Source organism: Pan troglodytes, chromosome 8 (assembly GCF_028858775.2).
Source record: "Pan troglodytes isolate AG18354 chromosome 8, NHGRI_mPanTro3-v2.0_pri, whole genome shotgun sequence".
Taxonomy (NCBI): Eukaryota; Metazoa; Chordata; class Mammalia; order Primates; family Hominidae; genus Pan; species Pan troglodytes.
In genome coordinates, this window is record NC_072406.2 from 83,010,229 (window position 1) to 83,152,727 (window position 142,499).

General features: G+C 45.9%; 2 protein-coding genes across 15 annotated transcripts; one reads left to right on the plus strand and one right to left on the minus strand.

Annotated features, from left to right (window-relative positions):
- The first annotated feature begins 20,292 nt into the window (after nt 1-20,292).
- Nucleotides 20,293-84,488, plus strand: SGPL1 (sphingosine-1-phosphate lyase 1). Of its 12 annotated transcripts, none has more exons than XM_063781874.1 (16): nt 20,321-20,525; nt 21,204-21,273; nt 24,568-24,684; nt 48,902-49,067; nt 55,544-55,611; nt 59,115-59,262; nt 62,019-62,095; nt 63,779-63,907; nt 72,750-72,838; nt 74,196-74,301; nt 75,451-75,549; nt 76,241-76,390; nt 77,758-77,996; nt 79,798-79,944; nt 80,937-81,057; nt 81,591-84,488. In XM_063781874.1, the coding sequence occupies exons 5-16, from the start codon at nt 55,591-55,593 to the stop codon at nt 81,729-81,731; spliced, it is 1,467 nt and encodes a 488-aa protein (XP_063637944.1). In that variant the 5' UTR covers nt 20,321-20,525; nt 21,204-21,273; nt 24,568-24,684; nt 48,902-49,067; nt 55,544-55,590; the 3' UTR covers nt 81,732-84,488. The 12 variants fall into 12 exon arrangements, 11 of the variants coding, with proteins under 11 accessions (XP_001171432.3, XP_063637947.1, XP_063637944.1 ...); XM_063781873.1 differs by lacking the exon at nt 24,568-24,684 and adding an exon at nt 39,715-39,879; XR_010146916.1 differs by lacking the exon at nt 24,568-24,684 and adding an exon at nt 39,715-39,879 and having other exon boundaries at nt 20,335-20,525; nt 77,758-77,932.
- Nucleotides 84,489-86,663: 2,175 nt separating this feature from the next.
- Nucleotides 86,664-93,007, minus strand: PCBD1 (pterin-4 alpha-carbinolamine dehydratase 1). Of its 3 annotated transcripts, none has more exons than XM_024346417.3 (4): nt 92,902-92,984; nt 90,170-90,301; nt 89,528-89,608; nt 86,664-86,869 (listed from the first exon to the last, which is right to left on the minus strand). In XM_024346417.3, the coding sequence occupies exons 1-4, from the start codon at nt 92,902-92,904 to the stop codon at nt 86,771-86,773; spliced, it is 315 nt and encodes a 104-aa protein (XP_024202185.1). In that variant the 5' UTR covers nt 92,905-92,984; the 3' UTR covers nt 86,664-86,770. The 3 variants fall into 3 exon arrangements, with proteins under 3 accessions (XP_024202185.1, XP_001171466.1, XP_054515665.1); XM_001171466.6 differs by lacking the exon at nt 86,664-86,869 and adding an exon at nt 87,892-88,430 and having other exon boundaries at nt 92,902-93,007; XM_054659690.2 differs by lacking the exons at nt 86,664-86,869; nt 92,902-92,984 and adding exons at nt 87,892-88,430; nt 92,326-92,593.
- Between the last annotated feature and the right edge of the window lie 49,492 nt (nt 93,008-142,499).

Consider the following 142,499-nt stretch of genomic DNA (forward strand, 5'->3'; position numbering starts at 1 on the left):
GGCTGTATTTAATAAAGTACAAAAGGAGTTTTTGGGCCTTCCTCTAATTTTTGGATTTTTTGTCTGATGTCTGGGGAAGCCTGACTTATAAAGTGTACGGCTAGAATGAATTGGCCCTCAGGGCTTTTGGGGCCTAAATGTGTATATGTATGCATGGCTTCCACCAGCCTAGCTTGGAAAAGGGTGGAGTTCTCACATGGCTCCTGAGTGATTTCTTATAATTTAGAGAAATTAACAGGTTTTATTACAGCCTTTTTCATTCCTTCCAACAAACAATTTATCATATAATCTTGTCTGCCCCTGCCTCTGTTTGGGTCAGCATTGGCAGCCTGGTATTGCCAAATTGAGTTCTGTGTCAGGGACAAATTCTGCCCTGTCTCTATTATCATTAGGGTTACAAGCATGAGCTTCCTCTGCCCAAGCTCGAGCTAAAGACCATACACATGATTTTTCTTCATGGGAACAGCAAGTAGTTAATACAATGAATATGTTTTTCCAGGTTAAGTCAAAGGTAATAGTTAAAGCCCAAAATTCTTGAATGAACTTAGAGGGATGCTGGCTAAATGAAACCAATCTGGATTGAATTTGTGAGAATCAGAAATTGGAAATGAGACATGAACTCGTTTGGTAGGCTATTTGTTACTACCTAAATTCCAGAACTTATTATTGGTCTATTTAGGGATTCTATTTCTTCCTGGTTCAGTCTTGAGAGGGTGTATGTGCCCAGAAATGTATCCATTTCTGCCAGATTTTCTAGTTTATGTGCATAGAGGTGTTTATAATATTCTCTGACAGTTGTTTGTATTTCTGTGGGGTCACTGGTGATAGCCCCCTTATCATTTCTGATTGTGTTTATTTGAATCTTCTCTCTTTTCTTATTAGTTTAGCTAGTGGTCTATCTATTTTATTAATTTTTCAAAAAACCAGCTCCTAGATTTGTTGATTTTTTGAAGGATTTTTCATGTCTCTATCTCCTTCAATTCAGCTCTGATCTTATTTTTTGTCTTCTACTAGCTTTGTGGTTTGCTCTTTGTTCTCTAGTTCTATTAGTTGTGATGTTAGGTTGTTAACTTGAGATCTTTCTAGTTTTTTGATGTGAGCGTTTAGTGCTATAACTTTCCCCCTTAACACTACTTTAGCTGCATCCCAGAGATTCTAGTACATTGTATCTTTGTTCTCATTAGTTTCAAAGAACTTATTGATTTCTGCCTTAATTTCATTATTTACCCCAAAAGTCACTCAGGAGCAGGTTGTTCAATTCCATATAGTTGTATGGTTTTGAGTGAATTTCTTAATCTTGAGTTCTAATTTGTTTGCAGTGTGGTCTGAGAGACTGTTTGTTATGATTTCAGTTCTTTTGCATTTGTTGAGGAGTATTTTACTTCCAATTGCGTGATTAATTTTAGAGCAAGTGCCATGTGGCAATAAGAATGTATATTCTGTTGCTTTGGGCTGGAGAGTTCTGTAGATATCCATCAGGTCCACTTGATCCAGAGCTGAGTTCAGGTCCTGCATATCTTTGTTAATTTATTGTCTTGATGATCTGTCTAAATTGTCTGTGGGGTGTGAAAGTCTCCCACTATTATTGTGTGGGAGTCTAAGTATCTTGGAAGGTCTCTAAGAATTTGCTTTATAAATCTGAGTGCTCCTGTATTGTGTGCATATATATGTAGGATAGTTAGCTCTTCCTGTTGAATTGAACCCTTTACCATTATGTAATGCCCTTCTTTGTCTTTTTTTGATGTTAGTTGGTTTAAAGTCTGTTTTGTCAAAAACTAGGATTGTGACCCCTGATTTTTTCTGTTTTCCATTTGCTTGGTAAAGTTTCCTCCATCCCTTGATTTTGAGACCAGCCTGGCCAACATGGTGAAACCCTGTCTCTACTAAAAATACAAAAATTAGCCAGGCATGGTGGCCCATGCCTGTAATCCCAGCTACTCAGGAGGCTGAGGCAAGAGAATCACTTGAATCCGGGAGGCAGAGATTGCAGTGAGCCGAGATTGCGCCACTGCACCCCAGCCTGGTGGCAAAGTGAGACTCTATCTCAAAAAAAAAAAAAAAAAAAAGAATCAATCTGGTTGCTTTTTGATAGAGCAGCTATGCCGTGTGGGGGATCGGTCTGGGCTCTCCAAGGCCCACAGGCTGGACTGGTTGAGACACTGGAACAGCCAAGGTTGCAGCCTGCCCTGCCCCCTGAGCTCTCCATCCCAGGGAGAAATTAGAACTCTGTCAGCCACAGAACACATGCAGGGGTGACCGGAGGCCCCTGTTGGGAGGTCCTGCCCAGTGAGGAGGGATGGATTGTAGTCTTGCTTAAAGAAGCCGTCTGGCCACACCCTGCCAAAACAGCCTTGTCATGCTGGAGAACCGCCTCTGCCCCTGTCGGTTTGGACTCTCCAAAGCCCATGGGCTGACTTGTCCAAACAACCAAGGTGGAAGCCCACCCCTCCCCCTGGGCACTCTGTCCCATGGAGAAATCCGAGCTCTGTCTGTAGAATACGTGTGGGTGGGGGTGGCTGGAAGCCTTGGCTGGGAGGTTCCACCCAGTGATGAGGAATGGATCAGGGTCCCACTTAAAGAAGCAGTCTGGCTATGTTCTGACAAAGCTGCTGTGCTGCACTAGGGAAACCCTTCCTCATCTGGACTATTTGGACTCTCCAAAGCCCACAGGCTGGAACGGCTGAATCAACCAAACAGCAGAGATGGTGGTGCACCCCTCCCGCAGGGAGCTCCAGCCCAACTCGGGCAGGCTCGACTCTGTTACCAGTGGCTGGCTAAAATACCTTGTGAGGTGCCGTGGAAGTGGGTCCTACAGACTAGTGCTGCTTGACTCCCTGAATTCAACGCCCTTCCTAGGGGCATGTATGGACCTCCTAATGATACAGGAGTTAAAAAGAAATTACTTAGGCAGATAGTGAGGGCACGGAAGTCGTCGGTAACATTTTCCTTTTAATGAAAGGCAGCCCCAAATCATTTTTCTTCTTAACAAAAAGCAGCCTCTAAAATCAAGCTGCAGACATAGATGCCCGTGGTTGTGCCAATCATGTTCAAAATGGTGGCTCCATCTTCCCTTCTCTTTGCCAGCCATGTATACAGTAAGGAGCAGACAAGATGGCGCTGGCCAAGGGGAGAGTCCATTTGCATAAGATTAGGGTGGAGTGGACAGTCTTCCCCATGTGCTATGGAAACATCACACCCGATCAAACCAATCCGTGGGCCCCACGTAAATCAGCCACTGCCTCTCAAGCCTGCCTATAAAATCCCACACACTCCATCACCAGCTGGTCTTTCCTTTCGGAAGCTCCTCTCTCTTTAGTGAGAGAGGAAGCCTTGGCTGGGAGGTCCCACCCAGTGATGAGGAATGTTCTCCTTTCTCTTTCTTTTGCCTATTAAACCTCTGCTCCTAAACTCCTTGTGTGTGTCAATGTCCTAAATTTTCTTGCCACGAGACTCTGGGTTTTACCCCAGACAATGAAGCCACTTCACTGCCTTGCCTGAGCTGCAGATACCTTTGTTGGGGATCCCGGGGCTGGAGTATGTAAAACTCCTGGGTCTCTGTGTGTGCCTGAGCGGCTGCTCTGCCAAGACTACACAGATCTGTGTGTTGGACCTAAGGCCCTGGTGGCATGGACTCATGAGGGGAGAATCACGGTTTCCCAGGGTTGCACAATCACTCACCACTTCCCTTGGCTGGGGAAGTGGGGGTTCCCTTGGCTCCATGTTGCTCTTGAGTGGGTCATCGCCCCACCCTGCTTTTCTTCATTCTCTGTGGGTAGAATTGTTTCCCTGATCAGTCCCAATGTAGGACCTGGATATTTCAGTTGAAGGTGCTCTATTCACTTGCTCCTTTCGTTCCTCTCCCTGAGTGCCTCAGATGGCAACTGCTTCAAATCGGCCATCTTGGCGAAGGTTCCACATGAGCTCAAATTGTCCGCAAATCTCCATTTGCCACCTCACAGAGAGGCAAAATATTTTGGGGATTTTCTGAGGACTCTGTACTAGTGGCATATGTGACTCCTGTGCGAGTATGTGAGGGGGATAATGTATCTGGATATGGAGGGATTGACTAGGGGATGGAGCAGATGGAGAGGGTGTAGATGAAGTAGTAACAGGCTGAGAAGAGAGTAACAGACAAAAGGGAGGATCATCTAAGACATTAGAATTGGGGAGAGAGGAAGTTCCTTGGAAGCATACGTGACAATTTTTAATGTAATTCTGGGTTTGAGGATAAAGCAAAAAAGACCTAAGGGACCTCTGAATCCTTTCTGGGGTTATGGCAAAATGAGTCTAGTTGTAAAATAATATTCCAATCCAGGGTCCCATTAATAGGACAATTTAAATTATTGGGGCACTTATATTGAACCATTACAAAAGAAAATCATACACTTCTTTCTGAGAGTTTGTGGGTCAAAATGGGACCACTTTTTAAGAATGCAAGCCAAGGGCGAATCAGATGGAATGGAAGAATGAATCGAATCCATGTTGGGTGTTGATAAGGGACTACAAGATCTCTGAGGCATCCCTAAGGGATCTGGACCTCCCTTTTCCCTTTGGCTCACTCTATTCAGGGGTGTCTCACCACAAATAGAGAGCCTGCCCTTGCCTGGATGACCAGTCCAAGCATGCTCTTGTTTGAGTGGTCAGCTTGAACCTAATGTGAAGCAGAACTTACCTATAATTTGGGATGCGGTGCCTGTGATGAAGTTGAATCCAAAATGGGGTCCACAACCAGGAGACTGTGTCTGTGCAGAGTTGAGATTGCTGCTGCTTGTTTCAAGGCATGGTTTAGACTATTAAAGTGAAAGTGGACTTGCTACCCTGGCGGGCAATAGTGAACTCACTCTTTTGTCTTTGCCTTCAGGTAACACCCAGGAGTGCCCTCAGCCAGAAACCCTCAATTGCCAAAGAGTACTCAAGCTGTTTCACTGGCAGTCTGAAAATAGAAAAGAACCCTGGGCCAGGTGTGGTGGCTCCGCCTGTAATCCCAGCACTTTGGGAGGCCGAGGCGGTTGGATCACCTGAGGTCAGGAGTTCGAGACCAGCCTGGCTAACATGGCAAAATCCTGTCTCTACTAAAAATACAAAAAATTAGCTGGGCGTGGTGGCGCATGCCTGTCATCCCAGCTACTCAGGAGGCTGAGGCAGGAGAATCGCTTGAACCCGGGAGGCAGAGGTTGCAGTGAACTGAGATCGCACCATTGCACTCCAGCTTGGGCAACAAGAGTGAAACTCCTTCTCAAAATGAAAAAAGAAAAAAAGAAAAGAAAAGAAAAGAGGCCAGTTTCTCACCCCTAAGAGCAGTGACAGACAGATATCCCTTCTCTAGGGCTTCAGAATCCCACTGAAGATTGGCCTCAGCCAGGGACCTTCAGTTCCTAAGAGTAAAGAACCAGACCATCAGGCCAGGTACAGTGGCTCATGCCCGTAATCCCAACACTTTGGGAAGCCAAGTTGGACGTTTCACATGAGGCCAGGAGGTCGAGAGCAGCCTGGCCAACATGGCAAAACCCTCTCTCTATAAAAAACAAGATAATAAAAATCGAGGGAAGCAGGGAGAAAAAAGAAGGGAGAAATCCCAGTAAAGTCCCCATATGGGTCACCAAGATGCTGGGCGAGGTGTCAGAGCCCTAGCATTGGAAAGTAGTCAACTCATGGGTTGGTAAGAAGAATTTACCAACAACAGTATAGGTTTGAAAAAGGAAATTTTTATTAGAAAGAACGCTGCAGAAGAGTGTAGCAGGGCTCCTCTGCCAGAGAGGACTGAGCACACCCCGGTGGATTTTCCTGAGGGGTATTTATGGACCTTAAGGAAGGAGCTTAAGGGTAATTTGGATCATATTAGCCATGTGGGTCATGGTAAATGATTACATTTGTCAACATTTTGGTGCCTTAATGTCATCAAGGGCTGCACAGTGAGTTTCAGCATGGCATTCGGAGATGTATAGAAATTACAGTTACTTGTGAATTCTTTTTTTTTTTTGAAAGAGGCCTGAAAACAGAGGCCAACTGTAGATACTAGGGACGTTTATTTATAAATTCCCCAGAAAAGGAGTTTTGCCTACTGATGGCCTGTTAGATGCTCACCAGGTGATCTTTGATCTCCTCATATAGGATTCTGGGTTGACACATTTTTACTTTCATCATCTGAAAAATATTCCTACTAACCCCTGTGATTTCTGATGAGAAAACTGCTGTCATTCTACTTGTTTTTTCTCCTATACATAAGGAGTTATTCTCTGGCTGCTTGCAAGATTTTTTTTCTTTGTCTTTAGTTTTTAGAAGTTTAATAATTATGTGTCTTGTGACATGTATTTCTTTAGGCTTATTCTGTTTTGTTTGCTCATCTTCTTGAATCTGTAGATTTATGTCTCTTCTGAAATTTGGGAGCTTTTCAGCCATTATGTCAAGTACTTTTGCAGTCCTATCCTCTTCCTCTTATTATTCTAGGACTTCGATGACACAAATATTAGATCTTTTGTTATAGTTCCACCGGTCCCTGAGGTTCTGTTTTTGTATTGTTCTAATTTGTTTTGTTTTTGGTCTAGTGTTTCTTTTTTTTTTTCAGATTGGTTAATTTCTATCTCCCAGTTGACTGATTCTTTCCTCCACCTCCTCCATTCTGCTGTTAAGCCCATCCGTTGACTTTTTATTTCAGTGATTGTATTTTGCAGTTCTAAAATCTCCATTTTGTTCTTTATAGCTTCCATGTCTTTGCTGAGGCTTCCTATTTTTTTCATTTGTTTTGTGTTCCTAAGTTCTCATTGAAGCAATTTTTAAAAAATCATGGCTGCTCTAAAATCTTTGTCAGATAATTATAATATCTCTGTCATTTCAGTGTTGGCATGTATTGTGTTTTTCTAGGAATTTTTCCATATCATCTACATTTTCAAATTTATTGCATAAAGACCATATCTTTGTTTCTAGGAACTATAGTGATATCTTCTTTTTCATTTTTGATATTGGACTGAATTTGTTGTCTCTCTCTTTCTCTCTCTCTCTTTCTCTCATCCCTTTCTCTCTTTTTTCTTTATCAATCCTGCCAGGGGGTATTATTTTTAGTAGTTATTTTTAACAAACCAATTTTTCATTTTGTTGATCCTCTTCATTATTACCTTCTACTTTCTTTAGGCTTAGTTTGCTATTGTTTTTATAATTTCTTGAGATAGATATTTACATCATTGACTTTCCTTCTTTTCAAATACGTTACATGTTTAAGGGCATCCCACAAGCTTGTCAAGTTTGTAGGAGACCAATGCTTCCTTAGTATAGCTTTTTTTTTTTTTTCAAACAGAGTCTCCCTCTGTTGCCCAGGCTGGAGTGTAGTGGTACGATCTCGACTCACTGCAACCTCTGCCTCCCGGGTTCAAGTGATTCTTCCACCTCAGCCTCCCGAGTAGCTGGGACTACAGGCGTATGCCACCATGCCCAGCTGATTTTTTGTATTTTTTGGTAGAGATGGGGTTTCACTGTGTTAGCCAGGATGGTCTCGATCTCCTGACCTCATGATCCACCCGCCTTGGCCTCCCAAAGTTCTGGGATTATGGGCCTGAGCCACCATGCCTGGCCAGTGTAGCTTTAATTTGCATTTCTTTACTGAGTGAGGTTGACTTTTCATGTGTTTAAATGCTATTTGTATGCATTTTTGTGACCTTTGCTCATTTTTCTATTGGTTTGTTAGTTCGTATACAGATAGATGGATTCATGTATTAGAGAGATTATCGCTTTGTAATACGAGTAATTAAAATACTTTTTTTTAGTTTGTTGTTTTCCTATTGACTTTGCCTATGCAGTGAACTGTCTTGCTAAACTGCTACTGTGCTGAGGACTTGCTCACCTGCCTTTGGAGGTCAGAGAGGGTAGCTCATTTCAACTCACTCTGCTTTGGCGGGCTCTCATTTAACCTCATGAAAGAGTCCACAGAATGGAGGCCAGAAGCCTGGGCTCCAGAGTTACTCAGGCCTGCCATTCTCTATGTGACCTTAAACCAAATTTTGACAACTCCTGACCTCAGTTTCCTTATCTGTAAAATAGAAATAATAATTCTTCTAACTGTATGTAGCTGTTTGATGATTAAATAAGATAATGCATATAAGGTCATTTAGCACAGAGTGTGATCCACAGTAAAGGTTTGATGCATGGTATTTGCTTTTTAATTATTAGTGTTTACCAAGATCAAGCTAATGTTTCGTGAATGGCTGCTATTTTATCCTGATGCCACTCCCCATCAGGGTACAGGAGAAAATCCTGTGACCACATGCTGTTGGCTCACCTGCTATGTCTTTTTTGCTTTGTGCATGGAGTTCTGGATTGCGGCCAGTACCATTGAGTGTTTTGATGAAGGTTGGCTGCTCCGAGAGTTTGAATTTTTGCCAGGCTCTTTGGGTACATCTATCATAGCATTCTTTGTGCCTTTACTGTCCTGAGCTCTGCATGACTAGCCTTCTGATGGTCTTTCAGAAAAGAGAAAAGCAAAGAATGGAGGCATGGTTAAAGACCCCACATGGCTCACTCACCTGTTTCCCCTGGGATGATCAAAGTTACCTAGTTACCTGTCATCTGACCAGGACTCACAGCTCTGGAGCTGACAGGTATAGACTGGTCTAAGCCAGCATTCAGGAAGGCCACTCAACTGGAAGAGCAGGCATCAGAGTAGAGAGAATAAGCCTGAGCTCTCCAGAACATCCAAGGTCATAGAACAAAGTGGCCTTAGGGGAACAAAACTGGGTCCCCATACCTAGTTCTCCTCCTGTACTCTCTCTTAGTACCCAATAATTCTTACAACTTTATATATCTCTTCTGCAAGCCTGTAAGTTCCAAGAGGTCGGAGACCACATTTGCCTTGTTCACTACCAAGAATAGGGCCTTGATCTATGTGGTGGTTACATGGGTGTGTTTGTTTTGTGTTAATTTATCAGGCTCTTGGTACAGTGCCTGATGCCTAGTATTCATTGAATGGATGAATAAGTGAGTCATAGAGTCTCAGGTATTTATTCAGATCATTCATCTACTACATGCTTGAATCCTTGCCTCATTCCTACCAAGGGTTTGTTAGCATTTATCATTTAAACACTTCTAATGACAGCAAGCTCTCTACTGCTCAAGGCTGCCCATTCATTTTCTGTTTAGGTCTCTTGCCTAGAAAGTTCTTCTTAATATTGAGCTGAAATACGCCTCCTTGAGGCTTCTGGTTAGTATTCTTGTTCTATCCTTTATGGCCACACGAATCAAGTCTGGGCCTTCTTCACCATGACAACTCTTCAGACATTTGTGGTTAGTTCTCACACCCACTTCTTTTCCAGGTAACCACAAAATCATTGATTAGACACACATTTGTTGAATGTCTGTAACACGGAATAGATTAGAGAACATACAGGTGAAAAGACAATATCATCCTCGAGTGGTTACTGGTCTTGAGGGAGCCAGAGAAATTAAGACTTAATGTGCTAAGTGTCAGGGAAATGGAGACACAGGAAAAGAGAATTCGAGCCTACCTAGGGGTCTTGGGGAAGGTTGCAAAGTAGACCAAGGAGAGAAGGATGTTCTAAGAAAAGGGAATAGCACATGCAAAAGTCTGGAGCTATAAAAGCCCAGGGCATGTTATGGAAACTCTAAGTTGTTCTAGATGGCTAGGGAGACTAGAAGACTCAGATTGTTAGAACAGACCAATTTATGCTTGTTGTCCCAGAAAACTTAATAATATGTCCTTAGTTTCAAAAGTATCCCAGATAGTCACTGTGAGTATAGTTGGGACATAAAGTCTGAGAGTGAGGTGGAAATGGGGGAGATGAAGGTGGAGAGAAGCAGCGGCTGATCATAGAGGTCACTGTGGCCAAGTTCAAGAAAGGCATTCAGTTAACTGGGCTTCTTATGGCATCTTTCCCTTCAAGGTTATCTTCTCCAGATATGATCTAATTCACAGATAGATCAATACAGCCATTGACAGATGATTATTGCTATGGGTTACCATTTACGGAGCGCTTACCAGCTAAGTGCTTTCCATGTAGGCTGGGGTGAGGCCCAGGTAACCTCTGCTGACTTAGTTATGCTTGTCCTTTAACTGATTCTCTGCCAGTAGGCCTTGGGTTTTGACTTGTTTTTACTGTTGTGAGGTCATGTCCTGAGACAACATTGGGCAAGTCCCAAAGGGCCTTCTGTTCCCAACTAGAAACTTTGTAAGCTTTCCCTGGAGGGGGACAGCTGAGGTCAGGAGATGGCTACTAGCTATAAACAGTTTGTTTTAAAGGACTTGTATGATGTCTGTATTGAAGGGATTCATATGAATATTCAAATGAAATGAGTTGAGTTTGTTCTAAGATGATGCAATAGCTAGGAATGTTGAGTTAGATGTTTGGATGGGCAGCCAGGGCACATGGTTTAAACATTTGACACACTTGAATTCAATGGATAGTGGATAGTAAGAGTGGGCATTTGAAATATGTCTGAGTGAGTGGTTTCCTCTGCAGCACCTCCTGCAATAGCTGTCCCTAAGTGGCAGGTGTGGGTTTATACCCTAAAACTGAATGTAGCAGTGCCCTCAAGCAGACCCACAAGGACTAGCTTGAGGCTGCTTTGTCTCCCAGAAAGCCAGTTGGCAGCAGCTATTGGAGGGCTCTGCAGGCTTCCAAGTCCCCACCACTGCCCCAACACTTGGGTGGTCAGTGGGCACATGAGGCCACTGAGAATGGTCATGTCACTCTGCCCTTCCCATTCCTCCATTGCCAACCTACTGAGGTTTGGGGCTAGCGTGAGAATCTATTTGTGTTAGCTTGCTAATCAGGCTGCTGTAAACAAAGTGCCACAAACTGGGTGGCTTGCACAACAGAAATGGATTGTCTCCCATTTCTGCAAGATAGAAGTCTGAGATCAAGGTGTTGGCAGGGCTGGTTCCTTCTGAGAGCTATGAGGAAAAACACGTTTCATGGCCCTCTCCTAGCTACTGGTGGTTTGTTGGCAACCTTTGATGGTCTTTGGCTTATAAAGTCATCACTCTGATTGCTACCTTCATTTTCACATGGTGCTCCCCCTCTGTGCATGTCTGTCCAAATTGCCCCATTTTATAAGGACACCAGTCATATTAGGCTAGGAGTGGACCCTATTCCAGTAATACTTCATCTTAACTCATTACATCTGCCATGACCCTATTTTCCAGTAAGGCCATATTCACCACATGGATTGTTGAGGGACACAGTTCAACCCATAGCACTTAGGATAAATTGAAATAGCATCAGCATGAACACAATTACTCTACTGGTTACTTCTGCCAAACAACCTTCAAGTCAGAAAGAATCCTGTGGTTAAGGGAGAGGTACCGCAATCCAGCTGCAACAAGTTAAAGGTGTAGCCCACTAGCTATGGGTTAGTTTGCCCTGAGCTCTGAATGTGACTTCTTCCCTGGGAATCTTGGCTTGAGGGCACATGTGGGAGCCTGCTTGCCAGGCACAGGGTAGCCTGTGGCTTTGGGAGTCTTGTTTTAATCTGTTCTGTCACTTTCCAAAGGTCTATCTTCTAAGCTTATGCCATTGTTGTACCCTAGAACCAACTATTTTCATTCTTTGCTGAGTACCTTTTCTGCCCATATGAATTCTCTCCTAGCCATTCTCCATACCACGCAGATGGATTGTTCTAAAACACAAATGTGATATTGTCAGTCCCTTGACTGAAAAGACCTCAACGGCTGTTGCTCTTTGGATGAAGATCAAAACACTGTTTCCTACAGGACTGGGAGGTCTCAGACAGGAGGATTGCCATCTGCATTTGCATTTATTTAAAAAACAATTGAACTGGTGACATTCTGTTTCTTGATCTGGGTGGTGCTGAACAATGGTGTTCACTATGTCAATATTCATCTAGCTCTACACTTTTATTTGTGGACTTGTCTGTACATACAATGTATCCCAATTTTAAAAAATCTTCAAAACAACTGAATGAGTTGCCCAAAGTTCTGGGAGTTCCTTGGTCGTATTACACTTTATGATCTTTTAGATCTCTTGACCAATACCATACAACTAGAGATTTTTTCCCCCTTTCTATCTTGGGAGGAAAAAGACGGAATTAACAAACAGAGGTGATTCAGTGAGTTACATTGTGGTCACAAGATAAATTATGCACATTGCGACAAGAAAACCACATAGTCCTATAAAATTATGGGCTGTTTTTATCCAGAATTATGCTGGCTTTCTATTTCCTGTTGTTGATTAGGAATAAAGAGGGACCTGCCTGTTGCCCCTGCCTGCAGCGCCTAGAGGAGAGAGAGAAGTCATGATCAGCCTCATTTCTGCCCCAGGGACTGCATTATTCCCCTTTGAAGCAACAGTGCTTCCCCTAGAGCTTGGTCAAGGAGAGGGGCTGCAGGCAACCCCTGTGTCTGCCGGCAACCCCTGTGTCTGCCCCAAGAAAATGGGAGTTCTGAGCAACTTGGGTGTATGGAAAAAGGAAGCACTCTCCACAGATGGCTGAAAAGCATTGTTGGTAACATATGAAGCTTGAGTCTAGGGGTAAATGACAAGCCCTTTAAGTGGGCTCTGTTTCTTGGAGTGCTGAACTGTTCCCACTGTTTAACATAAAGAACCAAAGTAGCCCTTGCAAAGAGAGTGAGAATAATCTCTGACTCTGGCAGGCTCTTAAGACATCATAATTTTAAAATTGAGAGAATTTTAAAAAATCTAGATTTCTGTCTTTCCTTGGAAAATTGAGATGTTGAACTACCCTACTATTCTATGAAAATTGCCAGGTATGGTGGCTCATGACTGGGAGGCTGAGGCGGGTGGATCACCCAAGGTCAGGAATTCAAGACCAGCCTGGCCAATGTGGTAAAACCCTGTCTCTATTAAAAATACAAAAATAGCCAGGTGTGGTGATGTGCATCTCTAATCCCAGTTACTTGGGATTAGGGCAGGAGAATTGCTTGTATCTGGGAGGTGGAAGTTGCATGAGCCAAGATGGTGCCACTGCACTTTAGACTGGATGACAGAGCGAGACTCCATCTCAAAAAATAAATAAATAAATAAATAAATAAAATTGCAGTATCCATGACATCTTGTCCTAAACCCCATACTTTGTGCTTCCCTTACATTGCTTTGCTTCCTCCCTTTCCATAGCCCCAAGCATCTCCTAACTTACCATATAGTTTACTTATTTATTCTGTTTATTAGTCTGTCTCCTTCTGCTGGAATGTAAGTTGCATGAGGGCAGGGCCCTTTGTTTTGCTCAATGATCCATCCCAGGCCCTGAATATTGCAACCTGGCATTGAATAGTTGTATGCATGTTGAATGAATGTAGCCTGAAGCCTACATTCCCAATTTCTAGCAGTCACATTGCCTGCCTGGGCCCCTGAAGGCATGTGTATTTGCCATGCCTGCCCCTACTGACCTGCATGCCAGCTTCTGCCTTCCGTCCCCCTCAGGCTTGTTTCTCTGGCCACACTGGCCTGGCCTCTCCTGCCCCACCACTGGCCCTCCGCACTTGCTCAGCCAGAACGCTCTTCCCGCCCCTCTCTGCCTGGCTAGCTCCTGCTCCTGCTGTGTTCTCAGCTCAAGCTGTCCTTGATTCCTCTGCCTAGGTCACTCCCCCAAGCACAGAGAATATTCTGTCCTTAGTCACTGACTAGAGGAAATTCCTTTCATTCAGTTTTCAGACATAAAAAGCTCTTCATCCCTTGTGAATTAGGGTGCCCCCACCCCCCGCCCCCGGCTACCCTGACCTCTGAGCTTAGGATACAGGTGGTGCCCAGCCCCTCTGAGTCAACTCTGGAAACCAGTTCTACAGGGCCAGGCAAGGAGTAACCCTGGGCCAAGGGCTGAAATTACCCCACTGGTCCTCTGTCTACCCACGACTTATATAAGTCTGGGCCTCTTCATCATGTCCTATCTGTGTCAACACTCAGGAGGGTGGTGAGAGGGCCTGGCCCCCCAGGGCATTCTGGCAACATGTTCATCCTTCACAGCAGGGCCAGGACAAACACTCCCTGACCAAGTAACCACAAGACAGAGGGCCCTTCCTGGGCACCTGGAGACAGACAGATGGAGTTACCAAACAGAAGATTCTGGGAAGGGGAACCCCAGTGGGCCAAAGAGAACTCTAGACTGACAGAGGTGAGGAACAGCTTCCCCTCTCTACCCAATTTTGAGATGAGGAAATTGAAGCCCAGAGAGAGTTAATGGTGCATCCAAAGCCCCACAGCACAGCGTCCCAACAGCCCCACAAGAACCCACAAGCTTCACTGTGTTTTCTGGGTCTGGGCTTCTGGGGCTGGAATGTCAGGAATTCTAGGTTCTGCCCCCATTAGCTGCAAGACCAAGACTTAGAAAGAGATGAGAATGGTTAGAATGTTGCAGCTGTTATCCGGGAATGTACAAAATACAGATGACTGGGCCTCACACCTCATTCCCTCCATCTGCAGGAGGGCCCTGACATGTGGATTTTGAAAGGCTCCTTGGAGATGCTGACTATCCATGCTAGATGGGCACCTGGATGATGTTTAAGTCCCTTCTAGCTTGACAAATCCTCAGCTGTAGATATTAAAATGCTGCTTGTGCTGGAGTGTATCCCTGTCATCAGTCCACAAGAGAAGCTCTCACTGGGGCAGCTGGGCTCCCTAGAGAGCACCCTGGAAATTTAAAAAAAAAACAACTTTTGGTTGTCATAATGATGAGGCTGGTGCTTCTGGCATTCAGTGAGGGGAATACTGCAGTCCCTGGGGCAGAAATGAGGCCCATCATGACTTTTCTCTCTCCTCCAGGCGCTGCAGGCAGGGGCAACAGGCAGGTCCTTCTTTGTTCTTAGTGAGGGATGCATCCCATCACATTGAAGAATTGTCCTGAGTCCTGTACATCTTTTAAATGTACTGTCAGAATATTCATAGAGGTGAAAAGCTAGTTCATAGGCACATGAGCCATAATCAACTTCACTTTACATGTACGTTTAAAAAAAAAAAAACACCCTGGTGCAGTGGCTCATGTCTGTAATCCTGAAGCGGGTGGATCACCTAAGGTCAGGAGTTCGAGACCAGCCTGGCCAACATGGTGAAACCTTGTCTCTACTAAAAATACAAAAATTAGCCTGGTGTGGTGGCAGGCACCTGTAATCCCAGCTACTCGGGGGACTGGGGCAAGAGAATCGCTTGAACCGGGGAGACAGAGGTTGCAGTGAGCCGAGATTGTGCCACTGCACTCCAGCCTGGGCGACAGAGTGAGACTCTGTCTCAAACAACAACAGCAACAACAACAACAACAACAACAAAAAAGAACACATGATTTTATTGCACAACCTACCTGGAGTACAACTACCATGTTGAGAGCTCTGTGTAAATTGTCCTGCATTTTGTCTGAAATGTTATCGACCTTAAGCCACAGTTTGGTAAAATCACATCATCCATGGCAATGCTGCTCACATAGTAATTGAGTCACTAAGACACTACCTCTATACTGGTCTGCATCTGCAGCTTTCCTATCCATGATGATTGTATCTAATTCTATGAATAGCCTAATTTAGTCCTTATGTCAAAATGTCAAATATAAAGAAAGCAGTGACAGCACTATTCAATTAAATATTGCCTTCCTGTAATGCAAACATATCCATTGTAAGTCCATGCCTCTGCCAACTTCATGTATGATTTTATCATGACATTCCCTTTTAAAATTATAGTGCTATATTGATTTCAAGATAGTAAAAGAGAGTTACAAAACAATATTTGTTATAAACAGGGGTGTTGGATCTGGTTGGTTTAGGACTTACTGATCTACAAGCAATAAAATCTGCAGGAAAACAGTAGATCTGTAGCTCTCAGACAAGCCTTGCAAAGGCCTAGCATGCCCTAGAGAGGGCAAGGGGCATGTTGGAAGGACTAATCAACTTGTTAGGATCAGGTCCTGATGGGGATCAAAACCAGCCTACAGCAACAATGTGAGACGGCTAGGCTGGGCTTAGTCAATCTCACGGCTCAGATTGGAATCTTATTTGAGCACACCCTGGATGTATGCGGAGGGTGTTAGACCAATAATTCTTGGCCAGGCGCGGTGGCTCACACCTGTAATCCCAGCACTTTGGGAGGCTAAGGTGGGAGAATCACTTGAGCCCAGGAGCAGCCTAGGCAACATAGTGAGGCATTGTCTTTATAAATTAATAATAATAATAATAATAGTAATAATTATTGAGTGCTTATGGTGGATCAGGCCTCATCTGTGATGGGCACACACATACATCTCTTACAATTGCCACAGCGGTCTTAGGGTAGTTGTTAATTCTTGCTTTATAAAGGAGGAAGCCCAGGCTTGGACAGTTAAAACAACTTGCTGGAGGCCACACAATGATTCCTGGGTAGAAAGCTGTCTCCCTGCCTTCAAAGCTATTTTGAGGCCACACAATGATTCCTGGGTAGAGACCTGTCTCCCTGCCTTCAAAGCTATTTTGTCAAAGGAAGTTTATATTTATTCAGTGTTTGAGAAACAGCTGCTCTCAGTTTTTAATGTTTTGCTAGGAGTGACTGTGCAGCCTGGATAGCAACAATGGTGGGTGTATTAGTCCGTTTCACACTGCTATTAAGAACTTCCCTGAGACTGGGGCATTTATAAAGGAAAGAGGTTTAACTGACTCACAGTTCCACATGGCTTGGGGAGGGCTCAGAAGACTTACAATCATGGCGGATGGTGAAGGGGAAGTAAGCCCCTTCTTCACAAGGCAGCAGCAGAGAGAAGAACGAAGGAAGAACTTCCAGACACTCATAAAACCATCAAATCTCATGAGAATCACTCAGTGCCATGAGAACAGCATGGGGGAAACCACCCCCATGATCCAATCACCCTCCCTCCCTCGACACGTGGGAATTATGATTTGAGATGAGATTTGGGTGGGGACACAGAGTCAAACCCTATCAGTGGGCTTCTTTACGAAAGATGAGGTTTCCTTGGGAAATAACTCTTGGCTCTCTGAGGGCTTGGCCACTCTGACTTTGATCAAACTGGCAACTGGGGTATGTACCTGGGTGAGGTCAGGGGGCCCATGATAACTCGGTGACTTGCTGCCCCTTGCTCACTCCAGTTGGCAATGTCGGGGCATTTGGTCCCTGCTGTGGGGGCTCCCATGTCTGTCTGGCCCTTGGCCTCTCCTCCCCTGGTGGCCAGCTCTGCTGTGATCAGCTGAGCCTGCTGCTGGAGCTATGTGCTGGTTTCCTGCCTCTTCTTGGGCATTCTGGGCTCTAGGAACTGTTTGTTGGTTTCCTGTGGGCCATTCCTTTCCAGGATGGGCCTAGAGGCTGCAACCCTCCTAAGATCTGCCCACACCCCTGTCCTGAGGTGAGCTTCTCAAGAAGGTCCCCGGCTGAGCAAGGGGTGTCAGGAACAAGAATGGAGGCAGGAGAGTGTGTGCGCCTGCTTCTTAGAGTGGGAGTGTGCACTCATGCATGAGTGGGAGGCTGTCATTAACTTGGCCATGGATGGCTGCCATTTTAAGCAGAACCAGATTTGCTGGCATGAATTGTTTAAACGATGGCAGGCACAAGCACTGCAGGGAGATCCTCCCAGCCTAAATTAAAGAAGCCACAGAGGGAAAAAATCCCAGACCATCTTGCTCCACACCTCCCTCCCCCGTCCCAAGCCTTCCGTCATCTGCGGGAATTTCAGTGCCTCACTGACACCTGAATGACAATCTTTTGTCATCCTGGAAGGCACCATGATGGTACCAAAGGACAACTGGGGAGCATTGGTTCCCTCCCCAGCCCCAAACAAACACATTCTTCATCAGCCTCCTTAAGCCATCCTAAACAACCCACACGCTTAATACAACTATCGTGCCTTCTATCTGGGCAAAGTGCCATGTGTCTGTAGACACAGCTACTCAGGAGGCTGAGACAGGAGGATCGCTCGAGCCCAGGAGTTTGAGGCTGTAGTGAGCTATGATAACGGCTGTAAATAGCCACTACACTCCAGCCTGGGCAACATTATTGAGACCATGTTTCTAAATAAGCAAACAAAAATTGTGCTTTCTCTGCAAACAGAGTGTCTAGGGAAGTGCTTTTTACTTTCTTGTGCATTAAGATCATCTGGGGACCTTGTTAAGCTGTAGATTCTGATTCAGGAGGTCTGGAGTGGGGCCCCAAGAACCTGTATTTATAACAAGCTCTCAGGTAAAGCCAATGCTGCTCTCAGGGAAACCACACTTTCAGAATGGAAGTTCCAGATAGCCCTCCTCTGCCTCTGACCAGCCAGCTAAGTGCCTGCTAACATCATTCTGCTGTCAGAGGGAGTGTGGGGTAGGAGAGCAGGGTGGTCTGAAGTCTTTCTCTCTCTCTTTCTCTCTCTCTCTCTCTCTCTCTCACACACACACACACACACACACACACACACACACACACACACACACGGCTTCATCGGCTCAGAGAGTTGCAAACCCAGACCCATGTTCTAGGCTGGGCTCTGCCAGGAACTGCTAGGAGTCGCATCTCTCTCTGGACCTCAGTTTCTTCACGTGTATTTGTGTATTCTCTGGGGTGGAGCTGGCGAATAGCTGGAGACCCCTCTAGCTCTACCATTTTTTGATTCTAATTAACCAAAAAGCATATTCGAGGTCCCCCCTACAAATTCTGAACCCTTGGCTTCCCCTCCAAACTCCCACACAAACTCCACCCCATCCTGCCTGTTTGTCTTTGGGAGGATCATTTCCTTCTTTGGTCTTGGTGTCCTTGTTTACAGGTTGAGGGATGATAAGAGTCACCTGATCTGGGCAAGTCAGGCCATAAATAAGGCTTGTATGTAAAGGTGCCTAGCATAGTTTTTGGCAAAGCAAGGATCAGTCGATATGATTGAATTGGTTTGTGCATCTGGGAAGAATGAGCAGACTGCATACTGTGTGTTAGGCTGTAGGGAGGAATCAGACGTGACCCTGCCCTCTAGTCATCTGGGTGCACAGATTCTAGATTAAAGGATGTGGGGGTGGTAACTAACAAGGAGATGGAGAGGAGGTGTGCAGTTCCTGGGGGATCTGATGAAGAATTAAAGCAGAAGGGTAGGAGATGGAGAATTGGAAGGCATACCTGAAACCCTAAAGCAACTCTTGATGAGTAGGCATTGGCAGGAGGCCCCAGAACATTTTCTGACCCTTAAACACTGAGAATGCATGTCTGCTGGGGAACAGTAGTGAGGGGGCTAAGGGTATGGGGGTGTTCATGCCTGAGTCGGGGGCTCTGGATGGTAGAAATGTCTGGGAGTTCTGACGGAATGGGGGTGAGGAGGCCTAAAGATAACCTGTTCATAGTCTTTCAGGGCCTTAACCATTATGGCTGGGGAAGTGGGAAGTGCCGATGGGGTATGCAGAGGAGGGCAGCTGTGATAGTACATTTCATCCTGAAAGCACAACATGTGGATAATGACGGTAGTGATGATGCCCTAATTTTAGTGTCATGGCAACATTTTCCAAGGGGATGGAATTGGGTACCCTCATTAGTGTCATTTTTGTTTGAGAGATTTCAAGAGTCTATCTAGGTGTCATTTTAAAATCTATTGAAAAAAAATCTTGAATGCAGGTCACTGACCAGTTGGTTCCATGTAACTGCACTGCCTTCTGCTACCACTAAAGCAATGTTATGACAACATGGACAAGTCATGGGAAACCTATGTGAGACTTAGTTTTTTCTTTTTCTTTTTGGAGCTGGGGGTCTCACTATGTTGCTCAGGCTGATCTAGAGCTCCTGGGCTCAGACAACCCTCCCGCCTCAGCATCCCCAAGTGCCGGGATTACCGACGTAAGCCACTGCACCCAGTTGAGACTTAGTTTTTTCATCTGGAAATGAAGGCGACCTTTGTGATCCCAGTGGGCCCTTGCACTTGTGTATAAGGTGATTCCCAGCACTGCTCATGAAAGTAGTGATGGCAGAGTAGCCTCTGCTCTCCATTTTATTTTTGGGGTGGGGGGGGCAGTGGTGGAGGGGAGGATGAGGATGATATTTCCATTAAATAAGTTTCCTTGTTGCTTTTCTTCAGGCACCACTGACCTCGATGGAAAAATGAAGTCCCTGGCCCAGGAAAGAGACCCAACTCTGTGGCTGTTTTGGATTAGTTTGTACAATGCCCTGCAGACCTACTCTCTCAGGAGGCTCCAAGTGACCAAATGTGACCAGAAAGTTTTTTGTCCAAGGCAGTTTGGAAGAGAAGTTGGTGACCGTCGGGATACCACAGCCGCCCCAGGACGGCCTGGTTGAGACACTCACTGGAGGGTCTGGGTGCAGCCCGCTGCCTGGCCGGTAGGCGGCGCGCACAGGCCGTGGGGCCGGGGTCTGGGCGTGCGCGCGGCTGGTAGCAGCGGGGCCGCGCACGCCAGGGTCCGGGAGCCGGGCCGGTGCCCCCGGAGCCATTTCCGGGAGGGGCGAGGCCGGCGGCTGCCGGGCCTCCAATCTCGGCGGCGGCGGCGGCGGCGGCAACAGGGGAGCCTGGGTCTCGCGGCCTGCGAGTCCGTCGCGTGCTGAGGGAGACGCGGGAGGTGGAGCCGGCCGGGTGCTCGAGGGAAGGAGACTGGAAGCTGGTTCCGGCGTGAGGAGGTGGAGGGGCCGCCGCGGGCTCCGGGGGGCGGTGAGGGTCGGGACGGAGGCGCCGCGGGGTGAGGAGAGGACAGGGGCCGGGTGGGCCGAGGGCGGGCAGAGGCGGCGGGGCGGCTGCGGCCGGGGCGGGGGCGGGCTGAAGGCGTGGGCACCAGCCGCTGAGGTCCAAGCGAGTGGACGGCGGGCGGGCGCGGGGCCGCGGTGGGGCGGGTCTGGAGCCCACGCCTGCCGCGGGGTAGGCGTGGGCGGCCAGGATTTGCTGGTCCTCCGACGGGAGGGGTGACAACGAGAGCGAGGCCGTGCTGATTCTGAAGGGAGTGCGGAGGAGGCAGGACCCTGGTAGCCTCGGCACCTTCAGCCCGGGTTAGGTGGCCTGGGCTGGGCTCCCCACCCCGATCGCGCGCAGACGGGGCGTTTCCCCTAGTTTCCACCTGGGTGGAATGCTTTGTGGGAGTCTGGGTCTGGATTAGTTTCATCAGCTGTGGGAGGGAAACCTAGTTGCAGCAGGATTTTGATTCGCTGGTCTGGGGTGCTAGGGGTGGAGTGTGATATCTGGGAGTGAAATCTGAGCCTTCAAAGGAGGGAGAGAACCATAACTTGGCTGCTCTGGCGAATCTAGGCGGGCTGGCGAGACAGTTTAAAGCTCTAGAAGTAAACAAACCTGGTTCCCTTTTACAGAGTCTGAGAAAGGGGAGCGCGGAGAGGAGGCTGGAAGAGGAAGATGCCTAGCACAGACCTTCTGATGTTGGTGAGCCTTTTGCAGACATCCTCCTGGTTCCAAGGCACTTGTCTCCGTTTTTTTAGTCCAAAGGATCCCGGTGTGTAGATTTCACCTCTGATGCTTGCTTTTGGTAGCTGAGCGTTTTGCCACCTTTTATTTTGTTTTGTTTTGTTTTTTTGGAGACGGAGTCTCACTCTGTTGCCCAGACTGGGGTGCAGTGGCATGATCTCGGCTCACCGCCACCTCTGCCTCCTGGGTTCAAGCGATTCTCCTGCTTCAGCCTCCCGAGTAGCTGGGATTACAGGCGCACGCCACCACGCCCGGCTAATTTTTGTATTTTTAGTAGAGACGGGGTTCTCCATGTTGGCCAGGCTGGTCTTGAACTCCTGACCTGTGGTGATCCACCCGCTTTGGCCTCCCGAAGTGCTGGGATTCCAGGTGTGAGCCACCGCGCCTGGCCAACCACCTTTTATTTTGGATGAATGATCAGGATGAATAAATGGCTGAATTAAATATATCAATACAGTATATGTAGAACTTAAATTATTGAAGAATCTTTTTCAAAATTATTATTATTATTTTTAAATGAGACAAGGTCTTGCTATGTTCCTCAGACCGGAGTGCAGTGGCTATTTACAGGCATAATTGTAGCTCACTGTAGCCTGGAACTCCCACTTCAAGTGATCCTCTTGCTTCAGCCTCTGGAGTAGCTAGGACTAGGAGCACAAGTCACCTCTCCTGGCTTTCTTTTTCATAATTCTTGCAGTTTTAATCCCTCCCTTCCCGTACTACCAGAGCAGTTTTGAAACCTCTATTATTACGTTTTATCAGGGTCTGCCATATACTAGTTTATCTGAGTGTTTGTCTTCCAGATTAGAGTTATGGTTCCTCGGCAGGCAGATAATCATCTTCTTTGTTTAGAGATGAATAAACACCTAGCATGGTGCTCTGAATATAGTATGTGCTTAACAAATGCTTGTTGGATTGAACCAGTATGAATTTAAGTTCTTTTGTTGGACAGAGAGGTATGCCTGCTTTAGAGCTGTTTCCTCTCCTCCTGAGATCTTTCTGTGCTGTTTTACTGAGCAGGGAAGAATAGCGTTGCTAAATGCATGTTTACCAAAATGACATTTTATTTTTGGGACTTTTATGATTCCTTATGGACTTCTTAGTGTGAGAATTATGGAGAGTTTATAGCTTTGAAATGGTGGTATAGAAAAAGTGTCCGGGTTTAGTTTTTTTTGTTTCGTTTTGTTTTGTTTTGTTTGTTTGTTTTTGAGATGGAGTTTAGCTCTTGTCTCCCAGGCTGGAGTGCAATGGCACAATCTCCGCTCATTGCAACCTTTGCCTCCCGGGTTCAAGAGATTCTCCTGCCTCAGCCTCCCGGGTAGCTGGGATTATAGGTGCACACCACCATGCCTGGGTAATTTTTGTTTTTTAATAGAGATGGGGTTTCGCTGTGTTAGCCAGGCTGGTCTCAAACTCCTAACCTCAGGTGATCCACCTGCCTTGGTCTCCCAAAGTGCTGGGATTACTTACAGGCGTGAGCCGCCGTGTCCAGCAAAGTTTGTTTGTTTGTTTGTTTTTGTCACTTCTCTGAGTGCAAAATCAGTGCTTTAAAAACAATTCATTTCTCTCGCTTTATCTCACTATCCCAGAGGGTGGGTTGGCGTCACTGGGAAACTGGCAAAAACTGGTAGTGAGATTTCCTTATGCTGGGTGCTGACATCGTAGTGGCATAACCTGTAAGGTCTGCAGGGGGGATAAAGAAGAGAGAAACTAAGTTTTGATCCATTGTGATTTGAGGCAGGGAACTAGGATAATTTTAGGTTGTATGTGAGAGACATAGATGAATACTTAGGTTATCCACAGATCCCAATGAAAAGTTCATCTAAAATAGTATCTTGCCCCAAATTTCATGGATTTTTCAGTTTTAATTAATACCCTTATATAACTTAAAATTCTTATTCAAAGACCATTATGTTAGAAATACTGGAAACTATAAGTAAGCAAAAGGAAAGGGGATTTGTTAATCTCCCCTATCTCCTACATCCCCTTCATTCCCCGCTACCCCGTGCAGTAATTTATCACCCAGAAATAACCGCTGTGAGCATCTTGGATGGTTAATGCAGAGTGACTTGTAGCAATTGACAGTTTCTGTTTATCCTCTTACAGAAGGATATGTTTATGTAAATTATAGGTTCTTATATGTAAGATATTTCCCCATGCACAGAGATATGGTTATTACTTCTAGGGCCTATGCATTTACTTTAACAGAACAATGACTGCTTTTACTCGGAATATTAACTTTGGAATCAGTTTTCTTTTGAGGTATTTCTCTAGCTGTTGCCACCACCTTTCACCTCCTCACCTGTTAATTTAGAATGTTTAGGAGGGTTGCTTTGCTTGTTGCTGTAAGGAATTAATCCACATAGATGCGAGTGGCCCTAAGCAGTCATCACTTTCTGAAGACAACATACATGTTGCATGAAGTGCTTTCACTTGAAAAGTTGTCATTCATTCCTTGACTGTAATGTATAATACTATTTGGAACTAACTGGTAAAGAACCAATAACCATGGCTGGGTTTTCAGTAGCACACTAACCCATCATTCTATGAGGTGTTTCTCTAGCTACTTTATATGATATGTAAGACATGTTCTTGGCCCTCCACCTGGGAAGAAAGGACCTAAGTGAATAAAAAAATAACCTCAGTGCAGTGCAGCATCTCAGAATTAGAAATAGTCTTAGAAGTCATGGGATGCAGCTTTTTTTTTTTTTTTTTTTGAGACAAGGTCTCACTCTGATGCCCAGGCTGGAGTGCAGTGGCATGATCTCAGCTTACTGCATCCTCAATCTCTGAGGCTCAGATGATCCTTCCACCTCAGCCTCCTGAGTAGCTGGGACGACAGGCACATGCCACCACGCCCGGCTGATTTTTGTATTTTTTTTTTGTAGAGATGGTAGTTTGCCATGTTACCCAGGCTGGTATCTAACTCCTGGGCTCAAGGGATCCAACCGCCTGCCTTGGCCTCCCAAAGTGCTGGATTACAGGCATGAGCCACTGTACCTGGCCTGTGATGCAGCTTATATTATACATGAATCTGTTGAAGAGTATCTCTGATAAATGGATATCCAGTCTCCCATCTTTTCTGCTAATGGAATAAGTGAGCAAAAGCTAGGAAACAATACAAGGTGGATTCAGGAATAGTAATGTTAACTCTGATAGCTAACATTTATTGAGCATTTATTACATGTTAAGTGTAGGAATACTGTACTTATTTAATTTTCACAAAAACCTTTTGGTATCCTTCTTTTACAGATGAAAAACGAGGCTTATAGAGAGTAACCACAGCAGTTGAGTGGTGGAGCCAAGTTTGACCTCAGTTGGTCTGACTTCAGATCCCTCCCTCTTGCCTACTTTGTGTCCTTACCCCTGGTAAGGGTAGAGGTTGCTGACCATTGTGACTGATGGGAGAGGGTCTGTGTGGAGCAGATGGGATAGGATAGCTCCACCCTCTAGGGGGCACTTTGGGAATGGGGGACTGGGGGAGGAGGGAGTCTTTTTTCTTCTAGTGTAGTCTGAAAATACATGTTTTATTATTAAATTATTATTAAATCTTGTTTATTGGGTCAGGCGTGGTGGCTCATGCCTGTAATTCCAGCACTTTGGGAGGCTCAGGCGGGCAGAGTACTTGAGGCCAGGTGTTCTAGACCAGCGTGGTCAACATGGCGAAACTCTGTCTCTACTAAAAATACAAAAATTAGCTGGGCATGGTGGCGTACACTTGTATTCCCGGCTATTTAGGAGGCTGAGGCAAGAGAATTGCTTGAACCCGGGAGGTGGAGGTTGCAGTGAGCTGAAGCTGCACCATTACACTCCAGCCTGGGCGACAGAGCGAGACTGTCTCAAAAAAAAAAAATTTGTGTTTTATTTTCTTTTACGTCGCATTTAATGAATTATATTGAAATTTTAAAACTTGTGTCTGCAGGCATAGTGTTATAATCTTTAAATGCCATGTCAGAATAGCAAAAGAGATTACAGAATATTTGTTATAAAAAGAGGGCATTGGGTCATAGAGTTGAAGACTACTTTTGTGGACAGTATGCTGTGAGAGAAAACCTGGAGATGACCTGGAGTCCACATATAACAAGCCTTGAATCCAGACTGACAGGCTCGGGCTATCAGCCCTCAGTGTGTTCCTGCCCTCAATTTTGTTATCATTTGATTAGGATAGTTTGCTTGCCTTTTTCCATTTGCTCGTATGTGATGTGTCATAGACTGCAGTACTTTCCACCAGTGTCTCATAGAGAATAAAATGAGTATGTTCATCTGCTGAGAGTTGTGATGATGTCAGAGGGAATTCAAGTCAGACAGCTTTGTAGCAGCCTTTCTCCCCCTTGGCAACCATTCTTTTTATTCATACTCTCCTCCTTGGTGCTAGAGGGTGGTATCACTTTGCAAGTTGCCAAATATTTGTAGTTTTTAAGAAAAAGGTATTTTATAAAGCCAGTCTACCCCTTAGGTGGCTTTTTTCTTTTCTCATCAGAAAATGATGACTAAATTAGCTGATATTCATAGATGAATCAAGGTTAGCGTGTGCACCCTGGTAGTGCTAGGTGGGGTTTGAGTGATAATTGCTTATCTAGGGCAGTGGTTCTTGACCAGGGGCAATTTTGCCGTCTGGGTGACATTTGACAATGTCTAGAGACATTTTGGGTTGTTACACCTGAAGGGTTCTGCTGGCATCTAGTGGGTAGAGGCTAGGGATGCAACCAAACACCTTACAATGCACAGTTTCCTGCAAACAAGAATTATCTGGCCTAGAATGTCAATAGTGGTGAGGTTGAGAAACTGGTATGAAGTTTCTTACCATAGATACCTGGATATCTGTGTAGTCTATGCTTTCATATGGGTGGGGGAGTGATTCTCTTCTTGGAGGTTAACGTGTCTGTTATTGTCTCACTTGGGGTTATTTTGCCCATGGGTCAAGCCTTGCTGCTCAGGAATATATATTGGAGATGGTGCAGCATGATCTTTTATAGCAATGCAGAATTCTTAAGAAATGCTGTCCTTTGCAACATTTCTGCACCACTCTTTTCTTGATTTGCAAACAGCAAGCTTCCCTCAGTTTTGTTTTTTGGGTTCAAAAATTGAATCTTTCCAGGTCCTTGAGCGTCTTTATCTGTGACCCTTGAATCTTTTTCAGGGATGCTTTCTTTCTGAATCTCAAGTGGGATTTAAGCAATAAACTGAAAGATTGACCTTAGGAGCTCTGTTCTATTATTTGAGCCTTGTGTCTTGTTTGTAGGATTTGCTAGAAGAAGGGGAAAATTCATTGGGATTGTTGATAGGACATTAAAAAATTTGTTGACATTTGAGTGGCCATTGCAGGATGAACACTGTATTTGGCAATCTCCCAGTGTTATAGATGAAACAGAGCTGTAATAATTTCCACAGCCTTTGGTTTAAAGGAAAAGAGGGTTATAAACAGATAGAATCCAAATCCCAGTATTTGACTTAGCTTTTCAGTCTATGTGTCAGGAATTTTTAGTAATATTTATCTTCTTAATTAGGTTTTACCCAATCTAATATTATATACAGTTTGTGCACATTGGTGGCAGAATTGAGAATCAGCCTGGGTTTAAGAATTTCCATAGGGAATTGATGTGAATCAGTCTGTATGTGTAAATGTACAGAACCCAATTACTGAGATAAAAACCATGCTGTGGGGGAAGGGGAGATAGGGGCCCTCTGAGAAGATGGAATGGTGAAGGCTGCGAGTAGTTTGTGGATATATCAGTCATATCTTGGCATAATCCAACAGCATACTAAGGGATCAAGGGACTATTTTCAAGGCTGAGCAGGTTTAAGGAAAACATCTAGGTGAAACATCTAGGGGCTAGCTAGCAATAGGAGAGCCATTATCACTCTTTTTTTTTTTTGTCATGGCAATTTCACTGAAGCTTTTATTGCCTCTATTGGTAATATGACAGGGACTGTAAGAAACACAATTGAACTTACAGAGATATGCAGATGATATTCACTAAAGATAATCTTCATCTCAAGTATTTTTTATATGTGGGCACTTCTAATTTTATACATTTTTCTATTTAAAAAGCATTACATTTTAAAATTTGTACCTGTTTTGACATTTGGCAAAAAGGAAACTGTACCTATGGTTCAGTTTAAAACAAAGAATCAGCATGGGGAGTTTACCGGAATGAGGACTGAAACACTTAGGAGTTAAAGCAATTCAAGGGGCGTGTGTGTGTCTCTCCCTTTCTCCGTCAATCTCTCTCACTCTCTCTGGCTGTCTCACAGACACAGACTCAAACACACACAGCCATATGTGTAATCATTTTTTAGTACAAAATATTCCCTGTAGCCAGACATTTATCTTCAGAATAATCACACCACATTAAATCAGTCTTCTCTTTTCAGCCCTAGTAAAAGTTTTGTTTAATTCTAAGATGCCATCATAGTGAACAACCTTAACTTTTATCCTACATAATTATATTCAAAGCTTTATGTATTTTTGTTTATAATTACACAGTAATTATAAATGTTTAGTACCAACCTGATGACAAACACTATTTTGTTGAAAAGGTTTTGCATTTAAAAAGAAAAATATGTAAAATCCAAGGCACTAGGCCACGAACCAATATCAGACTTTTAAAGAAAACACTTTATATTGAAAAAAAAAAAAAAAAAAAAGCTAATGGGATCTCATTTCAAAACACAGCATGTGTGAATTAATCAATCTGAAACCAATAACCATAACTCAAAATCTTCAAGACAGGAAACAAAACAGTACATATATATAGATATATAGATATATATATCTTTTAAAAATTTTTCATAATTGAAGTTCCTCTTTATATTTACAAAAAAATCAGGAAATACTGAAAGCAGCAAGATTCTTCTTTTTCCTTTTTCTTTTAATAACCAATTCCAGTAGCCTGAATAGAAATTTTCAGATTTTTCTTTTGGTAAAACCGCATTCTTGAATTAAAGTTATGATTGGAATATTAATATGTCTATAGGGAAAGCTTTCTAGTCTGTTTCAAAATCATGTAAATAAAAAGCAGTTTTGATATGTCATTGTTTCTTAAAATAATTTCCATGTTTGCATAAAATGTACTGCTATTCTAAGTACATTCCTTTGTTAATATCAACCCTAGACCTTAGAGAGTGCCTGGATATATATCCCAAGCAGAATCTGTTCCTATCAAAAGACCATAATCATCGAACATTTGAAGTATTACATTTCTAGCCTGCCTTACGGAAATGTTTAAGAAAGCAAGAAACCCTTCTTCACATGTCAGTAAGTGAACAGGGAAATGACCATTTTCAGCATAAAAGCAGCTCATGGGTCTTGTAATGAAAAAAATACATACAAGATAGCATTCTGCTTTGATGAGAAAACTGAGCTAATCTGAGTGAAACAAAAACAGTAAAGAGACTAGAAGCCAGATTGGTATTTTGCATCATGTATGCTTGTTTGAAAATCTTTGCTCCTGAAGTAAATATTTGGCAACCACAGTGATTAGCAACCACAATTTCAACAAAATAATAAGTCATTGAAAATGGACTATTTGTCTGAAAGAGCAATACCTATATTATAAAGATTGAACTTCATGGCTCATTACAGCCATTTTCAAAATTTAACTGCAACTATCTTCTTATAAATTAAGAGAGTTTAATTTGTGTTCCATAGTGCGATGACAAAAAAAAAGTAAAAACAAAACAAAAAAACCCTCATGCCTAAATTTAGAATATTGTATTATGTAGCAATCCAAAACATTCAAAACAAATTAAATAGTTTAACTTATGTGACAGGCAGATAAGCATTTCAAAAGCATAATGAAGTCCAATTATGTAGTGCATAATGTAGACAGGAGAAGAATCTAACATTATGCAGACATTTTCTAAATAAAAGCTCCCTGTAGGACAGCTATATATAAACATGGGTAAGGTAAGCGCAGACTAGTTCTGTGGAACCTTTTGAAATCAAGAGTCTAAAACACAATACATTTTTCAGGTAGGCACCAAGTTATCCTAAAAAATTTTCATGTTGGTTATTCTGACATTGTTTTTTCTCTTTTTTTTTTTTTTTTTTGAGACAAGTCTTGCTCTGTCGCCCAGGCTAGAGTGCAGTGGCTCGATCTCGGCTCACTGCAACCTCCGCCTCCTGGGTTCAAGTGATTCTCCTGCCTCAGCCTCCCAAGTAGCTGGGATTACACTCTTAAGCCTGTGAGAGGGCAAGGAAGGGAGTAGTTTCTGGAACTTTGAGAGAGTTGAGATGAAGGAGAAGGTAACCTGTAGGAATGCCAGCCAGTGACCCAGTAGGAAAGGAATCAAGGGGAATAAATACTTCAAACTCTTTTCCTACCCTCTGATCTCCTGCTGTAGCCTCCCATTGGTCTAATACAACTGGAAACCAGAGGTTAAGGAGTCTGGTTGATTTAATTCAGAGGGTGGAATCCGGAGGCACATAGCCGAGCTGGAAAATGCTGGATGGAGGATCTGGAGGAGGAGATCATCTGGAGGGGAGAACACCCAGCATGCTGGAGTTGAGAGGTCTAGTTTGTCTTAAAAGGCACAAATGAGGAGATAATTCTTGAACAGAATCTTGAAGGTGGATAGGATATGGATTATAGAAAGGGAATGTTCCCACTGATTTTAACAGGATAGATTCAGAGGCACACAGTTGCCACAGCTTTGGCAAGCCCAAAGCTGCTTTGTTCCAGTAGTAGCCTTAGAATCTTAATTGCCTGGAGGGCCTTTAGAAGTACTGCAGTCCAGCTTTCTTGCTGCCTAGGAATCCCTCTACAATGCCCTGTCAGGAGTGAGTGCTACATACTTTCTCAGGGGGTTCTTTCCACTGTTGGACAGCTTTAATTTTTAGAAAATTTTTCATGTGTCCAGATCACTGAATGCATCAGCTAGAATTAGGTTTGAGTGTATATAACAGAAAAACCTAAAGTAATAGAGATTTTTTAAAAAGATATAAATATATTTCTTTAAGAGAAAACTGGCCTGGCGCGGTGGCTCACGCCTGTAATCCCAACACTTTGGGAGGCCGAAGTGGGCAGATCACTTGAAGCCAGAAGTCAAGATCAGCCTGGGCAATGTGGTGAAACCCCGTCTTTACTAAAAATACAAAAATTAGCCGGGTGTGGTGGTGGGTGCCTGTAATCCCAGCTACTCAGGAGGCTGAGGCATGAGAATCGCTTGAACCTGGGAGGTGGAGGTTGCAGTGAGCCGAGGTCACGCTACCGCACTCCAGCCTGGACGACAGAGTGAGACTCTCTCAAATTACAACACAATACAATACAATACAACACAACACAACAATACAATACAGTACTACAGTACAATACAATACAATGCAATGCCAATACAATTCCATTCCATTCCATTCATTCCCATTCCATTCCATGCCGATAAGGCCATTCCTGAGTCTTTGAGGTGCCAGGCTGCTTCTGTCTGTCATTCCGCTATCAGTAGTGCATCCCCTCCTGGGCCAGGGTAGCTGCCTGGGGTTCCACCTGTCAGGTTCATGTTTCATTCATGAAGAGGAAGAGGAAAGGGAAAAAGAAGGGCTTGCCCTCCATTTTAATTAAAAATTATTTTGGAATTTATTATACGTGCAGAAGAGTATAGAAAGCACATATCTACATTTTAATGAACAATAATAAAACAGCGATACCAGATTAGGATATAAACCATTTATCTCTAACTCTACGCTTCACCCTGTTACAGATATTTCTTCCCCTCTAGGGATAACCCCATCCTGACTTTTATAATTATTCCCTTGCCTTTTTAAAAATAGTTTTAACCACCTGTGTATGCATCCTAAGTTTAGTTTGTTTTTTTTAAACTTGATGTAAATGGATGCATATGTATTTTTATTTTTGTGATTTTCCTGTGTTGCTCAGTATTCATGCGATCCATGTTATTGCATGTAGTTTAAGTTCATTCATTTTTATTGCTGTATATATAGTATTTTATCGTGTGACTAAACTGCAGTTATTTATCCATTTGACTTATAATTCACATTTGGGTTGTTTCCAATTTGAGGCTTTTTCAAACATTGCTGTTATGAGCGTTCTTATATAACAAGTGATCACAAGTGCAAGAGTTTTTCTGGGATTTGTGCCTAGGAGTGGAATTGCTGATTGTAAAGGCGTACATGCCTAACTTCACTAGATATTGCTAAACTTTTCTAAAGAGGCCAATACAATTTATACCACTATCAACAATATATGAGAGTTATTTCCACCCAACTTGGCAAACCTGATATTTATAAAGCTTATTTTTTGACAATCTGGTAAGCAGATAAATGTAATTGTAATTTCCGTATGCATTTCCTGATAACTGATGTGGTTAAGTACCCTTTTCAATGTTTACCAACCACTTGGATTTTCTGTTTTGTGGCTGCCTCTTCAAGTCATATGCCTTATCAGTTATTTCTCCTTTTTAGTTCTATTATTAATAGATTTTGCTGTATATTTGCTGAGATTTTGTTACTAGGTGCATTCAGATTTAAAATTGTTACATCTTGTAAGTTGAGCTTTTCATATAATTTGCTTTTTGACATAATATAGCTACATCAGCTTTTTGTCATGAAATAGGAAACTTCAAATGTATGATAAATGAATGAGTTGCCTGTTAGTATAGGCAGAAACTGCAGAACAATCCTAGCCCATTATTCAGGCTTTATGTATCAGCGATTTGTTCCGTTATCCCATAAAGTGAATGAGTCATTTTTGAGTTTAGAAAAATCATAGGGCTTTTTTTTTGAGGTCCAATTTGCATACAGTAAAAGGCACAAATCTTAATTATCCAGGTCAGTAAATATTTATGTATGAATATACTTCCAGATCAAGATATTAAACATTTCCAGCACTCCAGCCAGCTTCTTAATGTCCCTCCCAGTTGATACCTACCAAAGGTTTTGCTTAGTTTTGCTGATTTTGAACTTTACATAAAGTGGAAACATACAGTATATTCTCTTTTGTGAGTGGCCTTTTTGCTCAACATTGTGTTTGTGAGATTCAGTCATGTTCTTAGGTAGCATTAGTTTTTCTTTCTTATTGCTGTGTAGTGTTACAATGTATAACTATATTATAACTTAATTTGTTCTGTAGTTGTAGAACATTTATGTTTCTAGTTTTTTGGCTATTGTGAATGACACTGCTGCCTTCTTGAACATGTCTTGGTAAACATAAAATGTAGAGTTGCTGTGTGGTAACGTGTACTGCCAAACAGATTTCCAAAGTGGTTGTACTAATTTACGCTACCAGAGTTTTAATATATAACTTCTTGATTTAGCTTTGGGCAGCAAATGTTAAATTTCTGTCATCTGCATACCACACATGGAGAAGAGCACTGAGAACTCTTTCCTGAAGTTGTATAGGCACTTTTATTTTATTTTTTATTTTTATTTTTTTCTGAGACAGGGTTTCACCCTGTTGCCCAGGCAGGAGTGCGGTGGTGCGATCATGGCTTCCTGCAGCCTTGAACTCTGGGTCTCTAACCATCCTCATTGAGAAGCCTCGGCTTCCTAAAGTGCTGCGATTATGGGTGTGAGCCACTGTACCCAGCCTGTACAAGCAATTCTAAAATGTGAAATGCCCTTCCTTTTCTGTAATTTCCCCAGAGAGTAAAGCCTACTGCATTCTTGTTTATCTAGTCTGTAAATGTTAATACACAGTTGATGGGAACAAAGCAACCTTAGTTCTTTTTGAGTATGAAAAGGACCCTGTTAAGGGCAGAATTTAAAATATTTGTAGTAGTTAATTCTCAGGTTAAAATCATAATCTTCTAGAATGCTTTAGATTCTAAGTGGCTATTGTAATAACACTTTATACTCAATATTGGGGGACCATGTTTTTTGGAGGCTTTCACTGAAGCATTTAATTCCATTCTTTTGAATTCGTTTTGACAGATGGGTCTAAAAAGGAATAGATCAATTCTGTATTGAATTCCAGTCTTAATGGCACCGAGTCTTTGAGACAATTGAGGCAAATTGGAAATTCTGTTTTCACATTCTTCTGAAAGGGGATGCCTTTCAGAAGTGTCCTGAAGGGCGCTGGGGAGGGCAAATATGAGGATGCCAGGGTAAGTCTGCTCCCTGTCTGGCTGTGTTGGGCCAGAGTGGAAGAAAGCCTAAGACTCTGTTACCCAGCCCTTTCTGAAAACATTTTCAAATGCTTTCCCAACAATCATGACCACAAGAGTCAACAGTCTGTTTGGATGACTGAAAACACACAGGTTTACGATCTGTAAAGATAGTAGGTAAGTGATTTAATCATGTTGTATAGGTAGGCCAGAGGGCACTCGCAGCCTTCTGATTGATTTAATAGATTGTTGAAGATTAAGAGTTGACTTAACATCTCTCTTAGAAAACTGAGAAATAGCTCATTACTAAGGTGTGTTTTATTACCACCGTCTGTAAGAAAATACAACATAGGCATGGGAATCAAACTACTTAAAGCCTCTTCCAGCTCCTTTGTGACTGGGAAGGTTACTTTTCCTTGTTGCTTATTGAAGAGAAAAGGAAAATGTTTATCATTGGATAATTCAGGTTCACTGAATATTTAATGAGTGTTTATTATCTGCAGTCATTTTCTTATTACCTTATCTCATTTAATATTCACAACAACCCTGTGAGTGGACGATGGTATCTTTTTTTTTTTCCCCCTGAACTTTTTGTTGAATTATCCCAATGGCTTCTATTTTTGCAGATGAGCAAAGTCCAGTTGCGTAGAGGTTTAGTGTTGTGCCACACATCACACAGCTTCTAAGTGAGAGTTAAAATTAGAGCTGAAGGTTTTGATTACCAGTCCAGACTTTCTAGGACACCACAGCTGCCTTTCTGTAGAACAGATTAACATGACTCTCAGAGTCCACAAGAGTAGTGGTGAGGTGTCAGTTCAGGGGAATACTCAAAGGTCACTGTCCTTTTCAGGTATCTGGGTAGTTGCTACAGTATGTGCTTAGGAATTGCTGGATAAAAAAATATTCTTTAAAATCTCATCATTTTAGTAGTTAATAATCCTGGTTATAAACTCGTAAAAATACACCTTTAGGCAAGTTATTCTTAGGTAGTTATGGTTGCTTTCATTTGGAGTCCAGAGCTTTACTCTCTATTTCTGGAGTTGCAATTTCTGCTGTCCTTGGCCCATTTAAAAACTTTTTCAGAAGGCCTTTTAAATTTTATTTTTTTATTAAAAGAAAGCCTGTGAATCCAAAGAATCTTAGGTGGTTTCTTGGCTGAAGGGACATTTGGTGAACACAAATGGAACTGTTAGGTCATGATGCTTTTTTAAGTGTACAACTCTGGTGTTTTGTATATTCACAGTTGTGCAGCCATCCCCACGATCAATTTTAGGACATTTTCCAAAGAAACCCAGTACTCAGCAGTCACTTCCTTATTTCCTTCTCACCAGTCCTCAGCAACTACCAGTCTACTTTCTGTAGATTTGCTTAGTCAGGACACTTCATATAAATACAATCATACAGTAAATATGTGGTCTTTCCTGATTGACTTCCTGATTAACCATTCGTTTAATGGTTTCAAGGTTCATCCATGTTGTAGCATGGATCAGAACTGCACTCCTTTTTATTGCAGTTACAGCGCTTTTCCTACAGAATTTTAAGTAATGGATATATCTAACAATGTCTCTTGTTCTCACCTACAGGAGACACAGGATCTTGGGCTTACTTTACTTATATAGGACCTTTTGTAATACCGAGGCTATTTCTATGCTTTATTGTAGAACAGAAGTTATTAACTGGGGAATATGGACCTTTATGACTGGCCTTTAGGATGTCCTGAATTCTTTGTAATTATATAAGATTTTATGTTCACAAGCATTTTCTGGGCGTCGGAGGAGTCTGTGGAACAGCAAAGATCTCTAGCTTTTGTTAAAAGATAATTTTCGAAAGTAATATCCTGACTCTTATACAGATATAAAATGAACATATGTTGAAGATTTTATTTTACTCCAAAAGAGGAAACCAGGCAGATGTTATAACTAGTTCAAAGGAGAGGTCCAAAAAGCTGCTCATTTATGGATCAGGAATATCAAATGAATGTGCAAATAGAGGCAAAACAACTCTCTGTCGTAGGGGTAGGAAAGTCAGGTGAAACTTCACCTGGCAGGGCAGAATTTGCATATTTAGGGATCTAGATTACTTTGCACTGCTATCAGTTATCTACAACTTTCAGAGCTGTAAACAGCCTCCTCATAATCAGAATCTGGTAACCCGGAGGGGCGTCCCAGATAATGCATAATTTTTCACTGGAAACCGTAAGGAAAAACTCTCTCCTCTACTCTCACACCACAACAATCAACACAGAAGACTTCCGTGACCAAACGTGTGGGATTTTTTTCCCCACACTCCAAGCAGCAGACATCACTGGGTGTCGCCTAATTCAGTTCTGACACCGTCTACCTGGAGATAGCATCAGATCTATGGGTTGAGGGCTCAGTCCCAACCCATACCTGTCTCCCCCAACCCCAACCTGTCACAAGTCTGGTCCTTCAAAATGTCTGACTGACTGTCTTCAAGGTGAGGTTCCCATGACCTCCTCTTGGATTGGATTAATTTGCTGGAACAGCTCACAGAACTCAGGGAAACATTTACTTAGGTTTACAGGTTTATTTTAAGGGATACTGCAAAGGTTACAAATGAAGAGATGCATGGGGCAAGGTATAGGGGAAGGGGTGTGGAGCTTCCATGCCTCCCTGGGTGTGCCACCCTCCAGGAACCTCCATGTGTTCAGCTATCCAGAGGCTCTCTGAACCCTGTCCTTTTGGGTTTTTATGGAGGCTTCGTTACATAGGCATGATTGACAACCATGTAGAAATGTGACTGGACACAGGAGGCATGATCTCATACTAATAGACTGACCAGAAACCCAGCAAGGCCTGTCTGTTCAGGTTGTCGCTGGCCTTTCTGTGCAGCCTGCCTTCCTCCAGAATATGGGGCACAACCCTCCCAGGAATGAGGGTTTTTTGGCCCACAGTTGGACTAGAGTCTTGCTTTGAGGCAGGTAAAAGAGGACAGGAGAAGGTTGAGAGAGATTCTGTTTCCTGAGGCCCAAAGTGCCCCAGCATTATAATAGAAGACTATAACAAGGGCTATGGGGGTTATGAACCAGGAACCATGGATGCAAACCAATATATACGTATAACATCACAGAAGCACACTTTCCTGCTCACTTTCAATAGATATCACAAAGTTTGAAACTCTTCCAAATATTAATTTTAAATTAAATTTACTCAGCTGCTTGCTTCAGCTTTTAAAAGTAGGTTCTTAGTAATTTCGAAGATGCACTTTCCAAAGGGTGTTTATATAGTTGAAGGTCAGTCAGAGACCTAGGGATAGGTCCCTGCTTATTCTTTTGAGCAGGCTTACGTGTTGGAAATCTCTAGAGAAATAGCTTTAGTTAGGTTACACTTCTCAGCAAATATTCAGTATTCCTCATCTCTAATAGCAGCATGACTGTTGTAGGGAAGGAATTTCCACAAATGGTTATGAAAAGTCTAAGTGTCTTAACTCCGAGACAAAGATAGAGAATTCTGTTAGTAAGATAAGTATGGGACTGGAGAAGTCAGCTAACCTCTGCCCTTCCCCAATCGTGATATGCTCAGAGAAGTTAAGACTTCTTTCTGTGTGAGAAATACGGGATCTTTTCCACTAGATCTTGCTTATTATCCAAGAAATAATCATTTCTAGTTTTAGAGAATGATGAAACTCATTTGTGCTTTGAAATATAACCTGTATACATGTGCACAGTAAGTCATTTAGCTATTTATTGTCAGACTCTGGGAGTTCATAGCAAACTTAGCAACATTCCATGTGCAAATTTGTATATTTTTCCCCCCATATCTTACCTACTTGCCTTAGGCTGGGAGTCTATTTTCCTACAAAACTGGTAATTGCTCTTATCTCTGTGTCCTTCAGTGTGTTCCTCTGCTTATTGAATTCAGTTTTATGCATTTAGTCTTCTCTCCTAGTATAAGCTGCTCCTGATACTTTTAAAAATGTATTTCAGAAGAGAGGTGCTCAGAATTGTTACTTAACAGAATCAGCATCTCCCTTTACTTGATGCTTGTCCTGACCACAAGTACATTAATAAAGTGACCATTTAGCAGTGTTTCGGGTTCAGCTTTTAGGAACTTAGAAGCTGTGGTTTTCCATGAGTGCACTTCTGATGACTTGGGAACATTTCATATGTGTGTTCTTTCTGTGACCAAGATGGTTTTGTTATTTCAGGGATGGAAAGATGCTTTGCCTGAATACTCCCATGCTAAGTGTATAGCAGTTGGTGCTTGGGGAATGGTACCAACTGTACATGTCTGGCAAGGCCAGGCTAGAAGGGAAAATGTAGACTCTTAAGCTTTTTGAGACGAACTTCTCAGATACTGGATCTCTTGACTCACATAGTGGAATTTTGGGGGAAGTATGTGGTTTGCTTTTTGTCTCCTAAGAAATGATGATTCAGTTTCCTCAAACATTTCTCACAGTCACTACTGGTTGCTTGGAATGGCTGTCTGGTTTTGTTGCTCAGTTCTTACTTCTTTAATGACCCAAGAGGATTTTCCCTTTGGGGTTGTGATGTGTTTTTGATGATAAACTTTAATGCCTTTGGAGGCTATAAAGACAATAGTATTTTCTTACCTGTTTACTTTGCACTTTGAAGTTCTGTAGACTGTAATATGAAAGAAAATCAGATTAAATTAGCTTTGCTTTCTGGTTTTTCTTTTTCTGGTGGGGGGGCAGAAGTTGATAAGAATAAATATACTAACTGAGTCTCTTCTGTATTTTAACTTCACTCCCTAGGCTGAGGCTTAGTCCTTAGAGTAACATTTGAACTGGGTAGAACAGATTTTTCTTTTCCTCAACAGCCCATTCCTGCTGTAAAGCTCAGATTTATGGTCCTTCTGGAAAAAGTATTGAGCGTTGAATAGTTCAGGAAAACAAATAACAAATTCTGTCTTCTTTGCAGGATTGTGGGGTAGAAGATTTTGATTTTTATTAGTATCTGGCCAAAGAATAAATATTAGGCAGGAACAATGAATTGATATCTAGTAGAGTGACGTGACTGGGCCCTGACTTTTAACACTTCCCAGGAAAGCTTCGTGGATGTCTTTTCCCTGCTACGTGAATACCGGGTAGCCATTAAGTTGGGTGATTGGGTGTCAGTAATATGTTAAGTCAGCTACTGGGTCATCTTTTAATAAAAGAAAAGGATGGGGAAGAGAATGGATTCTTAAGCAGTGTTGCCTGTCAGAATCACCTGAGGGAGGTTTACAAAATACACATTCTGTACTCTGACCCTGTGGGTGGGGTATTCTGACCCAAGAAGATGATTCGTTCCAGGAATCATGCTTCTTGGATGATATTGATGTACCCCCACTGGCTTTATGGAAAGAATATTGAAGAAGAAGATAGATTTTCTTGGGGGCTGTGCCTCTAGTTTGAAACCAGGGAAGGCACATTTTGGTATTAGTCTGTGGCCTCAGTTTCTTCATCACTGAAATGAGATTGGACTATAGGTGGTCTCTAAGGTTCCTTCAGACAGTAGCATTTTATGATTTTGAAGACAACTTTTCTGAAGTACTTTTCAAACTAATTTCTTTCCGTCTTTCTTTTGTAAGCAAATAAGTAGTATGAGTGTAAGTCTCTAGCTCAGAGAAGAATGAAGTTTGCAGTTCGAGAAGGCCATGCAATAGCAGTTCACTTCCCCAAAATGCTCAGCCCTTGTAGGATGCCGTTAGGTCATCTGGAAGTTCTGTATGCCTTCACTGGGAGCGTAGTGAAGATGAGAGCCTTTCCTTTGGCTCTTGGAGTAAACTAGCTGACAGGACTTTGAGAACTGTTGGTCTCCTGATTTGTGCCACTGATAGTTTGGCTCTGGAAAACTAGGCAGTGGAAAAAACAATGCATTTTAAACCAGAAGATTTGAGTCCTGGCTCCGCTATTTCCGAGCTTTGTGACCTGTAGGCCTCAATGTCTTCATCTGTGAAGGACAGGTTCAGCTCTGATGGCCTATGATGTGATGAACCTTGTGAACTTGTAGGCAGAGTGCCACTGTGTGCAGAGTCCAGTTACAGATAACCAGCCATTCTCCTCTGCAGATTCAACCCACTGCCACTGTGTCTTGTTAAGCTTAAATAGGAGAGATGTGGGAGAGAGGAGGCAGAAACATCCTAGGATCTTGCAAAACAAAACTGTCAAAAGTATAGGCAATATCATAATTACTTTATTTGAATAAACATTGAGTTCCTGCTGTGTTGAAGATGCTGTTTTAGGCAGTGTAGGAGATAGAAGACTTATGTCCTCCTCCTTATTTGTATTCTTATCAGCACCTGGTACCATAGAGAGTTCATATATTAAAATTATTTGGTTGTTCTCCCTAACCAGAGTTGAATTCTTTCCTTCTAGGACAAATTAACTCATAATGCAATAGGCTAATGCAGTTTGGCCCTGAGTGACTCTTGAGAAATACCCTGAGTTGAGGCACACTGGAAACGTGGCACATTAGAAATGCCAAGAAGAGGCCGGGTGCGGTGGCTCATGCCTGTAATCCCAGCGCTTTGGGAGGCCAAGGTGGGTGGATCACGAGGTCAGGAGATCGAGACCATCCTGGCTAACACGGTGAAACCCTGTCTCTACTAAAAATACAAAAAATTAGCTGGGAGTGGTGGCGGGCGCCTGTAGTCCCAGCTACTTGGGAGGCTGAGGCAGGAGAATGGCTTGAACCCGGGAGGTGGAGTTTGCAGTGAACCGAGATTGCGCCACTGCACTCCAGCCTGGGTGACAGAGCAAGACTCCATCTCAAAAAAAAAAAAAAAAAAAAAAAGAAATGCCAAGAAGACATTGTACAGGAGAATGAAGGGAAACTTTCTGTAGGGAAGTAGCTTTCCCAGAAACTTGACTCTATAATGAAGCTATAGAGATCAGTAAAATCATTAGTGCATTACTGTTTTGAACATTTCCTTGAGTGAATAACAGACTTACACTCAGGGCCCTAGGTCTCTGTTGTGGCCCAGCAAGCTGCATTCAGACAAGGAGGCAGTTTGAGAGGTACGAGTTGTTATGGAAGCCTGAGAAAACTGGTTTGTGTGCACTTCAGTTTTGACCATACAACCTTCACTCACTTAGCACTGTGCAGTAATCCACTGAGCAAAATTGCCACATTTTCCTTGGCAGGGAATCTGTGTGCCTGTGGCAGTTCAGAAATTATTTGTAGAGTGGGTCAGCCTGTCAGCAGGAATGTTTTTCTTTGATCTTCAGCCTGTTTTTCTTTAATGTGAGCAGAACAGTAAAGAGAGAATACATTGGAATATCTTGTTGGTTCCCCTGTTTGGCTTTACCTACAGCTCTTTGGTTTTCTTCTTTTAGGTCATACTTTTCCAATTAGTATGTAGGTATTTATGATGTTTTGAAGCCCTGAGCGATGGTTCCAATATCTTGTGGAATTCAGCTCTGAGTGTGAAGTCCTGACTTTGCCTCTTTCTATCAGTTTGACTGAGCAAGTCACTTAACCTTTCTTGACTTCAGTTTTCCCCATCTATAGAGTGATACTGCACACTGGTTTCTTTTCTTTTCTTTTTCCCCTTCCTTTCCTTTTCCTTTTTCTTTTCCTTCCCTCTCCCTCTCCTTCTCCCTTTGCCTTTCCCTTTCCCTTTCCCTTTCCTGAGATAGAGTCTCACTCTGCCGCCCAAGTTGTATTGGAGTGCAGTAGCATGCTCATAGCTGAATGCAGCATCAAATGCCTGGGCTCAAGTGATCCTCTTGCCTTAGCCTGCCAAGTAGCTGGGACTACAGGAGTGTGCCACCATGCCTGCTGCTTTTTTGTTTGTTTGTTTTTTAAATTTTTTTGTAGGGATGGGATCTTGTTATGTTGCTCAGGCTGGTCTTGAACTCCTGGCCTCAGGGGATCCTCCTGCCTTAGCCTCCCGAAGTGCTGGGATTACAAGTACTTTATAGTGTGTAAATGGCCTGTACATTCTTAATCTAATAGCCTCATGAGGTTATAAAATACAAATAAAATAACATGAAAGCCATTTAGAGTTTTAAGGTATATAATACCATGTATTCTCATTAATTAAATTTTAATAAATTTAAAAGATAAAATTATTTTTATAAAATAAATTTATTTTTAAAATTTTAATTACGTTAAAAAGTTAATGTTTTTTTTTTTTTTTTTTTTTTTTTTTGAGACAGAGTCTTGCTCTGTCACCCAGGCTGGAGTACAGTGGTGCGATCTTGGCTCACTGCAACCCCCGCCTCCCAGGTTCAAGCGATTCTCATGCTTCAGCCTCCTGGGTAGCTGGGACTACAGGTGTACGCCACCATGCCTGGCTAATTTTTCTATTTTTAGTAGAGACAGGGTTTCCCCATGTTAGCCAGGCTGGTCTCAAACTCCTGACCTCAGGTGATCTACCCACCTCGGCCTCCCAGAGTGCTGGGATTACAGGTGTGAGCCACTGTGCCTGGCCAAATTAAAAAGTTAATACTTTTTAAGTGCTTCACTCTTTCCTGTGCATGTTGTCTTGGCCTCTTTTTCTAAATTAGTTTTATTCCCTCTGTAATCAGAGGGTCACCAAATCTTTGAGTTTTAGAGGGAAGAGAAAGTTTTTAGTGAAACAAGTGGGTGAACTCTGATCCCTGTAAAATAGTGCCTTCATACAGTAGGCACTCCAAAAATAATTGTTGAATGACTGAAACTCTTAAACAGCAGTAGGCATATGTATAGCAGAGACAACATTACAGAGTAGAGCTCTTTCTAGGTTGGCATGGTAGATAGCTCTGAGGGACTACCTGAATGGAGATGCCATTGCTTTTGAATAAAACAAATATACATGGTGTCTTAGTCCATTTTCTGCTGTGATAGTGGAATACCACAGATTGGGTAATGATAAACAGTAGAAGTTTATTTGGCTCATGGTTCTAGAGGCTGGGAAGTCCAAGAGCATGGCACTGATATCTGGTGAGGGCCTTCTTCTTGCTGAATAATAACATGTCAGAAGGGCAAGTGAGCACGCGAGCTAGAGGGGATGGGCCAAGATGTCATCCTTTATCAGGAGCCCACTCCCAAGATAATGGCATTAATATACTCATGAGGGCAGAACCCTCCTGATCTAAATCACCTCTTGAAGATCCCACCTCTCAACACTGTTACAATGGCAATTAAATTTCAACGTGAGTTTTAGGGGGGACATTCAAATCATAACAGGTAGTTAGCCCTGTTGAGTAATGGAGAAAGGATTGTATTAGTTCCAAGGAAAGATGCATCATCCAGTGTGGGTCTGGAAATATTTGCCAGATGGCTTTTCTCTTTTAGTAATATTCATTTGTGGAATGTTTCTTTAGGTATAAATTGGTGCTGAAGTAATTTAATAAGGAAAAAATATCACTGCCTAATTGGTATTTGGTCACGAGCAGTACCAGTTCTTAAGATTTTTTTGGAGGTAGCAAGGGGTGGATAGTGTTACTATTGGAAGTTTGCTTATGGAATCTTTTGCTCTCTTGAAGTGATTTGGAGATTAAAAGAGTTTAGTATCATTGGGGATAGCTGTGGTCTACTGTCAGTTAGGAAGTAACTCATGACTAGATATCCTGGGCTTATTACTTCAGCTCATATTCCTGACCTAACAAAAATGTTAAGAGAATAAATCGTAAGTATAAAAAGCACTGAGATTGTGTAGAGTGGAAAATAACTTTAGTGTTAGCTCCCTCACTGTATTACACAACCACATTCTAAATTTAAGGAAGCCAGAAGTAAAATCACTCTGAAGCACTGCTTTTGAAACTGCAGATTATGATCCATTTAGAGGGACACAAAATCAGTTTAGTATATCAAGCATTAAAGAAGGAAGAAATAGAAATGTGAGTACATTACAAGTAATAAGGTGCTAAGTATTATTTTGGGAACTTTTGGTTTTATATGTTTCTGTTTCTACATGTATTAGATTGTGTTGTAAAATACATTTCTTTGGGACTGTATTTTACAACACAGTCTCATACACGTAGACTCTAATACACATATTGAAACAGTTTGAAACTCAGTGGTCTAACAAGTAGCATACCCCAAATTTACAATATTTGTAGCCTTCTGCTGTTGGGTACATTCATGAAAAGGTCTTGCACCCTTAAAGTGAAGGCTGAAAGAGTTTTATGTCATTGGGGCGAGTGGGCTACCAAGCTCCCATAAATTCTAGGAGCTGCCTTTTGTCTAACGATTAGGATTATTGAGTACTATTTTGATGCCTTTTGGGTATCATCTGAAATGTAATCATTGAATTGGAAATGGAATAAACAAGAGAAAGGCTAGTTTACTCATTATTTGACAATAGCTCTTTAAAGTAGTTAATATTATGAATATTCCTACTACTAAGGTTTATAAGAGTTTGTTTTTTTCTTTAATGTTATACTTTAAAAAGTATTATTCATTCACTGGGCAAATAATTTTTTTTTTCTAGAGGAATACCTTTCCAATTTTATAACAGTGAAGGAAGGAATGTTTTACTTATAGAAACTGTACTGAAACTACTGTTCTATTAAGCAAGGGTTGGAGATAAGCACCCCTGTCCCCCATCCCTGCCCAGGCACACACATATACAGATACAGCTTATTTTATGACTGTATTGTTCTTGTGTTTCTTCTTCTAGATAAAGACATAAAGATGAAATAATTTACCTGGAGTTGCACAGTAAGCTAGTGGCCTTCGTGGATGACCATTGATAGTTCATATATTTCCAGAGACACAATACATTGATAAAATTGAAATAAACAGAAGCCTAAGAATTATAAGTATATATTCAGAGATATATAGACAAAAAAGTACTGTTATAAGTAAAAAGACATAGTGGGAATAGTAATTATAATCACATTAACTTCTGTGCCATCTCTATCTAGATCAGGGGTGTCCAGTCTTTTGGCTGTCCTGGGCCACATTGGAAGAAGAATAATTGTCTTGGGCCACACATAAAATATACTAATGATAGCTGATGAGCTTAAAAAAAAATAAAAATTGCAAAAAAAAAAGTCTCATGATGTTTTAAGAAAGTTTACAAATTTGTTTTGGGCTACATTCAGAGCTGTCCTGGACTGCATGTTGGACAAGGTTGATCTAGATGTTTATCTGTAGTCATGACCTAACTATATAATTTTAGTATGTTATACATGGTACCATGTATCCAGGGTAGATCCTGCCAAGAACATAAATTGTGAAAAGAAAACTCTTGGGATGCTGCCGGATTGTAATGTGTTAGTTACTCCTCTGCCCATGAATACTGAAAATCAAGATTTGAAAGGGTACTGAATACTGAGTCAAAAGGCATGCGTTCCTAGACTTCACTTAATCACAAGCATGTCTGTATGAGCGTAGTCATGTCATTTCACTTTGGGGTCTCTGCTTGTAAAATGAAAATGTTAGACTTGATCTTCCAGGTTCCCTTCAGCTCTTACATTCTGTGCTTCCCAAGGGCTAGAGTATTGCATCAGGACCCAGCCTGGGGTTTGTGCTGTTTTCAAGGCCCTAAGGAACTGCATCATCCTTTAGTCCAAGGAGATAGGATACCTTACGCCACAGAGCCCAATAATTCAGTGAGCTGTGAGTGTTGTGAGTTGCATCTACATTGGGGACTGAGCCTAGGTTGTTTGTAGTAACACTAGGAGGACCTTAGAATGATGCCAGGAGATGTAATTTCTGTGATCAACTAGTTGACTACTCAAAAAGCTTGTCAGGACCCATCCAACTACAGTGTCATTCTGTCTTTGGTGTTAAAGAATTTAGATTTATCTCCTTTTAAAGGACCTCCTTTGAATTTAAGAATTGCCATTATCTTCATAAGAATCAAAACAAATACAAAGAAAATATATTCTTGCTGAATGTAATTTTTAAATGTTAGTGAGGAATGTCTTTATATCTTAATTTTAAGGCTTTTAAAAATTAGTTTGCATTTGCTGGTTCTTTGCTGTCACCCTAATACTGGTTATATTACTTTTTTGCTCAGTGCTGTGAATTGTTCATAATATCTATAGTCATCTTTTGACATTGGTAACTTCTGTTTTCTGGGTGAATTAGGAATTAGTATCACCAGAAGAAAAGCTAATCTGAATAATTGTTCTTTCATCATCTCGTTCATGCACAGTATTTAACCATCTGGTTTGACCACAACTTTCACACTAGACGAGTCTTTATAATGATAGAAATCATGACATACTTTTGATAATAGACTCCTCTGGTCTTTCCCAGGTTTTGGCTGGTATTGCCATTGCTTTGGATTGAGGTTGTTGATGCAACAGTGGGCTCTGGGGAATGGCCACCAAGAACTGTTGGGGAATTGCAGATAAACTGTCTCCATGGGTAGCCCTCCAGGGAACTTAATAGTTGTCTAATGTTAATTACCTTATACCACAGTCTAATTACTAAGAGTATTGTCTGAGTCCATTCAGGCTGCTATAACAAAATGCCATAAACGTGGTGGCATATAAACAAAAGTCCATTTCTCTCAGTTCTGGAGGCCAGGAAGCCCAAGAGCAAGGCAACAGCAGATATGGTGCCTGATGAGGCCCACTTCCTGGAAGGTGGCCTTCGTAAAAGTGGTTCATAGAAAATGTCTTCTCACTGTATCTTCACATGGTAGAAGGGGCAAATTTGCTCTCTGGGGGTCTCTTTTATAAAGTCACTAATCTTATTCATGAGGCCTCTGCCTTCATGATCTAATGACCCCCCAAAGGCTCCCTCTTCCTCCTACCATCAGCTTGAGGGTTAGATTTCAACATATGAATTTTTGGGGGATGTAAACATTCAGTCCATTGCAGGTATAAATGTTTTCAACAAGCATTTGTTGAGTATCTGTCCTTTTTCTAAGCTTTCATGTTCCTACTAGAACACTGGATGTGGATATCCAATAGGAATATATTTAAGTCAGTATCATTATCTTTTTCTCAAAACATCTTCTACCTTTTTTACTTTCCCTTCCTCTTCTAGTCTTACCATAGTTAATAGTGATATTAACTGTTAACATCATATTTAACCAGTCTGTCGAACTTGAACTTGAAAATTTTGAATGATCTATACCCACACCCGACAAAATTACTCACATACTTAAAAATCCATGCCTTTTATTTTGTTTTATTGCTGTTGTTTGTAATTTACTTATTTTTACCTGATACTGTGTTCTGGAAATTTTTCTACGTAGTTCATGTAGATCTGTCTTCTTCTTAATGTTTCATGGTATGGGTACATAAAATGCACGTATTCTAGTTTATTTAACCATTCTTCTGTGGGTGGACATTTACATTATTTTTTCCCTTTTGTTATTACAGAGAATACTGAAATGAATATCCTTGAACATGTTTATTTGTATACATGTGCAAAGTATGTGGATGCCAAAAAGTGAGATTGCTAGGTCAAAATGAATATGCGTTTAAAATGTTGATAGATACCAACAAATTGCTTTACAAAAGTTCCTATCAGTTTGTATATCAGTTTTTCTAAGTCCTTTTTAAACATGGACTGGATTAGCCCGTTCTTGCATTGTTGTTAAGAAATACCTGAGTCTGGGTAATTTATAAAGAAAAGAGGGTTAATTGGCTCATGGTTCTGCATATTTGTACAAACATGGCTTCAACATCTGCTTCCGGTGAGACCTCAGGAAGCTTACAATCATGGCGGAAGGCAAAACTTGAGCAGGCACGTCAAATGGCAAGAGTGAGAGCAAGAAAGAGAGGGGGGAGGTCCTAGGCTTATAAACAACCGGATCTCACCTGAACTAACTGAGCAAGAACTCATTTATCACCAAGGGGATGGTACTAAACCATTCATGAAAGATGCACCCCCGTGATCCAGTCACCTCCCACCAGACCTCATCTCCAATATCAGGAATCACATTTCAACATGAGATTTGGAGGATAGGCATCCAAACCATATCATGGACCTAGCATACTTCTCCCAGCCTCACGTCTCTGATTTAAGTGTTCACTCATTTACTTGGGCACTGTTACTTGGGCACTGTCAGCCCCTGTCCATGTTTGTATTCAGTATAAATTGTGTGCCGGGCACTCTGCCACATGTTGGGGATTTAGCACTGGATGAGACAGAAATGGTCCCTGCCATCATGTAGCTTACACTTTGCCACATAGAACTTTTGCCATATGCAGACTCTTTTTATGCATTTGCAGCTACTATCCTCTCTTTCTGGTATGACTTTTTTCCTTTTAACTTTTCTACCTAGAGAATTTTCTTTCATCCTTTTAACCAGCTTAAATTTTGCCCTCCGTCATTATCTTTATCCCTTCAGAGTTAGATAGTCCTTCCTCAGTGCTCCATCTTGGCACTCATATGCTTTTTGTGGCTATTCCCCTGAGAAGTTTTCGTGATTTGTTTGTATATGTATGTGCCTCTGTGTGTGTGTGTGTGTGGACACACATCTACCTCTTGCATATTAGATTGTAAACTCAGTATAGACTTGGAACTATGATATGTACCTGAACACTTCCCCAGCTTACTGCCTTCAACCCTGGAGATGCTTAATCAATGTTGATTAAGTGAATGAATAGTAAACTATAAAACGACCTTAGTTTGTACAGGGCATTGTAGGGGATTGTAGATATGAATAGAACTGGTCTGTCTTCAGGGACTTAACCATATAGTCAGGGAGATAAGAAACAGATGAGTAGACTGCAAGGCAGGTTGTGATAAGCTCTGTATAGGACTTATCAAAAATGAGTACTGGAGGAGAATTTAAAGGGAGAGAGGAATTCTCGTGAATGAGATACTCTGGTAAGTTTACAGAGGACAGGTTTTTTCTTGCTCGTACCAGGTGTTGTGAGGAATACACATGATGGTAAGATATGGTTGCTGACTGAGAGATTATAGTCAAGTAAGGCCTTAGAGCAGGCATTGGTAAATTGTGGCCTGCGAGCCAAATCTGGCTCTTGCCTGCTTTTATATGGTCCTTGTGCTAAGAATGATTTTTACATTTTAAAAATTGTTAAAGAATATTTTATGAACATGAAAATTATATGAAATTCAAATTTTGGTGTCCGTAATTACATTGTGTTGGAACACAGCCATGTTCCTTTGTTTACACACTAACTGACTATATTTGTACTCCAGCAGCAGAGATGAGTAGTTGTAAAGGAGAATGTTTGCTTTGCAACACTTAAAATATAAAATAATTTAGTATCAAGCTCATTACAGAACCAGTTTGCTGACTACTGGGGTAGAGAATAGGAAAGATTCAAATAGAGAAGAGAAATGACATTCATATTGGGGGTATTAGTGTGAGTTAAGAGAGTGGGACAGTGATTCTAGCAGTCATATAGAAATTTTAGGGCTGAAGTGACAATCTAGCTTAACCCTCTTACTGTATAAAATAGGCACAAGATTGAAAATAGTCTCAAAGTCCACTAGCTGTTAAGTGGCAGTGGAGTGCTGCTGGAGTGACTGGTACAGAAGCCTTGAGGGCTGTAGATGATAATAAGATTATTGCTGAAGAAGGGCAAGATCCGGAATGACCTTGCCCTTGAAAAATGAGAGTTGAAGTACAAACTAAGAACAGACTTTTTTTCTCTCTCTAAATGTAATGTTTTTATTTTTCACTTGTATTTCTAGAAGGCCTTTGAGCCCTACTTAGAGATTTTGGAAGTATACTCCACAAAAGCCAAGAATTATGTAAATGGGCATTGCACCAAGTATGAGCCCTGGCAGCTAATTGCATGGAGTGTCGTGTGGACCCTGCTGATAGTCTGGGGATATGAGTTTGTCTTCCAGCCAGAGAGTAAGTATGCTGTCTCCTCTGTAAAGGTATAGTGGTGTATCACTAGCCTCAAACTAATTGCTGAGAGATAGGACTAATTTATTGCCTTTTGGTTGTTTTTTTGTTTGTTTGTTTTTGAGACGGAGTCTCCATCTGTTGCTAGGCTGGAGTGCACTGGCCTGATCTTGGCTCACTGCAACCTCTGCCTCCCAGGTTCAAGTGATTCTCCTACCTCGGCCTCCCGAGTAGCTGGGACTACAGGCACACGCCACCACGCCCAGCTAATTTTTGTATTTTTAGTGGAGATGGGGTTTCACCATGTTGGCCAGGATGGTCTTGATCTCTTGACCTCGTGATCCGCCCACCTCGGCCTCCCAAAGTGCTGGGATTACAGGCATGAGCCACCGTGCCCGGCCCTGGTTTGGTTCTTATTTTTAAAATCTGTTTAAATGTAAAGCAGTACTTTGTCTTCTGATTGGTCAAGTTATAACAGGACTCTTGTATAACTAATACTCCTTACATTGATTTTTTTTGGATTTGTAGTTCACGTAAAAACGCCTCAGAATTAGTCATTGTAAGGATCCACAGAAATCTCAGTATGGCTTAAACCTTTGGTACCAGTTTCTTCCCTAGGACATAATTATGTCACCTGGAGTTCCCAGAGCAGGAATTTATTGCTTTCATTTTGTGCTATCCTTTTCAGTAAAGATTAGGTGAAATTGGAACAGCACTTATATGGTGACCATTTGAGTGCTTGTTATGTGCCAGGCACTGCCATCAGGCTGTGGGGATATCTGCACAAGTAGTACAGGATCTCTCTCCTCTTGGAGTTGAACTGGTATCAGGGGATCGTATACTTTGAGCTTCCTAGAAGTAACTCAGTGCCAGATCAACATGGGGAAGAAGAGGCCACTTCTCAGGGTGCAGAAGATGAGCAGTCTCAGTGATCTGCTTCTGAATCTTCCACCTTTGCTTAGGATTAAGCCCCTCTCCTGCCCACCCACCTTTTTCCCGCCTAGAAACCTGGTTGCGTGTTACCTTCTTATGAGTTATTTTCCTCTGCAGTCTGTGCTTGGTGAGTGTTGTTAGTACCTAAACACAAGTAGTGGATTTGGTGCTGGATGTTCTATAACACTCCCCTGCACCCTTTCCCCACTCTTAGTAGGGTATGGGGGTTAACTTCCTTGGGATAAGAAAACAGTAACATTGAAGATAATCATTAGCTGTTTCTCATTTGCTTGAAATTTCCCCACCACTTTGCTTCCCTGATAACACCTGTTAAAAAGGGCTCTTTAATGTGTTTTTTCTGCTTTTCTTCTGTTGTTCAAGGAAAGTCAATTTAGAAGCCAGATTCCATTTTTATCTCTTTACCCTGCAAATAGCTTCTTAGCCATTTATGGCGCAGTAAACATTGCAAAACCTGACAACCAAGAAGCAAGTTCCAACTGCTTAGAGTTTTTAAATTAAAGTGGAAATGAGACCTGACTCTCCTGTGTAAATCTGTAGCTCACTCCAGCTTTAAAAACCTTGTCCTCAGTTGCTGCTCCTAGTCCTTGCAAGATTTTCTGATAAACTCTAAGAAATTAGACTGGCCAGCCCTTCCGCTGCATCTGCTCAATGGTTTGGATATGGATGTAGCTCATGTCCTTCTGCTCTTGCTTATTCCTTTCCTAGGAAGTATTCAATTCAGTGAGTAAGGGGCCCATTTCAGAGGATTCTGAGGGGTAGCAAGAAATGTACTTTCTTTTTATTTTTTAACTTTTCATTAAAAAAAAATCAGTCTCTGCTTATCCTTCTATTATAATAAAATATATACAACATAAAATTTACCACTTTAACCATTTTTAAGTGTACAGTTAGTCCTGTGGCAGTAAGTACATTCACATTATTGTACAGGCATTACTATTACCAGAACTTTTTCATCACCCCACTGGAACTCCATTTTAATAAACATCAAATAATAACTGCCCATTACTCTCTCCCCCATCCCCTGGAAACCACCATTTATTGTATCGCCTTGTTTTACAAATGTACTACAATTCAAAGGTGGTATTTATGAAATAAGGCTAAGCTTAGAGATCTGAGATTTATATTTTACTTGCTATGATTAATATTAACTTTAGGTATTCTTTTTAAAACAAATTTTAAAATTAATTGGCAAATAAACATTGTTTATATTTATCATGTACAACATATGTTTTGAAATATCATTGTGAAATGGGTAAATTGAGCTAATTAACATGCATTACCTCCCATATTTTTCTTTTTTTGTGGTTAGGTATTTACTTGTGTTTTCAGTTCTGCAGCTCACTATGCCATACATTTTGCTTAGCTAATAGTAGAGACACAGCCATCTTAGGTTCTGATACTTATCTGCTTTTAGTGGTCAAAAAGGAATATGCTGGCCTCTGAGAGGCCAATTTTCCGTGAGAAAATTGTTAGTCGTAGTATACTGATGAGATATGCCATCTAAATCCTTGTGGGCTGAACTCCAAGCCATTTGAGGTTTTTTTTTTTGTTTTTTGTTTTTTGTTTTTGAGACGGAGTCTCACTCTGTCACCCAGGCTGGAGTTCAGTGGCATGATCTTGGCTCACTGCAACCTCTGCCTCCCGGGTTCAAGCAATTCTCCCTGCCTCAGCCTCATGAGTAGCTGGGATTATAGGTGCCCACTACCACGCCTGCCTAATTTTTGTATTTTTAGTAGAGATGGGGTTTCGCCATGTTGGCCAGGCTGGTTTTGAACTCCTGACCTCAGGTGATCCGCCCGCCTCAACCTCCCAAAGTGCTGAGATTACAGGCCTGAGCTACCATGCCCAGCTGAGTTATTTTGTTTCTAAAGATATAAAACAAAAGCGGTACATATTCACTATGGAAAAGTTGGACAATATGGATATATAATAAGAACAAAATTAAAATCTTACTACTGAAGGATACCACTATTGTATTTCTCTGTTTCTATATCTGAATCCAGTTTGAACCATACAAAATGTAATTTTGTAAAAAAAAAATCGTCAAATGTTGACAATTTTATACAATTTAGCACATACACACACAGCACACTTTCATTTGGTAATTTCCAACTTGAATTTTAGACACAGATAAGAATGTCTTCCCTCCAGAGATCAGGGATAATTTTGATAGAATATTCATTTTTTTTTTAGCACTTGCTCACTTGCCATGTGTTGCTGAACAATCAAGTTATTTTTAGTTACACTGCACTAAAGGAGTCTGAAGTCTGAACTAGTGATGAATTTTGCTGATCTTCCAACACTGAATCCCTCTTGAGGGAAGAGAGTATTTCTGGAACAAAGGATGGAGCCTGGGGTAGAGGAGAAGTGGGCAGCGGCATGAACTGTGCAGGGGTTAGCAGCCTCTTCCTTAATTCTGCCTCTGTGATTATCAGCTCACAGTTTATTACTTTTACTTTAATGCTGATTTTAACTGTGGGTTGTCCATAATTCACCAACAGAAATCAGCTTTATGTCATGGAGGAAATGATAAACTCTCAGTTTCTTGTTGTGTCACCTTGGGTGACACCCTTAAGCTCTCTTAGCCCATTTCCTTGCAATAAAATGGACATCATAATAGCTGCTTTACCTAGTCATGGGTAATATGAGGACTGAATGGCATCTTTTGTATGAGTGGAATTTGTAAACTGTTAAGAACCATGCATTGTTCTTACACTGGCATTTTCTATTTTGTTAAACTTTTAAAATTCTTTTTTTAAAGTAACAAATAAAAATTGTATGTTTATGATGTACAACGTGAAGTTTTCAAATGTGTAAGTTGTGGAATGGCTCAATCAAACTAACGTGATTACCTCACGTACTTTTTTTTTTTTTTTTTTTTTTTTTTGAGATGGAGTTTTGCTCTGTCACCCAGGCTGGAGTGCAGTGGCACGATCTCGGCTCACTGCAACCTCCGCCTCCTGGGTTCAAGCGATTCACTTGCTTCAGCCTCCCGAGTAGCTGGGATTACAGGCGCGTGCCATCACGCCCAGCTAATTTTTGTATTTTTAGTAGAGACAGGGTTTCACCATGTTGGTCAGGCTGGTCTTGAACACTGATCTCCTGATCCGCCTGCCTTGGCCTCCCAAAGTGCTGGGATAACAGGCGTGAACCACCACACCTGGCCTCATGTACCTTTTTTAATGGTGAGAACACTTAAAATCTACTTTCTTAGCAATCTTGACGTATGCAACACATTTTTATTTACTATGTCACCATGATCTCTTGAACTTATTGCTTCCGTCTAACTGGAATTTTCTATCCTTTTGACCATCTCCCAGTCTTCCTTCTTCCCCTTACTCTCAATCCCACTAAAAAATTCTAATTACTTTTCATTCTGTACCTTCTGGGGACTTTTGAGATAATCTTTTTAGGTCAGGGCCATGGGATCTTTTTATTTTTAGTTTCTTCATCTCTGATGCTGTATTCCGTTCTTTTTACCCTGTACCATTTTTTCTCACAACTTCCACAAAATTAGTTTATTCTTTTATCCTCCACCTAGTCACATTACTATACTTCTGGACAGCTGGTCCAGTTTGCTGATTTTTAGACTTCTTTTTACCTCATTAATTACTTCATCAAATAAGGAAGCATTTCTGAATCTGTACAGCTTTAACAGTTAGAAATAGTTGAATAACAAGAAGCTAAAATATCCAATATTAGATTATAGTCATTTGATGAACTATTATAACATTAAAAATATGTTTAGAAAGAATTGTTAATAATGTAGAAAGTGCTATCAGTGAGGAGGATACAGTTATTTTACATTATACAGAATCTCAGGTATGTATTACAGTGTGTAGAACATAGGGCTAGAAGGAAATACTCCAAAATTTAAACAAAAAGTAACCACAAACAAGTGGTTTCAGTCTCTTTGTCTTCTTATTCAGTCTGTGTCTTAGTTACCTGGTTTTGTCCCAGGTGTTTACAGAATGTGGACTCTAGGGAGAGTTAGAAAGAGAGGGATGCAGCTGAAGCAAAAACAGCTAGCAGAGATGCAAGGCATGATGTGATAGATACAAAAAGGGGGTGCAGACACATCCCGTGGTTGTTGAGTGAAGAGGGAGCTCCTTCTGGCCAGGAAAGTGGGAATTCCCAGATCTCCTAGGAATGCAGTAGAAGTTCATATTCAGTTCACACCTTGCATAAAAGCCAGGCTTAGATTCTTATAGACTCAGACAGAAAATTCCTGTGGTGCATTTGAAGCAGTATAGAATCCTGGGAATCCTGGACTGAAAATACAAAGACTTCAGTTTATTTTATCTGTGGCCTTGAGCAAGTTTTGATGCTTTGATCTTGCATTGCCTTTTATGTCACTTGTAGATGGTATATAATGCCTTCTGTGCCAGCCTCAGAATGCTGTTGTCAGAGTCAGTCGAGATACGTTGATTGTGAATGCATCAGAAGGTCTATTAGTTTATTTAGATGCCATGTATTTATGATTATTATGATCGACAGGATTTGTATTCCTTATTTGTTCTATGTACTGCCTGACAGAGTGGACTCTGGCATCTGCGATTTTTCAAACTTTTTTTTCTTTTTGTTGAGACAGGGTCTCACTGTGTTGCCCAGGCTGGTCTCACCCTCCTGTGCTCAAGCAGTCCTCCCACCTCGGCCTCCCACAGTGCTGGGATTAGAGGTGTGAGCCACTGTGCCTGGCTAGCATCCACAATTTTGAGGGCATTTGTAGGTCCAGAAAATGTTAGAATCTGTGTTGGATGAGAGGCTGGACATAGATCCAAGAAAAACAAAACTAAAAACAGGCTGGCCATTAGTCTTGGGGGAAGGAAGAGAAATGTTGAACATCTAGAAACCTTAGGAAGGTCAAGAATTCTGGAACACGTATATCATTTGACCTAGTAGTTCTGCTTCTGGGAGTTTATCCTGTAGGTATACTTGTAGTTTATCCTGTAGGTGTGCAGTATGGTGTGTGTTACAAGGTTATTTCAGCACGATTTGTAATAGCAAATATTAGAAGCAACCTATATATCCATCATTAAGGGGCAGGTTAAATAAATTTTGGCACATCCATAAAATGGAATACTCTGCAGCTATAAAAATGAATGAGGATGCACTGATCTTTAAGATAATACTCCTAAGTGGAAAAACAAGGTCTACTACAGTGCTAGAGTGTGCTACTTTTTGTGCAAAAGAAGGGAGACAAATAAGAATATAGCTTTACTGTTGCACATGTATGCATAAGGAAACTCTGGGGGGTAGCATGAGGGTTGGGGGGATACGTTTGAGAGAGGGAAGCTTCACTGCTTTACTGTGTGTGTTATGTGTTTGTATTTTTAAAATTTTGAACCATGTAAATATAGTACTTATTCACAAACTTAAATTTAAAAGTTTTTTTAAAATTTTTTAAAGGAAAGAAACTCTTTGCAATTGGAAGGCAAGTGAGGTGGAAGACACATTGAATGGTTGCTATATGCCAGGTCATATCCATGGAAATTTATTTGAATAAGAGAACCATTTGTTTCTTTTAGGTTTATGGTCAAGGTTTAAAAAGAAATGTTTTAAGCTCACCAGGAAGATGCCCATTATTGGTCGTAAGGTAAGTAGAATCTGTGTATGTCATTTTTTCCCCTCTTGATAATCATACCTCTTTCTTTCTATTTACTAAACCTAATATTCTCAAAGTGGAGGGGTGATTTTGTCTCTTACCTCCAGGGGACACTTGGCAGCATTTGGAGACATTTTTGGTGGTCACAGCTTGGATGGAGGGGTGCTCTTGGCATGTAATGGATCGTGTCCAGAAATGCTGCTAAACACTAAACATCCTACAGTGTACAGGGCAGCCCCCCCCCCACCCACCAAACACAGAATTATCTGGCTGGAAATGTCAAAATGGCCAAGGTTGAGAACCCTGACTTAACCCTTTCTCCAACGTAACTGGCCAAAGGAGAGATGAGGAGCCTGTTAAGGAAGTAAGAATTTGAAATGAGAAAACCTGACTGTATTGTTAGGTGCTTTGGAACAACATGCAGCTGGCTGACTTTAGGTATTTATCTAGGAGTTGGGTGCTTACATGGTTTAGGTCAGGGGTCGGCAAATGTTTTCTGTAAAGGGCTAGATATGAAACATTTTGGGCTCTGTAGGCCATATCATGTCTGTTGCAACTCCTCACCTCTGCCCTTGCAGAGGGACAGCAGCAAGAGGTTCAGGAATGAGCCTGGCTATATTCCAGTGAAACTTTCTTTACGAATTCAGGTAGGCCTTAGTTGGTTCCTGGCTGTAGTTTGCTGATCCCAAGTTGCACAGCGCTGTCTCTTGCTGTTTGCAATTTTCTGTATTGTAGTATGCCCCCTTTGTTATGTCCTCTTGGCCCTCATCCATGTTGAGGATAAGGTAGTCACCTCTGTGCGTCTCCCACAGGTTATCCCAGATGAAGATAAACAGGGCAGGCCACTTGGCAAGCTCTAAGGAAGGCATATGAGTCCTTGGAATCTTCATCTCCTCCAGTGCCCTCCCCTGACCCCCCTTTGGTCTTTCCCAACTTTACCTGCCTTTAAGTTTTCTTCTACTTTTGGCTTTCAGTTCCCTTTCCTGGCTATACCAGGGTTCATTTGCCAACCCCTGACCTAAAGTTGGCCAGTTATCTTTAACCTTTGGCTGAAATCCATTCAGACCGCTGTGCTAACTCTCCCAGAGATAGGTATCTTCAGGTTCATTTCCTGTAGGAGAGTGGGAGCAATAACAGGTGGTGAAGGGAAATGTGAGCACATAGGCTTCTGTTTGCTCTCCAAATTATATTAATCCCTAAAAGTAAATCTAGTCCTTACAGAGTATAAGGGGTGGGGACAGGGAAGGTATTGTAGAAGATGGACTGTAGCACAAAGGAGATTAGGATTTCCCCTTATCTCCTGAATTTTTTTTTCTTCTTTTTGTTCAGTTTTCAGACTTTGAGACAAATAAATGCTAGGGTTCCAGAACCCACTCTTAAACTTAGAAAGTAACAGAATTGGAAGATCCTTAGCTTGCCAAGGACTATCCAATCACTCTCCATTTTTCAGAAACAGATTCTGAGGCTTAGATACAAAAAGTTACATGTGTGTATGTGTGTGTGTGTGTGTGTGTGCGCGCACGCACATGTGTGTATACCTCTGTCATTTATTCACTTAACACATGCTTATTGAGCCACCTGCTCAGTGTCAAGTACTTTTCTGGGTGCTGGGGATATGGTGGTGAACAAGACCAAATCCTTCCTCTCATGGAACTTACATTTTAATAGGAAAGACAGAAAATAAAGACGTAAACAAATATGTGGAATTTTATTTTGAAATAAATGCTTTGAAGAAATTAAAATTGGGTAACGTAATACAGGCTTTGAGGCAAGAATTGGGGGTAAGGAAGTACTTGTGCTTTCTAATATACCTCTCTGTCACTTTTTGTCTGTTTTATGGCAATAGCATACTCTATGTATGGAAGCTCAGCTTTCATAGCCTGTTCTGTTGCATGAGTCACCATTTATGTGAATTAATTTTTTAATTTACAACTTAAAAAATGTCTTCACATCCATAGCATGCCCAGGCATTGCCCAGGAGTGTAGCCTCTGCTCCCTGCCAGTGTGGGCCTCTTAGACTATTGCAGACATGCTCGAAAGGAGTGGCTTTCCCTGTGGTTTCACTGAGGGCCATATCTAAGAAGATCTTCTTGTATTCTAATTATCCTTGGCTAGAGATGAGAAAATCTTAGTGTGGAGTGAGTTCTGGCGTTCTTTAACAAATATATTGCTGAAACAATAGCACTGTGACAAATCGTGACATGTAGCTTCTCTCCCCAAACCTACTACCCAAGAGCCTTTTGCTATAAGCAGCAGCCCCTGCCCTTCTGCCTCCTTACTCTGCTATTTTTTTTCCCTCAGCACTTTTTGTTACCTGTCTTACTATTTTCTGTCTCTCCTGCTGAAAATAAACTTCATGAGGACAGGAGGTTTTTTTTCCTGTGTGCTCCATTGCCTAAGTTTGTTTTGTTCACTATGTGTCCCTGGCCTGCATATTTGTGAATATGCAGTGAATATGAATGTGAATATGTAAGTGAATAAAAGAAAACAGCTCAGAAGCTGTGGCTTTGAGGATGGAAAAGAAGGGAACCATAGTTGATAAACTGCCTAGCAGAAAGGACCTTAGTTCCTTTTAATATTTTGGGGTCAGACAGTGCAAGCTGTCGACAGCAGCTTAAGGAGATACATTAGAGTCTTCCTGGCAGTTCTTAGAATGCCTTGTGCTAGTGTTGAATGGGGCCTCCAAATTCCTAGTGTGCTGCGTGCATGTCTGTTGAAGGAGCTCATCACTTGCACAAGGACCAGAATCACTTTTACTGCAGCATGGCCAGTTTTCTGGCCACTGTTCCTAGTTATACCTTTGATTCTTTTACACACACACTGTAGCTGCTGCCAAGGCAGGATCAAAGTCCAAATACTGCCCTCAAGGATGTGCTGACTTTAGCAATGCCAACCAAGTGAAGCAGCAGTGATGTCAATGTGGCAGAGAAAAGGGTTATGGGGAAATTGGGTGCAACTTTTTTTTTTTTTTTTTTGAGACAGAGTCTTGCTCTGTTGCCCAGGCTGAAAGGAGTACAGTGGTGTGATCTTGGCTCACTGCAACCTCCACCTCCTGGGTTCAAGTGATTCTCATGCCTCAGCCTCCCAAGTAGCTGGGATTACAAATGCCTGCTACCATGCCTGGCTAATTTTTGTATTTTTAGTAGAGATGGGGTTTCACCATGTTGGCCAGGCTGGTCTCGAACTCCTGACCTCTAATGATCCGCCCACCTCGGCTTCCTGAAGAGCTGTGATAATAGGTGTAAGCCACCGCGACCGGCTGAGTGCATCTTGACCTTTAGAGAGAAGCTTCGCTTTTCAAATTTTTAAGAGGCTATTGTACATGCCAGAAAGTAGCTGATCAGTCAGAATATCACCATATATCTTTAGGAAAAATGTTAGTTTAGTTACTTGTGCGGTGCCTAGCATTGAGCAGTTGCTTGACTGTCATAATAATTCTGCTGTCTCTACCGTACTCTTGCATCTGGATAACTTTGTCTTTCTTACCTTTGGAGATTCAAGACAAGTTGAACAAGACCAAGGATGATATTAGCAAGAACATGTCATTCCTGAAAGTGGACAAAGAGTATGTGAAAGCTTTACCCTCCCAGGGTCTGAGCTCATCTGCTGTTTTGGAGAAACTTAAGGAGTACAGCTCTATGGGTATGATGCTTGGCATATACATGCTCTCTACTTCCTTAAAGAGACAGGTTTTGTCATTGTTTAATGTTCACATAGGTTAAGAATAACTCATCATTGGTTAATACATGTTTAGGAGGGCCTACTTTCTGTTTCACAGGTTGAATTTCCTATTTTTAAAATTATGTTTAGATTCATCCTTCATCCATAAAGCAAGCAAATCTCAGAGACAGTGGAACTTGGCTTTTATTTCCTTTTGTAAGCATGAATAAAACAAATATATTTGTGTTTAAGAAGAGAGAATATAAGATGTGTAATACAAATGAAATACAGATCCATGTAAAAATGTGAAATCTGCATAAAGGCACAAAAGAAAATAAGTCACTATAATTCCACCATCAAAGATAAACAGATGGTGTCTATCTTTATGCATGTAGCTATAGGTAGAGCTGTCTATATAGTTTACATCTATCTATATATGTATATCTGTTTCTGAGAATGCTAATAGTGTTTGTCTGTGTGTATACACATGTATGCATGAGCACATATGGGATGGATAAATAGACCAAATAGCTTGGTTGCTTAAGAGCGTAACCCTGGAACCAGCCTGGATTCATATCTTGGTTTGCCACTTAAAGTATGCCTTTGGCGAGTTACTTCTGTATGTCACAGTTCCTGTATCTCTACAATGGGGATAGTAATAGTAGTACAGTACTTACCTGAAAAGATGATTATGGGGCTTAAATGAGATCATACATGTATAAATGTTTTATAGTGCCTGGCATATAGTAAGGATTCAGTAAATGTTAAACATTATTGCTATTATTAGCTCAAACAGATTTATGTTTGTTACTGATTAAGATCATATTACAAGTACTTTTTAAAAAGAAGCTTTTTAGTTTGATATATTTACAGAAAAGTAGCAAAGATGATAGAGATTTCCCTATACCCAGCTTCTCCTGATGTTAACATCCTCTGTAACCATGGTACGTTTATCAAAACTAAAAAATTAACATTGGTACAGTGCTATTAACTACACTACAAATTCTATTTCTAGTTCATCAGGGTTTTTTTTTATTTTGCTATGTTTTGTTTTAAACTAATGTTCTTTTTTCTATTCTAGGAGCCAATCCAGGAGCCATGTTGCATTTTGACAAATACCCTTATTTTTTATTTTTTGAGACAGAGTCTCACTGTGTTGCCCAGGCTGGAATGCAGTGGTGTGATCTCAGCTCACTGCAACTTCCACCTTCCAGGCTTAAGCAATTCTCGTGCCTCAGCCTCCCAAGTAGCTGGGATTACAGGCGTGCGGCACCATACCCAGCTAATTTTTTGTGTTTTTAGTAGAGATAAGATTTCACCATGTTGCCCAGGCTGGTCTCGAACTCCTGAACTCAGGTGATCTGCCCACCTTGGCCTCCCAAAGTGCTAGGATTACAGGTGTGAGCCACTGTGCTCGGCCTTGACAAATACCCTTACAATTTCTAAGTGACATGTGTTGAGGTCTTGACATTGAATAGTACAAAATTTGATATAGTCTAGGATGTAGATGAATAAAGCAGTGGTTAGCACTCTAAAACCTGGTGTTAAAGATTTCCATGATTATGAGAGCTAGTTGCCGCCATCATATTGCCTTCTCTTTAATGTTTAAGTCACTGTCCATTGCTGTATTCTCTAGCATCAGTAAAAGAACAGGAAATGAAACCAGTTATCTTATTTTTGAAAGGCTGGTGACCACTGGTCTGAAGCTGTGTATAGTACAGAGCAGTGTCCTCTAAGGAAAGAGTGAAAGTCAAACGGGCAGCAAGCCAGAGCTTGGCAGATTGCTGTAAGAATGAGTTTGTCTGTATATTTACCACTTAGTTTTCTGTTCTCAAGAGCTGAAGATCTTTGCTTTGGAGAGCCCTTGGCTCCATGCAGTTCTTAGTTGGTGTGTTTCCGTAGTAGCTTTCTCACTACCCACTTTCAATAGGGCACAGCTGCATTGTAGCACAAGGACCTGAGACACCCATATGAACAAATTTGTGGGTAAAATGAAGAATGTCTCGGGGAGAGAGGAAAATGGAAAGTCAGATCTTATATTCTACTCAGGAACTTTACTTTTCTTTCCACACTGGGATAAAGGAGGTTTATCCCAATGTTGACTGTGTTCCTGATCTTGAATATGCTACAGCGTGTGCTGCTGGAAGCAGATAACTGGTTTTATGTGGGTTTCCAGGCTTGGCTTAAGGGAGCCGGCGTCTCAGACCGGGGTACTCATGGTTTATACCTCATTGTGGTTTGTTTGCTGGTTTCATCTCTGATGATAGTGTGCTGAAATTTCACACTTTTCATTTTGCTTTCTTCTGCCAACTCTGCTCATAATAGTTCTCAAAATTCCTAGGACTGGATAGGAAAGGAGAGAAGAAGGAAGCTATTGCAGAAAAAGGCCACTCCAAAGCCATATAGAGAACAAAAAATAAGTATAGACAAAGGCAAATGTTCCTGCTGTTAGAAGGCAGTTGAGGATGAGGACAACATTATTATCAGACTGCCTTTATTGTAGCTAAATGCTATTAATATCTTTTTCACATTGCTGATAATAATGATTTTTCATCTTTATTTTATTGTGCTAACTCTATTGAACTTTTTTCTTGATTTGCTATAAGAATGCTGTTGGGTTTCCACTCAACATTTTTTTCTTTTGTATCCAGAGGAGTTTCTTCCTGTTTCTTCTTTATCAGAACCTGTCTTCCCAGAGATTCTTGCTTACTGACCAGTGACCTTACCTTTCTCTGCAGACGCCTTCTGGCAAGAGGGGAGAGCCTCTGGAACAGTGTACAGTGGGGAGGAGAAGCTCACTGAGCTCCTTGTGAAGGTGAGTGTCCAGTTCTTGAGGGAAGCCTGTGAGGTCTGTGCCAGTTTACATGACCTCCTTTTTTCTCCTTACTTTTGTAATTAGAAAAATTACTTAAGGAAAGCTTATTGGTACAATAAAACCATAAAAGTTTCTCTTCACCCAAACATAGGTGAATATGTATATTATCATCAAAGACATCTTCAGTCTGTAAAATAGTAAAATGTTATTTATGTTTTCAGTCTTTGCAGATGTCCTGTCTAGAAGGCAGATTACTAGGGAAGGTAGTCCTGTCAGATGAGATTTTTGTGGTGAGACAGATTTTGTTTGATAAGAAGAGATAAGATAGGGAAACTCTTTCATAATTTTCTCAAATCATGTGACCCAAGATGAGCAGTGGTCTCATGTATACTTCAAATAATTCTCATTCTTAGCTTCTTCCATTTCTAATCAAATTTATTTTTATTTTATTTTATTATTTTTACAGACAAAGTCTCACTCTGTCACACAGGCTGGAGTGGAGTGGTGTAATCATGGCTCACTTCAGCCTTGACCTCTTTGGCTCAAGTGATCCTCCCACCTCAGCCTCCTGAGTAGTTGGGACTACAGGCGTGCACCATGACACCCAGCTAATTTTTGTATTTTTTTGTTAGAGATGGGGTCTCACTCTGTTGCCCAGGTTGGTCTTCAACTCCCAGCCTCAAGTGATCCTCCTGCCTTGGCCTCTGAAAGTGTTGAGATTACAGCTGTGAACCACTGCACTTGGCCCTCATATTTATTTTTGAAACTCCACTTCATCATATAAAATTGGGGTTGTACTGATGATCTCTAAGGTCTTTGTGTTTGATTATTATAAATATGAAACTGTCCCTTACTAAATAAATATGGCAGGTTTTGCATAAGTTGGTGTAATGCTCTGATCTTCTGTGCTTAAAATCTTTCAGTAGCTTCCCATTATCTACAGGATGAAACTCAGGTTCTTATGCAGCAGAGAATACAAGTTTCTTCATGAGCCAGCTCCCACTTATTTTTTCTTAACTATTTCTCTTTATTTCCCACATAAACACTAATCCTGCCTTTTCTCTTTACTAAATGTGTCATGCTCTTACGTTGTTTTCTTTCCCTTCCATCATTCCTCTTGTTCCAAATGATGATTCCTACTCATCTCTCAAAGTTCCACTCAGCAGACACCTCTAGATCACTCAGGATGTTAGTTGTTCCCTCTTCAGGGTCCCTTAGCACTCTGTACACACACCTGATATTGCAGTCGATAACAACAGCTGCTTTGTGCCAGATACTCTACTAAGTGCTTCACATGCATTATGTTATTTAATTATTGCTAGAACACTAGAAGATAGCTACCATAACAACTTCTGCGTATGAAGAAACAACCTTAGATTATGTGACCTACACAGCTGAAAGTAATAGGCAAAGCTTAGACTTCCTCCTGGGTCGGTTTGGTGTTATAGTCTGCGCTTTTAACCATATTTATACTTCTTTCCTCATCACATTGTAAAATTATTTATTTACATGTCTGTCTCCTCCGCTATGTTTTAATCTTCTTTTGGTTGAGGAATATATCTTATCTTTTTTTCCAGTTTATATTGTTGTGCCTAATACTTAGAAACCGTTGTTTAGTGCATGATTCTTTGTCCTATATAGTGTAATAGTTTTGATTTCACATCTGCTTGCATTTTTTTGCAGGCTTATGGAGATTTTGCATGGAGTAACCCCCTGCATCCAGATATCTTCCCAGGACTACGCAAGATAGAGGCAGAAATTGTGAGGATAGCTTGTTCCCTGTTCAATGGGGGACCAGATTCGTGTGGATGTGTAAGTATATGCAAGGAGCATCCAATAGCCTTATTTTTTAGGTTAAAATAGAAGAGTTTTTAATAAATATTAATTATATTTAAAAAAATAAAATATTAAAAATATTTTACTACACAAGAAATATTTGATCATTGTAGAAAGGTCATTTTACTACACAAGGAATATTTGATCATTGTAGAAAGATCCTAATTAACTGCAGTTTTAAATGTTACTTGTAATTTTGTAACCTAGACAATGTCAACATTTTGGTATACTTCTAGATATTTTTCTTTTCACCTTTTTATTTTGAAAAACTTTGAACCTACATTGAGTTGCTAGGATAGCTTAAAGAACACCTTAGATTCACTAAATGTAAATATGTTGCCATATCTGCTCTCTACACTCTTTCCCTCCCTACCCGCTTCTTCCCTCATCTCCCACCTGCACACCTACCATTCCCCTATTTATCTGTGTATACTTTTGTTGTTCCATCCAGCAGTGTTTTTAGTGTACTTCTGGTTTTACCTGAGCCAAAGTTTAATTTATTATTTTGCTGTAAACTGAACCTCATTTAGTTGCTATTAGGCATAAAGAAAGGGGGAGGACATCATTATATTTAAAGAAACACATGAGGATTCTTTGTTTTACCTGTTCTTTCAAGTAGATGGTTGTTAGTTTTCGTAAACTATGATAGATAAACTTCTGTTTAGATCTGTTGTCTTTAGAAAAAACGAAATCTCAGGTTATGTAGGATAGATAGATTTAACTCAATATGCTGCAATGGTGTCCTAGAGGTGCTAATCCTATCAGATACTCATCATATTTGCAGTCATTATAAAGACTGCAGATTTAATTATTGAAGGGCCCATTCGAAGAGCACCTAATTTAGTTTCTTTTTTTTTTTCCAGCAAGCATTGTTTTTGTTTTGTTTTTCTAATATGTTGGCGCCATGAAAATCATCATGTTCAAATATTCAGTAGTAATAAAGGTGATATGCCTGGCATTCATTTTCAAAGCAAAATACTGAAACTGTTAAAAACAGAACCACCCATAATACAGCAGCAGTTTCCCTTAGAGTACTGAGGTGAACAGGGTGACTTTCAGAGGGAAGATGATAATGTACTTACAGTATATTCTCCTATGCCATTAGACTCTTGAAGAACTTGTAAGAGGCCAGAGTGAATAGCCACAGAACAGTTTGGCCTTATTTGGTAAATTTGAAGATACATATATCTTATGACCCAGAAATTCTGCTACTAGGACATACTCTAGAAAAATTAGTACACATATATATCAGGATATATGGACATTAATATTCATAGCAATGTTATTCATGATAGCTAAAAACTGGAAGTAATTCAAATGCCTATCCACAGGACACAGATGAATAAATTGTGGAATGCTGTGTGTGCCTCAATCCATTGTAGCTCTTATTCAGATTGATATACAAATTGCCTCATCCATCTTTGGCCAGTGGAAACATATTGGCTCCTAGGTCCATTTACATGACCCAAGTAATCTTTGAAAGCCTTTTTTCTCTTTCTTTCCTTTTTTTTTTTTTTTTTTTTTGACGAAATATTCCAGGTTCAGGTTCACTTTGTCCATTTCCTGCTCCAGGCCTTCAATCAGCCATTTATCCAAGGAGCCCTGGTTCATTTAAAACTAGGTAAAATAATTACATAGTTCCAAAATCACATTTATGGAACAAGACAGATTAAAAAAAAAAAGTTAACCAGAATGCAGTCCAGAGAGACAAAGAAATAGAAAGTATGAAAGAGAGGCTAAGAGATGCAAAGGATAGGATGAGAAGGCTAACACACATCTAACTGGTGTTTGAGAGCAGCCAGAGAAAATAGATTACCTACAAAGGCATAACTGTTAGGACAACTGATACTCTCAATAGCAACGATGGCTGGGGCAGTTGGGGGTAGATGAAAGATTGGCTGTAAATTGAAAATTGCTGGAGCCTGGTGATAAGTAGTGAGAGGTGACAGCGTGCTGGCAGTCCTCACAGCCCTCGCTCGCTCTCGGCGCCTCCTCTGCCTGGTCTCCCACTTTGGCGGCACTTGAGGAGCTCTTCAGCCCACCGCTGCACTGTAGGAGCCCCTTTCTGGGCTGGCCAAAGTCGGAGCCGGCTCCCTCAGCTTGCAGGGAGGTGTGGAGGGAGAGGCGCGAGCCGGAACCAGGGCTGCGTGCGGCGCTTGCGGGCCAGCTGGAGTTCCCGGTGAGCGTGGGCTTGGCGGGCCCCGCACTCGGAGCAGCTGGCCGGCCCTGCCGGCCCCGGGCAATGAGGGGCTTAGCACCCAGCCAGCAGCTGCGGAGGGGGTGCTAGGTCCCCCAGTAGTGCCGGCCTACCGGCACTGCGCTCGATTTCTCGCTGGGCCTTAGCTGCCTTCCCCTGGGGCAGGGCTCGGGACCTGCAGCCCGCCATGCCTGAGCCTCCCACCCCCTCCATGGGCTCCTGTGTGGCCCCAGCCTCCTTGACGAGCGCCACTCCCTGCTCCACGGCGCCCAGTCCCATCGACCACCCAAGGGCTGAGGAGTGCAGGCGCACAGTGCAGGACTGGCAGGCAGCTCCACCCGCAGCCCCGGTGCGGGATCCACTGGGTGAAGCCAGCTGGGCTCCTGAGTCTGGTGGAGCCTTGGAGAACCTTTATGTGTAGCTCAGGGATTGTAAATACACCAATCGGCACTCTGTATCTAGCTCAAGGTTTGTAAACACACCAATCAGCACCCTGTGTCTAGCTCAGGGTTTCTGAGTGCACCAATCGACACTCTGTATCTCGCTGCTCTGGTGGGGGCTTGGAGAACCTTTGTGTGGATACTCTGTATCTAACTAATCTGATGGGGACGTGGAGAACCTTTGTGTCTAGCTCAGGGATTGTAAACGCACCAATCAGCACCCTGACAAAACAGACCACTTGGCTCTACCAATCAGCAGGATGTGGGTGGGGCCAGATAAGAGAATAAAAGCAGGCTGCCAGAGCAAGCAGTGGCAACACGCTCGGGTCCCCTTCCACACTGTGGAAGCTTTGTTCTTTCGCTCTTTGCAATAAATCTTGCTACTGCTCACTCTTTGGGTCCACGCTGCTTTTATGAGCTGTGACACTCACCACAAAGGTCTGCAGCTTCACTCCTGAAGCCAGTGAGACCACGAGCCCACCGGGAGGAACGAACAACTCCGGACGCACTGCCTTAAGAGCTGTAACACTCACTGTGAAGGTCTGCAGCTTCACTCCTGAGCCAGCGAGACCACGAACGCACCAGAAGGAAGAAATTCCGGACACCTCCGAACATCAGAAGGAACAAACTCCAGACGTGCTACCTTAAGAGCTGTAACACTCACCGCGAGGGTCCGCGGCTTCATTCTTGAAGTCAGTGAGACCAAGAACCCACCAATTCCAGACACAGTAGAAGCCCATTGGGCTTTTAAATTTTATTTACTCTAATTTCATTCTAAAGAATTCTGTTTTGTAGTTCTCCTTTTATTTTTTTATTATTATTTTTTGAGACAGGGTCTCACTCTGTCGCTCAGGCCAGAGTGTAGTGGTGCCATCTCAGCTCACTGCAGCCTTGACCTCTCTGGGCTCAAGCGACCCTCCCACCTCAGCCCCCTTGAGTAGTTGGGACTACAGGCATGCACCACCATGCCTCGCTAATTTTTGTATTTTTAGTAGAGATGGGGTTTCACCATGTTGCCCAGGCTGGTGGTGAACTCCCAAGCTGAAGTGATCTGCCTGCCTTGGCTTCTCAAAGTGCTGGGATTACAGGCGTAAGCCACCACGCTTGGCCGTCTTTTTTTTTTTTTTTTTAATCTGCTTGGTTGTTTTTTATAGTCCTTTTCCTTGGCTTAACTTTTGTTTACTTAAATATATTACACATAAATATGTTGTATTCTGTGTCTGATAATTCCAATATCCATGAGCCTTACCTGATTCTGCTGGCTTCAGTCATGGTTCCTTGTTTCCTTATATTTGTGATTTTATTTTATTTATTTATTTTTTTATGAGCCACTCATTTTTCTGGGAACCTAGGGATTCTTTGAGGCCCAGATTGAAGTTAAGTCTGGAAGTTCTCTTCTTCCAGAGAAGATTTGTCATACCTTTGTGAGTTGCTGGGGATTGCCACCACACTGGAACCAAATTAAGTCAAATCCTTAGCTTGTCATTTTGTACCACAGAGGTAGTGTGAATTCTGACCACAAACTCACATAAAGGCTTCCTTGTTACACATTCTTGAAAGATTGCTATTTTTCTTTACTTGAACATCAGGGTTGAGAAAAACAGTTTTTCTTTTCTCTTTTGCAGTAGTGGGATTTATTTCTTGTACACTGAAGAGTGTGGTCTTTTTCCAGCCATCTCCTGTTGGACTCCTTATCTTGGGCAGTCTCTAATGTATCTTCTGGTCCATCCTTTGCTCATCTGTCAGTGTAGGAGTTTGAAGTCTGAAGGGTCTGGTGCCACCTCAGGGTGAAAGCTAGTTTTGCCACTCACTTATCTTGCAGGATTCTTGATTTTGCTTTGTTTGGGGGTTTAGCAAGTTTCTTTATGTTAGGTTAGTGATAGGTTTAAATTTTTTTTTTTGATGTTTTATCAAGTTTTTTAGTTATTTCAGTGAGGAAGGTTGCTCAAGGTATATCATATTGCTAGAAATAGAAGTTCCATAATTGTTTTTTCCATGTGACAGACCTTTGTCTATTTGAAAGCCCCTTTCTCCCTGAATCTTCTCTGCCCCACATTTTTCTGGGTTACTCCGCTTTTCATATGATTTCACAGACTTCCAACCATCGCAGTCATTCTCTGTATGACTTTTGGTTGCCTCTGGCCAGATTGAACACAGTTCTCCACATTTGGAGTGGCATTGATCTTTCAATCTCTGTCTTTTTTAAATCTGGGTTCAATAAACTTATTTCAGACCTTTTCCTTGAAGTCAGCATTTTTATTCTTGGCAATGTTTATTTTATTCCTTGCTGTTCCTAATGTCTTTGTTAGTTCTGTATGGATGCTACTGGCTTTGTTTTTTTAGGTCTGTAGCTCATTCTTTTTGTTTCATGGTCTAGGTTTTGAACTCTTTGTTTTCTTAAATTCATGTTCTTATGATATTTTCCTATAGTGAGAAAGTTATAAGGGGTTTCCTTCGTCCCTTAGCTTGTTTCCTTCTGTGTTGGGTTTTTATTTTGCATGCTACATACTACCTTTTCCCCTGCCTTTTAGTTTGTTTGCATAGTTTCCTTGCCATTTTCTCTCATCCTGGGGTGGCATTCTCCAGACATTGTTCTTATGCACTGTGGGTGCTTCCTGTCTGAGACCATTTGGCTGGGGACAAAGCTCAGCCAAAGCTTTGTTCTATCTGTATTAGAATAACCAGGTCTATTCTGAGATTCTCTTCAAAGTTACCTATCAGAGTTCACTCTCTTATTTGGAAGAGATAATATACTCTTTGAGCTCTGATTATTTAATTCACTGAAGTCTTTACTCTAAAGAGCCAATCCTGATGTTCTCTCTTCATTTTGCTCATTTCTCCCTAGCAGCCATGTTTACCACTCACTCATGAGAAGAGGAAGAAAATAAGGAAACCCCCTCAGCTTGCCTCTGCAGATTTGGGGGTATAAAGGAAAATTCTCAGGATTTTGCTGACTTTGCGGTACAGTTTCAAGGGCTGATTAGAAACTAGTGTTTTGCTTACTTCTGCTCTCTGCTGTTTCACTGTTTCTTTTTTTTTTTTTTGATTGCCAATATTTGAAGTTTATTGCCTAGATTATCTCTCTTTCCTTGTTTGGTTGTTGTTATTGTAGGTTTTGACTCTTTTCTCTCCCTGCACTCACCCTTTTTTTTTTCTTCCCATCTTACTCCTGAAGTCCAGGCCTAGGGGTTTTTTGCATTGCTGCAATTAAACCATATCTCTATTATTTTGATCTTCAGCACGTGTGAGGGATCAGAAGAAGGATAGAGTCTGATTCCCAGGCTCTTCTAATATTTAGACTTTTATAAAATAACTAATCAGCACTGGTATTGTCTTTTTCCCTCTCCCACTCTGTCTCCCCCACTCCTCCCTTAGCTTCTTACTTCTCTCTCTGGATGAGCTGCTTCTAGTGAAGAAAGAGTTCACTGTTCAGAGGTGGGAAGCCAGAAGATAAAACCAAATGGCTGGGCAGTCTTTAGGTTATTCCTAGCTAAGAGTTAAGAGTTGTAAGCTCTCTCATTCTTTGTTCTTCAGCCTTAAACTATCTTTCCTTCTATTAACTTTATTTGTCTCAGTTACAATGATAGAGGTAACTTCACATACTAAAAGAAATTAGGTTACCATGTGAAACATTCTTCTTGGCTTGTGCTAATGTTATCAGATCCAAACAGCATCTGAAAGAAAATTTTCCAAGTAGATGTTGTTCTCTTGTTTTCTGAAATACATATCATATGTTAAAGTGAGAGTTTTTATACATGTTGAAAGAAGTTGAATGACATAACAAATAGTTACTGAGGCCTCCATTTTCTTACTTCACAGTTAAAATTCCTGTTTTTCTTTGGGTATAGGAGGTAGAAAGAAGTGGGAGAGTAATAGCATTTTAAAACACAGAATCAAAAATACATATTAAAAGTAGAACTTAGGCCCAGGCACAGTGACTCACGCCTGTAGTCCCAGCACCATGGGAGGCTGAGGCAAGTGGATCGCTCGAGCCCAGGAATTCGAGACCAGCCTGGGCAACTAGGTGAAACCCTGTCTCTACAAAAAATACAAAAGTTAGCCAGGCATGGTGGTGTGTGCCTGTAGTCCCAGCTACTTTGGGGGATGAGGTGGGAGGATCTCTTAGGCCTGGGAGGTGGAGATTGCAGTGAGCCGAGATCACACCATGGCACTCCAGTCTAGGTGAAAGATTGAGACCCCATCTCAAAAAAAAAAAAACAAAAAAGAAAAAAGTAGAATTTAGGTATTCCTACTTTTACAGTCAAAAGTCCACTGGTGTTTGCATAACAATGATGTTTTGACTAGTTATTGGACTAAAAATAGGACACATGAAGCAGGTGACTAGGAATTTGGAAATATTATTGCTTAGGTCATTACTGGACCTTACGAAGAGATTGATGCACTGGTGACTTGGACTTTGCTGGTCCCTCCCCGACTCTTCACAGCTGGCTCGACGACTCTTGTGACATTCTGAGGTTTTATGCTAAACCACAGGACATGCTGCTGATTTGCAGAGCTGACCTCAGCTGTAAGCACTTTGTCTTCTGCAGCGTAGAAATGTAGTGACCTACAAGTGTCCCATGCCCAAGTTGGGTGCATTATTTTGTGGTGATGGTCACATGTTTCATAAAGACTTCCTGAGTCAAAAAATGACTTTTCTCAGTTCATCTTCCATATAACTCCTGGCCACAGGGATTTTGTATCTAATGGTATTTTTGTTCTATGTGTGGATATTATTTTAGCAAAGTTCAGTGGTCACTTTCTCTGATTCCATCTTGTATTAAGCTACACTAAATATGAAAATGTAGAAAGTTTTACTTCTTATCAACAGATGCTAATGTATGACATTGAGTGAAACACTTTAATTCCTCAAGGGCTCAGTTTTCTCACCTGTAAATTGAAAAAACCTTTCAAAGATTGTATGAATCTTCAGAGATGGTAAGTCTAAGAAGTTGTCCAACTAGTTTAGTATTGCGGCTTTTTGTTTGTTTTGGAATGATTCATTCTCATATATTATTTTTTAAAAAAATAGCCAGGTGGCTATGACATGCCTGTGTTGGTCAAGGTTTACTGAGAGTCAAGTCAGGCATTAAGAAATGTGAAGGCCAGGTGCAGTGGCTCACACCTGTAATCCCAGCTCTTTGGGAGGCTGAGGTGGGCAGATCACTTGAGGCCAGGAGCTTGAGACCAGCCTGGCCAACATGGTGAAACCCCGTCTCTGCTAAAAATACAAAAATTAGGTGGGCATGGTGGTGGGCGCCTGTAATCCGAGCTACTCGGGTAACTATGGCAGGAGAATCGCTTGAACCAGGAGGCAAAGGCTGCAGTGAGCCGAGATCATGCCATGGCACTCCAGCCTGGGCAACAGAGTGAGACTCTGTCTCAAAAAAAAAAAAAAAAAAATGGATTGAGGGTTTGTTAGGTGTCAGCCACTATGTCAGGTGCTAGGAATGTTGTCATGAACAGACTGGTCCCTACTTTCATGAATTTATAGTCCAGTGAGGGAAATAAGATGAATAAAAAGACCCCTACGTCTTTTTGTTTGAATTCTGGTAAAGAAATGTGTTTATCAGAGGGGCTAGGCCAAACTTTAGGAAAACATTTTACTTCACTTAAAAAAAATTAGGATTTTTGTTTTATTTCAGATAAGGCAACAAACTTCCATCAAGTAGAAACTTCTGCTTTTCTCTGTCTTTCAAACTTGTCAAAATCAGCAGTTTACTTTGTTAAATCTGAATGTCTCTTTTTAGTGTATTGCACAGTTTACTAGAATTGTAATCACAATTTCACATTCTTTAACAGGTATTGAAAATTTAAATTAAAATTCTGATATTTTTGAATGGCATAAAATGCCCTATCTTATCTGAAAATTGAAAAATTAATACAGAAATGTAAATGGATTGTGAATAGGTGGGATCTGGCCAAGTGTGCATTTGTCTAGGCAGTGCTGAGTTTCTGCTCATTATTTAGTAGCTTTCATTCTTCACCTGAGCCAAAATTAGGCTTAATTAGGCTTAGCCAATAAAGCCAAATTTTCCTTCTGGAAGACATGGCAGTGTCTGCCTTGCAGCATGCATCCAAGACCTTATCTGTTTCTGTATCAAACATTGTCAAGATCAGGGCATGAAGAGCCGGGGCATTCCTGACTCCCCCAACAGATGGCATCTCTTCTTTATTATAGGTGACTTCTGGGGGAACAGAAAGCATACTGATGGCCTGCAAAGCATATCGGGATCTGGCCTTTGAGAAGGGGATCAAAACTCCAGAAATGTATGTATGTGTGGCTGTTTTGTCCCCTTTTGGATTTGTCTGTCTGGAGTACAGCTTTATGAAACTAAAGCAGATAATCCATTTTCCTGCTGCTTCTCTTCCTCTGGTAATTCTGGTCCCCTTTCCCCCGTCCTAGCCCCTCTGCCCTTATCCTTTTACATTCAGTAAAATTCTAAATGGATCAGCCAGTTATTTTTAAAGATCATTCCCATCCCGCCCCACCCCCAGATCATGCATAGTATATACTACAAGCAAAAATAAGATCCTTTTTCCAAAAGTGAGAGTTTGAGGACTACATCTTTGAATCCTGTGATATTTGCAAATTATTTGGAGCCTAAAGAAACCTCTCGAGGTACTTTAGTTCTGCTTACCTTAGAAAGTTACTTAATATTATAGGCTGCCTCAGGGTACTCTCTGGGAAAACTTTAGTGTGAGGGCTGTTTTCTGGGAGGAAGAATAAAAATATCTTTTTCAGATTTACCCACATTGCCTTCCTTGGACATAAATTTGATGTTTAGTTATATTATTTTTTCCTAGACTGTCCCCTTGTACAGTATGTTTATCCTACATCTTAATATTTTTACTGCAAGTATTACTTGACAATGGGGATTTATTGCATATGGTCTCATGCTGTGGTTCATATGTAGCATAAGAGAATAAACCAGGCTGCCGTTCTTTCTTCATATGTCGATCTTTGGTGCTTGGTACTTCCTCAGTAGTAGAGATTTTTCTCCTTAGAGGGAACAGATTCGTTGTATGAATGGAGTAGTTGAGGAAGGTCTAAAGCAAATACCCGTGACCTCATTTTCTCTTTCAACACTATTTGAAATACTATTTCCAAATGTGTAGGAGAAATGGGGATTTTAGTTTCTTCAGGTTTGTTGTCTTTCAGAGTTGGAAGGGGCCACTGAGCTGATGCTTGGCCGCTGTGTGAACATTTCTGCTTGAACATGTGTTGTGCCGGGAAGCCTTCTTCTCATTCTCACTGAGGTGCCTGTCTTTGGTAGGCAACCGTTAGCCAGCTCTGCCTTGTGTTGCTCTCATCCAAAGTCTCTGTCCCCCAGCTTTCCGCCTGCCAGCCTAGCTTTATGCTTTGGATCCCTCACTGTGGGATCACTTCTGAGTCCTCTTCCTATTGCCAGAATGATTTCCTAAATAGGAGGGAAGTTTCTGCAGAAAATCAGTTGGCCTCTTTTTGGGTGTGCTTAAAAAGAAAAGTAAAGCAGTCTAAACACTTAAATTTTTAATTTGGGGAAAAATAATCAGAACTTACTCCCTGTAATTTAGATTAGCTGCTAATGGTGTTTTCTATTATTTTGGCCTGAGTTTCATTATTCTCCTCTTCCCTGTCATTTAGTGTGGCTCCCCAAAGTGCCCATGCTGCATTTAACAAAGCAGCCAGTTACTTTGGGATGAAGATTGTGCGGGTCCCATTGACGAAGATGATGGAGGTGGATGTGCGGGTGAGTCCCTCTGGAGGGCCCACTGTCTGTGCTGGGCTCTGACAGCAGAAGGGTCCTCTTGTTGACTAGCTGTTTCCAGTCAGATGGGTCTGACTGCCTTTGATTGTGGCAGCCAGAATATGAAAAACTGCATTGATAGTGGTGATTGACTGCAGCTTCAGTCTTTTCATAGGTTCATGAATTCTGAAAGGGAGGTGATCTAGTCACTAACTTGGGACTTGAGAGACACTGGTTTTGTGGTCAGCGCCATCACTTTTTCTTTCTTTTCTCTACTTGTAAAATGAACATGGACTCACTTCCCCTAAGACTCTTACCATGGCCCGGGCATGGTGGCTCATATCTGTAATCCCAGCACTTTGGGAAGCCGAGGAGGGAGGATTACTTGAACCCTTGAGCCCAGGAGTTTGCGACCAGTCTGAGCAACATAGTGAGACCCCATCTCTACACAAAATTTAAAAAAGTAGCTGGACATGGTGGCATGCACCTGTAGTCCTAGCTACTCGGGAGGCTGGGGTGGGAGGATCACTTGAGCCCCAGGAGGTTGATGCTGCAGTGAGCTGTGTTCACACCACTGTACTCCAGCTTGGGTGACAGAGCAAGACCCTGTCTCAAAAAAAAAAAAAGACTCTCACTGTGGTTTAGATTGGCTTAAATTAATACCATTGTCATTATGATAGTGATTATTTTTATGCCTCACATTTGTGTAGAGGAGTTTTCTAGTTTCAATGTTCTGTCAGAATCCCATTTGAGCTTTATGACATTCCAGAGAGGTTGATGAAGCTGTTATATTATTGTAGTTCACAGATAAGGAACAGACTGAAGTAGCATACTCAGGGTTTCACTGCTGGTAGGTTGTGGGGCTGGGGCTCACATTTGGCTCTTTGGCCTCTTAGCTCAATATTATTTTCGCCCCCACAGCGATTCTGTTCTTATTTTGTGCTCTCAGACTATTCTCCAAATGGACTTACCTGGAGTCACCTGTGTCCTGTCACCATGGTGGGATGCAGTCTTCTCCCAGTTGGAGTGGTGAAGGAGGGGGTACTGGTGGAACTGGAACTCTAAGCTAGCAGCCCAAATTGCTCTTGGCAGCAGAAGAGAAGAGTAATTGTGACATAGATTCTCATTTTCCTTTAAACTTTAAATCCCTAGGCAATGAGAAGAGCTATCTCCAGGAACACTGCCATGCTCGTCTGTTCTACCCCACAGTTTCCTCATGGTGTAATAGATCCTGTCCCTGAAGTGGCCAAGGTATATGAGAGAAATGGGCTGCTAAGGCAGGCAAATGGATATTTTAAAACAAAGCCTAATGGGGCAGTACTTGGCAAATAGAAGCGATTTTTATTGTTGTTTTTGACCACAGTAGTGATAAGTAGCTCTCATCAGCCCTAGGGGAAGCCCTGCAGCTCAGTTCCAAGCCTCTAAAAGTTGCTAGTCTCTGCTGTGGGGGAGGATAGTACAAGGCTGAGGCCTTTTAAACTGGAAATTCTGAAATAGGATTGCCTTTTAGATTGAGATCTGGAAATAATCTGCATGTAGGAATGTGCCCACCAAAAGGGTGATATTCCACATGCTGCCCCTCAGCACCTCCCTTTCCCTCACGCCTCATCCTGCAGTGACTGAGGCAGGACCTTTCCCTTGTGCGAGAGGCAGCCTAAATCAGAGCTCTACTCATTTCCTGCTTGATATCGCAGAGAGTTTGAGGTCATGCATATTTAAATATAAAATTGATACCATATTTCAGATGAATTATTTTGAAGGGAAAATACATTTGAAAGATAAATTTTGTTGGGAATGTTAAAAATAGCCATTTTTTAAAAACATGGGAGGCATAATACAAAATAGCCTTGTGTTTATAGCCCATCTTTCCACCCATGTCTTGCAGTTTTTATTATAGGGCTATAAAGGAAATTCTCTTATGTTCTTTGTTTTTTGGAACAAGCTGGCTGTCAAATACAAAATACCCCTTCATGTCGACGCTTGTCTGGGAGGCTTCCTCATCGTCTTTATGGAGAAAGCAGGATACCCACTGGAGCACCCATTTGATTTCCGGGTGAAAGGTGTAACCAGCATTTCAGCTGACACCCATAAGGTGAGCTAAGGAGGAGGAGATCAAGTGTTACCAGTTGATTATTTTGACTATTATTGATAAAATAAATTGGTAGCTTCCCTGCAAAGTATAAAATTAACTATAGAATTCTCATCAGATGCTTGTTTTAAACTCTCTCTTTGCCGTCACCAGATCAGCTGGTTCAGGTGATGGGGTATAGTGGTAGAGGTGACAAGCAGTAGTGAAAATGAACCTATTACCTTTATCTCAAATTGGCTAAGAGAATTTCTGTATCCACTGACTGTGTGTAACTAGAACATGCTAGTGTAGTGGCCCTTGTTAAAAAAGCTCCCTGAAGCCTTGAGCTGATTTGAGGTGGAGGGTAGAGGAGTGTGAGGGTTGGTAGTGGAGTTCCCATGCTGGTAGATAACATTAGAGCTGCTGTGCAACTGGGCTCCTGAGCCTACATGACGGGAAAATGTTGATGGAAGAGTCCTTTGGGAAAGGGGAAGAACCTGTGTGCTCAGGAACATTCAGCATTTGAGATGGCCATGCCTGCCACCCTTGGTGGACTGAGACAAAGTCTAGATCAGTTGATAACGCTATTGAATATACATTGAGATGTGGAAGAAGTATTAGCAGCCTCAGGAATGTGTACCTTGTTTTGATTGCATTTTCAGAGCTTGTTTTAAACTCAAGTATATTAAAGACTTGTTTTTCAAAATCGATGTGATCTGCAGCCGATTTTCAGTCAGCATCTGTTTTTTCCTTACCATCCAGATAGCTCCTGTGTCCTTTTCCCATAACCATCCATTTCTGGATGGTTCAGGTAATGAAATTAGTTCCACGTTAGTTTTAATAAGAGTTAATTAGGGGGTCAGATGTTCTATAAGGAAACCAGTTACATAGTTAATTTTAAAGCTGGATTAAGTAGCTTTTAGATTCTGAGCACCATTATGTTCTCATAAGCATAATATTCTTAGTAATACTAAGCAAAAAAAGATGGGAAGGGGGTCAGATGATGATTTTAACTTGAAGTGACAAATTCCATCCTTTCCTGGCTTCCATTGCAAACTTACCCTTGCTTTCATCCTGACATATGGTCTCCAGAGAAATATTTTAAATAAGGTAAACCACATGCTGGGCAAGAGAGGGAGTAAACCGATTAACTGGGCGCTGTTCTTCCCTGGGTCTCAGATTCCTCATTCCTAACAGAGAGAATTTAAACTCCATCCCTTAAGTTCCTACTACCCTTTAGCATTTTAAGTTTGAATCCTTAATGTGAGTGGGAAACATAACAGAGAAACTGAGAAATAAGTAGGATTTCCTTTGCATGATGAGAGTTCTGGGACAAGGTCTGCCAGACAGAACTATACTCTCACTTTTCTTGTCTGCTACTTCTTCCACAGTATGGCTACGCCCCAAAAGGCTCATCATTGGTGTTGTATAGTGACAAGAAGTACAGGAACTATCAGTTCTTCGTCGATACAGATTGGCAGGGTGGCATCTATGCTTCCCCAACCATCGCAGGCTCACGGCCTGGTGGCATTAGCGCAGCCTGTTGGGCTGCCTTGATGCACTTCGGTGAGAACGGCTATGTTGAAGCTACCAAACAGATCATCAAAACTGCTCGCTTCCTCAAGTCAGAGTATGTGTGGAAGACTGGGGTTCTGCCTTGTCTATTGCTTTTTTGTCCTAGTAGGCTCAAGGCACCTGCCTGGCTAAGTATCCATAGCCCTAGCCCACCTGTTGTCTCCTGCGATATAGAGGGCTTAGGGCAGCAGCTTAGGGCTTAGGCCAGACCAGCTGGCCTGGGAGAAGAAGCTCCCTTTCTCTGCCCTGACTTTTGGAGGGTCTTCAGAGACGGGGGCCTCATTTGTAGTTTATCTCATCTCTATGGATGTCTTAATAACTGGCAGCTCTTACCCTAAGGCTAATGTACAATTTAATGGTTAGGACAGTGATTCCCAAACTTGAGCATGCATTCTAATCACCTGAAGGACTTGTTAAAACACAGGTAGCTGGGCCCACCCCTAGAGTTTCTGATTCAGTGGAACTGGGATGGGCTCTAAAAATTTCCATTTCTGGAGATACTGATGCTACTGCTCCAGGAATCATACTTGAAGAATCATTGGAATAAGAAAATAATTGGAAATGGGCCAGAAGGAATGAGGAAAGGAGGGCAATGAAATCTTGGGTTAAGCCAAGGCCAGAACAGGCTGCATGCTTTGTCTAATGTATCTGTTAACATCTTATCTGCCCATCTCTCTATGTGTCACTTGGATTGGGGAGGCTCTTTAAGTATATTGAGGGGGAAGGAAAGCTGCCTGCAGGCATTTCTCATTTGAGAAAGATCCTTGGCCAGGCACGGTGGCTCCGGCCTGTAATCCCAGCACTTTGGGAGGCCAAGGCAAAAGGATCGCTTCAGCTCAGGAATTAAAGACCAACCGGAGCAACATAGTGAGACATTATCTCTACAACAAATTTAAAAATTAGCCGTGAGGCCGGGCGTGGTGACTCATGCCTGTAATCCCAGCACTTTGGGAGGCTGAGGCGGGTGGATCACCTGAGGTCCAGAGTTCAAGACCAGCCTGACCAACAGGGAGAACCCCGTCTCTACTAAAAATACAAAATTAGCCGGGCGTGGTGGCGCATGCCTGTAATCCCAGCTACTCAGGAGGCTGAGGCAGGAGAATTGCTTGAACCCGGGAGGCAGAGGTTGCGGTGAGTTGAGATGGCACCATTGCACTCGAGCCTGGGCAACAAGAACGAAACTCCATCTCAAAAATAAAAAATAAATAAAAATAAAAATTAGCCACATGTGGTGGTGTGCACCTTTGGTCCCAGCTACACAGGAGGCTTAAGGCAAGAGGACTGCTTGAACAGCCCAGGAATTTGAGGTTACAGTGAGCTATGATCACACCACTGCACTCTAGCCTGGGTGACAGAGCAAGACCCTGTCTCAAATAAATAAGCAAACAAATAAATAAAAATTAGATATATATAAAAGGTCCTCCTATAGCTCTGATAGGGCCATTTATTAAGACCTGCTATACCATTTCTTGCTTTAGGGATTACATACGACTTTTTAGAACTGTGGAGATGGGCAGATTACTTTTCCAGAAATTTTTTTAGTACATCTTTCATGCCTCAGAAGCATCTAGGGGAATATAATTGGGAGTTGGGTAGACAGGTTCGAAGTCATTAGATCTAGATGGGGTTTGGGCCTTGGAATTCCATTTTTATTGTTCCATCTATGATTCTGATCTCAGTAAGAACCACTGATCCAGTGTAGCCTTCTTCTTTTTTGAAGATGAGAAGACTAAAGCCCAAAGGGTTAGATTGCATTCATTATAAGGAAGACTTTGAATGATTAAAGAGATAGTGACCAGGGGATTGTATGTGACTGAATTTACTTTTTCTTCCTTCATTTATTTTTTTGTTTTAAGACTGGAAAATATCAAAGGCATCTTTGTTTTTGGGAATCCCCAATTGTCAGTCATTGCTCTGGGATCCCGTGATTTTGACATCTACCGACTATCAAACCTGATGACTGCTAAGGGGTGGAACTTGAACCAGTTGCAGTTCCCACCCAGGTAAGCTTGAAGAAGCCTCTTTCCCTTATTTTGCTCCATGATTTTGGAAGAACTTGGGTGGTACAGTAACCTGAAGTATAGAGTTCGACTGCTAGAGGCTAGCACGTTAGTAGCAACTGTAGTATCTAAAGGATTTCTCTCTTGCCACCTGGAATTATTAGATACAAAGAACAAGACCATTAGCTTTAAACTCTGGCAGAATTAGGTGACAGCCTCCTAGACCAGTGGTTGGTCATGAGGTTTTTCTCTCAGTCTCTAGCCTTTCTACTCTCCAATCCATCTTGTACACAGCCATCAAATTGCTCTTATAAAATACTTGTTACCTGGCTAATATTTAGTTCAAGACCTTCCTGGGGGTCTCTAATCATTCAGGCCTGCTACTGCCTTCTTTATTAGACTTTTCTAACCTAATCTTCCATGATGCCTTTGAGTAAATGCACCACTCCAACTGAGTACAGGTCTGTTCATGTCCTCTGTGTACAGCTTAGCCTTCCACACGTTGGTGCATTGCCAGTCCCATCTGGACTATCTTTTTCCCTCTTCACAATTCCAGTAAACCCCACTAAATTCCTCCAGGGCGAGGTAGAATTTCTTCTGTGCCCTGAAGTCCTTTAAGACCCCAGCCATGTGGCCCTGTCCCCATGAGAGCACATGGGGGCTGATTATCTAAGATAAAAGTGTCTCATTGATGGTGACGTGGTTGAAGGAATGGTGGTGGAATTTGTGAGGGGATGGGTGGGACAAAGCAGCCAACACTGTTCATCCTCTTAGCATGGTTCTCAGTCATGCCGAGAAGCTCTGAGGCCAGCCCATGCCTGACACCCCAAGCATGAGAGAGCCGAGATTGCCAGGACTAGGAACAACTTGGATGACTACACTTGTCAGAAATATTGTGAAAGGGCAACCAGGAAATTCCCGTATTTGGGGCTGCATCATTTTAGAACATTTTTTCTTTCTTCAAGGTTCATCTCTCTCTGTCTCTTCTTTCCTAGTATTCATTTCTGCATCACATTACTACACGCCCGGAAACGAGTAGCTATACAATTCCTAAAGGACATTCGAGAATCTGTCACTCAAATCATGAAGAATCCTAAAGCGAAGACCACAGGAATGGTAGGGACACTTGGAGTTTTTTTTCTTCTCTTGGAAATTTAGGTGTTGGTGGAGAGTTTGAAGGAATCAAATGACCCGGAGTCTGTTCCTGCCTCTGCCCCTTTGCCACAGACATCTTTTATTTGTTGACTGGAGCTGATGATCTCTGCATCACCCACCCCTTGGGGTTGCTGAAGTCTCAAATGAGATACACTATAAAGTACCTTGTAAGTTAGAGACTTCTGTATAAAAGCAGCTGGTGGTAGTGTCCATTTGAAAAGAAAATTTTGTCACAGGAAAGATAGTAAACATGTTTTTTCTGGAATTTTCTTAGGCTAGTCCCTTTATGCAGAAAGGCAGACTGGAAAGTCCCTGTGAAAAATTGACTATGCCAGCTGTTTTTCTGATAGAATGATGGGATGCCTAAGGTGGAAATGGGGTAGGGCAGTGCACATGCGAAGCTAGGACTCGGGGAGAAGGGGCTCATTGCTGCAGTTTTATTCTTGCTTTTGGACCTGGCCTCACTAATAATGTCTCTTTCTTTGGATTTGTAGGGTGCCATCTACGGCATGGCCCAGACAACTGTTGACAGGAATATGGTTGCAGAATTGTCCTCAGTCTTCTTGGACAGCTTGTACAGCACCGACACTGTCATCCAGGGCAGCCAGATGAATGGTTCTCCAAAACCCCACTGAACTTGGACCCTTTCTAGTCTCAAGGGGATTCCAGCCTTCAGAAGGTTCTTGGGGTATGGAACAGGCCGTGCACAACTTTGACATCTGGTCTTGCTCCATAGAGCACAACTCAAGATAGACCATGAGACAGCTTGAGCCTCAGGATTCTTGTTCTTCCTCTTATCTTCCTTTTGTGGTTTTTAATTTGAAGACCCCAGAGAATTCCATTACATAATGATTTTGCCCTTGTTATAAATGTTACCCTAGGAATTGTTTTAACCATTTCCTTTTCTAAACTCTCTAGCTTTCAACTTTACTTAAACATTGTGTGGTAGCTCTGACCTGTCCTGATTCTTTAGAGAAGCTGGGGTACAGTTTATGAGATAGCTAGAGCTTCTTTGTTATCTCAGGCAGGAGGCGTTTACATAACAGATGTTTCCTCAGCTGGGTGTGAGTTATACTCTAAGCAGGAGGCTTTTTCAGCCTTCTCTCTCTTTTTTTTTTGAGATGGAATTTTGCTCTTTTGCCCAGTCTGGAGTGCAGTGGCATGATCTCAGCTCACTGCAACCTGCACCCACTGGGTTCAAGCGATTCTTCTGCCTCAGCCTCCCGAGTAGCTGGGATTACCGGCACCCACCACCACGCCTGGCTAATTTTTCAATTTTCTTTTTCAGTAGAGACGGGTTCACCGTGTCGGCCAGGCTGGTCTTGAACTCCTGACCTCAGGTGATACCCCCCCCCCCAGCCTCAGCCTCCCAAAGTGCTGGGATTACAGGCGTGAGCCACCGTGCCTGGCCCTGTCTCTCTTAAGAGTAGGTTCATTGTCTGTCTTAGAGTCACTTCTATTGCAACTCATTTTCTTTTTCTAGGGCACAGATCGACCAAGCTGCTGTTCCCTATTCTGCAGGACAGGACTATTCTAGCATACCTGCTTCATCCACCCAGGCAGGGTTTGGGGTGGTCTCTTCTGTGCCTGCAGTCCCCATTTGACACTTGGTTGCCACCATCTTTGGAGATTATTGTTTGGAATGATGCTTCCATTGGCTTGTTCTTGTTACCATGGACTAGGAAGAAAACATGGTTTCCAAATAATCTAGGAGCTTTTGGCCATGGTGCTGCCTTCCTGAATTGGCAGTGGTCAGAGCACACCTGAACCCTATCCTGGGCTGGTGATGAGCAGAAATCAGACCTTTTTCTATGCTTTTTTGAATATCAGAGTAGGATGAACACCCAGGTTCAAATATGTCACCAAAGTTGGTGGTAGTCCTTCCCTGCACCCTTGCGTTAAGCCATTATGTAATGAAAATGTGTTTGCTTGAAGGAACAGCTCACAGCACCTTCACAAGTTGCCTTGACTTACCCTAGGTGGGTGTGAAAGAGCACCCGTAGCAAGGAAAATTTTCTCTATTAGTGTGTTCTTCTGCCTCTTCCCCCTTGATTCAGCTTTCAGAGGTACTATGGCAGTTTTGCCTCAGGTGCTGAACATTTCTCAGCCCTGGCTAAAAGGGAGCAGCACAGGGAGAGAAACAGGATAGGAAAGCAGAATGGCGAGCAGCCTATGGCCCAGGGCCTGTAATCCCTTCCCAAGACTAGCTGCTCAGGGTGGTGCAGGGACAGGACCAGACCCTGCGCCTATTTCCTGCCCTCTTTCCCCTGTAGGGAACTCTCCTCTAGGCTGAGCCACTGTCCTGCTCTTATGACATTATATCTTGTGCCTTTCTCCTCAGCAGTGAGCAGTGAGCTACTCCTGGCCCAGGCCCTAGGGGAAATGGATCAGTCTTTGAGGTTTCTATTTGGGGAGGGGAGTACTTAAGATGAGTCAAAAGACACTTTCCTCTGTTCCATTCCCCATCTCAGGGACTCCTGAATATTCAGCCTCTCCAGGCTGGTGTCTTCTAGTTTCCCCCACTGGGAATGCTGGCTGGGAGAGCCATGACTACCAAACTTTTCCTCAGGCTCCTTGGCATGTTAGTCTGAATTGTTCTTGAGCACTGTACTACTGACCCAACAACTGTGACTAGCTGGCCATGCCATTCAGGGCTGGTGTGGCATTTATGTGTGTGTGTGTGTGTTTTTTTCCTGTTTGCCCAGCAGTGCATTGTGGGTTCCAAGAGTGGGTAGTGTGTGTATGTGTGTGTGTCAGAGGGAGACCTGGCAGGCACCTCTTTGAGAGTAGCTGTGGTCAGAGCTGTTTGGTCAGTGCATTATGTTGAATGAGGTCCAGGAACCCAGAGCCACCCAGCAGACACCACTGTGGCTTGCCAGCTGCCAAGATGGAGAAGCATGTGCCCCTGTAGAGCGTCTCCCCAGAACCAGACCCCGAGCCACTCGCTTCCTCTGTGCTGTGACAACATTGGTGCCAGGGGAGATGGTGTTTTTCAAAGGGACCTACTGTAGCCACTTTAATTTACAATTAAGAGCCTTAGTTTGACTTAACACTTTTGTAGGCTTTTCATTGTGTATTTTTGTGTATGTGTGCATATAGCAGCTACTCTGTAGCAGAGGTGGGTAGAGACACTTAATAGTATCATGTCGCATGCAGATGTCACATCGGCCTCTGCAAAAACTGTACTGTCTTGTTTCTGCATTAGACTTAAGTAGTCATGTGAATATACTGCTATGTCACTTTTAATATTACGAGTTTTATACTTGGAAAATGGTACTTGCTTCTTTTAAATCTGTCTTCTCTAACCTCCCCCTTCCCATTTCAATGCTCCCTTCCTAATTTCAGCAATAATCTCAAAAAGCAATTAAATAGTTAAATGACCCTAATTGTAATTACTGTGGATGGTTGCATTCATTTGATTACTTGGGCACACACGAGATGACAAATGGGGCAGTGGCCATGCTTGAATGGGCTCCTGGTGAGAGATTGCCCCCTGGTGGTGAAACAATCGTGTGTGCCCACTGATACCACGACCAATGAAAGAGACACAGTTAAGCAGCAATCCATCTCATTTCCAGGCACTTTAATAGGTCGCTGATTGGTCCCTGCACCAGCAGTGGTAGTCATACCTATTTCAGAGAGGTCTGAAATTCAGGTTCTTAGTTTGCCAGGGACAGGTCCCTATCTTATATTTTTTTCCATCTTCATCATCCACTTCTGCTTACAGTTTGCTGCTTACAATAACTTAATGATGGATTGAGTTATCTGGGTGGTCTCTAGCCATCTGGGCAGTGTGGTTCTGTCTAACCAAAGGGCATTGGCCTCAAACCCTGCATTTGGTTTAGGGGCTAACAGAGCTCCTCCGATAATCTTCACGCACATGTAACTGCTGGAAATCTTATTCTATTATGAATAAGAAACGAGAAGTTTTTCCAAAGTGTTAGTCAGGATCTGAAGGCTGTCATTCAGATAACCCAGCTTTTCCTTTTGGCTTTTAGCCCATTCAGACTTTGCCAGAATCAAGCCAAGGATTGCTTTTTTGCTACAGTTTTCTGCCAAATGGCCTAGTTCCTGAGTACCTGGAAACCAGAGAGAAAGAGGATCCAGGATGTACTTGGATGAGGAGGCCTGGCTTATCTAGGAAGTCGTGTCTGGGGTGCTTATTGCTGCTCCATACAGCTGTACGTCAGCCCCTTGGCCTTCTCTGTAGGTTCTTGGCAGCAATGAGCAGCTTTCACTCAGTGACACAAGTAATTATTGAGTCCTAATTTGATAGCCACCAACTGTACCTGGGTAGGCAAAGTCAGATTTTTGAGAACCTTTTTCTTGATTTGAAGTTTTAATTACCTTATTTTCTTTTATGCTTTCCTCTGTCTTATAATCTTTTCTCTTCTTAATATCCTTCCCTATAATTTCAATTATTTGGATTAATTTTAGAATAAACCTATTTATTTCTAAAAAAGAAAAGAAAAGAAAAGAAAGTGTTACCTGTGTCTTTGTCTCACATAAATGTGCTTCATACAACTGTAGTGCTGCCAAGGTTGGCTTTATTTTTTGGAGACAAGGTTTCACTGTCACCCAGGCTAGAGGGCAATGGCATGATCATCACTCACTGTAGCCTTGACTTCCTGGGCTCAAGTGATCCTCCCACCTCAGCCTCCCGAGTAGCTGGGACCACAGGTGTGTGCCACCATGCCTGGCTAATTTTTCTGTATATTCTGTAGAGACAGAGTTTCTCTACACTGCCCAGCCTAGTCTCTAACTCCTGGGCTCAAATGATCCTCCCGCCTTGGCCTCCCAAAGTGTTGGAAATACAGGCATGAGCTGTCCCTGCACCGGGCGAACATTTTTCAACCCTTGACCCATGAAAATAAGCAGAGGCAGGAATGTAACATAACAGCATAGTCCATACCTCCGCATCTGGCGTCTTCTGTCCTTCAGTCCTCCAGTCATCAGATCAAAGCACACTTGGAAAATTTTAAGTCAGAAGTGGAGCAGATGGGAGACCACTGTCTGAATCTTGTTTGCCATCAATATAGGTATTGATAATCCTTTACTAGCATATATGCTAGGAATGGGGTCCTGCTAATCCCTCTTATGAACAATACGCTTATTTCTCAACCTCCAGCCTCTGCCCCTTTCCTGGCCTTTGCTGGGGGACCAACTCATTCAGACTGAGTTGTGACATGGCTAGATTCCTGTTCCAAGTGACCCTGGCATTTACAAGTCAGCTTAGTACTTGAGTTAGGAGACACAGGTGAGAACTATTAGGAAGAAGGCTTCCCAGTCTCTGCATAGTGACATATGTGAGGTAAAATTTGTGTGGCATTCTCGTGGGGGTAGAGATGAGGCTGCTCTTAGTGCCCCCTTTTTCATGACAGCGTGGGAATATTCTGTCCTAGAGAGTTCCTGGCTGGGGAACTGACTGTGCAAACCATCTCTTAACTGCTCCAGTAATAAATAGCCTGCCAGGTCCTAAGCTGCCTGTGTCTTCTCTCTTGTGGAGTAAACCAGGCAAGCCCTAAGAACTTTGCTAAGATTTTAAGAAACTGAAGAGACCATCAGGATTTGGGATCTGCCATATCTGATATGATAGGCCTGTGTATTATGATTCTCCAGAGAAACAGAACCAATACACACAAAGAGATTTCTTATAAGGAATTGGCTCATGTGATTATGGAGGCTGACAAGTCCCAAGATCTGTAGTTGGCGAGCTGGAGAACCAGGAAAGCAGATGGTATTGTTGCACACCGGAGGCTTGTAGCCTTGAGACCTAAGGAGAGTGGATGTTTCAGTTTAAGTCCGAAAGCAGGAAAAGACCAATGTCCCACCTCAAGGCAGTCAGGCAGGAGGACTTCCCTTTTATTTGGAAGAGGATCAGCCCTTTTTAGCCCTTTTTTTCTGTACAGGCCTTCACCTGGTTGAATGAGGCCACCCATGTTAGGGAAGACAGTCGGCTTTACTCAGTCTACTGATTCAAATGTTATCCTCATTCAGAAACACCCTCACAGACACACCCAGAATGTTTGACCAAATGCCTGGGCACCCCATGGCCCAATCAAGTTGACACCTAACATTAGCCATCACAGCCAGGAAGAAAATAGAGGTTGAGTATCCCTTATCTGAAAGGTGTGAGACCAGAAGTGTTTCAGATTTTGGATTTTGGAATATTTGCATTATACTGACAAGTTGAGCATCTCTAATCTGAAAATCAGAAATCTAAAATGATCCAATGAGTATTTCCTTTGGGCATCTTGTTGGCATTCAAAAAGTTTCAGATTTTGGATTTCCAATTTTCAAATTAGGGATGTTCAACCTGTAATATGGCCCCAGACTGCCTTTCTAGACATAGGTTCCACAATGCATATAATACCTGTGCCCTTCACACCCTTATCTGTGTTCATGGTGTTCTCTCAGCCATCTCTGCCTCCCAAGAATCCTACCCAGGTCTTCAGGGCATAACTCAAAGCCTCCAGATTTGCCCTTTTCACCATTAATCACTTGCGTTCCCTTTAGCTCATTTCTTATCCTGCCACCTAGCATTAATTCAGTCTAGTAATAGTTGATTAGTACTAGTTAATTGGTAATTGGTAATAGTTAATTGTGTTCCTGTTTGATGATAATCAAATGGTATCCCCTAGATGATAATGAATCTGAAGGCAAGGTGGTCTGGTCCCTGTCTTTCCAGTACCTTGAACAGAGGAAGTGCCTAGCACAGAGGAAGTGCTTTCATTTAAATGCCTATTGACTCCAATTTGGATTGACCTGTGGAAAAGAAGTTTCTAGAGCCTGAGACCAAGTGATATAATAGTTTTATTTGAGACATAAAAGCACATGTGTTTCTATTACATAGTGTGGGGTTTAGGGTCCTGGTTTCTAAGACAAGACTTTATTTCACCCTGTATCACAGCTTCCTGGGAAATGAATTAGGGAGCAAGACACGGCCTGGCAAGAAAATCATTATTGTTGCTGGGAAGTTGCAAAGAAAGGGGAGAGTTTATTCAAATTAGTGTAACAGAGCCCCCAGGATGAAGAGAGTGGTGCAGGGAAAAGGTCTAAATTCCTGGTGTTGGTGGGGACACTGGCACATCCCACAGCAAGGACTCACCCCTCAACGGCGGCGGCTGGGTCTTGGGAGGGGAGTGGTGGGAGAGTAAGGGCTCCTCAGCTCCCTCCCTGGATTCCCAGTTCAGTCACCCCTTCCCCTGGAAGAATTCAAAGAGGAAGGGCAGGGTCTATGTCATGGACACTGCTACTTGTTCGATGAAGCTGGCCAGGTTTATGTCCCGTTCTGAAAGGCCGGCACACTCATGGGTGCTCAGTGTGATGTGGACCTGAAATGAAACCAGAAATTCTGCTTCCACTGACTTCACTTAAGAACAGGAGGGAGTCACTAGCTGCTGGGCTCAGCCCTGCTAGGAGCTCCAGAATAGCAGCTGGCCACTACGATCTCTCCTGGGGACTCCTTCCTGACATGTCTGTAACAACATCTACATCTCCCCTTTGCTGTCTTTCAAAAATAATCATGACTTCAGCTATAGAATAAAAGCTTAATATCTGAATGTCAAGAGCAACCTAAAAGCTAAAGACAAAACCAAAAACCAATGCCAACTCCTAAACACTATCCATTCATAGACGACCTCTTCCACCCTTACTGTTTTTATAAACAGAGACCAGCAGAGCTTTTGGCACATGGTAGACATTTAATGACTGTTTCTATTCATTAAGCAAATAATTTGATAGGTTGGCTATGTGTGTGTATTTTTTTTTTTTTTTTTTTTTTTTGAGACGGAGTCTTGCTCTGTCTCTTAGGCTGGAGTGCAGTGGCTCAATCTCTGCTCACTGCAAGCTCTGCCTCCCGGGTTCCCACCATTCTCCTGCCTCAGCCTCCCCAGTAGCTGGGACTACAGGTGTCCACCACCGCGCCCGCCTAATTTTTTTGTGTTTTTAGTAGAGACGGGGTTTCACCGTGTTAGCCCGGAGGGTCTCGATCTCCTGACCTCGTGATCTGCCCACCTCGGCCTCCCAAATATGTGTGTATTCTTAGTTCATTACTTTTTCATTCTTCCATACCTCCAGCAAGATTAAAGCCATTTAGAGCTATGAACACTGAATAAGTATGCCTGATTCCCACAGCCTTTCCTTTCTTGGGTTTTGCCTTCTTAATGTCTACTTAAATGTCTACTTTAACCACAACTATCTCATGCATCTTTTAATTTGCATTTCTTTATAGTAAGACTGATTTTTTTTTCCCAGGGGTATTTATGTTGATTCTAGGCATGTGCAATCTCAGTGAGATTGGAAATGAGATGAGTGGATGACCTATGGGTCAGGAAGGCTCATTGTTAAGTCCAAAAGCCTTCAGAATGTGTCGGAGTTCGCAGTATTTGGATGGGGGCAGAGCACAACAGAGGCACACAGCATCACTCACCTTGTTGTACACGTTAAACCATTCAGGATGGTGGTCCAGTTTCTCAGCCTGCAGGGCCACTCTTGTCATGAACCCAAAGGCCTATTTAAGTGGAGTGGGAGCCAGGTTAGTGTTCTAAGAGAAAGGACTTCTGGACATCACCAATTCAAGGCCTAGACGCAGGAGGATGAATTAGCTTCCCCCCAGGAGACTCCTCTATAATCATTTCCCCCTTGACATCCTGTCACTGGTTCTCAGGCTTGAGTTAGAGATTGTCCTTGCAGTAGGAAGAAAGTCTTACTATTTAGGATGCCAACAAGGTGGAAACACCACAACAGGCTTTTGGCCTGGCCAGTCTTGGCCGTCTGTTCAAATGTCTTCAGATGTGCATGTTTTTCACTTGAACTATCTCCTCAGAAGACTGTTGCTAAAAGTTCCAGGAAGGGAGAGCCCAAGACACATCCTCCTATGGCTCTCCAATCCCCAAAGATGATACTTTCTGAGTTAGGAAAATTAATTTCCCCACTGGCACAGTGCCCAAATAACTGGATGAGTGTGGTGTCTGAGAGTCTTGGCTAACAAGACGTGAAGGGAGAGAACATGCTTTGTAAGGTGACCCCATCAGCCCATCTCAGAAAACTCTGTCCCACCCTGGTGCCATACCCTGTTGAAGTCTTTGAAATGAAACTGCTTGAAGATGGCATCGCGGCCTTCCAGCTCATTCCACCCCACAGCCCTCAGGTTTGGCAGCAGCTGGTCCCTCTCCTCAGCACTCAGCCTGTGTGCTTTGCCAGCCTAGAAGAGGGAAAAAAACAGAGGCCCAAGGGCATTTCTCTTTATAGGTCAAAACAGAGGGGCTCCAACCTTTAGGGGAACTTAGCCTCCACTGGCTGCTTTGGACGTGGGTGACCAAAGGGCAGCAGGTCTTTGAGCAATAGGCTGGGAGGCCTCAAGGGTGGCACCCTGCCCAGGAGGTGGGGTCCAGGCTCGTCCGCCGATAGGCCCTCAGGTCTTGGGTTTTACACTCCACACAGAGAAGGGAAATCCCAAAAGCAATGTAATTCATACGATGGGGACAGAGAAGCACTCTTCCCCCACCCTGCCCTCAAAGCCTTATGGACCTTCCCTCCATGAGATCTATTACATCAGTGAGGGCGTAAAAGCAAAATAAATCCCAGATGCAAATGTATTACTCCACAACCTCTCAGGAAGAGTACCCATGACTGTCCCCCCTTCCTTTTCCTATTATGTACTTCTTCATATGCACCCCACGTCCCTACCGTAACTTTCACGTGTATTGAAGAGGAAACAGGCCTAGAGAGGGGAAACGACTTGTCTGCTGTTCTTTCCCACCCACCCCTAGCCAGTGATGGTGCAGTGTTGTCTGTGTGTCAGCATTGCTGGGGCTGGACGAAGGAGCTACATTTAAAATAAGTGTCCAGCCCATTCTTAGCCACACTGCAGCTGACCGCCGTTGGCACTACCTCTAGTAGGTCCTCAGTCATGCTCCCAGGCAGCCTCTGGTCCTGAGCCGCCAGGGCTAGGTTTCTCTGGTTTTCCGTCTGCTTTTCTGGCTGGTTGGGAAGCTCAGGCCAAAGTGGAAGGAACTTGGCCAAAGGCAGCTGGCAAACCTAGTGCCCCATCCTATTTACCTAATGTGCAAAGTGCCCTCAAGGCAGCCCAAATTGGCACAATTCAGGCCATGAGTGGAAACTCAGAGAATGCAAGGAAGCAAGGGTCAGTTTCATCCTAGGAGGATCCAGGTCTAGGAGCTTAACAGATCCCAGAACCTAGGCTTCTAGAGTAGCACCACCCCAGGGCGGAAATGGAGTGCTGAATTGAAAAGATACCCTTAGGGGTGGGGAGGGAATGTGAGGGAGGTTAATTTAGCTTTTATGAGGCAGCCTGCAGACTGGACACCATGTGTTGATTGGCAGGAGTTTTGAGACCTGCTTTCACCATTTACCAGCCAGGTGGCTGTACCTCTCTTGGCAGAACCTCCACCTCCACAGATCATCATGAGGTGCCAATGGGACACTTTAGGAAACTCCACTGCTATAAAGCAAATGTCATCTGCATTACAAAAAAAATACTTCCTAAGGCAAGCAGGCTTGTGATGGGCCTGGTAGCATTTGGGGTAGCTGAAGCATCGCAGTGCTTTCCTAAGTCCGTCTTTTTTCCCTGCTGTTTCCCTCCTGAAAACGTGAGCTCTCTCTGGCCTGATGTAGCTTGGCCCCTCTCTTCCCCTCGGCTCTGGATGACTATAGGGATTGAATGGCAGCAGCGATTTGCATCATCTGCCCAGTAGGTAGGTCTCTACTCCAGAGCTGGCCTTCTCCCCGTGGCTGACCGCCTGGTCCGTGTATCCAGACAAGCAGAAGTCAGCCAAAGCATCAGAGCCCACTGTTTACTTCCTTGGCTCTTAAAGGGGCGGGTGGGTCCAGGTGAGCTCTTAGGAGGCTTCCCTTTCTCGGTAGAGCCTTCTGGAACCCCCCAAGTCGCACAGCCTGCGGCTGAACTGACAAACCTTCCAGGTGCCGGCTCTGGAGACAGAGAGGGGGACGCTGCCCCGTTTGCCTCCTCTGGCGAGGTGTGGGGAGTGGTTACCGATTTCCCAAGCCTGCATCTCTGGGACCTCAGCGCCCCTCACAAACAGCCACACTCATCCTCCCTCCCCGAAGTCCCTCTCCTATCAAAAGGCCCTCCCAGTCTTTCCTGCTCCGAAGGCCTGTGGACCAGAAATGGTCTGATGAAGCTCCCGAGCTTACAGCAGAGCAAGGGCCCCGCCCCCGCCCCGGGGGTGGGTTGGGGAAGCTCACCCGGGAGGAGGGCTGCTCCAGCGCCACCAAGCCCCCGTGGCCTGGCACGGGCCTCAAGTCGGTGCGGGGACTGGCTCTGGGGCCCGGGACAGCATACCGGCGCAGAGCGTGAGTCCCAGGCAGACCCCGTACCCAGAGTGCCAGCGGGAAGGGGCAGCGGACAGGCACGCACGGGAGCGCGCAAACTCAGCCTCCCTCTCGCTCCCACCCCAGTATAAAGCAGAATCGGGCCACTAAGGGGACGAGATCCGTGGACTCCTCCACGACTGTCCTCCCCGGCCCAGGAAGGTCGTAGGCCCCGCCCCCGGAAGGGTCCCGGAACAAGCACTGGCCGGGGTCAGGGCAGGCCTGGCCTCCCAACTGGGTGGGATTCGGACCCGCCACCGCCCCTCTCAGGGCTTCAGCTTCTCCTCCCCGCCGCCGGCGACAGAGAGCCGGGCAGAGACCCCACTCTCGGATCCCGGCGGCTCCGCAGGGGACTCGAAAAGACCTTCCCCCGCCCCTTCCCGCTCCCACCTCGCCCGCGGCTGCCCCGGCCCCGCTGCCCCGATCGCGGCCGCGCACCCCTGGACTCACCATGGCGCGGGCGGCAGCAGGTGGCCAGCGGAGAGGGCAGGCGGCGGCCAGGCGCGCAGGCTGCCGTCCCGGGGCGGGGCCGCGCTCGGGCCGCCCTCCGGTAATGATTAACGTCCCCAGCCAGGGACGCGCTCGGCTTGCTTGCTTCCAGCACTTTCCTTGCTGCTCAGAGCCATCCTCCGTGCTTGTTTCAGGGAGCTAAGGTGAAGCATGAGGGCTCCAAATGCCCGCTTCTGGGTTGGAATCCCACCCCGCCGCTTACAGCTGGGTGGCCCTGGGCGCCAGAATACCTATTTTTTTCTTTATAAAAATCTCTTATTTGGATATAATTGACATGTAATAAATTGCACATATTCAACGTGTACAATTTGATAAATTTTAATATGTTTCCCTCGTGAGACCATCACCGAGATCAAGATTATGAACATATCATCACCCCTGCAAGTTTTCCCTTGCCCTTTGGTAACCCCTTCCTCCCGAAACCCCCTGGCCAGGCAAGCACTGATGTACTTTAGGTCACTATAAATTAGTTTGCATTTTCTAGAATTTTATGTAAATGGACCATACAGTATATACTAGGCAGGATAACTGTTTTGGGGTTCAGCCATGTTGTTGCCTATATCAATGGTTTCTTCCTTTTATGGCTAAGTAAAATTTATTTTATAGTATTGCATCGTACAGATAGACTACAATTTGTTTAGCGATTCACTATTGGACATTTGCGTTGTTTACCTTTTGGCTATTACAAATAAAGCTGCTGCGAATATGGTGCACAAATCTTCGAAAGTACATATGTTTTAATTTTCCTTGAGTAAACACTTAGGAATGGAATGCCTGGGTCATGTGGTAGGTGGACTTCTATAACTTATTAGGAAACTGCCATACTGTTTTGCAGAATGGTTGTATCATTTTATATTCCTAGCAGCAGTGTATGAAGTTTGCAGTTCTCTGTCCTCACCAACACTTGATATAGTCAGCCTTTTAAATTTTAGCCATTCTAATTGGTGTGTAGCAGTATCTCATTGTGGTTTTGAGTTTCCTTGATTAGTAATTGTATTGAATATCTTTTCATGTACTTATTTGCTAAGGATAAGTTTTTTTTATTGAATAGCATGTTTGAATTTCCTGCCCATTAAAAAAGAAATTGGGTTGTTTTCTTATCGAGTTTTGAGGGTGTTTTATTCTGGATATAAGGACATGATCAGGCAGTGATTTGCAAATATTTTCTTTGCATTATCTTATGGTGCCTTTCAAAGAGCAAACGTTCTTAATTTTGATGAAATCCAATATATCAAATATTTCTTTTATGGATTTCTATTTTGATGTTGTACACATAGAAATCTTGGCCTAACCCAAGATCAAAAAAGTTTTCTCCTATGTTTTATAGCTTTTGGTTTTACATTTAGTCTGTGATCCACTTTGAGTAAATATTTTTATATGCTTCAAGTTATAGATCCAGATGCACTTTTGCACATGGCGATTCAGTTATTCCTTTCTCCACTGAATTGTCTTCGCACCTTTGTAAAATATCAATTGACTGTATACATGTGGGTTTATTTCTGAGCCCTTTCTTCTGTTCCATTGATCTGTTTGTCTGTCATGACAGAACACTACCTTGTCTTGATTATTATAGCTTTATAATAAGTCTTAGAGTCAGATTAGAAAAGTCCTCTCACATTTCACATTTTTTCTATTAACTTTTATTCTTGTACTCCACTTTTATTCCCCGCCCCCCACCACCGCCCATAGCAGCCTCTCTAATGTGTTAATGTGTATTTTTGTTTGCACAGGTTCTTGCAAAATGTGTGGTGTTGTTTCGTCTATATGTATTTCTAAATTTATGTAAATGGTATTATGTAAATATATTACATTTCTCAGTCTGTTTCTTACAAAACAGAGTATTTAGTGGAAAATTAAGATCTACCCATGTTGCTATATGTATATTCAATCTGTAGCTTTTAACTGCAGTCTAGTATTTTGTAATGAGAGTCTGCCATGGGTTTCTTGTTCTATCAGTGATGGACACTCAGGTTCCCTTCAACTTTCTGCTGCTACCACCACCTCCCAAGCCCGTGAGCATGGGGGCACACAAACACATACATACACGGAGTTAAACAACAATGCTGCTGCAGTGAACATCTCTAACAGCTCCCTGGGCTGTGGGCAGTTTCTTAGGCAACTTAAGTATATCCATACCCTATAAATCCAGCAATTCCCCCCATGGGTGTGTATCTCAAAATAGTTCTAGATGATGTCCAGGATGGGGACACCAGTCCTCATTCTCTCCTGCATGGTGTGAGGGGGTACTATTTCCATATGCATCTTACACATACATACTCACACTCCCCATTAGCCAGCTTTTAATTTTTTTGTCAGGCTAATAGCTATAAAATGAGAGCTTGTTGTGATGCAGGATTTTTCTTGACCCCTTTGCTGAGGTTGCAGCAGGGAGTGCCCTATCTACTCAGCTTGCCAGGCCCCATCTGGCTTGTGTTACAGCCCATGGCGCACAAGGCCACTGCGACTGTATGCTCAGCACCTGGCGGGAGGGAGCATGTGACCGAGTGAATGCAGGGTCCAGCCAGCTGCACTGAGCCATGACACAGGAGCAGGCTCTGTGTGGGGCCCACAGCCAGATCAGGTGTGTCACCCCAAGGAGACTGTGGCAGCACCCAGGCAGGGGTGCCTGAAGCCCCAGAGAGGGGTGTTACAGTGTGCTAAATAGCTCTTTTATCTCCACCATCTGCAGCCTGATGGACAGCGGCATGTTGGCAGCTCAGGCGGCCCCTTTCTCCACTCTGGCCCGTGGCTCCTGGACCAGCTTGGCCCTGCTGCGGCTTCTGTTCTGTGGGGCAGCTGCCCTCCACCAGTGAGGGTAGAGGGCCAGTGTTACAGCCTTTGTGGGTGCCCACATTTGGTGGGTCCTGAGCTCTTGTTCTGTGTCCAAGAAGAATGAGGTCATGCTGACAGTTGAAGGGTGATGAGGATGGAGAATTTGATTGACGATGAAACAGCTCTCAGTGGAGAGGGATTGAGAAGGTGGGGTTGTCTGTCTCAGTGTGGCTGAGTCTAGGGGGTTTTATAGGCACAGGATTGGGGAGGGGCGGGCTGTAGGTAGTATTAGAAAAGGCAACATTTGATTGGTTAAAAAGCATTATTCAGAAAGAACCAATCAGGAAAGGGTGGGCAATCAGGAAAGGGTGGGCAAACAGGAACAGAAGTTCTCACCCTGGGTTGAGGGGTTTCATCCCAAACCAGTAGTCCAGGCTGTTTTTGGCTTGAAGGTGGGGTTTCACTGGGGACCCACCCCCATATGCCTAGGAAATTGTCTGCCTCCTGCTGCTTTCAATTGTTTTACTCTACATTGTTTTCTGATGACTAATGATTTTGAGAACCTCTTCATATGCTTGTTACCATTTGGGGGTTACTATTTGTGAATTCCTTTTTAATATCCTTTGCCAATTTTTGAGAATTTATAGTGCTCTCTTTTTTTAGTTGGTTTGTGGGTGTTTATATAAAATCTAGACATTAATTGCTTGTCAGTTTTGATACTGCAAATATCTCCTCCCATTCTGCCATCTGTGTACTGACTTCTTGCATGAGATCCATGATGTCTGTGGGCAGAAATCTTATATTTTGGTGTAATAAGATTTATCTTTTTTCCCTCTGCCTTATAATTTTGTGCATTTGAAAATTTATTTGATAAGTCCTCTCTCCACCCTGCTACAAAAATATACTCCCTTTTCTTTTGTTAACTTTATAGTTAGATAGATTTAAGACCTAAATGTGAAAGGTCCCTTTTGGTATGTAGTGTTAGGCAGGACGTTAGTCTCCAAAGATAGCCCCCAATGAACCATGACTCCCAATATTCACACCCTGCATAGTTCTCACCCATGTTGAATCTGGGATGGCCCAGTATGACCAGTCAAATATGGCAGAAATGTCACCATGTGACTTTGTTTTGATACAGTGTCTTGCTCTGTCGCCCAGGCTGGAGTGCAGTGGTGCAATCATAGCTCATTGCAGCCTTGACCTCCTGGGCTCAAGTGATCCTCCTGCCTCAGCTCCCCCAGGTAGCCACCATGCCTGGATAATGTTTTAAATTTTTTATAGAGACAGGATATTTCTATGTTGCCAGGCTGGTCTCAAATTCTTGAGCTCAAATGTTGGGCCTTGGCCTCCCAAATGTGGGATTCCAGGTGTGAGCCACCACACCCAGCTATAACTTCTAAGACTAGGCCAAAGAAACTCTGGGATCTGTTAATCATTCTCCAGCCATGTGAGTGAGACTCTTGGATGCCCAGACCTGCCAAACCTTCAGATGACTTCAGCCCCAGGAGACATCTGACTTCAATCCCACGTGAGGCCCCAAGTGAGACTAGTCAACCCGTGGAAGCATGAGAAATCATAATTTTTGTTTTAAGCCACTCAGCGTGATGATTTGTTCTGCAGCAATAGGAACAAATGGCAGGAACAAAATTTGGTGCCTGAAAGTGGAGTGTTGCTATAAAAGCAACCTAAAATGTGTAGCATTAGGTTGAGAATGGGTGGTGAGAGACGGTGGAAGGAAAGACTTAAGGACAGCAAGAAGTATTCACTTTCCATCCAGGAGGCAGAAAGCCTTGCTGTCATACTTAACAATGAGAAAAGACTGCGTGCACTACAAAGTCATCACTTTTCTTGAGCTCACCAGGGAGCTGAGCTCACAGGGCAACCAAGTATACTGAATTCCAAGGGGGCAGGTCCCTCCAAGGAGAGGCAGAATGTGCAGTCTGGCTCACTTGGGCAGTGCTTGGAGGAAGGGGCAGCCTCCATTAAAGTGGGTAAGAAGAAAGAAATCAGTTCAGTTTTAACAAATTGTTGGGAGCCAGGTGTGGGCTGGCGTGTCGGTCTGAGATAGCAGGGGGCCCAGACAAGGTGAGAGTTTGCACATACTAACTGCTTCCTCTCTGTGCATGCTCTCAGAGTGCTCATCCGGTGAGGGAGTGGGGAAGGTTGAGGGAAGGAGAGGGACCCACTCAGTGGTGTGGGGGCTGAAGGGGCTGTTTTTGCTGTGGGAAAAGCGCCCAAACCCCTGTCCTAAGCCCCCTGTTCAGTGGAGCAAAAGCCTTAAGCCACAGGCTGAGGCCAACAAACCCTGTCACTCCCAGGGCACACACAGCCCCATGGTGGCTCATTTCTGGTAAGAGAACCCCCCTACCCTTGGGGGAGGTCCAGGAAACCATACTGGGACCAAGATCCTATGTTAATATCATTCCAGGTCAGCTGCCTCTGGGGCAGAGTGGGAAGCTCTCCCATGAAGGACCTGCCCCGGATATAAGGCAGGGTCCACTGCACTGAAGCGGATGGGTGGGAAGGCTGAGAAAGCTCCACAGCCCCGGGCAGCAGAGAGCCTACACTTACCTCCTTACCACGAACCTGGTGGTGGGCAGCCAGCCTGGTAGTCACCACTGGGAGAAGGGCAAGAGTATGGAAAATATGAAGAAAGACACCTCCTTCCTGTGGGGCCACTGGGGACATGGCAATTACTGTCACAATGAGAGACCGCTGTACACCTCCAGAATGACTGGATAAAAGGCCACCTGACCCTACCATGTGCTGATGAGGAGGTGGCATCGCTGGAACTCTCATGCTTTGTTGGTGGACATGAAAAATGCTTCAGCCACATTTTTTTTTTTGGTGCAGTTAAATTTTACATTTATTTTGTGGTTATTTGACTAGTGTCTGCTGTGTTAGCTTCCTAGGGCTGCCACAACAAATTATCACAAACTTGGTGGCTTATTCTCTCACCATCCTGGAGGCCAGAAGTCTGAATGGAGGCATCAGCAGGGCCATGCTTCTCCTGAGGGCTCTAGGGAAAAGTCCTTCCTCACCTCTTCCAGCTGCCGGTAGCTCCTGGAGTTCCTTGGCTTGTGGCAGCATCACTCCTATCTCTGCCTCTGTCTTCACATGGCCTCCTTCTCTGTGTCTCTACATCTTTTTCTTCCATGTCCAGAACCCAGGAGCACATTCTTCACTGAAATCATTCTCTGCTGCAGCTTTTGGAATCCGGTCACTCTTGAAAACACCAAAGGCCACTGGAGCCTGCAGCTGCCCATCATGTCAAGATCTGCTGGTATCACGGTAGCACTCAGCAGTGGCAGCCCATTGCTTCAGCTCCTGGAAGAACAAAAGGCCATCTGCTGAGTCAGAGGTCCCACCAGAAGCCAAGTCAGCCACTTCTGAAAACCATTTGGCAATTTCAATTTCTTATGAAGTAGAACAGACACTTACCTATGTATCAGCAACCCCACTCCAAGAGAAATGAAGACACGTCCACACAAAAGCCTGTGTGCTAATGTTCATGTTTGTGGCAGCTGTGCCTGAAAACAATCCAAATGTCCATCAACAGGTGAATGAATACGCAACGTCATATGTCCATAAACTGGAATACTAATCAGCAATATAAAGAAATGAACTACTGACACCTTTGACTACATGGGTGGATATCAAAAGCATTATGCTGGGAGTAACAGCACAGAAGACTATGTGCTATATTATTCTTTTTCTTTTTTGGTGGGGCGGGAGGGGGGAACAGAGTTTCTCTCTTGTTGCCCAGGCTGGAGTGCAATGGCATGATCTCAGCTCACTGCAACCTCCCCATCCTGGGTTCAAGTGATTCTCCTGCCTCAGCCTCCTGAGTAGCTGGGATTACAGGCATGCGCCACCACGCCTGGCTAATTTTTGTATTTTTAGTAGAGACGGGGTTTTGCCAAGTTGGCCAGGCTGGTCTTAAACTACTGACCTCAGGTGATCCACCCACCTCGGCCTCCCAAAGTGCTGAGATTACAGGCGCGAGCCCCTGTGCCTGGCCTATATTATTCTTTTTATACGACATTCTGAAAACCACAAAACTAGGTATAGGGAGAGAAGAGATTAGTGATTGCAAGGGTCAGGAAGGGGTGGGAGGGAAGGAGTTGACTACAGAGGGGCACAAGGGAAATTAAAACATTCTATGTATCTTGATTGTGGCGTGATCACATGACTAGATGCCTTTGTCAAAAAGATGCATATGTAAATTATATCTCAATAAACCTGACTTAAAAAACAAAGCTAATCTACCATGTTAAGTCTGCAGATAATTATTACCACTGGGGAGTTAGTGCTAGAAAGAGACTATGAATGGGTTTCTGGTAGTACCCTGTGTCTTCATCTGGCAAAGTTGGTCTTTGGGTGTATACATCTGTCAGTCTGCAAAAATTCTTCAAGCCGAATCCCTATGAATTATGTACTGTTATATATGTAATATTTCAATAAAAAGTTTTTTAAAAGACAGTGAGGAAAATATTATTGGAAAAAAAGAAGATTCAAGAACAAGTAGGAACACTCTTTTTTCAGTAACCTGGAAGAGAGGAATGGTACCCACTGAACTCATGCTTGGCTTCTAGCAGCCTAGAATACCATTGAGAAGAGGGAGAGCAATGAGCTAAAAAGAGGGCCTTGGACAGTCTTCTCAGTTAGCAAATGATTCTCAAGAAGTGGCTTCATGGTAAAGGTCAACTCAAGGGGAAAGCTGTAAGACTCCTGTTATGACCTTAGAAAGATTTAAGACTCTGTCTTACAGATACTTTCAGGCAAACAATAGGGCTTCTAAGAATCTGCTTGATGTGCCTCCTAGACCAACTTTGCCAGGCAAGAGGGCTGTTAAAGACCTTAAGAATTTTGTTCCTCAGCACCCTGACTCTTGGACCAAGGTACACAGGGGCCTCTCTTCAAGAGATTTGTGGCTGTAATTTTTGTCCGATAGAAGGAACCTCAATAAGGTCTATAGGAACCTCACAAAACTTTTAGTAGAACTGTATTGGTACTGGCACTACCAACTTGAACTAAAGACAGAGACAATTCAAAACAAAAAGAGTCCACTGTACCTCCTACCTTTCAGAATCAGACTGAAAAGCTACTCCACTTCAAACATGGACATATCTAAAAGAAAAGATAAGTCAGATTTCAGAGATAAGCGCTTGGCTTTTTGAGCCAAGAGCTATAATCACTTCCAGGGAGCAGGACTGGGCTATCACTGGGGAACTGGCAACATGTGCCCTGCTGGATTTTAGAATTACCATGGGCCCAAAACTGCTATGTGCCCTCTGCCTTTTCTTTTTTCTTTTGAACAGGAGTGTTCAAGTTGTCTGGGGCCCCATGTTGTGCTGAAGCGGCCTCAACTTCCCTCTTTTGATGCCTCTGTCTGTCAGGATGGGCTGGGTAATGCTGCAATAACAAGTAACCCCCAATCTCAGTGGCTCAACACAACAAAAATTTCTTTTTTTCTCTTATAACATGTTCAATACAGGTAGACAGAGGGACTCTATGCCTTGTAGTTACACAGGAACCTAGGCTGATGGAGGTTTCATCTCTCATATTTTTCCATAATCGCTGCAAAAGTGGGGTGGGATTGTGGGGGGTTAGCAGCAGTGGATCTTAAGTTTTAGCTCACATGGCTGTGCCTAGCTTCAAAGAGAGTGGGGAAGTGCAAATCTACCATGTGCCCGAAAGCAGAGTGCTGGAATTCTGCATTTGATGAATTACATGAAGGACTTTCATAGGGACCCACTAACCCTGTGATGAAGCACCTAGTGAAATCATCTGCTGGCCCAGGTAGAAAGAGAAGTCACCCTTTAGGCTACACATCCTGGGACTGGGACCTGGGCCATTTGAAGCTGTAGGGTGTGGCCTGGTCTAGGGAAACTATTGTGCCTCAAGGGACCTCTGGGCCACCCTAGTAGAGTCTAGAGGCTGGTAATATCTGGATTTCTTTGGGCCATCTCCTGATCATCCCATTCTACCCCCCAGAATTTTGCCTCTCCATTAAAATAATTCAATAGTCACCTCTTCCGAGGGGCAGGGGCAGACCCAGAATTTTGTATGAGCCTGATGCTTAATGGAATTTTGGACACTTTCTCTAAGAGGAAGAACACAAATTACAAAAACCAATTAAAGTACATATATAAATATTTACTTAGAAGGAGAAAGGAATTAACAACAAATTGCAAATTCAAAAGAACTATTACAAACATCACAAAGTTCAGAAAAATAATATTTTTATGAGCTGGCTGACACACCTGTACGTTTTCCTTTCCTACCGTTTTGGCTACATTTTCATGGCCTCTTCATATGATGATGATTTGGCATTAGCACTTCTAAAGAGAGAATAGGATGGTAAATTTTGATAATCATGCTAGAAGGAAGACTGATTATTTTTATTATTGATAGTTTGAATGCATAAATTTGATGGCACACACATATGTGCTTGCTGGTTGGGCCTAATGAAGGATGAAATTCTGATACATTCTTTTTTGTGCAATTAAAAAAAAGTGATAGTGTATTTATCATTGAATATGTTACATTATTAGGAATATTTCTTGGCCAGGCACATGCTGTAATCCTAGCACTTTGGGAGGCTGAGGCAGGTAGATTACTTGAGGTCAGGAGGTCAAAACCAGCTTCGCCAACATGGTGAAGCCCTGTCTTTAACAAAAATACAAAAATTAGTCAGGCGTGGTGGCGGGTGCCTGTAATCCCAACTACCTGGGAGACCGAGCCAGGAGAACTGCTTGAACCCAGAAGGTGCACGTCGCAGTGAGCCAAGATCTCACCACTGCACTCCAGCCTGGGCGACAGAGTGAGAACCTGTTTAAAAAAAAAAAAAAAGAATATTCCTAATAAGAGGGACCATCTATTTTGACTAGGTGTTGATGAAAATGAATCTGTCTGCTGAGAAATATTGCACACCTGATAACTGGGAGAATTTTCCAGAGGTCTGATGCCAGCTCTGTACATATGGAGCCTTGTTTCCCTGCATTACCCATCTTTCTCTGCCAGAGGCCATGGGACATATCTTATAAGTGTGTATATTCCTAGAAGGCACTTCTATAACCATGATGGCTAGCAACAACTTACTTAGATATGGTAGTGACAGAGAATGGCATAAATGTATCCCTCTAAACCCAAATGAAGTGTATCCTCAACACACCTGGCCCTCCACCAGATCTGTAAACACGCCCGGCATCTACTCTGATACCACCCAACGGGAGGGGTGTGACATGGGGAAAGTTGGAGTGGAAAAACAAATCAGGCCTGACCTATTCACTGGGCCTACACTGAAAATATCTTTCTTTAGAAAATTTTGCAAAAACATATGACCATGTTGGCTCCTGGGTGGGACCTATTCAGGTGAAAACCCCTGAGGCTCAGGCTCTATTTGCTTCCCAGGAATCCCACTCCTGCCTGGGAGCCTTCACTGCTGAACCTGCCCGATTCCTGCCCACCCTATAGGTCTCTTTCCTCAGTGCTTCCTTTTTCCCTTGCTCCTGAAGGGTGAAGAATGACACATCTTTGAATCCCCTGGGGCATCTGGAAATCTGCCCTGCACTTAATACCTTCTCAACAAATGTTTCCCAAATTCATGTTTGTGTATTTCTGCGGGGAGCTGAGATAGCTACTCAGCACCATGTAAACTGTATTCAGAAATATTGTTCAACAGTGACAACCCTGAAATGCTAACATTTATGTAGTATAATCTTTTGCCAGGTCCCACGCTAAGCATCTAAAAAGATTTGTAAAAGCTTTGTTTCAAATCATAGAAGGAGCATGTGCTGATAGTAAAAAAAGAAAGAAAGAAAAAAGGTGGGCCCATATGGTTGGTATAAAGAGAAAGGTAAAAATCCCCTCTGCCACCCCGCTCTGTACCCACCCCAGGTCACCAGGCGGAGGTCACCACAGCCTCTGGAGGCAGCGTCTGCCCTGAGGTCTGGCTCCTTTGCTTGCTTAATTGTGGGATCTTGAGCAAGTTACTTAACCTTTTGCAATATCAGCGTCCTCAACTGTAAAATGGGGACAATAACAATAGCAGCCTTGTGGGAGGTTGTAATGATTAAATGAGACATTTCATGTTGAGTGTCTGGCAGTGCCCCCTGTATCCTCTCAACCCCACCCTGAACGTGACCTTCAAGAGCAAGACTTTGCCCTCTCTGCCTGGGGAGGCTCCCTGCCCATCGAACATGCTCTGCCCACAAGCTGGACAGGCTGCAGATGACAGGGAGTTAATACCCTACTCTCAACCAATGTAGGATGGGGGTTGGTGGATACGTATCCACTTCCTTATCCCTCGGTGGAAGGATTCTGGTGTGTTTACACCGTCGCTCCGAGGGTCCCCAGCAGGACTGAGTGATAACCTGCTCATTCGGGCTTGCTTACTCGGCTCTCCTCCCTTCCCATCTAACCTGCTGTTTTTTTTTTTTTCTTAATTCAAGGTTGTCCTTTTGTTATTGGTTTGTAGAATTACAACGCTTTGTTGATTATCGATGTTGTAAATATTTTCTCCGAATCTCATTTACTTTTTAGCTTAGTGACATAAATAAATGTTTAGTTCTTAGATAGCCCAGTCTGCCTGACTTTTCCTTTACAGTTTCTAGACTTATGTCTTGCTTAGGAAGGACTTTCTCACCTCAAGATTAACAAATAGCTGTGTCTCTATTGCCTCTTAGTACTTTTTCAGTTGGTAAAAAGTTGGTAAAAGATTTGTTAATCTCTTTGGAATTTGCTTTTGGCTATGATGTGAGAAATAATAAGAATAAGAATAAGAAAAGTAACAATTATTTTATTTCCAAATAGATAAACAATAATCTCATACTATTTTTTAAATACAAAGAATAGGCCATCATTTTGCCACTGATTGGAAAAGCTACTTTTGTAATATACTAATTTCCCATAATCCCCATAGCTTGGTTTCTGGGTTCTTTGTTCTGTTCCTTTGATCCATCGACTCCATCCTGTTTTAATTTCTCTAGCTTTATAGTTCATTTTGATATCTGGTACATCAAGTCCAATCTCATTTTTCTTCTTCAAAATGTTCTTGCCTATTCCTGCTTGTTTACTCTTTCAGATGAGCTTGAAAATCAGCTTGTCAAGTTCCATAAAAATCCCTTTAGGATTCTGATTGTGAATGCATTGAATTTATAGATTTAATTTGGGAAGAATTGACATCTTCATATTATCGGGTCTTTCCATCCTGGAGTGTGATATATGATCCCATTTATTCAGGCCTTCTCTATGCCCTTCAGTAAAGTTTTACTGTGTTCCTCATGCAGGACTTGGACATGTCTTGTTCAGTTTATTCTTAGGTGTTTTATAGTCAGTGTTGGCTGCTATGCACGGGATGATTGCTTCATTACATTTCTAATTGGCCTTTGCAGGTATATAGGAGAAGTGTGGATTTTGATGTGGTATCTTGTCTCCAGTCATGCTGATAAACTCTCTATTTAGTTCTAATATTTGTCAATGGATTAGAAAAACTTTGAACCAGTCATGCCTGTCGCACACAGGATGGGCCTCCAGGGAAGGGGCAAGGAGCTCCGCAGTCCTGATGGCTGCTATTGAATCCACGGATCCTGTTAGGGCTGCTGTAGAGACTGCCGTGCATATGGTTCAGAGCTTTGGACAAGACTGCCTTTAGATCCCTTCCCATTCTAAGCTTCTAACATTCACAATTCCGGTGCCTGTCTGCTTCATGCACTGTCTCCCAGTTGCATAACGACCAAAGCCAAGTTCCCTTCCTTCTCTCCCTCCTTCCTTTCCTTCCTCAACTATACTTTGGTTTCCACCTGCCAAGCTGTGTCAGGTTCTGGGAAGGTGGGGAGGGAGAGATCACGATGATTGTTGCAGAGATAAGTGCTCTACACCCTTGGGATGCAAACGATGTTACTTAAATCGTCTCAAACTAGAATGTGGTAGAACCCCCGTGCCCCGCCATGGGCTGGATATACAATCTACACTTGGGGGGCTCCCCCGCCTCCTACCCCACCTCCCTAAGTGGTTCATGAACCCTAGGGTTTGCCCGATCCCAAAGGAGGGCTTCCACTCTCAAGGAACCCAGAGCCACACTGCCTCTCCCCACTGCTGTCCTTGCCTTTGCCGCGCAGGGTGCCGCCATCAGGTCCTGTTGTGCTTCTGCTCAGGGAAAGTCTCCCAGGCTCCTGCCCAGGGGTGGCAGCTCCCTGAGCTGCCAGCCTTCTATGCAGGTGCCCCCAGGGAGGGCCCCTATCCCTCGGCAACCAAGACTGCTCCTCAGGGGCCCTCTCCGCAGTTCTCCCAGGGGATCTGCCCCACAGCCCGTGGATCAGGACAGCAGGGTCAGGCTCCTGCCTCGTGAACCTTGAAACCGGCCCCTCTGGTCCCCTTCCTGGGCCCACAGAACTGCCCAGGGCTGCTGGTCCCCTCCCTGCACCCCCGGCTCTTTCCACCCATCTCTCACAGGGGACTGTGATGATTGCCCACCAGAAGGGCCCAGAGTGGTGGCTTTCCATCAGGGTGGTAGTGAATTTTTTCCCCCAGGGGACAGTTGGCAAGGTTTGGTTGTCACACTGGGGATGGCAGTGCTGCTGTCATCTAGTGAGTGCCAACCAAGGAAGCTGCTGAACATCCTGTAGTGCATGGGGCGGCCCCTCACAAGGAAGAGCTGTTCAGCCCCAAATACCAATAGTCCTGAGGGTGGGGCCCTGGTCCACTGTAGCACTGGCCAATAGAAATATAATGGGAACCACAAATGCAGGCTCCGCCTGTGAGTTTACACTTCCCGATAGGTACTTTTTTTTTTTTTTGACATGGAGTTTTGCTCTTGTTCCCAGGCTGAGGTGCAATGACACAATCTCGGCTCACTGCAACCTCTGCCTCCTGCATTCAAGTGATTCTCTGCCTAGGCCTTCTGAGTAGCTGGGATTACAGGCATGCGCCACCACCCCTGGCTAATTTTGTATTTTTAGTAGAGACAAGGTTTCTCCATGTTGGTCAGGCTGGTCCCCGAACTCCCGACCTCAGGTGATCCACCCACCTTGGCCTCCCAAAGTGCTGGGATTACAGGCATGAGCCACCGCGACTGGCCAGATAGCTACATTCTTAAAGAGTAAAGAGAAATATATGAAATTGCTTTTAATTTACTGCATGTTATTTAGTCCCAATATATCCAAAATGTTATGATTTCAACAAGTAATTGATATAAAATTGAGCTGTTACATTCTCTTTTTTCATATAAGTCTTCAGAATCCACTATGTATTTTACCCTATGGCACACCTTAATTTGAACACTAAATTTTTATCGGAAACACTTGATCCGCATTTATTTTTCGTAAAATTTATGGTTGAAAAAGTAGATTTACATGTCAAATTGTTTATCAGTGTTTAAATGTAAATTAAAATGAATTGAAATTAAATAAAATATCAAAATAAATTCCTCAGTCACAGGGCATATTTCAGGTTCTTAGTGGCCACAAGTCACTAGTGGCTACCCTATTGGGCAGCACAGGTCTAGACATCAGAAATGGTAAGTTCCAGTTTCCTCCTTAGGGAGGCAGAACCTGCCACCTCTTCCTCTCTGATGGGCCAGACTGCCTTCCCGTCAGAGAAGGGCAGAAGGAGCTTTTGGCAATAGTGGTAGAGACTCAACACATGACTTCAGTTCTTAGTGTGTCCCTGCCATGCTGAGAACCAGTGTCTTCTCTCAGGGACCTTCTGATCTAGGGAAGGAGATGACCACACCAATGCTACAGGTGACAAGTGCTCTAACAGAGGCCGTGAGGCCAGGCTGCAGTGGAGTGACAACAACTCTACACATGGGAAGCACTCACATTGGAGGGGGTGCTTAGAGTAAGCTTGAAGATTCATTAGGAGCTGGCCATGCAGAGGCAAGATTGGGTGGGGGGGATGACCCGGATGGGCACCCGGGCACAGAAGGTGGCTGAGCAAAGTCCAGCCAGTCTGCGAGGTTGTGGCGTGCTCCTCTAAGTGAAGACCTGAGAGCACTGAAGAGGTTGGAGAGGCTCATGGCGACAGGCTCTGCATGTTTCTGTGTAGGTTCCCCTGGGGAGCCCAGTTCCCAGCTCTGCTCCATGAAGGAAGTAGACTTGGACTTGGCCCAACTTGCTTTCCGCCTCCCCTGCAACACTTCTGTCCACCAGAAGGGGGCAGGGCCACCTCAGGAAACCAGACCCATTCTGTGGGGGGCTCAGTCAAGGTTCAGTCCTGAGTTAGGTGAGACCTTTCAATCCTCAGTGGACAGGTACTGAGCTTCAGGCCCCGTGCTGGGACCTGGGTGCACTAAGACGAGCCCCACCCCTTGCAGCCTGTGTCCCCAGTGTCCCAGGCCGAAGGGATTGTGGGGGTTTCAAGGAGGCAGTGGGCAGCTCTGCCTAGGGGGAGGCCGGAGGAAAATGAGGACCAGCTCCCTAGAGGAGGCAACTCTTAAGCTGAAGCGAGAGAAGAAGTTGCCTTTTCGGCTGACAGGGTTGTGAGGTGTGCCACTCTGAGGGGGCACAGCAAGCGGCATGGAGGTGTGACCGCGGGCATGTCTGGTTGCTGGCTATGTCCTGGATCCTAGAGCACAGGGTGCAAGGGGCTGGGGTGACTGGCCATGGCTCGTGGGGGGCCCTGGAGCCACATGCACGAACTCCATTCTGGTGCAGCAGGGAGAACAGACAGAATTTCCTTTTTAAAAAACAAAAAAAAATTTCTTATGAAAACTATCAAATAGGCACCAAGTACAGAGAAGAGTTCATGGACCCCCATGTACCCAGCACCTGGCACCAACAGAGATCTACCAGCTTCTCATCCATTCTCCCTCTACATTTGTACAAACCTTTTATAGATAGAAATTGTTAAACATACCAAAGAAGGGAGACTGGCATAACGATCCCCACAGACGCACCAGCCAGCTCCACCAGGAAGTTTCCAGGCTGGTCTCGGCCACCCACTCCTTCCCACCCTCAGATTATTCTGAAGCAAATCACATAGCATTTTATATTTAAATATTTCAGTGTATATCTCTAAAAATGAGAGACTCTTTAAAAACACAGGCTTGCACTACTATGATCACACCTGAACAATGTGCACACCATTCTTTTTTTTTTTTTTTTTTTTTTTTTTGTGAGATGGAGTCTCTCTCTGTCACCCAGGCTGGAGTGCAGTGGCACAATATCGGCTCACTGCAAGCTCCACCTCCCAGGTTCACGCCTCCCGAGTAGCTGGGACTACAGGCACCTGCTACTACCCCCGGCTAATTTTTTGTATTTTTAGTACAGACGGGGTTTCACCATGTTAGCCAGGATGGTCTTGATCTCCTGACCTCGTGATCCTCCCGCCTTGGCCTCCCAAAGTGCTGGGATTACAGGCGTGAGCCACCGCGCCCAGCCTATGCATGTCATTCTTTCACTTCATGCCATACCAGGACTGACAGATTTCAAGCCCAGGAATGGCCAGGTTCAGATTGGCATTGCAGGAGGGTTGCCCTGGCAGGGAGTGGAGGAGGAAGCTGGGGGAGAAGGGGTGAGGCAGGGCGTCAGCAGGAAACTTTGATGAGGGTCTGGGGGAGAAGCAGTGGGGATGTGGACTTAGCTAAGGCTGAGCTGTGGAGGGAGGAGGTGTGGAAAGCTTACCAAGTGCCAGACACTCTGCACACAGTCTTAATTAATCCTCACAAATGCCCCACGAAGGCGATTCTATTATCTCCCCCTTTTACAGACAAAGAGACTATGGCTCAGAGAGACTAAATCGCTCAGAGTGACATAGCAGAAATAACAGAGCAAAGTTGCAGCACTGGGCTTCAAACAGGCTGGGTGGTCCCGCAGCTCTGAAGCACGGCCTCCTGCAGCCTGGGGGCCACAGAATGGGAGAAGGCACCTGTGCAGAGCTGGTATGGAGGCAGTGCCCACAGAACTTGGCACCTGCTTCGACGTGAGGGCTGAGGTGGGGGAGCTCCACCCTCGGCTGCAGCCCTGTGGAGCCTGGGAGCAGGTTTCCGAGAGGCAGCCTTGGGATCGCCCTCCCCGCCTCAGCCACTTTCCTCATCTTTCTTGAGAATCAAGCACGTCTTCCTCTCCAGCTCCTGCCCCCTGAATAGTTCCATTAGTCTCCAGCCCTGCCCGCCTTCCACCTCCCCTCCACTCCCGGCAGGCCTGTTCATCTTTACTGGGGCCTGGGAGGAGCAGCCTTTCCCACCTGAGCCTCCCAAGGCCTGGGCACCCCGGGTGGGAGCTCTGGCCCCTGTAGCTTTGAAGGAAGATGGACATGGCCTAATTGGTCTCTCTTTGTGGCCCAGTGGCCCCCGAAGAGGCCCAGCAATCAATGCTTCTCAATGTCGGAATCAGATTCCTGTACACCCCAAACCAGCCCGAACTGCAAGGGCTGCCCCTGTGGGAGCCACAGGGGATCATAGCCACCCGGGGGCCAGAAGGCCCACTAGGGAGATTCGCTTATTCTCTAGAGGAGGAGACAGACAGCCAGAGAGTGAAGGACTTGCCCAAGGTCACTGCCAGCTGGGGGTGAGGTGGGCCAGGGCTGGAGTCTGCTGCTGTCCTCTTCCTGCATCCTGCCCGCCTGGGCCCCTCACTCTGCAGTAAGCACCGAGACAAATGAGGGCTGGACGGGGCTCCCTGGCCCAAGATGCCTAGAGGGGCTCTGGTGGTTTGGACTCTGCTGGCAGACCCTGACTCTCGGAGATCTCAGCTACCTCAGAGCCAGAGGGCACTTTAGATCTCACCGTGTCCAGCCCCATCCTCACATGACAGTGGAAGGGGTGGGAGCACAGAGAGAGGAGGGGTCTGCTGTGTCCATGAACCCACCGAGATTTCCTGTCCATGGGGACCATCCTGTTTCTTCTTACTCTCCTCCTTTCCAACCACCTGTGGGCCAAGGGAGGGAGATGGCCACCGCGGCTGCCCCAGCCTGGGATCTCAGAGGACAGTGGCCTTGGCTCTGCCCCGTCCCCATTTCCCTGCAGGCAGGTGTAACAGGACAAAGTCTCCCTCCTCCTGTTAGGTACTGGGCTCACCTCAGTGCTCCTTCTGGAGCCTCTCCAACTCAGCTTTGGGGTGGTTGGGGGTAGCTGCTTCCCTGGTTAGAGCACTGGATGGGGAGTCCAGAGACCTGGATTTGAGTCCTCAACCTGCTCATTGCTGTGTGATCTTCGGTAAGTCACTTCACTTCTCTGAGCCTGCACAGTGGTGATAATTCCAACAGCCCTGCCTCATCAAATGGAGTCAAACCTGGATAAAAACCCTGGAGAAGTGTAAGGGTGGGCCTGTCCTGAGATGGCCAGAGAGAATGTCCAGAAGGTGGTCCTTCCTGGGCCCCAGAATACTAATTCCAGTTATGTTGCTGATCTGCTGTGTAGCCCTGGGCAGGTGGCCAACCCTCTCTGGGCCTCATAAAAATATGGAGATAAATGCTTCTCTCTGCTGTGGTATCGACCTCCTGGCAACAAGGGGAAGTTAAATGTGGAAGAGCTTTAAGAACCTTAGAAGAAAGGCCATCTATAAACATAAGAGATTATTAACACCATCCAATAATCATGCTGTCTGCTGACAAAAGTAATGACCCCCTGAAGCTGGGCATGGAGAGCAGCTGTGTCAGCACGTGGCGGCTCCAAGCAGGGCTTCCTGTTAGCTCATAACGCTCTGTGTATGTTTATGTGGGGTTTTGCCTCTACAAACCAACCACGAATTAGTTCTTCCGTGGGTGTGCCCAGAAGGGAGGCAGGAAGGGCAGGGGATGATGAGAGCTGGAGCCCCAGGAAGGGGGTGTCTAGCCTGGACACCCAGCCAGGTAAGGATGGGTGGGGCTGGGAACCAAAGGTTCTCCTGGTTCTCAGGGCCCACTTCTGCTGCTCGCTGTCCTGAGCACCTGGGCAGATAGCGTTCCCTCTCTGGGCCTCAGTTACCCCACCAGGGCTGTCAGTGCAGGAAGGTGGGGAGGCATTACGGGATGTGTGACTTCAAATCACCTTCTGACTTGCCCACTCCCCCTTTCTTCTCTGTCCTGCTGGAAGCTTGGTGTCAGCACAGGGAGGTGCCCATTATACTTTAACCCCAAGCCTGGGGAATCCCACGGTGGGTCGTCTCTGTGGCCACAACCTCTTGGCGGTGCCCAGGAGTCAGTAGCATGTCGTGGACTCTCTGAGCCTCTATTTCTCATCTGTCCCCACCCTGCCAGTTGGGAGTGCCCAGATCCTGGGTGCAGGGAGCCAGCCATGTGCGGCCTTGGGTGGGGTTATTATTCTGTAGCCCTTCCACAGGGCCCAGGCTGAGCTGCGGGATGATCCTCAGCCCAGCAGGCCGACCCATGGGTGGCAGGGAGGCTGCTTGGGTGGGAGAGAGGCTGAGCCTTGCCGCTGTCGTTTTTTATCCTCGCCGAGGCCTGCAGGGCCTTTCCCCCATCCCCGGCTCCGCTGCCTTTTCTCTCTTTAGACAACTGCCCTCATTCTGTCTCCCGCTCACCACACTGCCTATTTTTAACTTTTGGCTTTGGGGGAGGTGGAGGAAGGGAGGTCGGGTGGTGTTTTTTTCCTCTGTCCTCCTCCCTGGTCTCATGTCCTTTCTGGGTCCTCCTCTGGGGGTCTTCCTCGCCGTCTGCCCTCCCCAGGCTCCTCACAGCCCTTCTGTCCTGCCTGCCTCCTTGCCTGCTCCTCTCCTCCTCTCTCTGCCTCTGGGCTCTTCTGCCCAGGCCCCTCATCTGCTTCTGTTTCTGCTGCCTCTCCCAGGGGACCCTTGCAGGCCCCATCCCTGTCCCCATGGCTTCTCTTCAGTGGCAGCAGTGGCAGCAGTTGGTCGGAGCACTTGCTCTTGCCACAATCCCTCCTGACAGCTAGTGGCGGCTGACACAGGTGACCTCTCCCTTTTTCTGGAAACCTGACCTTTTCCTGGAGTTCACACCCTGCCAGGCGTGCGTTTGTGGGGGACACTCCCTTCCCCCATTAACGCTGGTGCTGGCTGGTGAAGTGGGCAGCTGTGGGGGTGCCTGCCCAGCATGCTTCCACCTTCTTTGACTGCCAACACCTAGATTTTCCTCGGACTCCCTCCCCACCCACTCGCCCCATTGTTTGGGTGGGGCTGATCCACCTCCTGGCTTCAGAGATGTGCTGTGTCCAGGCCTGGCCAGGGTGAGCCCAGCCTAGGTTTCTGCCAGATAGGAAAAGGGGTCTTTCCTCTTGCTTATGTGGTGAGGCGTCAGCTTGGAGCTGCCTGGGTGTCTTGGCCACTGCAGGGAGAGACTGCCTGAGGAAGAGGCTAACAGGGAGGAGAGCAGAGCTGAGTGACGGAAGGAGAAGGAGAGACTCCCAAGCTCTCAACTGAGCACTTGGACCCAGCGTTCCCTGATTTTGATGTTTCGGTTCCATGAGCTGAGGTTTTTTTCCCTTCAGCCATTTGGAGTTTGTTATTTGACACTGAAAGAGTCCTGGCTGTTCTGCTGGGATGCCGTCTGCCCTCTTCCCAGTCCACCGTCTGCCCCGCCGCCCTGCCTCACTCTATGGCTTCCCCTGTCCTATGGCTGGTCATAGTCCTAAGTTCCTAGCCCAGAACGTGCTCCTGGACTTCAGGCCTGTGCTATCAGCTGCCCCTAGACACTTTTGATGGGATGCCTTGTGGGGGCACTCAAAATGCAACATGTCCCAAACAAAACTCATTCTCTGTCCTTTGTCTTCTAAGGTTTTCTAATTGGCAATGAATGCTTCCTTCAGTCCACCCATCTTTCCATCCATCTTCCTTCCTTCCTTCCTTCTTCCTTCCTTCCTTCTTCCTTCCTTCCTTCCTTCCATCGTTACATCCACCATAGTGTAATGTTCCATCCATCCATCCATCCATCCATCCATCCATCCATCCACACACTCACTTACCCATTCATTTCACCTCCTTCTCCTCATGACAACAATGATGATAATAATAACCTATGTTTATTGAGGGCTTTCATGGTGCTAGATACTGTTCTAATCAATTTACACATACACATTTAACCCTTTACACATACACATTTAACCCACATTACACCCACATTACACGTACACATTTAACCCTCAAAACCAACCTGTGCAATAGGTAGTATTACTGACTTAGAGGTGAGGAGCCTGAGACACAGCAGGGTTAAGTAGCTTAGCGTCACGAAGTGCACAGCCAGGGTTCCTTGTTGCTGAAGCCGGAGACTTGGGAATTGTCCTCATGTCACCCCATCATCCTGAACATTTGGTCATCACATCCTGCCAACTCTGCCTCCAAAGCTCCTCTCAGACTAGCCTGTTTCTCTCAAATGACCTACCTCAGGGCACCCCCATGTCTTTCTGAGATCACAGTCCCAGCCTCTAGGCTCCCATCCACCTCCACTACCCCATCGCTTCTCAGCCAGGCCCACCCTGCTGGGTACCCTCCATGAGAGCCCATGGCACAGGCAGGTGGGCCTTGCTGAGAATGCATCTGCTGCAGGGCCGAGGCCACATCTGGGCTTTCACTGTCACATCCCCTGAGCTCCAATCAGTCCCTGGCTCAGGCCAGGCACTTAACAAATGTTGTTGAGTGAAATGAGGCATGGACGGCAGCTTGGGAACCACCCAAGGGTCCTGAGCACACATGGAGTTGGCCGCTGGCTTCCAGGATGACATGCCCCCAGGGTACACTGAAGGCCTCAGTCACAGGTTCTCGCCTCCGTCCATCCCTTCCATTCTGGGATGGCTCCAGCCACCTCAGCAGATGTTCTTGCTGATGGGTGAGGGCTATGTCAGGAACAGCTGAATGTCTGCGGCCGTTGTTCAGCTAAACACCTCTGTCCACCCACCTCCAGACAGTCTCAATCCCTCCACCCCCACTCCCTCTTTGATGACTTATGGGCGGAGAGCATCCAGAGCTGGGTGGGGACAGGGGGACTCTGTGCTCCTGCTGCTACCCCTCACCTCAGGTGGGTGTTCCCTGTGTTAGGCCATTTTGTTTTCTATAAAGAAATGCCTGAGACTAGATAATTTATAAAGAAAAGAGGTTTAATTGGCTCACGGTTCTGCAGGCTGTACAGGATGCATGGTGCAGGCATCTGCTCCTGGTGAGGCCTCAGGAAGCTTCCAGTCATGATGGCAGGCAAAGGGGGAGTAGGCGCATCATAGGGTGAGAGCAGGAGCGAGAGAGAGGGGAGGTCCCAGACTCTTAAACAACCAGGGCTCAGGTGAACTCACTGAGCAAGAGCTCGCTCATCACCAAGGGGATGGCACTAAGCCATTCATGAGGGGTCTGCCCCCATGATCCAAGCACTTCCCACCAGACCCCACTTCCCACACTGGGAATCACATTTCCAATGAGATTTAGAGGGACCCAACATCCAGACAGTGCCACTCCCTAAGGAGGGAGCCATCAGCAGATGTGGTGCAGGAGGCTGAGGCTGGGGAGATCTGGGCTGACCAGAGACCCTGAGTGGGCTACTGCTTGCGGTCCACTGCGGTGAGTCTCGGGGCTCCTTCTGGGGTCTGCAGGACGGTGTGCCTGAGGCTAGGGGCAGGTCCGGGAACCCCATATCCTCTTCAAGGCCAGGCTACCCAGCCCATCAGCAACACTGCCTTGGGGCCTGTCCCTGGAGAGGAGATGAGGCTGCTGAGCTGTGCCAGGGCTGCCTCAGCAGGGCTAAGTGTGTTGGAGGAGGCTCACATTCCTGGGTGTGCTCCCACAGCATGTGGGGTAGACCTGTTCAACCCGGAAGGACTCTGGCCCCAAGAGGTCAGAGTGGCTGCCGCGGAAGGACACCTCTCAGGCCTCCCTTCAGGAGAAGCTACCCCAAGGGACCTGACTGACCATCCCAGCTGCCGCACCTGCAGGCCCCGCTGTGGTACTCACTCCCAACACTTCCTCTCCCCGGACTGCCCCTGCTGGAGGCTGAGCCTGCGAGGTCATTTGCAGATGTGGGACTCCTCCGGGGGGAGTCTTTGCCTGGGTCTCTGCCTCACCTGGCTGAGGCATCCCTAGAGCGGTGCTGGCTGAGGCTCTTCCAATTCTCTTTCTGCCCCCATCCTTGCAGCTGTGACAGCCGGATGCCAGGGTCCGAAGGCTCTCTTGCCTATTCCTGCTCTGTATCCCTTTTATCCTTCAGAGATATTTCTTGGAGGACCCCCAGATGACTAAGCCTGAGGAAGGAACACTCCTGCCGAGAGCCAAGGGGCCCCAGCACCACCCATAGCCCTGGCAGGTATGTCTGGCAGGAGATGCTGCCTGGAGACAGGTGGAACCCCCCATGGCAGCACCCCCAAGTCCAGCCTTTGAAGGAGCTTTTGGGGGCAGTGCTTGGAAGGCTTCAGTTCCCACAGCCTTGGGCCTGACTCAGCTTCACCCACAGCCCTTGGTCTCCCCGTTGGCAAATGTGTGCTCGTCTAGGCCCCTGCCTGAGATCCCTGCTGGCCAAAGCTCCATCTCGGTTTATCTGGATCATCTTCTCCCAGAGCCTCCTGGCCCTTTGTGGGATTGAAAGGATGTCAGGGCAGGAGGGCCTTCAGACTCTATCAGGCTCCACCACTTAAATCTACAGAGAGGTACAGAGAGGGTAAGTAACTTGTCTGAAGTCACACAGTAGGTCTGAAGCAAGCTAGTCAGGACCATGGTTGTGTGATGGTCCTTCCTGGTCTCTTCTCACCTGGCTGGGTGATTTCCTGTGGCCTCAAATCAAATCAGAGGTCACTGCCTCCAAGGGCCATCCATATGCAGCCCAGACCTCTGAGGGGAGGGCAATGGGCCTCAGCATCTGCCTCCCCAGCCTGCAGACCAAACCCCTCCACTGACATTGCTGGGGCCTCCTCAGCCTGGCTCAACTGCCTCTCCTGGTTCTCCTAGGCCCACCTCAGGCTTTCACTCACTCCCTTGCCCTCCTGGGGGACCTTCTCCTCTTGACCCATGTATTAGTCTGTTCTCATGCTGTTAATAAACACATACCTGAGACGGGGTAATTTATAAAGGAAAGAGGTTTAATTGACTCACAGTTCAGCATGGCTGGGGAGGCCTCAGGAAACTTACAATCATGATGGAAAAGGAAGCAAACATGCCCTTCTTCACATGGCGACAGCAAGCAGAATGAGAGCTGAGTGAAGGAGGAAGCCCCTTATAAAACCATCAGATCTCGTGAGAACTTACTCGCTATCACGAGAATAGCATGGGGGAAAATACCCCCATGATTTAATTACCTCCCACCGGGTCCCTCCCACCACACATGGGGATTATGGGAGCTACAATTCAAGATGAGATTTGGGTGGGGACACAGCCAAACCATATCTCTTCGAAGGTTTCCATGACCCCAGCCTAAATAGCCTGCCCTGGGCCTGGGCTTCTTGCTTGGCCCTTAGTGTAGCATAGTCCCCACCGTGGTCTTTGCTTCACGAGCATCTCCTGCCTCAGAACCAGCCTGAATGCACCTTGAGGGCTGGAGGTTTGAATCCTGGCTGCACCTGGCCCAGGTGTCTGGCTTTCTCAGCCCATGAGGTGGAGGTAAGAAAGTGCATGGGCTTTTGAGTTAGACAGACCTGGGTTTGAGCCGCAGTGTGGCTGGGGTGGCCTCCTCACATCTTTGTGAATCAGTTTCTTTGCATGTAAAATGGGGAAATTGAAACCCATCTTGGATATGTGAGGAAGACCCGGCTAATGTATGGAAAGTGCTCGGGATGGTACCTGGCCTAGCGGCTCTTCCCAACCATCTGAGCTGCCTCCCCTTCCCTCCCTGCCTTAGGGTCTGGCTCAGGGCTGAGCACCCAGGAGATGTTTCAAATCCAGAAGTGAAATTGTGGGGAAATAGTGGAGGAGGCTTTCTGGGAGAGGTCTGCTGGGGAGACAGTGAATTCCTGTCAGCTCGCAGTGGAGCTCAGAAACACCGATTCAGCACTGGCTTCCAGAGTGAGAAACTCTGCAGGGCTGGGAGTTGTGGGGAGAGAGAGAGGAGATGGGAGGTGGTGGGGTGGGGGTGGGGGTGAATGAAGGAAAGAAGAGACAGAGAGAGAGAAAGAGGAGTAGAGGCAGAAAGAGAGGAGGTCAGAGATACAGACAGACCCGGAGGGAGAGACACCAAGCGACTGGCAGAGAATGAATGAAATAAACAAAAAGATGGAGAGAAATCCAGACAGTTAGAGAGGCAGAGAGCCAGGAGAGGAAGTGTGCAAGCTCAGGAAATGGAGAGAGAGAGGGAGACAGAGAGAGAGAGAGAGGGAGAGAGAGAGAGGGAGATTCTGGGGGTACAGTTTGCAGGCCAGGTCCCCTGTGTGCTGCCTGAGCACCTCTCCACAGGGCAGGTGGGGGGACTTCCTTTTGGGTGAGGACCTTTCAGGCTGTCTTTTTCCTGGTCAAAGGCCATGTCCACTCGTGACCCCTGTGAGTGCTTCCCTGGAGTCCTGCAGCCCAGGGCCAGCAGCAGAGTTGGCTGCGGCCTGATCCATGGGGGCTCTGGAAATCCTGGAGCTTGGTGATGAGCCGTTCAGAGAACACCTCCAAATGCCAGTGCCCCAGTGGAGGGGCTGAAAGCAGGGCAGGGAAGGGACATCTGTGGACTTGTATTTCAGGCCAGCAGGGCTTGAGGTGAATGGAGGAGGAGGAGGGCGAATGGTCAAGTGTTTTAGTCTCTCTGGGGTGGACAAGTCCACTCTGCCTCATTCCACTGCCTTGGCTTGAGTGCCTCTAGGGCCAGGTAGCTCCCGCACCCCCTAAGAAAGCCTGCTGTGAGAGTGGGAAGGTCTTCACTAGGTTGGTGCTGCCACTCTGGCCTTGGCTGTGGGGTGTGTGTGTGCATGCAGGTATAAGCTGTAAGCCAGCATGAGACCACAGCGCTGCCTGTGGGGAGAACTTTGCTCCCCCAGAGGAAGCAGGGTCATTTCTCTTTGGGTCCCTTAGTTGACTTCAAGCCCCTTCAGTCTCAGAAAAGGACTTTTGATAGATTCATTTATACTGAAATGCCAGGAAATAACTTTGTAGTTTCCCCTAAAGGGGCAATTTTAACCTAAAGCATCACTTCTCTCTGGGGCAACGGCAGGCAGTGGGGTGGGAAGTTAGCGGGGAGGGCTGCTCTCTCTGGCTCCCGTTGCCACCAGAATCCCTCCTCCCACCTCTACAGCAGGCTCTTGGCAGTCGGGGACCATTTCTTCTGTTTCTTCTGTGTCCTTCCCAATCAGGACACAGTGAAGTCCCTCCAGAGGGGGCTCCCAGTGAGGGGTAGAGATAGAACAGCAAGAAGAGCCTTTGCACCCATGAGCCACATCACCAAGCAAGCACTGACTAAGGTGGGAGTCCCAGCTGTGGGTGGCTGCTGTGTGGCCTTGGACAAGTCCTCACCCTCTCTGGGCCTCCATTGCCTACCTGGGAAAGATGAGGTTTGGGAGAGTGATGGTCATTGAAGGCTCCTCTGGCGGTGGTGTCTGAGGTTCTGGGCCTTTCACCCGCCTCAGGTTGCTGGTCAGTACCCGGGCCACTCACTGATTGCCACAGGACCAGGTGATGGATTCTAGATGACCCAGTGGCCCTAGACCAGCCAGGCAACCAGACTCTTCCATCCGGAAATAGTGGAAACATTCTTTAGACACCCGCTTGTCTGACTCCCTCAGTGACAGGTGGGGAGACAAAGTCCTGGGTAGAGGAGTGGCTTGCTGGAGTCCCACATCATATGAGCATTGGGTCTGAGTTACGAACAAGTCTCCTGCCACTTTTCGCAGTTGGTTGAGTCTTAGGGGTAAATCCTGGTGGGCTCCCTGATAGAAGTGAAAGCTAAGATAGGTTCTGAAGGAAAGTGTGAGTGGGGAGAGATGGGAGGGGTGGGTGTAATTTGCAGGTCTTACAGAGAGGGGCCCCAACTTCTGCCCAGAAGCCAGTTGGGAAGGGAGAGGGGCTGGGTGGTCCACCTGCCCTTGGCCTGTCTATCTCCTGCACCCTAAGGCTCCAGAAACCCCTGGCAAGGGCTGGCGTCTAAGCTGGCTTCTCTGCATTTGGTCTCTGGTATGAGTACTGGAGGACACCTCTCCCTGTGGGCTGCCCCTGGGTCAGTGGCTAGATTGGGCTGGCCACCACCGTAAATCACCCAGGGAGCTGGGCTAGTGGACATGGTTTGTGCATCCCGGGCACCCACCCTGCAACTCTGAGAACGGACGGCAACATGTCATTTTAACAAAGTTGCTGATTTCCTTGTCACATAGGAGGTGGACAGCCATGGCCAGCACCACCTCACTCACCCCCAGACCCCTCCAGGACCTCCCCAGCCTGGTGAGTGGGTGCAGAAGGTGAAGGCTGACAGGTCCCATCAACTGGATTGGGGAGAGGCACCTACCGCCCCAGTGGAACTGGCATCTGCGTTTTGGTACCCCCCGACCTCCCACTCTGCCTCCTACTCTCTTGACCATCTCTCAGTGGGATCTCAGCAGATCCCACTGTCCCTGAGTGTGCTGTGCCAGTTTCTCCCCCAGATGTATGCACACTGCTCCTGCCACCTGGAACACATTCTTCTTTCCCCTCTATCTGGATTCTTCTTTCAAGGCCTAGGTGAAGACTTCTCCCCCAAGGAAGCCTCCTGTGGTTGTCCTAGCATAACCCTTAGACCTCTGAGAGCAGGTGAGCTCCTTTTGCTTGCTAACTTTGGTGATCAGGCTGGTTGCTGCCTGGAGCACCTGATAGAGGCCGCATTCAGGCTCAGCCGGAAAGAGTTGCATGGATGGGCGATGTCTATCCGGGTCAGGGAGAGGGAGGCTGGGGTGGCTTATGTTTACTTTCCTTGCTGAGGCTTCTGGGCCATGTGGCCATTGTTCATACCCTTTGTGCACGCAAAACTTCTCTCATCTCTTTACCCCCTGTCTGCTCAGGGGATACGTAGTCCCCTGACGGCAGGCACCCAGCCTCATGCTTCCTCTGTGCCCCTCATCACGCTGGGCACACATAAGGCTCCATAGACCTGAGTCAGATGGAGGGGCAGAGCATAAGATGCTGTCACTTTCCATGGGGAAACTGAGTCATAGAGTTTCAGAGCCATTTACAGGGAAGGGACCTGGGGCTCGGAAGGGGAAGGCATTTTCTCACGGCCCCAGAGGGAGTACTGGGAAGGCTCTATGAGAGACTGGCGGTCAAAGTGTAGCTTCCATGCCTGAAGGGTGTCTGGCAGTCCAGGTGGAGCAGGGGTCCCGATGCTGCCTCCCCATGCCCCCGGCCCTGCAGAGGCTCCTCCTTTTTTCATCCGAGGCTCTGAGAGCATTCATTAGTGCACTTTACTCCCATGTGGGGTATCCATGCCTTTCATTATTCCCATTTTACAGATGGGAACATGGAGGGAGCAAGGGGTTCATGGCTGGACCCCAGGTCCCATCCAGCAGGTTGCCAGTGGCTGTAGTGACTTTGGCCCCAAACATGGGCTGGCCATGACCCTGGCTCAGGTTGGGCCCCAGGCTTATCAAGGAGATGCTTCTCCCCTTAGGGGATCCCAATGCAGAGAGTGTCTGAGCTAGAAAGTCACTTACAGGTTGCAGATTCTGAGCCCCTGGTGATCCAGACGGAGAAAATGAGTCCCAGAGAAGGTCAGGGGCTGGTCCCAGACCACACAGCTTCCCTTAATGGACAGGCTTCCTGACAACCAGTTCTCCCCCAGTCTTCCCAGAATGCAGAACAGAGGGAGAGCTGTGGCCGTGTATCTGGGTCCTTGCTGGAGCTCCATCCTGCTCAGGCCCGAAAACACTGGAAAGGAGACCTGGCTGGATGCTCCAGTAGCCTGCCCTGGGCCAGCATGGCACTGAATCTCTGCAGTCTCACCTAGCCTCAAGTTCTCACTGTAGTGTAAATGACTGATAGCAGAGCCTTTCCTGCAGCCATGTTGGCAGGAGGGGGAAAGGAGCCCCTGAAAGAGGAAATGGTACGCTTCTAGGTGTTGCAGGGATGGGTTGTGATGTAGTCCAGAGAGGGAGTCTGCGGGCCTGGACACTCAACTTCTTCTGAGCCCCACTCCCAGATTGGCCCTCCTCCTCTGCCTCCTCTTCCTCCTCAGTCTCTCCGTCTCCCCTCTTCTTGTCCTCTTGCAGCAGCTGTTAATCCAGCCTCCCCTCTGCATGGTGCATTGTAAACAGCTGGCCCTCTGCCAGATTTGCATTGGTGGTTTATTGATTTAATTAAGCAGGGGCTGTAAACAGTGCCCCCCTCCTCAGCCTGAGGAGCATCCACAGGGCACCTGGCTGGCTAGCATTAAAGACCCATGGAGGCCGCTGACGGTGGAGGCAGCCTGATTTAAGGACTTGTGATTTCCGTGAACTTTGTTCCTCCATCCCTCTTGGATTCTATCAGAAGTGCCATCACAGTGGCAGTGATGGCTTAATCATAGCGCAGTGCCTCTGCCAGGGAGAGAGGGCCTCAGTGGACAGCAGGCAGAGGGTCTTGGGAGCCGTGGTTCTCAGTCTGCCCCGCCCCCTCTCTCTGGCCCCACCAGTCCGGGGCCCACCCCAGCTGTTCCCACTCCTGCGAGTGCCCTGCCCAGTGCTCTGGGAAGGCTGCTCTTTTGTCCTGAACAACAGAGCCGCAGTTCCGGAGGCCCATGGTGTACTTTACCATGCCCACTCTTGCCTGGCATCTCCAGATGCCACCATAGAGCAGGCATTTGCTGCGTCTGCAAAATAGGCAGGAGTGACTGTAGGTGACCGCTGTGTGCCCCACTCCCTCCCAGACCAGGGAGTGCTGGCCTGGGAGACAGAGACCTGGGGTAACTGTCCCGTCCTAGCCCTGACTCTGCAGCTCTGCCTCCCGGCTGCTGTCTCCGGGCTGCTCTTTCTGGTTGTGGGTAAGGGGATGGAGTCAGCACTATCCAAGCTCCCTTCTAGCCTGCTAGTCACCTTTCCTCTTTCATGGGGAGATGTTCTTATGCCAGGGAAGGCTGGGCACTGGGCTGGGCAGGATTCTCACCCCTATAGGGTCAGCCGATCCTCACACCAGCTCTACAAAACAGTAACCTCGTCCCCCACCCGCCCCTTAGAGATGAGCAACTCAGACGTTGAATGACCTGCCTCAGGTCACTCAGCCCTTAAATACAGAGCTTGGTTTGAGCTGAACTAGTGCTAGGAGAGGTGAGGATGACGTTGCTGGATCTCCCCTGGTATCTGCCCCTGATGCTACCTCTCCAGTCAGTTGTAAGGTCCCCTTCCCCAGAGCCCCAAGGAGATGTCTGACCCGGAGGAATGGAGCCTGGGTGACAGAGAGGCTGTAGGTACGCAGCCTGGGTAATGGAGAGGCAGCAGGAACGGAGCCTGGGCGACGGAGAAGCAGCAGGAATGGAGCCTGGGTGACAGAGAGGCTGCAGGAATGGAGCCTGGGTGATGGAGAGGCTGCAGGAATGGAGCCTGGGTGACGGAGAGGCTGCAGGAATGGAGCCTGGGTGACGGAGAGGCTGCAGGAATGGAGCCTGGGTGACGGAGAGGCTGCAGGAATGGAGCCTGGGTGACGGAGAGGCTGCAGGAATGGAGCCTGGGTGACGGAGAGGCTGCAGGAATGGAGCCTGGGTGATGGAGAGGCTGCAGGAATGGAGCCTGGGTGATGGAGAGGCTGCAGGAATGGAGCCTGGGTGATGGAGAGGCTGCAGGCATTCTTTGGCCCCTTCCATTGTTGAGGAAGACCCAGGCCCAGGTCAGTGTTGCACAGTTGGCCATGCTTCCCTCTGGAGCCAGGAGGCTGGGTGAAAGGGGTGGAGCATCTTTGCAGGCTTGGGGCTGGGTGCAGGGGACAATGCCTTGTGGCTCAGAGCCTGACGGCTGACGGGGTCCTTGGAGGCCCACTGCCCAAGATGAGAACACTGAGGCCCAAGGCCACACAGTCCGGGTAGGGGTCTCCCTGGGGGAGCCTGGCCCTCTCTCTGCTGATCCTCCTCCCATTTACAGCCCTAGGCACCTGGACCAAGGTGGGCAAGATCAGCTTGCTGGGCCTCCGGAGGGCAGAGGGGCAGCAGGCAGTGAGGGGAAGGGAGGAAGAGACGGGTGGGAGCTGATGGTGGCAGGGATGCGCCCCGCAGGTCTGTGTTAGCTGTGTTTGTCTGGGAGTTCACAGCTGCTGGTGAACATCTGCTCTGTCTCCCACCTCTCACCACTGCCTCCCGCCTCACCGCCCCCGCCCGGCCTCTTTCTGGGCGCTCCCTGTCATCCCTCCTCTCGCCAGCCCTGCCCTACCTGTTTCTGCTTTTCTCGGTTTTGTTGCCTCTCCATTTCTTTCTCTCTTCCCTCTTTCAAACTCTGGGTCTCTCAGAATTGGTCCTCCCTGCCCTTCCCCAGGGAGGCAAGCCCCTCCAGCCCTCTGGGCCTGGGGGAGGTGTGGAGGTGAATGTGATCAGCTGGGCTTGGGTCTGCAAGGCTGGGGCCCTTGCCATTCTGTGGCTGGCCTCTCTGAGCTTCCACTGCCCCATCTGTAAAATGTGGACTGAGGGGCGGGGATAGTGATGGCTGAGGACAGTGCCTGACATCTTGTGGGGCTCCCTCTGTCCCACGTCCAGGTGCGGAGTTATTGCCACAGTTATCCAACCTGCCTGTTCCCAGGAGACCTGGAGGAGCACCAGGACTCCTGGGAGCCCTGAGAGGTTACAGATTCCCGAGCCCATTCTCCCAGCGCCATCCAGCCCAGTGGGCCCCACCCTCCTGCATCCCTGCCACGTTGTTCCTCACAAGTGGTCATCCACCCCTAGTGTGACATGGTCACCGATAGGGTGAGTTGACAGCCTGGAGTCCTAACACCACCACTCAGCTCTCAGAGCCTCAGTTTGCTCATCTGCAAAATAGGAAGAATAAGGTCTGGTGGGGCGCAGTGGCTCACGTCTGTAATCCCAGCACTTTGGGAGGCCGAGGTGGGCAGATTGACTGAGGTCAGGAGTTCGAGACCAGCCTGGCTAACATGGTGAAACCCTGTCTCTACTAAAAATACAAATATTAGCCAGGCGTGGTGGCAGGCACCTGTAATCCCAGCTACTCAGGAGGCTGAGACAGGATAATTGCTTGAACCCAGGAGGTAGAGGTTGCAGTGAGCCAAGATTGCGCCACTGCACTCCAGCCGGGCAATAGAGCGAGACTCCATTTCAAAAAAAAAAAAAAAAGAATAAGGCCTGCTTCATAGGCTTGATGAGCACTCTCCATTCTACCTCTGTGGCAGTGCAGGGTCTACCATGGGCCTCAGAAGGACTCAACAAACGGGGCTGACTATTCTTGTTGAACTCCTCTGTGGTGGGGAGTTCACCCCGTGTGAAGCTGCTCAGAGTATTGGAATGGGAGCCCAGAAGCCCGTTCTAGACGGTACCTGGGCGTGTTGAAATGCTTCAGTGCCCCAGGGGAGTCCTGCCCAGCCTGCTCCAGTGGAGCTCCTCTTCCTCCTCCCAGCACCTCCCCCACCACCTGCCCACGCTGCTGCCACCTTCCACTGGCCTCCCACAGCATGACTGGCCCCGCCCACACCTGGCACCTGTTTCCCGATGGTTTACTCGCTCTCCCTTCTTCATGTTGCAAAAGCCTCCCAAGTGGTTATGCTGCTTCCCTCACCCTCTCCACTCCAGTCTCTGCCTCCACCTGGAGGGATAGAAAAAAAAAACCCACTTTATTGGGGGTATTTCTTAGTATAAACTGCTCACATTCAAAATACATACATATATATATACACACTTGACGGACTTTCACACGTGTATACAGCCATGTAAAAGGCTCATAGATCAAGATATAGAACAATTGCAACAGCCCAGGCAGTTTGATTGTGCCTTTTCCAGTCAGTAACCTGCCCAGAGGTAACCTCTATTCAGGCTTGGATCCCCAGGGTTAATTTCACCTAACCTTGAGCTTCATATGCATGGACCCATTCAGCACACGCTCACTTCTGTCTGCCTTCTTTCCTTCAGCATTCCCACTGTGAGATCCAACCATATGGTTGCATGTATCTGTAATTTCTTCTTTGTCATTGCTGCATAGTATTTCATTGAATGAATGTACCATGATTTGTTTATTTATTCTACAATAGATGGGCATTAGAGTTGTTTTCAGTTTTGGCTTATTACAAATAAAGCTTTGAGGAAGATTTTTGTGCATGTCATTTGGCAGTCACTTGCTTTCATTTCTCTTGGGCAAATACCTATGGCTGGAATTGCTGGATCATATGCAGGCATGTGCTTAGCTTCAGCAAATATTGCCAAATCATTTCCCAAGTGGTTGAAGCAATTAACACTCCCGCCAGCAGTGCAAGAGTTCTGGTAGCTAGCTCCAAGCTCTTGCCAAAATTCAGAATTATCATTTCTTTTTAATTTTAGCTTTTTTGGTGGGAGTATAACGGTATTTCATTGTGGTTTTAATTTGAATTTCCCTAATGATTGATAATGTTGACAACTTTTCACATATTAAGTGGACATCTGGGTATTATCTTTTGTAGATGGTCTATTGAAGTTTTTTGCCAAAGTTAAAAATTGAATTGTCTATTTTGTTCTTGATTTGAGTTTTTTTTCTCGTTCTTTTTTTTTTTTACATATTCTGGATTTGAGTCATTTTGGGATATATGCATGGGTAATGTGCTTCTCTATCTTTATTACCTACTTTCCTAACCTCTCAAAATCCCTCACCCTGTCTGAAAGCTCACTGAGCCCAGCCTCCGAATGTAGGGTTCCCTCTGCCAGGAGGGACCTCACCCTCTTCTCTCCTTCATCAGGGCTTGCTTTTCAAGACCCCAATCAAACCCCACCTCCTCTAGAAAGCCAGCCCTTCTGCTCACAGCCCTGGTTGATATTCCCTGGCTTTGGAGGCATCGGTGCATATAGCCCGTTGGATGCCGTGAAAGAACGCATCTTGGCTTCTGCTTACACCTTGTGGGCAGGGACGGTGTCTTCTCTTTCACATCTGCCCCGTATCTCAGGTGATGCTGGAGCTCGATCAGCTCTTGTGGACTTTCGAAGGTAGGGTCGAGGTGTGGCCCAGTTTGCCTGAGACAGTCCCAATTGCCACTTACTGACATGGCATGGTTAATAACAGCCCCTCCTGAGGCCCAGAGGAGAGGGGAGCTGAGATGGAAGCCAAGGGGCCGATCGGGAAGAGAACACTTGTTTCAGGGACAGAACTGGGTCTAGTACTGACGGCCTCCTGTGTGCCACGTGCTCTCAGATGAATCCCTCATCCTCTGCGCCTCAGTTTCTTCTTCTGTACAATAGAGAAAATAAATCTTCACCTGTCTCACCGGGCAGTTATAAGGGTAAATGAGCCATCAGATGAGGCTGTGACAGGAGACAGTGCAGACGTACAGAGAAGCTGCTCCTGTCTTCCCAAGGCCCTGCTTGCGACAGGGAATGTGGTCACCTGCCCTGTGGCAGTCCCATGGGCCCTGGGAGAGGGGCATTCGGCATGCTCAGAGGAGGGACTGGCGTGTCCCAGTGGGGGAAGCCTGGCCGAGTGTTAACATCAGTTCAGTCCAGGTAGTGGCTAAATGTTCTTTTTTGAATGTTCAAAATATTTCGTGAATAATTTTTTTCTTTATTGAGCTATAATTGACAAATAAAATTGTATATATTTATGCCGTACAATGGGATGTTTTGATATGTGTGTACATTGTGAAATGACTACTGCAGTCAAGCTAATGAACATATCCATCACCTCACATAGTTATCTTTTTTTTTTTTTTTGGTGGTGGAATATTTAACATCAACTGTCTTAGCAATTTTCAAGTATCTGATGTATTATTATTCACTATAATCACCATGTCATACAGTAGATCTTCAGAGCTAATTTGGCCCGCCTCACTGAAACTTTGACCTACATCTAAGTTTAATTTACATTTTAAAAAAATTTATTTAAAATATATTTTTTAGGTTTTTAGAGACTGGGTCCCACTCTGCTGCCCAGGCTGGAGTGCAGGGCTGCAATCACAGCTCACTGCAGCCTCAACCTCCCGGGCTCAAGCCATCCTCCCACCTCAGCCTTCTGAGTAGCTGGGACTGCAGGTGAGAGCCACTGTGCCTGGCCTAAATTTTTTTTTTTTTTTTTTTTGGAGATGGAGTTTTGCTCTTGTTGCCTAGGCTAGAGTGCAATGGCTTGATCTCGGCTCACCACAACCTTTGCCTCCTGGGTTCAAGTGATTCTCCAGCCTCAGTCCCCCGAGTAGCTGGGATTGCAGGCATGGGCCACCATGCCCAGCTAATTTTGTATTTTTAGTAGAGACGGGGTTTCTCCATGTTGGCTAGGCTGGTCTTGAACTCCTGACCTCAGGTGATCCGCCCGCCTCAGCCTCCCAAAGTGCTGGGATTACAGGTGTGAGCCACCACGGCTGGCCAATTTTTCTTTTTAAGTATTAAAAAAGTGTTGATTGGGCTCTTCCAATGCTCTTGGTTGCTGCAAGGAGCCGCCTGCCATGTCATTCAGGCATAGCATGTTTATGGAGCCAGGCTCTGTGCAGGATGCTGCATCTGCACCATCAGGACTCAGCTCCTTGGTCAGAGGACACATGCCCCCATGTGAATTAACTTTGTAGACTCCTCGGATGACAGCTGGCTGGGGACAGGTACGTGAGGGGTTGAGGGAGAGTGACTCAGCACCCGGGGCTCTGTCAGGGATGGGTGCCAGTCCAGGCCAGGGTGGGGCTGGAGGTGACAAAGGCAGGCGGGGCCGATCTCACAGCCAGAGTGGGGCTTCCTGAAGCTCGTGGCCCTCAGGTCTCTCACTGTACAGATGGGGAGACTGAGACCCAGAGGGCAGAAAGAACTTGTGAAGTCATGTGGAAAATTTGGGGGCTCGATCTCCACATTGACTTCATTTCCTACTTTTACCCACTCTTGCCAGGGACGTCAGGAAGCATTCTTCTGGGTTCCTTCAGTTTTCAGAAAGCTCCAGGCTTGGATTGGCCTCTGTGTCTTTGACCTGTGTTCTCAAGCTTGGAGGTCCTTGGGGTTCTGGGGAATGGGTCCCCAGAAGAGCCCAGGACGCAGGATGGGCACTCTGGCTGCTGGAGCTGGCTCCCTGGCTTGTGGAGTTCGTTATGCACATCTCTTCCCAGCTCTGAGCTCAGGGACTCAGCTGGCACCTGAAATGGCTGCGGAGGGAGTATTTACACCACAGAAATTGGCCGAGGCTACAACCCAGAGCTTTTCTCCCGAAGCTGGGAGTGGAACATTCAGCAGCACTCCACTACCTGGGCCCCATCCCCCTTCAACCCAGGCAGCTCCATGTCATCTGTTTTATGCATTGGGTCTGGGGAAGATTTCATTTGAGGGAGGGTTTAAAAATTTTTTTTTAAATCATTTATTTGTTTTAATCAATCCTGGGTATACCAAGTAAACCTATGCATTATGGACTAACCTGGGCTAACTTGTGTGTTTTGAACTGACCTCTGGGCTAGCAGGTATTCCAAGCCAACCCAGGTATTCTGGGATACCGTGTGTCTCTGAGCTGGCTAAGTGTGTGGTTTGTATTGAAGCATGAGTTCTAGGCTAGTCTGGGCTAAGCGATGTGTGATGAGATAACAGGCATATTCTGAGATAATCTGTGGGTTCTGGGCTCCCCTAGGAACTTGTTCCAGGTCCATCTGTAGACAAGGAACAAACTCCAGTCCCAATCCCCTCTTAGTACTTTAATGGTGGAGAGAGGCCCTCAGTTTTCCTTCTGATAAATGAGAACTAGAAGCTACCAAGAAACTTGGAGCTCCTTTGAAAGCGAGTGCCTGGGGTGGCTTGGAAGGTCCAGAGCCAGACTCCTCCTGGACTCCTGTGGGAGAGAGAAGACGCAACTGCTCCTGCCTGAGTCAGCAAGGCTGGGCTGGGTGCATGACCCACTGTGGGACCATTGTGGGCTCTGGGGAGGACACCAGACAACAGGAGAGCTCTCTCCCTTTCTGAGTTTTCTTCCAGAAGGAAGGCAAGGACCTCATTAAGGACATGGGTCTACCAAGTCAAGGATACATTTTGGAGTCACTGGTGCATATAATGAAACTTAGAGCTATGAAGTTAGATGGGCTTAGAGATGTTTGAGGCCTGCTACCCAGGACATTTGACTTATGAGCTCAAGGCTATAGGAGACAGGGGGAGCAGCCACAGGGCAGATCAAGGGGACAAGGCACAGAGGCAGGTGTCTGGAGCTCAAGAGAGATGAGGGCTGGGAGAGGTTCCAGGAGGCGGGGGCACAAGGGACTTAGAAAGGTGGAAAGGTAGCAAGTCTGGGCAGTGAAGTGTGGGCTGTTTCATAGAGGGCTCTGAGTATCAGCACAGGGAAGGGTTGCTCCATTCTATCAGCAATAGGGAGCCATCGAAGGTTGGTGAGCGGAAGACAGGCATGAAAGACATGGCGGGCCTGGGGGCCCACTTGGTGACTGCAAATAGGAGAGAGAGAGGGCTGGAGGTGGGGACTAGGCTGTGCCCAAGCTAGGGTCTCGACATTAATTTAGATTTTGGGGTGATCTTGAACCTCAGTTTCCTTTTGTTTCAAGTGGGGTAAAAATTCTAACCCTGCCAAATGGGCCGTTTTGTGGCGGGGGCGCTGACGTGCTCCATCTTCTCTGGGCGCCACGACCTGCCATTCCGACTCTGGCCGCTGGGTGGCAGCCGGCCCCCAGCAGCCCCACCCGCAGCCCTGGGACTGGGTCAGGGGGACTTTCCTGCGCGGTGACCAGGCTCAGGACCACCCCCATCCCAGCCTACAGTTTTCAGGTGGGGCCTTCGCTTCTTACCATCCCACCAGCTCCTGTCCACTTGGAGGCTCCAGGGGCCTCGAGGCCATGAATGAGAACTCACTGTCCACACTGCCCGTCCACACTGCCCGCGTGGGGCCTCTCTCTGGGGCAGCTCTGTGCCAGGCATGGGGCATAGGGGACGTTCTTCATAGGGATGCCAGATTTAGCAAATAAATGCAATACTTGGGATATAATTGTACTAAAAATTATTCATCATTAATCTGAAATTCAAATTTCTCTGGCAACTCTGCCCGTATGCCACTGGCCCCCATCGGAGGAGGCCAATCACTTGCACATCCACCCTGAGCACAAGGTGCCTGCCAGCCCGGGCTGTCAGGCCGAGGACTGGCAGAGAGGGAGCTGGCACAACTCTGCGGGGACCAGCCTCTGCTCACGTCAGCTCCCTGGATGCTGTCCACCTGCCCGTCTACCCGTCTGACTCCCCTCTCAGGACTGGCTGGGCTCTGAGGATGCAGAGACCACCGCCACTGTCCTCACGTTCTCTTGGGCTCTATTTCCATCCTTCCAGTTCCCAGCCATCCGGCGTCTCTGCAAGGCCTTTGCGAGTCTGGTGTGGAGCCAGACGGAACCCACAGCTCCTGCCTGCTCTGGGGGCCCTGCCCTTGGCTCAGCCTCTGTGGTGCACTCTGCCTGGGCTCATGCACTCCTCTCACCACCCCTCAACTGGACCAGGGTAGCCAGAGGGCTGCCTGGGTGGCTCAGTGTCCCTGGGAGCATTGGCAGTGAGCCTTCATCAGGGTAGTCACGTGCCTGAGCAGGACTGGGGAGGGCAGGGAAAGGAAATGGGGAGGCAGGGGCTGGATTCTGGGGCACTGAAAATCAGCCGGGGAAGAGGAGAGATCTTTCTAGCACATGGAGACATCATCCGTCTCTCTCCTCACCTTCTCGGAAAATATGAGGCTCTGAATCCAGAAGTCTGGCTCTGGGACGCTTCCAGAGACCAGCTGGCCTCGCCTCCTGCTGGATGCTAGAGGTGGAAACTGAGTCCCAGAGACAGTTAGCAAGCAACCCAAGTGTTGTCCGGCTCCCTGTCTGAGCTTGGTCCCTGCCTCCTCCAGGCTGGCATCTGCCTCTGGCTCTTGGGCTTTATGAGGCACTTTCTGTCCCTCAGGGTCCCCAGCAGACCATCTGCAGTGATGCAGGCCCGGTCCGGAAGACGTGGCCTCATTGACTGTCTTCACTAGGAAGAAGATTCACGAGGCAGGTGAGTTGGTTTAAAGGAACCTGCAGTCTTTTTATCACCTTGATGGCTATGATGGATTTTGTTTCAGGGAGTATCTGTAAGACTTTAATTAAATCAGGAACTCAGGCCCGGCCAGCTTCCCTGCTGCTTATCAGCTTCTTAAGGCCGTGATTCATTACCCAGGATTATTTTTTTTCATCCCTGAAATAATCTTTAAAGGCCTTCTATCAGGGAGATTAAAGCCATAAGTCATACACGCCCACGTGGATGCTTTGTTTTCTCTGCACATGGGTGGTGTAGAGCCACCCAGAGGACTGGGCCATGGTGCTGCCCCAGCCTCCTGGGCTCCTGCTGGGCCCTCTGCTGCCAGGACCAGGAGTGAGGGGAGTATCTGGTTGGCATGACTCTCTGGCTGGGCAGAGGTTCGGCCGTCGTTGTGGGTGCTGAGGTAGCCTAGGCAGGTGGGGAGTGGGTGAGAATGGAACTCCCTGCTTTACGATTTTTCTCCTTCTTTCATTTAACAAATGTTCATTGGCCCCCTGGGCCACTTCCTGTTCTGGGTGCTGGGCAGAGCAAGACAGATGACACGGCTTTTGGGGATACGGACAAGTAAGTGAGCGATGACACCACATTTATTTCTTACTCTGCCTCCAAGCCTCTTTATCTCTTTGCCTTGACTCTCTCTCCCTGTCTTTCTCTCAAATCACAGAAGCAAGGCTTTCTTTTCCAACGGGAGGTAGGATTGCTTACTGGAGGTAGTGGTTTTGATCTCATGTTGAATTATTCACTGTGAATCTCCCCTGAGCCAGTTTCAGGGGCAGGACGGTCTCAGTCTCGATCCCTAGGCCCTTAAGAATTAACAGAGCCTCCAGGTCAGCCTCTAATGGGGACAAAGGTAACTGGGGGTTTAGAGAGAGGAGGGTGGGCTGCCTGGAGGAGGTGGCTGTGGGGACTTGGAGGTTGGACTGCAAAGAACTTGAACCTAGAGCACGACCTTCCCTTCTCTGGTTGCAGAAGGCTCCAAGTGGATCCTAAACCCTAGGGCTCAAGTGCCTGCCTCGCCTCTTTTTGAGGTAAAATATGCACTGCTGAGGTTCAGCCCTTGATAGGCGCTCCCACGTGTTGGAGCCCTGTGCTCACTGTCAGGCCATTAAGCTGCTAGTCACATGGCCAGATTCCATGGCTTTGGAAATGTTACTGTATTTGTGCAATGTTGTTTTGAGTCATAGTTGCTCGCAGGGTCAGCGGGCTGCCCCTGATTGTGGCTGCTGTGTTTGGGGAGGGGAGCAGGAGATGGAGCTGGGGAAAGCCTCCTATGAAGTCCCAGGGGACTCAAGAGTCCCACCGCACCTGCTAGACAGTGGAGCAGGAGTAGCCACAGGCACTCGTTTGCATGAGCTGACCTTTGAGGAAAGTGTGTATGGGAAGAAGAAATCCCAAGCATGGTTGTGGGTGGACAGAGACAGGGTGAGGGGTCTAGGGAGCTGGGGACCTGAGATGAGAGTCGGCCCCTTCCCCCCAGCTCAGGGCTGCATCAGACTCCGTAGTCCAGCATGTGACTTTCCTTCCTTTCCTTGAATGCGTCTTGTCTTCTTCCCCTGCCAGGTCTCTGCACATCTCTTTCTACTGCCACGTCACCTGGAGTCATCCGTCCGTCTCAGTGTGCCACACTGCCCAGATGAGGTCAGGCCCCTGTTAATTGCCACCCCTGGAGTGGCTTTGTGCCATGACTTTGTGGGGCCAGGCTCCCTTTGTGGTTGTCAGTCCCATGAGAGTTGGACTGTGGTTGACGGTTCATGGCTGGGCCCCTCTACCTGGCACAGAGCAGACCCTCAAAGAGTGTTTGCCAAAGGAAAAGATGAACCGAGGGAAGTGCGGTCACACTGGAGGGCCTTTGGAGACAGGAGATATGGGGGTCCCTGCTTTAGGTCCCTGGTGGTCCAGCATGGCCTGACCCAGGGAGAGAAGCATCCCCCAGCCCACTTCTGTCCAGAACACAGAGGGCCTCATGATGCAAAGAGGACTGAAGGGTTGACCTGGAAAGGGATCAGACCTGGGACCCCTACTCCTTTCTCATGAGGGTACACATGAGGCCTGGGCATGAGCACATAGGAGAGGTCCCTCCCTTACCCTCCCTGGGCCCCCCACATCTTCTGGGGTGGGGCGGGGGCTGCAATGAAGCGGGTGGAGACGGTGCAACCCATGATCTGGGGGTGGACACTCTGTGACCTCCTTTATCCCACACTGGCCAGGTTGGAAGACATTTATATTTATATTGATTTGTGTCACCCACGATGACTTCACTTTCTGAAACAAAACTCAGAAATATATGCAGAATTGTTCCAATCCAGGCCACGCTGATTTTCTATAACATCTCCTCCCAATACTATGTTGCACGATGTGTGTGTGTGCGTGAGAAGCCCCGGGATTTTATTAGACAGTGATTGAGTTTCGGGGGGCTGTGGGCTGACCTGCGGTTCATCCAGGAGTTGGGGGGAGGGAAGCCGACCATGGAGAGGCAATTAGCTGGTGATTCTCCAGAGGCAAAGCCTCTGTCATCACAGCCCCTCTCACCCGCGCCTGGCCTGCCTCCGTGCTCCAGGCTGTGTGTGCACTGCTTCCGACAGCCTCCCAACAACCTTGGTGGGTAGTTGCCACTCTCCCATTTGACAGATGAAGGAACAGAGACCCCAGGGTGCCTCATTCATTCATTCATGCATGCATTCATTCATCAAAAGCTTTATTGTGGATCCAGTGTGTTCTGGGCCCATGCGTGGAAGTGAGGGAGCTGGGCTAGAACTCAGCCCCGTTGGGACCTGAGCTGGTGCCCTGCTCTGTCACAGGCCTTTCCTCTCCCTGCAATGCTGCTGCCCAGAAATGGGCACCTCAGAGGCACCTGATAAAATCCCAGTGCCTGACCGACTTAACAAGCCAAGGAGATGGCAATGCAAGCAGATGGGGCCTGGGTGGCGGGGCTGGACCCGGGCTCAGAGGCACAGGCACTGGGGTCTGGCCTTTGGGATGCTTGGAATCCAGCCCCGTGCTGGTCCCAGCCCTGTGCCACCCCCTCTGCAGGCTCCACTCCCACTAAATCCTGCTGGAAAACGTAAAACCTTAACAGTCCTTCATCTTCCTGCCTCCCCTGAGCCCTCGATTCCCCCCAATCCTCGTGGCAGCAGCCCAACCCCCTCAGTCCCTGCCTTGGATACAGCACGTTGAGATTCTCAAGACTCTGTTTTTGTCTTGTGTTAGATCAACATAGCAGGAGCGGTGGCAGCAAGGGCGATAAAATAATAAGACTGCTTATGTGTCAGGCTCCGTTTCCTAGCCATGATCTCAGTCTACCCAAGGACTGTAGGAAGGGAGTACTTTGATCATTACACCCATTTTCAGCAAAGGAGACTGAGCGATGACTTTCTCTCCCCTGCAAAACATGGCCACAGCAGATGCCGCTTTGGCTTAATAACCGGTGCAGGAGAGCTTGAAGGCAAGAGGCTTATAGCTGAGAGGAAAGAGCAGACATTTGGAGTCCAGTCTTGGCATTGAACCCTCAACTGCTCTGAGCCTTAGTTTCCTTGCCTGCGCAATGGGCCAATGAGCGCTCCCCCTTCATGTAGCTTTTGCGAGGTTCGTGAGATGGTGTGTGGAAAGCCCCGGGCTCAATGCTGGCACAGAGCAGGCGGGGACAAAAGGCACCAGTGAGGAGGAGAGTGGAACAGAGAAGGCGAGACAATGATTCTCTTTCTCTGGAAGACAAGCCAAAAAACAGTTCCCGGTCCTGCTTTTCCAGCCCCAGAGGGAAGGGAGACCCGAGGCACCAGGTGCTAAACCAGGAGTCCTGGAGGTTGGGCTGTGTGGCCTCAGGCCAGATCATCTCCCTGAGCCTCAATTTCTTCCTTAATGAAACAGGACAGGCTGAGCCTCACTGTCCACCTTTTTAGGGCATCCCAGTGTCTCGAACAATGTCAGATAGGAAAGCTCTCTGAGAAGTTCCTGGCATTGCTCACATGGGAGGGTGACTGGCTTTTCCAGCACTACTAATAATTTACTCTGTTCTACCTCTCAAGTGGTGAAAAGGAAACTTCTGTAAGAGGATGCTTCCAGCCTGAAATGATTCATCCCCTCTGTGAGATTCCTGTGGCTTCCTGCCACGCCATTTCACCTGCCTCCTGAGCTGCTGGGCCTCGCTGGTCTTGGGTTGGCCTTTGCTATTTGAGACCCTGGGGTCCAGTGCATTGGCTCCTGGAGGTCACAGTGCTACCAGCTTGTTGGGTGGCTGCTCCCACCGCAGAGCCTCCTCTCTCAAATGGCTGGGATTGTCTGCGGGATCCAGCGTGATGGTGTACAGACATGGTGGCTGGTGCGCAGCTCACAGCGGGTGCATGAGCCATGTCAGGCTGCTCTTTCCTAACTCCTCGGCCCAGTGCCTTCCCCTCCTTCCACATCAGCTTCCTCCAGACACGGTGGCTGGCGTGCAGCTCACAGTGGGTGCATGAGACATGTCAGGCTGCTCTTTCTTAACTCCTCGGCCCAGTGCCTTCCCCTCCTTCCTCATCAGCTTCCTCCAGACACGGTGGCTGGCACGCAGCTCACAGGAGGTGCATGAGACATGTCAGGCTGCTCTTTCTTAACTCCTCAGCCCAGTGCCTTCCCCTCCTTCCACATCAGCTTCCTCATCTATAGAATAAGGAGTTTGGAACTTGAACGACGGCAAAGTGTGAGGCCATACTTTGGGCTGCCCCACATTCTCTAAGGCCAATGGTAGCCATCACTCATCAGCCTGAAGCAGCTGCAGAATCCTTAACCCAGGACCCAGAGAGCCTCAACCCAACGGTTCATGGAGGGCTGGAACTTCTAAGCCATGGATTTCTAGGGTCCGAAACAGTTTTGAGGTGGGATGTTCAAAGATTCCACGTGGGGGAGAGGATCTCAAGCTTGCTGGAAGGAGGAAGAAGAGTGGGAGGAGGACAATGGGAATTCCCCATGTGTATAAGCCTTGTGGTTTACAGAGCATCCTCACCTTGAGGGTGCCCTGTGATACAGGAGGACCTGCCTGACAGGGAGGTAAGAGATGGGGCTGAGAGGCCCAGGCCTTGGGCTCTGCACCCTGTGACCCTTCCCCAACTCATGGCTCCAGACGGGCTCCAATACCTGTCATGGCCACCATCCTTTACTGAGGGCCTACTGTGCGCTCGGCCCAGAGCCAGGCATGCACATCTATGATCTCACGACTCTTCACAGCCACCTGCACCCCCGTCTTACAGACAGGCAGGCAGAGGCTGAATTGCCATGACTTGGTCATCAAAGGCTGCACATCTAGATGGGAGCTGAGTGGGTGAGCTCCCATCTGTTCCTGCTGGATTTGCCCAGGCCATTAGCCAGGTCCCCCGACATCAAATGAATTCTATAATTTGTAAACGCAGCCGAGTGGCTTTTACAGAGGAATGTCGGGAAGTGATAAAAAAATACCTCTGATAGATTTATGGAGCAGCTGAATGCCAGCATCTTGCCTCTCTCCTGCTAGCTTCAGGAGCCACGTGAGGCCGGAGCAGAGGCCTGAGCAGGCTTTTGTGGCTGACAGCCAGGCCTTTCATCGGCTTTTACAAGACAGGTTTACAGCATGGAGGAGATGGTGGCACAGGGTGGGAGGAGGGAGCCGCCTCCATCTGGGGCTCAGGCAGAGTAGATGACAGATCAACCCCTGAAGCCTAGGGGGTCAACAGCCCTTGCCCTCCCCCAGGGTTCTATACCCTCCCTGCCAATGCCTGGGGCCTCAAGGGCTGAGGGCATCTTGGGGTGGGGCTAGGAACCTCGGTCCTGACACATGGTGTGACCTGGGACCCTCGGTTTTCTTCTCTGGGCCTCAGTTTCCCCATCTCTAATGCAAGGGGCTTGAACTAGTGCAGTGGTCCTCAACTCCCACTGAGCATCAGAATACACACCCAGCAGGCCCACCCAGCAGGGATCCGATCTGGGAGCTCTGTGGGGTAGAGCCTGGTGAGGGGTCTGCTGTGACTCTGATGGACAGATGGGGCTGAGAACCACTTCTACAGAGGGAGGAGCTCCAAGACCTCTAGGCCAGTTGGCTGGTGAGTTCAGGAGGCTGCAATGCTGTCTGGGGTTCCATTCCTTTCCTGAAACCCACCTGCTGGGAACAGAGTCACCGGGGCCCAGGTATGGTGGAAGGCAGGGAGACATGTCCAGCCCCCAGGCCTGAAGGCTGCAGCTGCACTCAGGATGCTCTCCCCATTCCCACCGCCCTCCAGGCTCAGCATGAGCTGTCAGCTGGGAGTGTGTGGAGCAGCACTGGGGACCAGGGACCCCGCTGTGTGCCTCCTTTTCCACATTACTGTGTTTAATCCACTGCCAAATCCTTCAGAGTCCACCTTCTAGATACATCTAGGATCCATACTGCACTCCATCACTCCTGCCACGCCCTTCTCCAAGCCACCACCATGGCTTCTCCTGGATGACAGCAGTAGCCTCCCCAGTAGTCCCTACCTCATGATGTGGCTTGTTTCCCCTACAGTGGCCAGAATGAGCATCTGCAGACACAAACCAGCCCCTGTGGCTCCCCAAAGGTTGCTGCTGCACTCAGGATGCTCTATCCCTGCCCTGCCCTCCAAGGCCCCACTCTGCTCCCTCTCAGGAAGGGGTGGCTGGGGCCTGATGGAATTCACAGACGGAGCTCCGGAAGGCATGGAGCAGGGGAGGGGATGAAGGCAGCAGGGTGAAAGTGGGGCCGTGATGTCCCCTGGTGTCCCCTTTCTGCTCATCACCAGCACATCAAGGCTGGAAATCACTCGCTGGAGAAGACATGCCCGAGGTGCCTCAGGGGTGTGATCACAGCCTTCCAGGAATTAAAGGGTAGTGGCCGAGAAGAGGAGGCAGGCACATGTATTCTGGGAGCTCTAGGAGCAGGAGGAAGAAGGAAGGCAGGGGGAGAAGGGGAAGGGAAAAGTGACTGAAGAAAGGCCACTGTTAGCCTGCTGTAAGAACTTTCTAGCCCTTAGAGATGGTCCCTAATGGAATAGACTGCCTGGTGTGGTGGGGAGCTATGAGGAGCTGTGGGCATTGGAGCAGAGGACAGTGACAATGAGCTGAGGGACATGGCGATGAAGCTGATGGCCTCTAAGACCCCCCCAGCTCTTTGGTTCCACCCTGGCCCCATCATATATGGAAGCCATTGGGAGAGCCACCAGGAGGTTAAAGAGTAGGGTGACCAACTGTCTCAGTTTGCCTGGCACTAAAGCGTTTTCAGGGGTGTGGGAGATTTCGCGTTAAAGCCAGGAAAGTCTTGGGCAAATGGGAACAAGTTGGTCACCCTACGAAAACATGTCTTGTGGGAATGCACCCCTCCCAAGTTAGCATGGCTCTGGCCCACACACTGAACTCCCAGGCTGGCAGAAATGCCCTGGACCCTCCCTGCCTCCACTCTGCCTCTCCCCTTTCTGCCCTGAAGCCAGGAATAATGGAGCTTGCCTCACTGGGAGGGGCAGACATGGAGCCCCCTGGGCCAGGAATGGTTGCTAATGACAGGCCAGGCCACCTAAAGGCCCTCTCACTTGCCTTCTCTGGGCCTCTATTTCTCATTCTGTGAAGTGAGACCATGTGGGATGGGTGGCTGGAGAGGGTGCTCCCATGGGTACCTGTCAGCCTGACACTGGGCCCCAGTCCCACCTCTCTTCTCCCTGGTCCAAGGCCGCCTTCCCAGCCTCTTTCCTGCTGCACATGGGTGTGTGGGGAGAGGGAAAGTGGCAGTTTCCTCCCTCTTCCTCCAGCAGGCAGGCTGGGGAGCAAGGGACCTACTCATGCCAGTTTCCTGTGTGTTGCCTGCCTCAGCTGTCTGTCTGTCTGGCCCCAGCCAGGCACCCTCTGTCACTCCCACCCAGCTTACTGTGCCTGGGCAAGGAAGGGTAGAGGGCTGGCAGGAGGGGTGGGCTCAGGTGAGAGCTTCTGCCTGCTCATGGCCTATGGAGGGCACACACAGAGCTGCACCTTCAGTCCTCAGTCCTCAGAGGGTGGCTGAATGAGGGTCCCAAAGTTCACCATAGCTGAGCTTCAGCCCTGGTGCTGCCTGTAACCAGCAGAGCCTGGGGTGTGGAGCAGATGGCACAGGGCAGGGGTAGCCTCAGTCCAGGAGCCAGGAAGCTGGGGCCCCATGCTGACCCCCCACTGACCTGGGCAGGCCAGCGATGAGCCTCGATGTCATTCCTGCCAATTGCTGTGGCTCGGACAGCAGGCCCTGCAGTGCTGGCACCTCGGATGGATGCAGGTGCTGACTCTTACCATGAAACCTGCTCACAGGCCTAGTTGGTGCCCAGCCCCCCAGGAGCTGTACTTCTAGCTTCGCTCTTCCTCACATGCCCCCTGAGCCATCTACAGATTCCCTCATGGCTGCCATGCCCGAGTATGCACACTTGCACACACACCTTCCAACAGCCTACATCTTCAGACTCCCCATCTTCACACAGCCCCTGCTTCCATCCCCCACATACACACCTTCATACACCCCACACACTTTCGCGCACACACACACTCACACATCCCCCAGCCCCAGAACTACCTGGGAGGGAAGGCGATGGAGTGACAGCAGGAGATCATATGTTAAGAAAAATTGCCGGAGAGGTTTGCTTGGGAGCACCTGCGGGATTGGCAGAGGGGTGGGCCAGCCGGGCACTGAAGACCTCCCTGTACTCGAGGAGTCCTGAGCTGATCTCTTGGTCCAGGCCCCAGGCTCTGGTCTCCATCTGTCCAGCCCTCCAGGGTGCCGGTCACCTGACAGTGCCTGAAAGGTCACCTGGCCCTGTGCCCCTACAACAGCCTGGTTCCGGGCAGCGGCTTGGCTCTCGCCACTCCACATCCCCGATGCCGAGCTTTAGGCCTCTTTAAAATGCAGGAGGAAATGAAGTGGGGAGAGCAAAGGTGACTGGCCCAAGGTCGTGTAGAAACCAGGAAGGAAACTAGATCTCCCCAGAGAGGCTGTGAGATGCGCTAGAAACAGCAGAGCCTCCTTCAGGAGACAGGGCTCTGCCGGCCCCGCCCGACCCTCTCCACCCTTGGCCTCAGCCACCCTCCTTGGACCTCAGTTTCCTTCTTTGTCAACCATGGATGCTGGCCAGGCCACCCTTCCCAGGCTTTTTCCTGCCCCAACATGCCAGAGAGATCTGCAGCCTCACTCCGAGCCGTGACTGGGCCTCAACTGGCCGGACTCCTATGTGCACTTGGGTGTGAGGTGGGAGGGGCTCCTGGGACAGGAGACTGGATTCTGGCCACAGCAGCTAACCCTAATGGGCCCCAGTGCTGGGCCATGAGCCCATGAAGTCCTGTGCAGCATGGCCTTCCAGGTTGCTGGTGTCTCAGGCTGCCAGTTTCCCGAGCTCTCTCATCCCACAGAGGGCCCTGGGGCAGTGGTGGGAGGAAACCCCGAGGGTTCTGTGTTTGTGGAGGAGCCCGCAGGAGGAAAGGCATTCATCTGTTTGGGGTGCTGGAATCCTTTACTCACTAATTCCAGAGGTTCATCCAGGTGGCCTTAAGATAAAGAGGTTTATTGGGAGGAGAGATGGAGCCAGGAGCCAGGCAGCTCAGGACTCCTCCCTGCCGCCTCTCCGCCTACTTCCTGCCTCACCTCCAGGGTCTCTGACCCTTCTTCTACTTGTCTGCTTCATCCTCCACCCTCCTCTTCTGGCCTCTTGCTCTAGCTTTTCTTTTTGTAGAGATGGGGTTTCACTGTGCTGCCCAGGCTGGCCTTGAACTCCTGTTCTTAAGCGATCCCATAGCCCTATCTGATGGTCTATTGCCCATGGGGCAGAGCCCTTAGTGCCAGTTCACATGATGGGCCTGGCTGCCTATGGGGGTCATTTCCCCATCTAGTCAGTGCCATCTGGCAGGTGTGGGTAGGACCATCACAGCTAGAAGAGGACGTGACACCCTGAGTGACATAGCAGTACATGGGGACATTGTGCAAGGCTTTCTGGAAGAGGAGAAGTCGGGACTTGATCTTGAAGGAGAAGCAGGATTTTAAAGTGTGGTGAATGTTCTGTTCGTAGCTCAGGGAATGCTAGAAATGTGGGCTGAAGAATGGTCCACCTAGAGAAGTCTCAGAAGCCATGGGGTGAATGGATCAGAGCGACCGCGGGGAGAGGAGGAGGAGGGATTTGCAGGCCAAGGGTACAAATCTGTAGAAGGTTTGCATTGCAGGAGAAGCTCAGGGGCGAGAGCCACTTAGGACTGGGACAAGAGTTGGAGCAGTGCTGGAATGGGGCTGTGTGTCCCAAAACCAAGGGGAGTGGGCGGCAGCTGTGAAAGAGTCCAGAGTGACAATTGGGAGGCTGAAGGTGACCTGGTGAGAGCAGCTTCTATGGTGTGGTAGGGCATCACCTGATTGCAGGGGTGAGGGTGTAGACACAGCAGGCATAGGCCTCTTTGGATGTTCATGAGTGAGAAAGGGCCCTGACACCTGAATGCTTTGCGTGCCCAAGGTGAGCAGTGAGAACAGTGAGCGGCCATGCTCATGCCTGCCTCTCCTGGGGAACGCTTTGGGGTCGGCATGGTCTGGACAGAACCAGAGGGAGGGCGGTGGGAGTGAGGGTGGAATGCCCTAGACCAGGGTGTGGGAGGCCGCCCTCCTGGGAGCTAGACACCCCTGTCTGGGCTCTCCACTCTCCCTCTGGGTGACCACAGGTTGCTTCCGTCTCTGATCCTATTTCCTTATCTGTAAACTGGGGATAGTGATTCTGCTCTGCCCCTGCCTCCCACAGTCATGGGGATTGAAATGAAGAGTCATGGTTTAGCCCACGTGCCTATTTGTTGATGGGTGGGGCTGGGGAGGGAAAGGAATGACCACGGCTTCATCATTCACCAGCACTGAAGGTGAGGGGGTGACCTGGGTGCCCGTCCAGGATGCAGGCCCAGGGCTCCTCCCTCAA

What these genes read in the sequence shown, in the direction of transcription:
- SGPL1 (XM_063781873.1), top strand. Translation starts at nt 39,817, where the DNA reads ATGCCAAGAAGAGGCCGGGTGCGGTGGCTCATGCCTGTAATCCCAGCG. An exon ending in GTTTGTCTTCCAGCCAGAGA is followed by an intron (nt 49,068 to 55,543) that starts GTAAGTATGCTG and finishes TGTTTCTTTTAG; the next exon opens with GTTTATGGTCAAGGTTTAAA. An exon ending in TTTCAGCTGACACCCATAAG is followed by an intron (nt 76,391 to 77,757) that starts GTGAGCTAAGGA and finishes CTTCTTCCACAG; the next exon opens with TATGGCTACGCCCCAAAAGG.
- PCBD1 (XM_024346417.3), bottom strand. An exon ending in ATTTCAAAGACTTCAACAGG is followed by an intron (nt 89,609 to 90,169) that starts GTATGGCACCAG and finishes CCACTTAAATAG; the next exon opens with GCCTTTGGGTTCATGACAAG. An exon ending in GGTTTAACGTGTACAACAAG is followed by an intron (nt 86,870 to 89,527) that starts GTGAGTGATGCT and finishes CACTCTCCTTAG; the next exon opens with GTCTCAAGGCTACAAGCCTC.